This window comes from Pholis gunnellus (assembly GCF_910591455.1).
Source record: "Pholis gunnellus genome assembly, chromosome: 9".
Classification (NCBI taxonomy): Eukaryota; Metazoa; Chordata; class Actinopteri; order Perciformes; family Pholidae; genus Pholis; species Pholis gunnellus.
Window position 1 is genome coordinate 27,065,683 of NC_136535.1, and position 144,179 is coordinate 27,209,861.

The 144,179-nt window shown below is 43.1% G+C and overlaps 16 protein-coding genes and 1 pseudogene across 18 annotated transcripts in view; 8 read left to right on the plus strand and 9 right to left on the minus strand.

The window, feature by feature from the left end:
• Positions 1–1,552: 1,552 nt before the first annotated feature.
• Positions 1,553–23,094, plus strand: arrb1 (arrestin, beta 1; the record flags this gene model as incomplete). The annotated part of the gene is made up of 15 exons (XM_079166201.1): positions 1,553–1,572; positions 11,466–11,496; positions 12,170–12,230; positions 12,537–12,581; positions 13,102–13,298; positions 14,141–14,200; positions 14,285–14,352; positions 14,660–14,795; positions 15,854–15,938; positions 16,021–16,093; positions 16,349–16,486; positions 16,764–16,855; positions 18,596–18,685; positions 21,779–21,827; positions 22,980–23,094. 15 exons carry the CDS (start codon positions 1,553–1,555, stop codon positions 23,092–23,094), a joined length of 1,260 nt encoding a protein of 419 aa, XP_079022327.1.
• Positions 23,095–25,415: 2,321 nt separating this feature from the next.
• or55e1 (odorant receptor, family 55, subfamily E, member 1) lies at positions 25,416–26,402 on the minus strand (the record flags this gene model as incomplete). The annotated part of the gene is made up of 1 exon (XM_079165903.1): positions 25,416–26,402. The coding sequence occupies one exon, from the start codon at positions 26,400–26,402 to the stop codon at positions 25,416–25,418; it is 987 nt and encodes a 328-aa protein (XP_079022029.1).
• Positions 26,403–33,173: 6,771 nt separating this feature from the next.
• Positions 33,174–34,091, minus strand: LOC306701609 (olfactory receptor 52E4-like; the record flags this gene model as incomplete). Its single annotated transcript, XM_079166965.1, has 1 exon — positions 33,174–34,091. The coding sequence occupies one exon, from the start codon at positions 34,089–34,091 to the stop codon at positions 33,174–33,176; it is 918 nt and encodes a 305-aa protein (XP_079023091.1).
• Positions 34,092–48,968: 14,877 nt separating this feature from the next.
• Positions 48,969–49,886, minus strand: LOC306701610 (olfactory receptor 52K1-like; the record flags this gene model as incomplete). Its single annotated transcript, XM_079166966.1, has 1 exon — positions 48,969–49,886. The coding sequence occupies one exon, from the start codon at positions 49,884–49,886 to the stop codon at positions 48,969–48,971; it is 918 nt and encodes a 305-aa protein (XP_079023092.1).
• Positions 49,887–55,923: 6,037 nt separating this feature from the next.
• Positions 55,924–56,856, plus strand: LOC306700716 (olfactory receptor 4B13-like; the record flags this gene model as incomplete). The annotated part of the gene is made up of 1 exon (XM_079165808.1): positions 55,924–56,856. One exon carries the CDS (start codon positions 55,924–55,926, stop codon positions 56,854–56,856), a length of 933 nt encoding a protein of 310 aa, XP_079021934.1.
• A 7,346-nt stretch (positions 56,857–64,202) lies between these two features.
• On the minus strand, positions 64,203–65,132 carry LOC306701611 (olfactory receptor 11A1-like; the record flags this gene model as incomplete). Its single annotated transcript, XM_079166967.1, has 1 exon — positions 64,203–65,132. One exon carries the CDS (start codon positions 65,130–65,132, stop codon positions 64,203–64,205), a length of 930 nt encoding a protein of 309 aa, XP_079023093.1.
• A 2,933-nt stretch (positions 65,133–68,065) lies between these two features.
• LOC306701612 (olfactory receptor 4E2-like) lies at positions 68,066–68,989 on the minus strand (the record flags this gene model as incomplete). Its single annotated transcript, XM_079166968.1, has 1 exon — positions 68,066–68,989. One exon carries the CDS (start codon positions 68,987–68,989, stop codon positions 68,066–68,068), a length of 924 nt encoding a protein of 307 aa, XP_079023094.1.
• Positions 68,990–76,846: 7,857 nt separating this feature from the next.
• LOC306701613 (olfactory receptor 1468-like) lies at positions 76,847–77,791 on the plus strand (the record flags this gene model as incomplete). The annotated part of the gene is made up of 1 exon (XM_079166969.1): positions 76,847–77,791. The coding sequence occupies one exon, from the start codon at positions 76,847–76,849 to the stop codon at positions 77,789–77,791; it is 945 nt and encodes a 314-aa protein (XP_079023095.1).
• A 366-nt stretch (positions 77,792–78,157) lies between these two features.
• On the minus strand, positions 78,158–88,623 carry pgm2l1 (phosphoglucomutase 2-like 1). The gene is made up of 14 exons (XM_079166037.1): positions 88,290–88,623; positions 85,989–86,156; positions 85,796–85,902; positions 85,003–85,087; positions 84,833–84,916; positions 84,531–84,727; positions 82,201–82,390; positions 82,024–82,121; positions 81,748–81,928; positions 81,566–81,659; positions 80,863–80,992; positions 79,977–80,166; positions 79,749–79,882; positions 78,158–79,087 (listed from the first exon to the last, which is right to left on the minus strand). The coding sequence occupies exons 1-14, from the start codon at positions 88,365–88,367 to the stop codon at positions 78,985–78,987; spliced, it is 1,839 nt and encodes a 612-aa protein (XP_079022163.1). The 5' UTR covers positions 88,368–88,623; the 3' UTR covers positions 78,158–78,984.
• A 919-nt stretch (positions 88,624–89,542) lies between these two features.
• On the minus strand, positions 89,543–93,611 carry lipt2 (lipoyl(octanoyl) transferase 2). Its single transcript, XM_079165650.1, has 4 exons — positions 93,522–93,611; positions 92,622–92,961; positions 90,535–90,661; positions 89,543–90,414 (listed from the first exon to the last, which is right to left on the minus strand). Exons 2-4 carry the CDS (start codon positions 92,928–92,930, stop codon positions 90,155–90,157), a joined length of 696 nt encoding a protein of 231 aa, XP_079021776.1. The 5' UTR covers positions 92,931–92,961; positions 93,522–93,611; the 3' UTR covers positions 89,543–90,154.
• Positions 93,612–94,259: 648 nt separating this feature from the next.
• Positions 94,260–98,621, plus strand: rnf169 (ring finger protein 169). Of its 2 annotated transcripts, XR_013767238.1 has the most exons (7): positions 94,260–94,588; positions 95,428–95,498; positions 95,590–95,658; positions 96,040–96,140; positions 96,225–96,315; positions 96,480–98,097; positions 98,173–98,621. XR_013767238.1 is itself a non-coding variant. In XM_079166817.1 (6 exons), the coding sequence occupies exons 1-6, from the start codon at positions 94,309–94,311 to the stop codon at positions 97,602–97,604; spliced, it is 1,737 nt and encodes a 578-aa protein (XP_079022943.1). In that variant the 5' UTR covers positions 94,260–94,308; the 3' UTR covers positions 97,605–98,621. The 2 variants fall into 2 exon arrangements, 1 of the variants encoding a protein (XP_079022943.1); XM_079166817.1 differs by having other exon boundaries at positions 96,480–98,621.
• A 185-nt stretch (positions 98,622–98,806) lies between these two features.
• spcs2 (signal peptidase complex subunit 2) lies at positions 98,807–103,098 on the plus strand. The gene is made up of 6 exons (XM_079166633.1): positions 98,807–98,875; positions 99,424–99,507; positions 99,584–99,743; positions 100,544–100,679; positions 100,900–101,105; positions 102,816–103,098. Exons 1-5 carry the CDS (start codon positions 98,834–98,836, stop codon positions 101,084–101,086), a joined length of 609 nt encoding a protein of 202 aa, XP_079022759.1. The 5' UTR covers positions 98,807–98,833; the 3' UTR covers positions 101,087–101,105; positions 102,816–103,098.
• A 599-nt stretch (positions 103,099–103,697) lies between these two features.
• On the plus strand, positions 103,698–120,370 carry abcg1 (ATP-binding cassette, sub-family G (WHITE), member 1; the record flags this gene model as incomplete). Its single annotated transcript, XM_079166608.1, has 15 exons — positions 103,698–103,760; positions 106,973–107,219; positions 111,018–111,135; positions 112,644–112,776; positions 113,952–114,002; positions 114,095–114,240; positions 114,468–114,591; positions 114,947–115,061; positions 117,416–117,561; positions 117,768–117,869; positions 118,205–118,373; positions 118,740–118,840; positions 118,943–119,101; positions 119,172–119,290; positions 120,142–120,370. 15 exons carry the CDS (start codon positions 103,698–103,700, stop codon positions 120,368–120,370), a joined length of 2,022 nt encoding a protein of 673 aa, XP_079022734.1.
• An 8,483-nt stretch (positions 120,371–128,853) lies between these two features.
• On the plus strand, positions 128,854–129,804 carry LOC306701614 (olfactory receptor 4E2-like; the record flags this gene model as incomplete). Its single annotated transcript, XM_079166970.1, has 1 exon — positions 128,854–129,804. One exon carries the CDS (start codon positions 128,854–128,856, stop codon positions 129,802–129,804), a length of 951 nt encoding a protein of 316 aa, XP_079023096.1.
• Positions 129,805–134,693: 4,889 nt separating this feature from the next.
• On the plus strand, positions 134,694–135,629 carry LOC306701616 (olfactory receptor 2A25-like; the record flags this gene model as incomplete). Its single annotated transcript, XM_079166972.1, has 1 exon — positions 134,694–135,629. The coding sequence occupies one exon, from the start codon at positions 134,694–134,696 to the stop codon at positions 135,627–135,629; it is 936 nt and encodes a 311-aa protein (XP_079023098.1).
• A 4,022-nt stretch (positions 135,630–139,651) lies between these two features.
• On the minus strand, positions 139,652–140,584 carry LOC306701338 (olfactory receptor 4B13-like; the record flags this gene model as incomplete). Its single annotated transcript, XM_079166620.1, has 1 exon — positions 139,652–140,584. One exon carries the CDS (start codon positions 140,582–140,584, stop codon positions 139,652–139,654), a length of 933 nt encoding a protein of 310 aa, XP_079022746.1.
• Positions 140,585–143,196: 2,612 nt separating this feature from the next.
• The window catches only part of LOC306701617 (olfactory receptor 10A6-like), a 2,247-nt pseudogene continuing 1,264 nt past the window's right edge, over positions 143,197–144,179 (minus strand). Inside the window, exon 2 of the transcript in view lies at positions 143,197–143,403. The product of the transcript in view is annotated as an olfactory receptor 10A6-like (transcript). The remainder of the gene's footprint in view (positions 143,404–144,179) is intronic.

The following is a 144,179-nucleotide window of genomic DNA, read 5'->3' on the forward strand; positions in this document are numbered from 1 at the left end:
GTAGAGTACAGTAAAGAAACACAGTAGAGTACAGTAAAGAAACACAGTAGAGTACAGTAAAGAAACAGTAGAGTACTGTAAAGAAACACAGTAGAGTACAGTAAAGAAACCTAGTAGAGTACAGTAAAAAAGCTTTATCAGGGACGTTAGTTTTATCAAACGTTAGCTGTATCACGTAAAATATTACAATTTATTAACATTAAAAAAAATGATGATAAAGACTAACGACTCACTGTCAGCTGATGTTCCTCTAACATATTATTATTCTTTGATGTTCTAATATTTACACAACTGATGAACAGTCTGTATTTCTAATAATCGTCTGACCTTCATCCCGTCGTCTTTCTTATTTAAGTTATCGTTGAAGTCTCGTCTGCAATATTTAAAAAATGCGACGTGACAGCGATGATGATGTTGATGATGATGATGATGAAGCTTCAGGCGGTTTCACACTGAGGTCATTAATTAGGAAACAGGAAGCAGCTGCTGCCTTTGATCCGACCGACCTTTGTTTGATCTAGAATGAGGAAATATTGATTAGTAATCACTGCAGAAATAAAAATATACGACCGTAACTATGGCTGTTAGCAGCAACGCTGAGTTCACTCCTTTTATTTTGACAGTCTCTTTACGGGTGTTTTTCAAAATAAAGTTTTTTTGAAATTTGGACCCTCACTACAGCGCCACCATCAGGACATTTTTCCGAGAGACTGAACCTTTCTGCAGAGTTTTCTTTAAATTATTAAGTAAACATTAATATTTTGGACAGCTGAGTGTAAATGTTGCTGCGTTAATGTAGCCATTCAATAGTAATAAATAAATACATTTATTTATATTTAAAATAAGCAAATAAATAGGTTTTGAAGCATTTATTCTTTTATATGTTTTTTAATTTCTTATCGACGCAACACAAATTAATTCCACAACAACTTCCTGCTTTTGTTTTTTAGGATTCTATTGTTCAATTTCCCATTTTACGTCTTTTAACATTTCAGGGTGTTGGATTTGAGTGTTTTTGTTGTGGATCCATTGATGAAATAGACTAAATTATACACAGAAGATTTGACACCTTTCAGCCTCCATAAAGAAGGTCCGTTTGTGTCTCTGACACAGTTTAACTCGTGTTTATGTGAATTTCATGTTTATATTTCTTCCGCTGAAGGTCAGAATCCAACTGTCAGCAACACCTTAATGTCACCAACTGAATTAAAATGTGTCCTCGGGCTGTTTTCATGTTTTAGCACATTTCTACTGCTAATGAGTCTGAATAGAGAGAGAGGGGGAGGGGGAGAGAGAGACAGAGAGAAACAGAGAGGAGGAGGAGGAGGAGCAGAGTGGTGGATTCAGTCGTTTGTTCAGTTGGAGCTCAGATGGAGGTTTTTCCTCCCGCTGAGGAGAATCTGACGGCATGACGACGACTTCCTGAGAGAGAGAGAGACACACACACATCCTCCTCTCAGTTTCCACGGTGACAGCATCCCTCCTCCTGCTCCTCCTCCTCCTCCTCCTCCATCATCATCTCTCCGTCTGTCGGCTCGTCAGCGTCGTCAGGATGGGAGATAAAGGAACAAGGTGAGATTTAATGTGTGTTTGTGTTTGTGGTTCATTCACATGGTTCTGCTGCTGTTGGTTCCTCAGAGAGTGTGTGTGTGTGTGTGTGTGTGTGTGTGTGTGTGTGTGTGTGTGTGTGTGTGTGTGTGTGTGTGTGTGTGTGTGTGTGTTCTGGTAGAACATTACATAACATTCTGTCAGAACCTCCAGCGGTGCGACATCTCTGTGAGCAGCACACTGATGCTATTCTCTTTTTTTTAAAGGTTCCTTTGTTTGACCTTTTATTTTGATAGTGCAGACAGACAGGAAACAGACAGACAGGAGAGGGTAATCAATTACTGTTATTACTCTGTGAGAAAGTAATCACATTACTAATTATTTATCAGTGAAAGTAAGAAGTTGCTTCACTTTGGTTCGTCACATCATCTTCTGTTTTTATTATATTTGTTTTTGTTATTATGAGTTCTGTACAGAATTGTAAAGATGTCCTGAAAATACAACTTATGATCCTGATCCTGATCCTGATCCTGGTCTTTACTGAACTGAGTTTAAAGAAACACAAAGGTGATAAAACTCAGTTTTTCACGCTTCCTGAAATTAAATTTCAACGTTTTTAGCTGTTGTTTTTCTTTCTGTTATTAGAAGAGATTATCTGTGATTCTGAGATGTTTAACACTCAGAATCGTGTCTCTGTGACTTCATTTGACTTATCAGGACTCTGATGAGTTTCAGTGGCAGATTTTACGTTTCGTGCTGTAAACAATCAGCTAGCGGTGAAAGTTAACTTCTAGTTTTCCTATATTAACTTTTATTTTAAACTTACTGCCGATTCCCAAAGAACAGAAACACTTTTCATAGAACAAGTCAGAATAATTTAGCATTATGACTCTCTTGGATGGTCAGTTATGTTTCTGAGAGATAGCTTATCAGACTGAAGATACGTTAGCTGAGGGGTTCCTTAAGGAAGCTGTTTAGGCCCCTTAAGGTGGGTTCTCACGAAACGCGGCGCGAGAAATTCATTGCATCAGTTTACTCGCGGGGGACCATTTGTGGTCATTCGCTTCACTCGCGCTATACGTGGCGGAGATGGAGGTGGCTTATCACTATGGAAGCCGTTATCAACTTAAGCAATTTATTTCTGCCATCAACTAAGGAAGAAATAACCTCTATTTCTGCTTAGTACTTGTGTGAATTCCAGATAGATGGAAACTAAACGCCTTCTTGTCTGAATTCATAACATCATGAGGAGCTCTGTGGATTTTATCGAGGTGCATTCACTGTGTCTAGCTGGTTTACTACGGCTGCATCAACACTAAATAAACACATTTTGCTGTGATTTAACGGCAATAAATGGATAAAAAAGATGCCGAATTAACGACATAATGATGCCGATTTGTAAAAAGTCAAAGTTAATTCATGTTTTGTTAGTTCTCTCCTAAGACGACAAGTAAATAACTTTTAAAATACTTTTTTTCTGAATGGAGCTCGGATCGATCGGTGCTAGGCTATGCTAACATTGTAGCAGCTCCAACAACACTCAACATAACGTCATCTAGGTGTAAATACAGCAGCGTCTTTTTCATTATTTGTACCGTCTGGTTTACACACACACATTTATACACATGGTTTGGTCTCTACTAATATGAGGTCTCGTAGAGCTCTGGGTGAACACAGACAGATACAGTATTTGTTTCCTGATTCAACAACGTCAGTGATGACAGGAGGAGCATCTCAACGCTGATAGGCTATCGCGCCACAGCGTCACTCAATTTCTTCGCCCAAGTTGAAATATTTCAACTGCCGCGAATGAGGCGAATTCGCGCCATTCGTGTCATTCGCACCGCATCATCACGAATTTGCGTCACTCCAGTCTCATCACGTCTGTTTATAGACTTTGTATGTAATATACTCGGACGAATAATTCACGTTTGGTGTGAACACGGCATAACTCTTCTCTATTTTCACAAATGATCTCCCTTTGTCAATTGAGAATGCCAACATGGTACTGTATGCAGATGACACAACACTGTATCATAGCACTGCTTTAAACAAAGATGAACTAGTAACCATCCTGAATCAGTATCTAGAAAGAGAGTTTATGGGTGAAAGTGAACAAACATTCACAAAAACTAAAAGTATTGTGTTTGGCTCTAAGAATATTATTTGTCAGGTGTTACAGTCTTTGGTCTTTTGTCATCTGCAAAACTGTCCATTCATATGGTCAGCAGCTGCAAAGAAAGACATAAATAAACTACAACTGGTTCAAAACCGAGCTGCCAGATTAGCACTCCAGTTCAGCTCAATAAGAACAAACAGAGCATACATGCCTGTTCTCAGTTGAATTTAAACTCCATAATAGACTTCTCATGTTTTTAAGAAATGTAGTATTTAATAAGACACCTGAAGATTTCTTCAACCAATTACTACAAAACACATGCAACAGACATAACCACCACACAAGGAATGCTAGCTCAGGTCACTTGATATCTCCAACCCCAAGAACAAAGCTCCTAAAAGGCAGTTATCTACGTTATCGACTAATGATGATGTCGCAGTGTTCAGGTTTAATGATGATGTCGTGGTGTTCAGGTTTGATGATGATGTTGTAGTGTTACAGTTTGAGGATGATGTTGTAGTGTTACGGTTTGATGATGATGTCGTAGTGTTACGGTTTGATGATGATGTCGTAGTGTTACGGTTTGATGATGATGTCGTAGTGTTAAGGTTTGATAATGATGCCATAGTGTTCAGGTTTAATGATGATGTCGTAGTGTTCAGGTTTAATGATGATGTCGTAGTGTTAAGGTGTGATGATGATGTCGTAGTGTTCAGGTGTGATGATGATGTCGTAGTGTTAAGGTTTGAGGACGATGTCGTTGTGTTAAGGTGCAATGATGATGTCGTAGTGTTAAGGTTTGAGGATGTCGTGGTGTTCAGGTTTAATGAGGATGTCATGGTGTTAAGGTTTGAGGATGATGTCGTGGTGTTCAGGGTTAATGATGATGTCATGGTGTTAAGGTTTGAGGATGATGTCGTGGTGTTCAGGGTTAATGATGATGTCATAGTGTTACGGTGTGATGATGATGTCGTAGTGTTACGGTGTGATGATGTCGTGGTGTTCAGGTTTAATGATGATGTTGTAGTGTTCAGGTGTGATGATGTCGTAGTATTAATGTTTGAGGATGATGTTGTGGTGTTCAGGTTTAATGATGATGTCGTGGTGTTCAGGTTTAATGATGATGTCATAGTGTTACGGTGTGATGATGATATCATAGTGTTACGGTGTGATGATGATGTCGTAGTGTTAAGGTTTGAGGATGATGCAATAGTGTTCAGGTTTAATGATGATGTTGTGGTGATAAGGTGTGATGATGATGTTGTGGTGTTGAGCTTTAATGATGATGTCATAGTGTTACGGTGTGATGATGATGTCGTAGTGTTAAGGTTTGAGGATGTCGTGGTGTTCAGGTTTAATGACGATGGCGTAGTGTTAAGGTTTGAGGATGATGTTGTGGTGTTCGGGTTTAATGATGATGTTGTGGTGTTCAGGTTTAATGATGATGGCGTAGTGTTAAGGTTTGATGATGATGTTGTAGTGTTAAGGTTTGATGATGTCGTAGTGTTAAGGTTTGAGGATGATGTTGTGGTGTTCAGGTTTAATGATGTCTTAGTGTTCAGGTTTAATGATGATGTCATAGTGTTCAGGTTTAATGACGATGTCGTAGTGTTTGGGTTTAATGATGATGTCATAGTGTTCAGGTTTAATGATGGTGTCTTAGTGTTAAGGTGTGATGATGATGTCGTAGTGTTAAGGTTTCAGGATGATGTTGTGGTGTTCGGGTTTAATGATGATGTTGTGGTGTTCAGGTTTAATGATGATGCCGTAGTGTTAGGGTTTAATGACGATGTCGTAGTGTTCAGGTTTATTGATGATGTCGTGGTGTTGAGGTTTGAGGATGATGTCGTGGTGCTCGGGTTTAATGATGATGTCGTGGTGTTCGGGTTTAATGATGATGTCGTAGTGTTCAGGTTTATTGATGATGTCGTAGTGTTAAAGTTTGAGGATGATGTCGTGGTGTTCAGGTTTAATGATGATGTCGTAGTGTTAAGGTTTGAGGATGATGTCGTGGTGTTCGGGTTTATTGATGATGTCGTAGTGTTCAGGTTTATTGATGATGTCGTAGTGTTAAAGTTTGAGGATGATGTCGTGGTGTTCAGGTTTAATGATGATGTCGTGGTGTTGAGGTTTGAGGATGATGTCGTGGTGTTCGGGTTTAATGATGATGTCGTGGTGTTCGGGTTTAATGATGATGTCGTAGTGTTCAGGTTTATTGATGATGTCGTAGTGTTAAGGTTTGAGGATGATGTCGTGGTGTTCGGGTTTATTGATGATGTCGTAGTGTTCGGGTTTAATGATGATGTCGTAGTGTTCGGGTTTAAGATGTCGTGGTGTTCAGGTGTGAAGTTTAAGAAACTTATATATTTTAAGAAAACGACACAAGTAAAATCAAAAGACTTGTAGCAGCCAAACATCCTTCAAAATATGACGTTAGCTCTTGTAGATAATCATATTAATAGAATTTCAAGTCTTTTGGATTTAATAAAAGTATAAAACTGTCTAAACATGTTCTGGTTGATCCTCCTACTTTAGTTTATTTATGTATTGATCCACACTGACTCTGAGACCCACATGTGTTTCAACACTGCTTTATGGGTTCACATCAACGACGGTCCACACGGTCAAAGTACACATCAACATTTCTAACTGATGGAAAACAAAATGAAAACTTTGAGAATGTTGGTTTAAACACTGAACAGAGAATAAAAGACCAGTAAAAGTCACGGTTTATGATTCAATTATATTTCTGTTGCGTTTAATGATGCGTAATCTGATCGACGGCTATTTAAATCACACAAATATTCAGTGTTCTGAACTTATTGACCATATAAACATTGATCAAGGCTACCAGTCCGTCTGTGAGTTTACTTGTTTCACTGCAGCACATTGTCACTAATCAATGAATCAATAATCTGTTGAGTTGTTCCTGTGGAGCCGCCATCAAAGCTATTTAGTTTCAGTAGATCGTCAATAGTCTGCTGTCAGTCAGCAGAGAGCTTTACAGAGTAGAACTCCATGATGCATTCACTATGAGCACATTGTGTTTAAAGCAGACAAAGATCAGACGACACTGATGTTATTAATATTATAATATTAGTAGACTCAGATTCCAGTGGTGTCTGTAGGATTGTTTCAAATTATGATCCAAACATTTCAAAAACTTCAGTTTTAAGACCAAAAGTTAACATTAATCAAAAAAAAGATAAACGTAATCATTTCTGAAATTCACATCATGTTTTTACCAAACAAAATATTCTGCTTCAATCCATTTGTGTTGGCCTTTAGCCTTTAAAAACAACATTTTTACTGCAGTTTACTCCTGCAGCAATCTAACAGCACCATGAACTACATTCATACAGCCACAATAACACAAAATCTGATTTTGACAGACATTCAAAACTTCATTCGACAACTTTAATAAAAGCTATGAATGTAAAAAAAGACACTTAATACATTTTAAACTCGCTGTACTCACAAATTTGACAGCTGGACTGTTTTTGTAGTTTATTACAAAAATAAATACAATTATTTTCGCATGAAATTGTCAGCCGGAATATGTTTTGCCAAAACATCTGAATTTTACACAACTTGTAGGTCAGAGGTCAAGGGTCACATCCTGTTGTCAGGTTTCGATACCGAAACATGTTGGTTGGGTAAACTTTGATCAGATGAAACACAAAGTGAGAGGATCTGAGAGATTTCATCTTAAACCTCATCGTAGCTGTTGAGATATTTTAGTCTGAACCACAGTGGTGGACCTGCTGCCACACCGCTAACATGCTAAGAACAGCAGCTGTACAGATGCTAATTGTAGCTACGTAGCAGCAGACAAAGCTGGTGATCTCACTGGAAACAAATCGTTCTTTCATTGTAAAGGTTATTTTGGGGGATTTAGCCTTTTTTTAGGTAGCAGGCAGGAAACGGACGCGTAACAAAGGTTCCTACATGGGGGACATTGATAAATGATACACATCTGAAAACATGCTCCAACCCTAGACTGCTTAAAGCAGGGGACACCAACCTTTCTGAAACTGAGAGCTACTTCAAGGGTACTGAGTAGTACAAAGAGCTACTTGTTTGATACAAACTTCCTGAATAACAAAGTTGCACAGATCACCTTTTAATAATAATAATAATAATATATGTGAAGAGACTGTCTGATCACATGTCAATGTTAATTATTCCTCAAAATAATTATTAAAATGATTGTGTATTTTGTTCAAAATCACAGCTGTTATATTTGTGTACACATTATAACTAACCCTAACCTTTTATGAAATCATGAACTGTCATATCTTCACATCATGTCTCGTTTGTACTAACCACTACCTTTGTAACATTTTTAACAAATCATGAACTCTGTCCCATGTTTATACAAATGATCAGTTATGTAAGATTCATATCCGAGTGATATCCGGCCAATCCAAAGACGAGGACTGTAACCAATGAAATGTAGTTGTACGATGGTGACTGGGTCCGCCCACTTAGTATCAAAAAGAAAAACTACTCGCGAGCGAGCAGGGGAAGGTTTTACGAGCAGAAGAGCGGTGATGGAAGTCGCGCGCTAGGAGACGCTCCTCACGCTCAAAGCATGGTTTTCTCCTCGCAGGCTACAGTTCGCTCGCGCGATCAGAGATATTATGCGTGGAGTGACGTGAGAGCGCTCGTCAAAGTAATAAACGCGTGCTGCTGTTTCATTTGCACGAGCGGGACCTCCACACACACACACGTGGATCTGATTTGCGCTCTCGGATTTGGACAGTGATTTGCCTTCATACTGGTGCTATTTCTAGAACATGACTTGCGGGCGACCAGGTGCCCGCAGGCACCGTGTTGGCTACCTCTGGTTTAAAGGAAGTGAACGTAGTCGCCATGACGTCACCCATTAGTGGACTGAAGACTCCAGTTTGGGACTTTGGCTGTCACCATCTTGTTTCTTGTAACCAGAAGTGACTATATTTGGAGGAGAGGGTCGGCAGGGCCAGCTACCGTTAGCTTAGCAATCTCTTAAATTTACAGCTAACGTTAGCACTAGCTAGCTAGCTTGGTGTAGAAAGGTGCATTGGTAACACTCATTAACTATGAAATTGGAAACTAACTTTGGCTAAAAAACAAGTTGGACGTGCCGGTCCTGGATACTTGATCCAGGACTCGGTCACACGGGCGATAAATCGACACCGCTTCCCCTCTATGTGGGCGAACGAAACATTTCCACCCCGTCTGGCACTTGTCTCTGGACTTTTAGCGCCAGTTTGACCCGAGTTACCAAAGACCGAGCGTTTGTATTAGAAATGTTTAATAGAAACTATATTTCTTCCACACAGAACGGTTCAGACCGCAGAACATCTCAGTCTTGTGTCAGTGTTTGTGTGTCTGCAGGCTGAATGAGGAGAATATTAATGAGTTGAGTGAGATCAGTCAGACATACAGAGCAGCTCACACTTCATCCTGATTCACACCAAACCTGTAAACTTCAACCTTTCATTCCTCCGGTGTGACCTGAAGACCTCAGTGAATATGAACCATGTGTTTCTATCTGCACAGAAACTATGTTTTCTCCTTTTCTTCTCTCATATTTTATTTGCAGTTTCTCTCATTTTACAAGTCAAAGAGAACAAAACAACATCAAACAGACAACAAGTGAAATCATAAGTTGTAGATAAAAAGCTGAAATGTTGAGAGATTCAGAACCACTGCAATGATAAAAAGCATCATATTTCATTTATTTGGCTCATAATAAAAATAAGAATAAAAACTCAAAATCATTTCTTCTCAAACTGAAGTTTAAGAAACCTGCATTTTTCTTCCAAATTTAGATTTAAAGAAAAAGTCAAAATGACAAATGTGAGAGAAGCTGAAGACGTTTTATCAGTTATGAATATTTATGCAAAACACTTGCAATCAATCACATTCAAGACTTTGTCACATCTCACATGTATTTAAACAAATATTTGTTAAATAATCAAAGAAATAATCTTTTCTAGAAAACTGACTTGAATACCTGAAAACTCCAATTAATATTATTAATAACAAACTCCATATTTATAATATTTATAAACATGTATTTAAATCCATAAGGCTGCTCATTGTGTAGAGAATCTTGAACTCATTAGATTTAATAATGACTTATTGTTTGCACTTCTATGTGTATAATATAGAATATAAAGAGCGGTGCAGATACTACTCTGTATTTAATATGAGGAGCTTTTATTCAGTAGAACTATAACTTCGTCTGTTTTTATCCCATTTTAGTTTGACAGTTTGAATTCACATTTTATATTTGTGCCTCTTTATTTCTCTAATAACTCACTTTGATCAGTGTTTGTGACTCACGACCTTCCTGAGCTTTCTACTCATCGACACGTCTGCAGCTTCACTGACTCGATGAACGTTCGTTAGCAACAAGCTAACGAACGTTCACACAGCTACTGAAGCTTTTGAGCTACTTGTACTTTAGTATTTCAAACGTCTTCTGCTTTCTACTTCTACTACAGCTCAGAGTAAATATTCTACTTTTAAACATGTAATATAATAAATCATATTCTGAGGGGATGAGGATGAGTCTGCAGGCAGTGAGCTGATGTTTAATAACAACAATAATCACTGAATAAAGAAACGATCATTGAGTTTAACTGATGATCGGTTTAAATGGCATGTTTGTTGTCCACTGCACACTATATTATTATTGTTATTATTGTTATTATATTAAGACTATTAAGATTCTAATGATTATTATGATTATGGTTAATATTACTATCATTCATAAATAAGTGATCGCTCGTCACCGAGCGGCTCGATTGTAACTAGAACTGGACGGACGGCAGAGACTCGGCGCGCTGAGCGTTTCCCAGGAGTCTCGGCGGTTTCCAGTAAAATAAATGGCGTCGAGCTGCTGAGAGATGAAGGGCCATTCAGGATGCAGCTGAGAGCTAATGGAGCCCAGCAGCTCCTCTATGGGGGGGGGGGGGGGGTAATATAAGACATTAGAGGCAGGAAGCTACTGCTGATGGTGAAGATGATGATGAAGATGATGATGATGATTGAGAGCAGGACTCCCCTGAGAGGAAACCTGATCTACATGATGAGGAATCTGTTGGAAAAATATGACATTTTGAAAAAGAGGTCGAATCTTTAAACATCGCAGAAAAAGATGTTTTCAACATTCACAGTTTTTTATAAATTATGGAAATTTACAAAATGAAGACATTTTATAAACATGGGGAAATGTTCAAACTTTCTCTCTGCAGCTCCGTTAGCATCACCGCCTGCCAGCCAATCAGAAATCAGGATTTTTTAAACTGTCACACAATAACAATAACAATAACAATAACAATAACAATAACAATAACAATAACAATAAGAGCAAAACAGATACATGACGAGTCAGGTTTCAAAACAGGAAGAGATGTTTTATGATGAAGCAATAAAACACAGAATTCTCAAACTTCCAACAGGAAACATCTTTTCATTTAAAATATTTAATATTTATACATATATGTATATATATATATATATATATATATATATATATATATATATATATATATATATACATGTATATATATATACATGTATATATATACATGTATATATATATATATATACATGTATATATATATATATATATATATATACATGTATATATATATATATATATATACATGTATATATATATATACATGTATATATATATATATATATATACATGTGTATATGTATAGAATATAGAATATAACAAATAAGATGAACCCTCACTGTGTGCTTCATTGACCTGCTTTTCTGTGTTTGTCTGCAGAGTGTTTAAGAAAGCCAGTCCCAATGGAAAGGTGAGTCCTCTTCTTCTTCACCACCAAACATAAATCATGTCAATAATAAGTCTGTGGACACCTGAAAAACAACGAAATGATATGTGAATAAAATATATATAAAGACGCTTTCTCACATCCCTGGAATACTGTGAGGACAAACACACTGACCGATCACATTAAATGATGAATCACAGCAATAAACAATTCAAAATATCAAACAATAAGCAAACAATAAGGATCAAATGATAGAAGTCAACAGACATTGAGAGACAGAATCAGGTCTTCAATCACGTCCCCAAAACAAGATTGAATAGAGATTTCAAATATAATAAACCTGTGATGCTCCAAGTTCTCCTCCAGCGTCACTATTCAACGCAGCAGGACGGCAGGTTGACATCGTGTCTTTTCAAAATAAAACTTCTGTCTTCACAGGAAGTTAACTTTATGCAACAAAACCACTTAGTGAGGTTCAGAGAAAGAGCTGGATTACGTTAACTTGACTAACTATCGAGTCACATGACATCATGTCAACGTCTACTTTTAGTTTCGCTCAGGACACAAACAGAGCTCTCCTGGATCCAGTGGCTCTGATTGGCCGTTAGCTCTCCTGGATCCAGTGGCTCTGATTGGCCATTAGCTCTCCTGACAGTGGCTCTGATTGGCTGATCTGCCCGCTGTGTTCCTCCCTCAGCTCACTGTGTATCTGGGGAAGAGAGACTTCGTGGATCACGTGGACCTGGTGGAGCCTGTTGGTGAGATCACTTTCATCTTCATGTCTTGAGTTTGTTGTTTCATCCCTTTGATAGCAGCTGTTTATTGAGAATCATTCGTCCTCCGGCTGCTTGTTACATTTCATTACATCACAGTCATTGATCCTCTCCCACCGTGGGCTCAGCTACGGGAGACATTTGGGGTCAAGCGTCTTGCTCGAGGACACGTCGACATGCGACTAGCGGAGCCGGAGATCGAACCGCCGACCCTCTGATTGAAGGACGGCCCTGCTCTCCACTCAGCCACCGCCGCCCCTCAGGTTCACTTTCTGACTTTTCTTCCTGCAGACGGCGTCGTCCTGATCGACCCGGAGTACCTGAAGGAGAGGAAAGGTGAGACGGCGGTTAGATAACCTCCAAACAGATTGAGCTCAATAAAATATGCAACATATTAGAATTGGCTCTTTAAAATACCAACTACTGGTATTTCTTTAATTCACTGTATCTGTAAAATAAAATAACTAATATCGAATCAAATCTCAGAACAAGCAGAGATGTGGGAGGAGCTTATTTCAAGTATCTAAACTATAATAAATGATAAACGGCGTCTCTACGTCACGTTGTTCTTCGTGTTGGCGCTCAGCGGATGCTGAACACCTTCTCGGGTTCGTTCGGTCTCAGGAACCGTTCCACAGCCTCTGTCTTCATGTTATTTGATTCAATGCAACAATTTTATTAAATCGCCTTGTTTTCAGTTTTCATTTCTGCACAGAATAACAAAAGGTCCAGAATGTGTTTAGCTTCAGCACACAGACAGGAAGCTGTTAGCCTAGCTCCAGCATTAGCATTAGTTATTGTTCGTAGATATTATCATATATCAGGATGTACGTTCTGTGTTTCTCGTTCCCTTCAGTGTTCGTGACTCTGACCTGTGCGTTCCGTTACGGCCGTGAGGACCTGGACGTCCTCGGCTTGACGTTCCGTAAAGACCTGTTTGTGGCGAACGTCCAGGCGTTTCCTCCGCCGCCCGAAGAGAAGAAGAGTCTGACTCGTCTTCAGGAACGGCTGATTAAAAAGCTGGGAGAACACGCCCACCCGTTCACCTTCGAGGTACTGAGTTGACCTGTTTCCTCATCGTCTCTGTAGAGCATCAGGATTATTAACGCTCACACAGTTCAGAGTCTTCAGCGGTTTCTGGTTTTTGATCTCACAAAACACGTGTTTGACCTGAACTGAACTCACACGCTGATCATGACAACATTTCTAATAAAAGGTCAAAGACCAGCATTCAGTCCATAACTGTGAACTCTTAAAACGTCCTGCTTCTTTGTTGTCATGGCAACAGCTTTGTGTTGTTTCCTCTTTCCTCACTGAACGTAAACACGAAGAGAGAAACTCCACCGAGGCTCTGGTTGTAGTTTTAGGTGATTCTTCTTCTGAGATCGTCTTTCTGTCTGTTAAAGTCTGTTTATCATCACGTTTAAATATCGTCACCAGATTCAAAGCATCGCTCATGAATGACGTCATGACCTCATTATGACCTCATTATGACCTCATTATGACCTCATTATTCTCCCGTATGGACTCATGATAGTCGTCGTGTAGCATTGTGTCATCGTCTCAGGATAAACGTTTCATCGGTCTGAAGATGAAAGAGCTCTTTTCCACGACGGGAACCTTTAAGGAATCCAGAACCCTGCAGGAACCGGGTTCTAGGTTTGGTTCCCGTCACAGACCTGGTGTTTCAGAGAGAGAGAGCATGTTTCAAGAGATGAATACAACTTCAAATGACCAACAGAGTTTCAGCTATAACTGCTTTCATCTGACTGATTGTCTCCTTATGGTTCTATAGCAGCAGCGGAAGCACAACCGTTACTGTGAAACGGGGCTGAAGAAGAAGGAGTGTGACTGTTCTTAGTTGGTATCTTCTGATAAAGACGATGTGTTTTCAGATTCCTCTGAACCTGCCGTGCTCCGTCACCCTGCAGCCGGGCCCCGAGGACACGGGGAAGGTAAGAGGCAAACGTTCGTCCTGCTCGGCTGAAACAAAGAACTGGAATGTTCTGGATGTTCTCAATGTTCTCGTGTGTCTTCAGGCCTGCGGAGTCGACTTCGAGGTGAAAGCGTTCTGTGCAGAAAATGTGGAAGAAAAGATCCACAAAAGGTAAAAGTGAGTCCGCCGCAGTTTGACAGAATCAAGAGATGAATTATAAATGAAAGCATCAGCAGCTTCCTGCAGAGAGAGACCAGAACCAGAACCAGAACCAGATCTAGATACATATTCATGCTCATAATCAGGAGCCAGTAAACCCACCAGAGGTTCATCAGACCAGAGTCATTCTAGAGCCCATGAATAATGATCCTAACCTCCATCAGGTAAAGGTTCAATGAGTCTACAGACGAGACCAGCACATCCTGTCCCTTCACTCGCTCTGCTGGTAGAAGATCATCAGCGTCGCGTCTTGTTGCAGGAACTCGGTGCGTCTGGTGATCCGGAAGGTTCAGTACGCTCCAGAGAAACCTGGTCCTCAGCCCACAGCAGAGACCACGAGACAGTTTCTGATGTCGGACAAACCTCTGCACCTGGAAGCCTCTCTGGACAAAGAGGTGACGCCTAAGTGTGTGTGTGTGTGTGTGTGTGTGTGTATATATATAGTAAGTATACCTTTGTAGAAGGAAGAAGGAAGAAGAAAAGAGAGCTCAGCCTCAGAGATAGGGGGAGGAGCTCAGCCTCAGAGATAGGGGGAGGAGCTCATTCTTAGAGAGAGGGGGAGGAGCTCATTCTTAGAGAGAGGGGGAGGAGCTCATTCTTAGAGAGAGGGGGAGGAGCTCATTCTTAGAGAGAGGGGGAGGAGCTCATTCTTAGAGATAGGGGGAGGAGCTCATTCTTAGAGAGAGGGGGAGGAGCTCATTCTTAGAGATAGGGGGAGGAGCTCATTCTTAGAGAGAGGGGGAGGAGCTCATTCTTAGAGAGAGGGGGAGGAGCTCATTCTTAGAGAGAGGGGGAGGAGCTCATTCTTAGAGAGAGGGGGAGGAGCTCGGACATCAGGAGGGAACTCGGAGTCGAGCCGCTGCTCCTTCGCGTCGAAAGGAGTCAGCTGAGGTGGTTCAGCATCTAATCAGGATGCCTCCTGGACGCCTCCCACTGGAGGTTTTCCGGGCACATCCAACTGGGAGGAGACCCCGGGTAAGACCCGGGAACGCCTCGGGATCCCCCAGTATGAGCTGGAACATGTTGCGGGCGAGAGGGAAGTCTGGGTCAGCCTGCTGGGCCTGCTGCCACCGCGACCCGACCCCGGATAAGAGGAGGAAGATGGATGGATGGAAGTTATTTCAACAACAATACTACCACTACTACTAATAATCGTGGATCCTGGTTATACCTGGACCTGGTCTTGCCCCCTGCCTTGTTTCTGTCATAAGCATTGAATGTGTTTCTGTACACATGACATCACTTCATCCTGATAGAGGATCCTCCTCTGTTGCTCTCTGAGGTCTCTTCCTCTTTTCTCTTCGTTAGAGGGTTTTTGGGGAGTTGTTCCTGTTCTGATTTGAGGGTCAAAGGTCAGAGGATGTATACAGATTCTGAGGAGAATTTGTGATTAGTGATTTTGGGCTATTGAAAATTGAAATTGAATAATAATAATAATATGTCTCTCTCTCAGATTTATTACCACGGAGAGCCAATCAGCGTCAATGTCCACGTCACCAACAACACCAACAAGACTGTGAAGAAGATGAAGATCTCAGGTACTTGAATGCAGCGTCCTGTCTCTGTGTTGATCTGTGAGGTTTGTGTTATTGATCGATGGCTTGATTTGTGTTTCCACAGTGCGACAGTATGCAGACATCTGCCTGTTCAACACGGCTCAGTACAAATGTCCGGTGGCCACCGAGGAGTCCGAGTCAGTCTCATTTCTCTCTGCTTTGATTTAGACAAAACTCACCCACTAAGGTCCACTAAGTGCTTGTTCTGCAGCTTTCAGTTGTGTCACCTGGTTTTCCTCAGTCTATCCAGATGTTGTGATGGATTTTCAAATTTCCTTTTTTCTGAGCACATTAAGGACTTCTTTAACATTTGTAGCCCAGTTTGAATAGTTTGAAGTGAATCCAGTCAGACGTTGATATCCGGCTTCATGTTCGTGTGATTCTGTCTTCAGTGACGTCGTCGCTCCCAGTTCGACTTTCTGCAAAGTTTTCACTCTCACTCCGTTTCTGGCCAACAACCGAGAGAAACGAGGCCTCGCTCTGGACGGGAAACTGAAGCACGAGGACACCAACCTGGCCTCCAGCACACTGTGAGTCCAGTAGCAATCATGATGCCTTCCAGGCCTGTTGGAGGGTGGGAAATTCAGACGGCATACCTGGGGGTGGGGTGTTGTGAGAGCCATGTGCTTCTGTTTGTTGTTGTCCAATGGGACATAGTCCAGACTAATGCTTTGTGTAAAGAGATGAGCTGTAGCTTCAGCCTCTACAACGTGTTGCGATCATTTGAAGAGAGAAGGTGGGAATCTTCTGAAGAAGGACTTCAGACGAATAGGATCGGTGTGACTGAGTGTTTCCTGTCTTGATCAGGTTAAGAGAAGGAGCCAATAAGGAAATTCTCGGCATCATTGTGTCGTACAAAGTCAAAGTGAAGCTGGTGGTGTCTCGAGGCGGGTCAGTGTGTTTAACTTATTATAACATATATAACATATCATCTTTTTTGGTTAACAAATGAACTAAACTAATCTGTGTGGGCTGCCACTTAAAATAGTTTATTATATCACATTGCTCTGTGACTTTGTATGTTAATCCAGTACTTGTTAGGTGACCACGTGAAATATGTTAGTCAATGACTTTATAGGTTACCCTGTGACTGTGAACGTTACACTGTGACTGTGAGCGTTACACTGTGAACGTTACACTGTGACTTTGAACGTTACACTGTGACTTTGAACCTTACACTGTGAACGTTACACTGTGAACGTTACACTGTGAACGTTACACTGTGACTGTGAACGTTACACTGTGACTTTGAACGTTACACTGTGACTTTGAACGTTACACTGTGACTGTGAACGTTACACTGTGAACGTTACACTGTGAGCGTTACACTGTGACTGTGAACGTTACACTGTGACTGTGAACGTTACACTGTGAACGTTACACTGTGACTGTGAACGTTACACTGTGACTTTGAACGTTACACTGTGAACGTTACACTGTGAACGTTACACTGTGAACGTTACACTGTGACTGTGAACGTTACACTGTGACTTTGAACGTTACACTGTGACTTTGAACGTTACACTGTGACTGTGAACGTTACACTGTGAACGTTACACTGTGAGCGTTACACTGTGACTGTGAACGTTACACTGTGACTGTGAACGTTACACTGTGACTTTGAACGTTACACTGTGAACGTTACACTGTGAACGTTACACTGTGAACGTTACACTGTGACTGTGAACGTTACACTGTGACTTTGAACGTTACACTGTGACTGTGAACGTTACACTGTGAACGTTACACTGTGACTTTGAACGTTACACTGTGACTGTGAACGTTACACTGTGAACGTTACACTGTGAACGTTACACTGTGACTGTGAACGTTACACTGTGACTTTGAACGTTACACTGTGACTGTGAACGTTACACTGTGAACGTTACACTGTGAACGTTACACTGTGACTGTGAACGTTACACTGTGACTGTGAACGTTACACTGTGAACGTTACCCTGTGAACGTTACACTGTGACTGTGAACGTTACACTGTGAACGTTACCCTGTGAACGTTACCCTGTGACTGTGAACGTTACACTGTGACTGTGAACGTTACACTGTGAACGTTACACAGTGACTTTGAACGTTACACTGTGACTGTGAACGTTACACTGTGAACGTTACACTGTGAACGTTACACTGTGAACGTTACACAGTGACTTTGAACGTTACACTGTGACTGTGACGTTACACTGTGAACGTTACCCTGTGAACGTTACCCTGTGAACGTTACCCTGTGACTGTGAACGTTACACTGTGACTGTGAACGTTACACTGTGACTTTGAACGTTACACTGTGACTTTGAACGTTACACTGTGACTTTGAACGTTACACTGTGTGTTAACAGGATGAATAGAACTTCAAAGTTGAACAGCTGTGTACCACAATGACAGTTAATGAGCACATGGATAGAAATGCTGCTGCTGTGAAGCTTAAGGTGTTAAATGTTTATTGATTTCAGGCTCCTGGGAGATCTGGCGGCGAGGTAACCTCACTGAGATCATCGATGAACACACTGATACAAACCACACACTGACATTTACAGAGGTCACCTGAATGTCTCACTGATAATGGTCACACATGTCTTTAATGAAGCTGCTGTGGATTATTAGTGTTCTGATGAGTGGTTGTACAGCAAATGATTTGTTTTTCAGTGACGTCTCTGTCGAGCTGCCTTTCACATTGATGCACCCGAAGCCTTTAGAAGAATCCATCTACAGAGACGGTGAGCCATGTTTACAACATGTTTGATATTTGATGTTCAGTACAATAATATTCCAGGTATTGATGTCCTGCTGTGTTTTGGATTTTGTCTGTGGCCGCTGCTGCTGCACTGAAGGAGTCTTAAAATCCTTCAGTGGCTTTGCAGCATTGAAGGATTTCAGCTTCCTGTCTGCTGAGAGATCACATCATCTGGTGGATCGGGTCTCTGCAACTTGATTTTCAAAACAATAAAGTGAAACCAGATGATGATTTGAAAGATAATCACAGATCAGTTTGAGTCAAAACAATAAATTCAGATTTATTTTTTCTGCATAACAATAAACATGAAAATAAAAACAAGTTCTGCAAAAGTCAAGAAACATATATGTATAAATATAATTAACATATGAAAAAGTTTATGAACATGTGTACAGTATCTGTTTTATAATAACTAGAAAATGCATTTCCTGCTGAAAATGCGTTGGAATGCTGAAAGCTGAAATGAATTGCAAAAACATTGCTGAAAATAGATATTCAATTAAAAAAAAATTGCAAAAAGCTTAATAATTCAAAAAGTTTAAAGATTACAAATATGAAAAGTCAGCATCACCCCTCTCCTGAAAGAGCTGAACATTTTAATATTTGAACGGTTTCTGTGGTTTAAAAAATGTCAGCAGTAGTGATATTTGTTGTAGTAGTAGTTGAAAGCTGAAATTAATTGCAAAAACATTGCTGAAAATAGATATCCAATTTAAAAAAAATTGCAAAAAGCTTAATAATTCAAAAAGTTTAAAGATTACAAATTGCTGAAAATACAGAAATGGGAGACTACCTGTCTGAAAAATGTTGTAGCCTGAAAGCATTTAAACTGCTGAAAACCCTTCTAGTTGAAATGTTTAACTATGGTGTCTGTAGCTGAAAGTATGAGAAAGAAGAAGGCTTTGAAAGTTGAAGAAGTTTAACAGGATTTGAAGATTTTCTCCATAGATATCCAATTCAAAAAAGATTGCAAAAAGCTTAATAATTCTAAAAGTTTAAAGATTAGATTACAAATATGAAAAGTCACATCACCGCTCTCCTGAAAGAGCTGAACATTTTAATATTTGAATGGTTTCTGTGGCTTAAAAAATGTCAGCAGTAGTGATATTTGTTGTAGTAGTAGTAGAAGTTGTAGTTGTAGTAGAAGTATTATAAGTAGTAGAAGTATTAGTAGCATTAGAATAAGTGTGTGTGTGGGGGGTCCTCTAAAAGTATCCAAGACCTGAATGACTGAATGAGAGAGATGCACAGAGAGAGACAGAGAGAGAGAAGTGTATGTGCGCGTGTGTCTGTGAGTCTGTGTGTTTATCAACATTGCTGATTACCTTAATCACGAACACCTGTGTGTCAGCAGCCTGTTCATGGAGAACAGACAGGCAGACAGACAGTTAGATGGACTGAGTGAGTGTGAGAGAGAGACAGACAGCCAGACAGACAGAGAGACAGATGACTGAGTGAGTGTGAGAGAGAGAGACAGACAAGCAGACAGACATGAGGTCTAACAATCCCTCTAAGTCATAGTGTGCGTACAGAGACAGACAGAGAGAGAGTGAGACACAGACGGACGGAGGGAGAGAGTGACAGACAGAGAGAGACAGACAGACACTCTGATCTCTCTGGCAATCCTTCTCATCTGGAGATTGTCCTATTTTTTAACATTTACAGCTAAAGTAACTATTGTCCTGCTCTGCCAGGTCTTTCCTCGTCTCGCCCACTTGTGTCATGGTGTGTGTATATCTCACTGGAATCAGGAGACTTGTCAGAATACCCATATTTGATTGGCTGAGCAGCATCACACATATTTCCAAGTCGTGTGTGCATGTGTGTCTCAGTGCCTCTGTGTGTTTATAAACATCACTAACGAGCTCATAGAAACACCTGTGTGCTTGGGTGCACTGGTTGGTGATTGCAGCACCTGTGTGAGAGATTAGAGTGAACAGCGATTTTCAACTAAACTACCTGTCGAACATATGCCCTTTATACCAAAACCATGAGACTAATCAAAATATGGATACCATGAGAAAGATAAGACTCTGCCGAACGCGCTGATGTGTTTTTTATATTTGTGGTGTTAAAAATGTGAGCTCCAGCGCAATATACAAAACTGGTACCATCTGCTTTCTTTGAGAAATGAGTGGTCAGATTTAACATTGCTCTCTATGGAGCAGAACGTTGGTTTTTCCTCTCAATTAAGTGATTTTCTGCAAATGTGTAAATCTGTGGGATTCCACAGTCACTTGTGTACGACAACGAAACGATTAGCTACTTCAAGATCATTAAAATATATATGAAGAGTGAAAATTGTGGCGGCAAAGGCAAAAGACAAATATTTTTTTCACAAGAATCTGAAGCTGCTCTTCACTCTAGCGGTGACATCACGCACTCTAAGCTGCGCAATACACACCCATTATAAAGGCAGAAAAGGACTGAAAAAATCATAAAAGTTAAAATGGGACAGTTCAAAAAGTTAAAAAGATATCAAAAAGCTGAATTATGCGGCAATAGATCAGAATTTTCTTAACAGTTTAAAGTTAAAATGGTGCCTGTAGCTGAAAGTATGAGGAAGTTGAAGGATTTGAAAGTTGAAGAAGTTTAAGAGGATTTGAAAATATTCTCCATAGACATCCCATTCAAATAAAGGTTGCAAAAAGCTTAATAATTCAAAAAGTTTAAAGATTAGAAATATGAACAGACATAGCACACTTCTCCTGAAAGAGCTGAACATTTTGATATTTGAACGGTTTCTGTAGCTTAAAAAATGTGGAAGGAGAAGCGTTGCAAAATACGTACGGAAGAAATAGTTGAATAAAGAAACAGGATAACAATAGTTGGAATGCTTAACAGCATTCCAACTATGAAAGAGCTCAGGTTCATAGATTCAGTCTCAGACTGTTATAAAACAGCAGACAGTGAAAGGATGATCTTTTATACATTTGTTAAGAAGTGTCAGTATTTCATTCAGTATGTTAGTATTAACAGTATTAACAGTATTAATAGTATTAACAGTATTAACAGTATTACTGTTATTCATCACAGCAGCTTTAAATGTGCACTTCCTCTTGAATCTCCTCTGCAGCTCCAGATGAAGCTCCGATCGACACAAACCTGATTGAGTTTGACACAAAGTAAGCAGCCGTCTCTCTCTCGCTCTGTCTCTCTCTCTCTCTGTCTCTCTCTCTCTCTCTCTCTCTCTGTCTCTCTCTCTCTCTCTGTCTCTCTCTCTCTCTCTCTCTCTCTCTCTGTTTCTCTCTTTCTCTCTCTCTCTCTCTGTCTCTCTCTCTCTCTCTCTCTCTCTCTCTCTCTGTCTCTCTCTCTCTCTCTCTCTCTGTCTCTTTCTCTCTCTCTCTCTCGCTCTGTCTCTCTCTCTCTCTCTCTCTCTCTCTGTCTCACCGTCCTCATCACCTCATCACCTCATCAGCGGCTCTGTGATCTGATTGGCTGTGGGTACCGTCCTGGTCAATAAGCTCTCTGTCTCCGGAGTCTCGGCCTTAATGCGTCTTAATGCTCGCTGCGTGTGAGGAGGCAGGAAATGAGCTTCAAGTGGAAACTCATCCTGCTGTCAGCAGAGACAGACACAGCTCCTAAAGACACAGAGAAGAGCTCATGAACATGTCTCTATAATCCACCATAGTATTATTAATAATACATTACATGTGTATAGCTCTTTGAGACAAACTAGTAGATGAATAAGAGGAGACTGCAGTGAGAGGAGTATTCCTGTGAATATATTCAACACAACTTTATTGATGTGAATGTTGTGTGTGAACACAGTACAGGTTGTTTGTCTCATCCAGAGCTCCAATCATGAAGAAGAACAATAAAACGCTGTAATTCAAAGAGATGAAACTATGAAGTCATGATGAACGAGGAAGAACGGAGAAGCTCAGAGAGGACAAACTGTTTCTTCATCATGTCAAACAACAAGTCAACGTGGATTCATTTCTCACTTTCATCTTTTCTATAAACCTAACTACGTGTTTCCGGTCCAGAGGACAACCTTCAGTGATGGGTCTTTGTTCTTCAGACGTCGTGCTAAAAGTGTAATTACTCAGATGAAGTGTAATAAACTACAGTGTGTGTTCATGACGGAGTGGAGCTCTGACATGTAAGATGGTCCGTTCAGTCTCATGATGAAGATGAAGACGTCTTCTTCAGACGTTGATCTCGCTTCTGGTCTCTTTATGTTTCTTTCATTGTTTTCTTATAAATTAACCTCCACAACCCTCTGCACCCCCCCCCCACCCCCCACCCCACCCCACCCCCACCCCTCCCCTCAGCGACGATGACATCATCTTTGAAGACTTCGCCCGCCAGCGGCTGATTGGTGGAGCGAAGGAAGACAAGGATGAAGACGAGGATCCGGTGGACTCGCCCAAACTGGACGACAGATAAAGGCTCTTAGCGCCGCCGCGCTGCTGTCGTTGTCTCCCCGCTGCTGGACAGTCTGGACGCCCTTCTAAACACTCGGTGGTGCCGTGTTTGTGTTCTTCGTTCATGTTCGTCCTCTCTGCATCCTGCCGGAGGTGTAAAAAAAGCTAGAATAATGCAGCCTAGTCGTGTTTTCAGGAGTGGCCTCTGAGCTCCTTTTTGCCCGGGCCGGCCGGAGACTCGAACCGGCGACCGCGGCAGTTTGTCGTAAAGCCCGCGGCCGGTAGCATGCCTCTAATGTCACTTTGTTCTACGTGTTTCCATTAGGGAGCAAACAGGAGTAATGTCGTGTTGAGATTAGTTTGATGTGTCGTATCAGGAGGGTCTTCGTGAAACAATGCTGCCAACCTTCGGTTCAGCAGACGGAGGTCTGACGGAAACACCAGAAGACCCGCCGAGACCACCTGAGACCGTCAGAGAGCCGCCGATCAGCTGATCAGCCGAGTGTGCATGAAATACACCGATACTTTCTACGGTTTATCAATATCACGGTTTATCAATATCACGGTTTATCAATATCACGGTTTATCAATATCACGGTTTATCAATATCCCGGTAATGAGCCTTTCTGGAGGACGGGCCTGGTTCCAGAGGGTTCATGTGGATCGTTCTTCAGTCTTTCTCTTCTATTCACCTCATTCTACCTGAACTAGAGGAAGTAGTGGGATTACTTCACTCTGCATCACCAGTTTCATCATCCTTTAATCCTCATAGAACACTCCCGAAGCTTTCAATAATTCAAACTTAATAACAGATCAAATCAAATGTGTGTTTTTGTCGGTAAAGGATGATAAAAGTGGCGACGCGGAGCTCAGTCCCCTCATAGTTCAGGTCTAGAACAGGTGGTCTAGAGCAGGGGTTCTCTATGGGGGTCCGTGAAGGCCCTCCAGGGGGTCCGTGAGATTCTGTTTCAATAGATTTAAAATTAGCATCCATTCAAAAATCCTTGAAAAATAGTTATTTAATAAATATTCAATAATATATAAGTGTAAGTTCATAAACTGAATGTCAGGTTTTTACATGTTGTCCTGAAGTCTTCAGTGTTTAATGGATCAGACGCTCTGCGCTGGTTCAGGGTTCTGGAGTATTTCACAGGGAACCACTGGAACCGGCTCAGAACCACTGACCAGACGATGAAGTTCAGCCTCAAGACTCTTCTGATGAAGATTCAGACTGTTGATGATTCAGTTTTGTCGTCGCTTTGTGTTTGACGACCTTTAACGTTCAACAACTTAACGAAAGAAAAGTATTTTTCTCTTCAACATTATTCACACATCTGAATTTAATCCTCTACTTTACATTTATGATTGATCATTATGATCAAAGGGGGGGGGGGGGGGGGGGGTACTTTAAAATATAAGAATCTATAGTTTCATAGGCAACTGAAGTCTGGGATGTGCGAGCGTCCTTGAACGCACCAGCAGAGCTAATCTGAAGGCTGAAAGAAGCAAACTATTGAAAACATTCATAAAATGATCCGTTAGTAAAAGGGAAGTGTTAATGTACAAAATACACCAATGGTCCTTTAATGGACTTTAAATCCATGTGAAGAATCAGGAGCCAACTTTTATTGAACAAAACAAAGATCAAAAACAGCCAAAACGTCTTTATTGTTGCTAACATTATGTGGATGGGCTTTTATTTTGACAGGGCCAGGAGGAAACCTGTATGTTATTCCACTACATCGTTAATAAAAGGACGTTTGTGGCTAACTGTGTGCGTTTCTCACGAACACGGGACGAAACAGAAAGAAACGATGGAGAGCTCGATGAGACATCATATTATAACTGTAAAAACATTCAGCGCTCTCTGGTGGACACACTCTGAAATGACTTCCGACTGAATGCATCTTCAGATAAACATGAGCTAATTAAACAGTATTTATCTTCTTTTCTGCAGCTCGTAGTTACAATTCAATAACGTTAATATGCAGATTGTTCATAAAGTTTCAATGTTTTGAAAATGAATATTTTACGACTTTTAGAACCTGATTATTGTAAATAAGGGCTGTTCATATGAAGTGGATTCACCTCAAAATGAAATATCCTCTGAGACGTTTCTAGTCTGTGGAATAGTCTTTATGTCACAACAGCCAAGGAAGCTGTAATTCACCCGTTGATGCAGCTACCGCCCCGTAGCTACTGAACGCTAACACTTGAATGAACCGTTAGCTGCAGCACTAGTTTAATCAGTTCTTTACTAGTTCTCCTCTAACATTTACTCAAACGTCTCCTTCATGAAGAGGCAGAGGATCTGTGAGAAGTGTTGGAAGCAGAAACACGTCGTCACGTTTGTGTTTTTCCAGCAGGAGAAACTTTCACCATCGTTATTTTCTTTACTCGGACTTTAAAAAGCCTAAAAAAGCCGCTTCGGATTTCTTTGGTCCGCACGCCGTAGATGAGGGGGTTGACCGTCGCTGGGAACAGAATGTACACGAGGCCCATGAAGGTGTTGACGTCTGTGGGTATGGGGATGTTCAGGTTGTGGGAGAGGAACGTGACGCTCCCCACCAGGTAGAAACACATCATGACGATCAGGTGAGTGCCGCAGGTGTGAAACGCCTTCCTGCGTTCCTCACCGGCCGCCGTCGCTCTCAAGACGGCGCTCAGGATCTTCATGTAGGAGAAGAAGATGAGCGGTATGTCCACGCCCACGAAGCAGACGATGACGGCGAGGCCCGCCGCCACGTTTTGCTCTGTGCCGTCGCACGCCAGGCTGACCAGCGCCATGTGGTCACAGTAGCAATGCCGGATGACGTCAGAGCCGCAGAACCGCAGCGAACCCGCCAACGCGACTAGCATCGCCATGATGGAGCCGCTGCGGACCAGCGTGAAGAGCATCAGCTTCAGGAACACGGACAAGTCCATGAGTTTGGTGTAGCGCAGCGGCCGGCAGATGGCCGCGTAGCGGTCCAGCGCCATCGCCAGCAGCAGCGTGGACTCCAGAGATGACAGGAAGTGGGTGAAGAACATCTGGGTCAAGCAGCCGGCCAACGAGATCCGGTCCAAGTCGAAGAGGAGGCCAAGGAGCATGTTGGGTACGATGGCGGTCACCACCAGGACGTCTACCACGCACAGCGTGCAGATGAGGAGGTACATGGGGCTGTGCAGGCTCTCCGTGCGGCGGATCACGTACACCAGCAGGCCGTTTCCCAGCAGCGCTGTCAGGTAGGAGGCGGTGAACGGCAGCGCCAGCAGCCGGCGGTGCTTCTGCAGCGCGACGAACCCTCTGAACACGAAGGTGCTGTGGGAGGAGTTCCACGCATCCAACATGGCGGCCGGCTTCACCGGAGCTCAGTGCGTTGAGACACTCTCCCGCCAAAACATCTGAGTTTAATCACACAAGAACATTCATCAGCCAATCATGTGAATTTCTTTGCAGATGACTGCTGACAATTCATATCAAATAGTTTTATTCTTTATGAGTCATTAAGTTCTAATAATTACACACTGATCAGCTGTGAAGAAGCTCATTATAATGACATTCACCTTCATTAGTTATTCATAGTTTTAAAAATGTTTAAAGTTAATGGCTGTCCATCCAGTAACAATGTATTTTATGATTTATGTATTATTTATAGTCTCATTTCCATCTGCAGCCAAAACATTAGGAAGTTACACATGCTTCCTTCTGGAAATACTTCGATGAGATTTAATGGTTCTAACCCTATATATATATGTATATATATATATATACATATATATACTGTACATTTTTATATTAAAATGTGTATTGAATGAAAGAATATAGTCCTAAGGCTTACAATTACACCTGTTTATATTACATAAATTATTATATGAATAAGACCAAATCGTTTATACTCTTAACTACCTCTTAAACAGGTACAAATACATACAGTTCATATTTCAGTGTGTACATGTACACGTATGAAAACATCAGCCTGAATTTATCAACCTGGGACGATGGCTGTAAAACATATTAGTACTCAAAGTACTGATCGAACTCAATGAGTAACAACTGTCAGATAATAATGTAGGTTCTCAAAAAGCTTTTATGGAAACGAAGTCACGAGTGAGAAACTTCACTTATTTTGTCAAATTCTCAAAATACTGTACAGTCTGTATTATTATTATCATTATATAAAGAATAAAAAAACATGAAGTTTAATTCAGTATAATGTCAATTTCATTTCATTTGACATATAAATTGTTCTAAGTTAGATATTTCACATTAAAGGCACGACAGGAAAGCGAAAGGCTTTTAATGTGAAATACCTTCGCAGAAAGTTTAAAATGTATTTAACAGAAGCTGAAGAGCGAAGAAAAGAACAACAACGTAAAACAAAAGCGATTCATTTGGGAAAAAAATATTTTTTATGTTGATTGCAGGTTTGTTTGTGAAATCTTAATCCGCAAAGAAACCAGTTCCTACAGCCGTAAAACAAATATATATAAAAAACTTCTCTCTGAAATGTTGTGCAGTAGAAGTAAGTAATTATAATCGATAACATTTTTTTACTGTACAGACCTTTTAGATTTGTAATTAAGTTGTAAACATGAGAACCATAAAGAGTCACTCAAGCATCATGTTGGAACAATTCAATTACAAATCCGACTACTTCAATACCCTCGTAATAAAGTACTCCAGGTTTGGACTATTATTAAAAACTGTTTTTATCAGAAGAATAAAACCAAACCAATCAATTATTGAATATTTTTACCTGCTGAAGTTCATCAGATGGTCGTCAGGAAAAACTCTTTACAATGTAAAAACGGTGTCGCTTCATTTTATACCCGAAGTCCAAACGTCCCACGAGAAAACGATCCCAAACGCAGCAGCACTCTGATTGGCTAAAACCAGTTAGAACCAATTAGAACGTCCCTGAGCCTTTCAGAGGAGATACTCCAGAGTTTAATCAACCAGCTGATTTCATGTTTATTTAAAATCTGATAAATATCCTTCAATATCCTTTGCCAACACCTTTTTATGTTTTACTTCTTTTTCATGTTATTTATCTTCACATATTATTATGACCTTTTCTTTCTGCATTATTATTATTACCTTCCAAATTCTGTTTTCTAGAGCTAAAACTGTCAATTAATAATAATTGACTCTGGTCTTGGAACTTGACTCCAGACTTGGGACTTGACTCTGGACATGCTTGTCTTGACTCGGGACTTGAGTATTTTTTTATTATGGCACACGGGGTATTTTTGCTTAATGAATGATTTGAACGATAAATTATAATAATATAATTATTTTATTATAATTTATCGTTCAAATCATACTCAAGTCCCGAGTCAAGACAAGCATGTCCAGAGTCAAGTCCCAAGTCTGGAGTCATGTCCAGAGTCATGTCCCAAGACCAGAGTCAAGTTCCAAGACCAGAGTCAAGTTCCAAGACCAGAGTCAAGTCCAGAGTCAAGTCCCAAGACCAGAGTCAAGTCCCGAGTCAAGACAAGCATGTCCAGAGTCAAGTCCCAAGACCAGAGTCAAGTCCAGAGTCAAGTCCCAAGACCAGAGTCAAGTCCAGAGTCAAGTCCCAAGACCGGAGTCAAGTCCCAAGACCAGAGTCAAGTCCCAAGTCAAGACAAGCATGTCCAGAGTCAAGTCCCAAGACCGGAGTCAAGTCCAGAGTCAAGTCCCAAGACCAGAGTCAAGTCCAGAGTCAAGTCCCAAGACCGGAGTCAAGTGCCAAGACCAGAGTCAAGTCCCGAGTCAAGACAAGCATGTCCAGAGTCAAGTCCCAAGTCTGGAGTCAAGTCCTGAGTAATGTCCCAATACTGGAGTCAAGTCCCAAGTCCAGAGTCAAGACAAGCAAGTCCAGGGTCAAGTCCCAAGACCAGTGTCAAGTCCAGGGTCAAGTCCCAAGACTGGAGTCAAGTCCCAAGGCCAGAGTCAAGTCAAGAGTCAAGTCCCAAGACCGGAGTCAAGTCCCAAGGCCAGAGTCAAGTCCCAAGACCAGAGTCAAGACAAGCAAGTCCAGGGTCAAGTCCCAAGACCAGAGTCAAGTCCAGGGTCAAGTCCCAAGACTGGAGTCAAGTCCAGTCAAGTCCCGAGTCAAGTCCCAAGACCAGAGTCAGGTCCAGAGTCAAGAGTCAAGTCCCAAGACCGGAGTCAAGTCCCAAGACCAGTCAAGTCCTGAGTAAAGTCCCAAGACTGGAGTCAAGTCCCAAGACCAGAATCAAGTCCAGAGTCCACAGTCAAGTCCAGAGTCAAGTCCTAGGACCAGAGTCAAGTCCAGAGTCCAGAGTCAAATCCAGGGTCAAGTCCCAAGACCAGAATCAAGACCAGAATCAAGTCCCAAATCAAGACAGGCAAGTCCTAAAGCTTGAGTTTTGAGTTTTTGTACGCGGATGAAATCCTCTTTGTAAAGTCAAAGTATGATGTCATCAAGTCGTGTGGACTGAGTCCACAGCTCTGCTTATGAACGCAGCAGTGAAATCAAAAAATATTGATATTAAATCTTCCTGCTACAATAACCAAACCGCACATTCAGAGGAAGGAAAACATGTTTCCTTTGAGGTTGAAACTGTAAAATCTAATGAGTTTGATCCCTTCAGGGTTTGTTGTCGTCGTTCCTCAAAACCAATTGGCCCCCGAGGTCAAAACATCAGAGTTTAGTTTCCTGTGAGAAGGACGCTGGGATTAATTTCTGCTCTGCTTAATTAGACTTTTCAGTCAGACTGCTGGGACTTGGAGCTGTAACGAGATTTTCCTGCTTAAAATTTTAATTAATGACCAGTCCACCGTCACAGTCCTAAAACATCATTATGCTTTGTTCTTCTCGTGTTAGGAGGACTTTTATTATTTACGGAAGCCCTGAGATGGAAAAGTCTGATGGAAATAGTTTTCTATCCCGAGTTTATGACTTTAAGTGATTCTCATTATGTAGTAAATACTGATTGCACAATATAATGTTGGTAGAATAATGACACCATCACTGTTTGGACTGGTTCCCTGTGAGCTTCACTTTATTGGCTCCATTTACAGCAAAGAGGAAGCAGGTCAAGTTCAGCTGAAGGCAATAAAGTAACAACAGAGACTGTATAGAAGAAGTGGAGCCATCGTGACGTCTCATCGGTTTGTAGACATTTTGTGCGTCACCAGCTTGTTATTTTTTCAACCAGTGAACAGGAAGTGACCATATCTGGACTGAGGAGGAGTGACGTAGAGACTTGTCAATCACCGTGTAGCCCCGCCCCTAAAGCATCCCCTGCTTTATGGTCTGTTTGACTCTAAATGGACCATCATTTACTAAATGAACATCATGCTGTATTGAAGAAGACTTGAAACTAGAGATTGAGACCATAAACTCATGTTTACAATGTTTACTGAGGTAATAAATCAAGAGAGAAGTAGAGTCATTTTCTCATAGACTTCTATACAACCAGAGGAGTCGCCCCCTGGTGGACACTAGAGAGAATGCAGCTTTAACACATGAAGAAATGGAGGTCGTCTCCTGGTTAGAACTAAGATGGAAAAGTCTTTACTGCACCCACATTGTCAATGCATTACAGCTTCCTTACCTTTCACAATAAAAGCCCCTAGACATGAGAGCATATCGCTGAGAGGCAACTCAACACACTGGATCCTTTTAGATGTAAATGCACGAGATGAAGTTCTGTTGGCACTTTCAGAACCGGGGAATACAAATCCATTTCTCTGAGTTCCTTAAATTCAAGGTTTATTGTTTTAATACTCATTTCAGCCACAAGAGGCTGAAGTTCACCACAACCTGGTGTTCTTTGCTCTAAATGTTCTCAACAGAAGTCTTCTTCCAGGTGAGTTTCAGTTCACCAACACAGTGTATCTGTGCATCTGTAGCTGGTGTTCAACTGAGAGTTCATGATGTCATGAAACTGTTCCCGGCGTCACACTGACACCAAGTGCCGAACACAAACATCTGCTTCTGTTGATCACGTGACGTTTAATCAATGAACTCATTGTGATGAATGAAAGCCGCTGTTACCATGGAAACCACAAACAGACGCTGTTTTAGAGGAATATCTTTTTAAATTACAATCATTTGGAATAATTGTTTGTATTAATGTTGATGAAAAATATTTGTCAAATTTGTCTTTAATGTTGATTTTGTTACGTTGTTGTTTTACTGACATTCAGGTTTATTAAGACGAGGATTCAATCATTATTTATTTATAAAACTCTCAAAATATCTGAAAATGAAATAACTTGTTAAAATGTCTTTATTATACACATTCACTGATCCTGGTCCTGTTGTGTCTCCGTGTTCCAGCTGAAGTTCTGGTCCAGGTGTTGGATCTGGATCCTCGTCAGACGTCTGATTTCGGACCAGAAATGAACATCAAGTGGACTTCATACAATCAAATGTAATATAATACAAATATGCCTGTACATTATATAATAAAGATGTGTATAATACTATCTCATCCTGGACTAGAATCCTATTAATTATTCTAGAATATGTTCCCTAGTATATTATATGGAGTTGTATAATGGGGGTGGGCGTCGCCAATTGTGAGAGGGGGGGGGTTACAGAGTAAGGGGGCGTGTCACCCGGCAGCAGCAGGAAGTGACGCCACACAAACAGCTGTTCACCGCTCGCTGCCCGGTTCTTGTGTTAAAAATGTTGCTTAATAATAAAAAGAACACTGCGTTAACGCGCGATAAAATAATTGTCGGCGTTAATTAATTAATGCGTTAACGCGACACGGTCTTCGCCGTGAAAAACAAAGGTAATTTTGAGGCCAAAAATGCTCGAAACATAAGCAAACTTGGCACACACATTTAAAGCCCAAAACGTTGTTAAATATTCTGTTTTTTTTGCTTCAGAGTGAGAAGTCGGCTCGATAGCGCCCCCTACAAAATATCGATGAAGCAGCCGTCGCAGTACGTTTCAAATAGATTTACAAAATTTGGTGGGCACATGTATCATGTGTGGACTTAAATAAATGTGTCTTGGGGTCATGCTCTAAACCCAACCAGAAGTCAGCCATTTTGAATTTGTTATGAATTTCTAGTGTCTTTTTTGCAATTTCCAGTTGCTGTACTTTAACTCCTCCTCCTAGAGAATTAATCAAATCAACTTAGAATTTGGTCAGAACAATCTAAAGACCTTAGCGATTAAAAGTTACTAAAAGCTTTAGGTTTCATTGAACAACATGGACGTGGTGTGGCGGCCATTTTACATGGTTCACCATCGTCCATCAAGCTGTTGTAACTCGACTGTACTTTGTCAAAACTGTCCCAAACTTGACATGCTTGATGACTGTCATGACTTTAGCAAACTAAGATGCTACTGTTCTGTTAACTTTCAGTCCAAATACAATCAGCAGGACACTGCAGGGAGTTGAACCCCATCCCAGTAAACTGACAGTCTGTTATGTTACAAACACTGAAGCGCATTCACACACATTCATGTTCTTAATGATCTTAACTTACATTTATGATTGTATCGCAGGTTCACTCAAAACATTTGAGGCTTAAGACCTAACAACATGATCTTGTTACGCTGCTGGTCGACTCGTGGACGCAGTGTGTGATGGTCACAGAGACGCACGGCCGCGTCACCCAGAGTCCTTTCAGAACCCTCGATGTGTGTGAAGCTTCGAGGGCCCGATCAATGCTGCCCGCAGCTTTAATTATTATTATTATTCTATTATATCCACTGCTGCCGTTATTATTCTGCTTACTACTCTCCTTATGAATCATTTCTAACATGCATTGAATGTTATGTTCATTCTGTACCCATGACTGATATATCCCTCCTCTGTTAATCTCTGAGGTTTCTTCCTTTTTTTACCTGTTAAATTGTATTGGGGGAGTTTTTCTATTCCAATGTGAGGATGTTTTATACTGTACAGATTGTAAAGCCCTCAGGCAATTTGTGATTTTGTGCTATACAAATAAATTGAATTGAAATCAATTAGTGTGGGTACAAACACACCTTCAGCCGGTGATGCTGCGTTTGTAGACCCAGAACAAGAGGCCTTCTGTCCACTGGCTCCTTACCACCAGCTGTGCTTCACTGTGGCTCAGTGTAATCTCAGACCATGTGACTTTACTCCAGCATTATCGGTACATAAAAAACGGTGCCCAGTTCAGCACGCCAGTGTTCTCAGGATGTGCTTTTTAATCTCTGCCGTTCTCATGCCGTAGATGATCGGGTTGAAACAGCTCGGGAACAGCATGTACATGGTGCTGAAGAAAACCCGAACGGCGGCAGGAAGACCGCTTGTGATCCGATACGACAGGAAGGCAACGAGTGCGATGATCAGACTCACCGTCATGACCAGGATGTGGGTGACGCAGGTGTGGAGCGCTTTGGCGCTCGACTTGCCGGACTTCAGCACCGAGTTGAATATGACGACGTAGGAAGCGACGATGAAGATGAAGTCGGTCACGATGTTGACGAATACAGCCATTAACCCGACCAGGTTGTTGATGGCGGTGCTTCCACAGGCCAGTTGCACTAACGCCATGTGTTCGCAGAAACAGTGGTTCACCACATTGGAAGCACAGAACGACAACGTTCCTGCCAGACTCACAACCAGGGAGTTCGTGAGGACGTTTCTAGCCATGAGTGGGACGATGAACCTGAGAAATTTTGGCAAAACCATTTGTTCATGGTAGGTGAGGGGCTTGCAGATGGCAAAGTAGCGGTCCAGCGCCATCCACACCAGCAATAAGGACTGAAACCCTCCAACGAAGTGAATGAGGAACATCTGAACCAGACAGCCGGTCAGAGAGATTCCCCTCCAGTCGAACAGGAAGCTCAGCAGCATGTGGGGGACGAAGAACATCGGGAGGCTCAGGTCCACGAGGGCCATGCCGGCGATGAGGACGCACATCGGCGAGTGGAGGCTTCTCTGTGAAACGACCACGTACAGCAGCAGGGAATTGGCAAACAGCGACACCACGAACATGACGGAGAAAGGGAGGAAGAGGACGGGCCGCAACGCTCCCAGCTCACCGAAGCCGTCGAGGATGAAATGTTTGTGAGAGGTGACGTTCTTCATCGTCCTCCTAATCAGAAAAACCTCTTTGTTCTGGGTTCTAGTTGGATCACCTGAAAACAGAGAAACACTTTTAAGAGTTCAATCACTTCTACAAAGACACAATCATCTGTAACACTGATAGACAAAACACATAACACACATCTAAATGAGGTGGAAGCCTCTGAGAAGTGAAGTCAAAGCTTCATGTGTTAAAGCTGCATTCTCTCTAATGTCCACCAGGGGGCGACTCCTCTGGTTGTATAGAAGTCTATGAGAAAATGACTCTACTTCTCTCTTGATTTATTACCTCAGTAAACATTGTAAACATGAGTTTATGGTCTCAATCTCTAGTTTCAAGTCTTCTTCAATACAGCATGATGTTCATTTAGTACATGATGGTCCATTTAGAGTCACACAGACCATAAAGCAGGGGATGCTTTAGGGGCGGGGCTACACAGTGATTGACAGGTCGACACCAGAGACGTATACGACGTCTCTACGTCGCTCCTCCTCAGTCCAGATATGGCTGCTGATAATAATACTGCAGCTACTACAGTAGTACTACTGCTACACATAGAGTATACATGTACATGTACTGCTGCTACTACAGTAGTACTACTGCTACACATAGAGTATACATGTACTGCTGCTACTAACAGTAGTACTACTGCTACACATAGAGTATACATGTACATGTACTGCTGCTACTAACAGTAGTACTACTGCTACACATAGAGTATACATGTACATGTACTGCTGCTACTACAGTAGTACTACTGCTACACATAGAGTATACATGTACATGTACTGCTGCTACTACAGTAGTACTACTGCTACACATAGAGTATACATGTACTGCTGCTACTAACAGTAGTACTACTGCTACACATAGAGTATACATGTACATGTACTGCTGCTACTAACAGTAGTACTACTGCTACACATAGAGTATACATGTACATGTACTGCAGCTACTACAGTAGTACTACTGCTACACATAGAGTATACATGTACATGTACTGCTGCTACTACAGTAGTACTACTGCTACACATAGAGTATACATGTACTGCTGCTACTAACAGTAGTACTACTGCTACACATAGAGTATACATGTACATGTACTGCTGCTACTAACAGTAGTACTACTGCTACACATAGAGTATACATGTACATGTACTGCTGCTACTACAGTAGTACTACTGCTACACATAGAGTATACATGTACATGTACTGCTGCTACTACAGTAGTACTACTGCTACACATAGAGTATACATGTACATGTACTGCTGCTACTACAGTAGTACTACTGCTACACATAGAGTATACATGTACATGTACTGCTGCTACTAACAGTAGTACTACTGCTACACAGAGTATACATGTACATGTACTGCTAATACTACAGTAGTACTACTGGTACATAGAGTATACATGTACATGTACTGCTGCTACTAACAGTAGTACTACTGCTACACATAGAGTATACATGTACATGTACTGCTGCTACTACAGTAGTACTACTGCTACACATAGAGTATACATGTACATGTACTGCTGCTACTACAGTAGTACTACTGCTACACATAGAGTATACATGTACATGTACTGCTGCTACTACTGTAGTACTACTGGTACATAGAGTATACATGTACATGTACTGCTGCTACTACAGTAGTACTACTGCTACACATAGAGTATACATGTACATGTACTGCTGCTACTACAGTAGTACTACTGCTACACATAGAGTATACATGTACATGTACTGCTGCTACTACAGTAGTACTACTGCTACACATAGAGTATACATGTACATGTACTGCTGCTACTACTGTAGTACTACTGCTACACATTGAGTATACATGTACATGTGTACTGCTGCTACTACAGTAGTACTACTGCTACACATAGAGTATACATGTACATGTACTGCTGCTACTACAGTAGTACTACTGCTACACATAGAGTATACATGTACATGTACTGCTGCTACTACAGTAGTACTACTGCTACACATAGAGTATACATGTACTGCTGCTACTAACAGTAGTACTACTGCTACACATAGAGTATACATGTACATGTACTGCTGCTACTAACAGTAGTACTACTGCTACACATAGAGTATACATGTACATGTACTGCTGCTACTACAGTAGTACTACTGCTACACATAGAGTATACATGTACATGTACTGCTGCTACTACAGTAGTACTACTGCTACACATAGAGTATACATGTACATGTACTGCTGCTACTACAGTAGTACTACTGCTACACATAGAGTATACATGTACATGTACTGCTGCTACTAACAGTAGTACTACTGCTACACAGAGTATACATGTACATGTACTGCTAATACTACAGTAGTACTACTGGTACATAGAGTATACATGTACATGTACTGCTGCTACTAACAGTAGTACTACTGCTACACATAGAGTATACATGTACATGTACTGCTGCTACTACAGTAGTACTACTGCTACACATAGAGTATACATGTACATGTACTGCTGCTACTACAGTAGTACTACTGCTACACATAGAGTATACATGTACATGTACTGCTGCTACTACTGTAGTACTACTGGTACATAGAGTATACATGTACATGTACTGCTGCTACTACAGTAGTACTACTGCTACACATAGAGTATACATGTACATGTACTGCTGCTACTACAGTAGTACTACTGCTACACATAGAGTATACATGTACATGTACTGCTGCTACTACTGTAGTACTACTGCTACACATTGAGTATACATGTACATGTGTACTGCTGCTACTACAGTAGTACTACTTCTACACATAGAGTATACATGTACATGTACTGTAACTAAAGCACAGATATAAAACATTACAAACATATAATAAATGTAACGAGTTGTTTTGTGTTTTTTATGTATAACTCAACGTCTTAAGTTACACATAAATGTAACAGAACAAGGGAGCGTTCTGATTGGTTAGGAACAGTTTTAATTCCTTGTTCAGAGTGAAACTAAAGATAAACAACGGTTGGTTGAAGTCCGTCCCGTGTTTAATGATCCTCTCTCAGCGTGTGGAGACGCTCTCTGTCAGACTCTACTTCTGGATCCTGGATTCGTACATTGAAACGTCCTCACACATGGAAAGTAAGACAAAGACAATTTACCTCATAAACAGGCCCAACTTTGGGATTCAACCCACAGCTGGTATTTCTCAAATCAAGTGAATTGTCCAAACGTTACTGAGCGTGAACACAAGGCTCACACTGCTGACATGATGACCACGTCTCATCCTGTGTCTTCTCTGATCCACATTATTTACCACAAACACTCAACACACAATTACTATTATTGTTATTGTTGACCAAACATTGTGCTCTTAATCTACCGCATGTGTGACCCTCTGTTCAGTTCCTTTAACATCTTCATCCAGAGAGGATCAGCTGCTCCGACCCAACATTCAACAGAAGAACCTCGTCTGGTTTCACGGTCAAAAAGGGCTCAAGATGCCCAAACATCAAAGCAACACCACGACACACACACACACACACACACACACACACACACACACACACACACACACACACACACACCAAAGAACTGTAAACACACTGAACATAAACAGTATTAATCATAAAGATCGTTTAACCTGTCTCGCTGACAGAGATATATTAGTAATTATAGTAAAATATATAAACCGATGTAGAACAACGTGAGGTGAGCTGCAGCACTGGACAGACCATGAAGCTTCAGGTACTTCGTGGTGTTCGGGAGTCGCTCAGTGAACGTGTCCCTGACGTACCGCTGACTCAGCGCTTTAATACCCTGCGTCACACCAAAGTCCCAGAGAGCATCGGGATCACAAACCTAACGTCTGAAGCACCTTAAAGGGACAGGCTGGCACCATTACGGGTTTGTTTGGGCAGATATTGAATATAATATTCATAACTGTGTTATAATCATGTTTTCATTAGAACAAATGGTTCATGTCTACCTGAAGGGAAGGACGTCTTTGAGCAGAAGTATTCAGTGTTGTTTTTACACAACCGAGTCATGAGTCACTCTGCAGGATCTAAAGGTCGGCCGGAGGGATCTATGGGGTCAAGAAGAAGGTCTGTCTCTGAGGACTGTAGTGAAGTCTGTTTTTAATCAGAAGTCAGTTGTAATCGTGAGCCATGAGGTCAGGACTACCCGAGGGACCTGAATCACCACGAGTAGAGGGGCTGCCGCCATATTCTAGCTCCACGCGTCCTGGTCCGGGGCCCGTCCCCCTGGAGAGGTCCTTTAAAGCTCTCCTCCATATTAACATGGAAGAGACACACAAAGTGATTTCTTGTATTATTCCTAATGAACCATTAACATAGTACCAACCAGATCAACCTGCTGGGGACCCCGTGTGGGTAGACCGGGACCTTCCGTGTGCACGAGGGCGGATGAGATTCAGTACCTCCAAGTCTGAGTTCATGGTTCTCTGCTGGAGGACGTGGACAGCATCCTGTCTCTGTCCATAGAGAGTTAAAGCATCTCTGGCTCTTGTTCACCATTGAGGGTCAAATGAAGCGTGAGATGGACGGGCAGCTCAGTGTTGTACCCGACTGTTAAAGCTCTCGATGTACTAGACCATCTACATTCAGACCCTCACCTGTGGGCTTTGTGTAGTGACCACAAAGAAATGTGATTCTTCCTTCACAGGGAGTCGGGGCTCAGCCCTGAAGACAGGGTGAGGAGCTCTGAGTAGAGATGCTGCTCCTCCATGTTGAGAGAGACCAGCTGAGACAGTCTGATCGGGATCCTCCTGGACTCCTACCTGTTAGAGTTTTCCAGGGCACGTCCAACTGGTGAGAGGCCCCGGGGTAGTCCCAGAACACGCTGGAGGGATTATGTATCTGGTCTGGTCTGGGAACGCCTCAGGGTTGCTCAAGATGAGCTGGAAACCATTGCTGGGGAGAGGGACGTCTGCTGCCCCCTGATAAGCAGAAGAAAAGGGATGGATGGGACCCTGAGACCCTCCAGACACACATTTTCAACCAAACCTGAATCCCCAAAACCCCCAAAAGTATAACCACACAGGAATACTAGTCTGCCTCAAGTTACAAGTTAACAGTTCGTATTGTGCCGTGTTAGCACAATATGAACGGACATGTTTCATGAAGTACTGAACATTCATGAAACATTAGAATTTTCTTTCAGACGTTGTCTGCATCAAAGACACGGCACCATCACAAGTTCAGTGTTTCTGCACATCGTCAAACACATTTACAAGTAATCAGATCTCTGTGTGATTGGCATACAAACAGACTGAGCCCTCTAAAGCTCTGGGGCCCCAGGGGGCCCGGTTCAGTATTACTGTTGAAGAGAGGTACGTTGATTTAAGTATCTAGACTAATTAGCATATATGTATGATGTACTATCGCAGTATAACGGTGTCGTATATATATAAAGTATATAAATGTCAAAGATATATTGGAGGTCATTTAGAAACAGTGTCCATCACAACTGATATGCAGAATCAGATGCTCCACCTTTGTGTGATGGAGGTTTTCAGTCCACCTGGACAGAAACAAGACTCTACAGTCTTTTTACTGATACAGGTTTATACTGTGTTCTGTGTCACTAAACCACCTTGTTTCTGGTTGTTGTAGCCTTTTTGCCAGAGTACTTGATGTAAACACACATCTGCTGATTTCCCCGTGTTTATCAGGAAATGAATGCAGAGTTGTGTTTTCTGTATAAATCTCTGAACTGCTTCCAGAAGACCAGAAGAGGTGAAGACCACCTGGACCTGAGCTCTAACCCTGACCAGGTCCTCTGCAGGTCAAAGCTCTGTTCGTAGTCCTCGTTGTGGACATGAGGACGGCGAGGACTCGTCACGTGAACTGTATCGTTTGACAGTAACGAGTCCCGGAGGAGCTCCTCTCTGTAGCAGCTTCATCAACAGTAACCAACACAAGGACAAAACCCAGAGGAGCCTGTGGACACTTGGACACTCTGGAGGCTCCATCAGCAGCCAATCAGCACTCACGCACTGAATCATGGGAGGCCGCTCTGCTGTCGCCATGGTCACTACGGGACACACAGCAGCGTTTGGGCTCCTGTGTAGTGACCACAGGAAAGATAATGTTTTCCTGTTAACGCATTACTGAGACATTAGAAACTCAAAACCGGTTTATCTCCACCGATCATCTAACAAATCACCATCATCTTCACAGATTCATTCAGAAGAACAACTAGTTTAATGTCTATAAAAACATCTTTCCAACAAATAATCCATCACAGTAAACACTGAAACACCTTTACGTTCTGTCAGAACTGTGATGTCGTAGTGGTGAAGTGGAAATATGTCCACCTGAGACATCTGGTCTTCAGAACCTGTGAAGGTCTGGGGCTGTCAGAAGGTTTCTAAAGGGTTCCTGGACAACCTTATAGAACTGCCAAAATAAATACGGGTCAATTGTATGAAAACATCTGTCTCCTTCAGTTTGTGAGTAGATGAAGAACTTCTTCAGGTCAAACTATTGATCAGACTCGTCTCTGTGGAGACGTGTCTCTGAGTCCGTCCATGTGTTAGAGATGAACAGAAACCTGATCAGGTCCCTCAACAACAGCAGGATGTTTGAACTTTAGTGTCATTAATTTGCTACTACAGTAAAAATGTAACATAACTGTGACGGTGACTGCACAGAGAAATGTTACTCGGACTCTGATCCAGAACCAGGTAACAGCTGATCCTGCTCTCATGGTCCTGATCCAGAACCAGGTAACAGCTGATCCTCCTCAGCTGTCTTTGGGACTTCAACAGGGCCAAAGGAGCTCAGCAAGCATCTCATCTCACAGTACGATCTTCAACATGTGCTTCAACATTCCCCACAACTCCAGAGCCTGGTTGGTTCCCTGGTAGGAGGCCAATAGCTACCTACCTGTCTACCTACCTACCTGTCTACCTACCTGCCTGTCTACCTACCTACCTGTCTACCTACCTTCCTGTCTATCTACCTACCTGTCTACATACCTACCTGTCTACATACCTACCTGTCTACCTACCTGCCTGTCTATCTACCTACCTACCTGTCTACCTACCTGCCTGTCTACCTACCTACCTGTCTACCTACCTTCCTGTCTATCTACCTACCTGTCTACATACCTACCTGTCTACCTACCTACCTGTCTACCTACCTTCCTGTCTATCTACCTACCTGTCTACATACCTACCTGTCTACCTACCTGCCTGTCTATCTACCTACCTACCTGTCTACCTACCTGCCTGTCTACCTACCTACCTGTCTACCTACCTTCCTGTCTATCTACCTACCTGTCTACATACCTACCTGTCTACCTACCTACCTGTCTACCTACCTACCTGTCTACCTACCTTCCTGTCTATCTACCTACCTGTCTACATACCTGCCTGTCTACCTACCTACCTGTCTACCTACCTTCCTGTCTATCTACCTACCTGTCTACATACCTACCTGTCTACATACCTACCTGTCTACCTACCTGCCTGTCTATCTACCTACCTACCTGTCTACCTACCTGCCTGTCTACCTACCTACCTGTCTACCTACCTTCCTGTCTATCTACCTACCTGTCTACATACCTACCTGTCTATCTACCTACCTTTCTTCCTACCTGCCTGTCTACATACCTGCCTGTCTATCTACCTACCTGTCTACCTACCTACCTGTCTATCTACCTACCTGTCTACCTACCTGCCTGTCTACATACCTGCCAGTCTATCTAACTACCTACCTGTCTACCTACCTGCCTGTCTAACTACCTACCTGTCTACCTACCTACCTGTCTATCTACCTACCTGTCTACCTACCTGCCTGTCTACATACCTGCCAGTCTATCTAACTACCTACCTGTCTACCTACCTGCCTTTCTACCTACCTGCCAGTCTATCTAACTACCTACCTGTCTACCTACCTACCTTTCTTCCTACCTGCCTGTCTACATACCTGCCTGTCTATCTACCTACCTGTCTACCTACCTACCTGTCTATCTACCTACCTGTCTACCTACCTACCTGTCTACCTACCTTCCTGTCTATCTACCTACCTACCTGTCTATCTACCTACCTGTCTACCTACCTACCTGTCTGGCAACCTACCTGCATGTCTACCTACCTGACTACCTACCTGCCTGTCTACATACCTGCCTGTCTATCTACCTACCTTTCTTCCTACCTACCTGTCTACATACCTACCTGTCTACCTACCTGCCTGTCTATCTACCTACCTACCTGTCTACCTACCTGCCTGTCTACCTACCTACCTGTCTACCTACCTTCCTGTCTATCTACCTACCTGTCTACATACCTACCTGTCTACATACCTACCTGTCTACCTACCTGCCTGTCTATCTACCTACCTACCTGTCTACCTACCTGCCTGTCTACCTACCTACCTGTCTACCTACCTTCCTGTCTATCTACCTACCTGTCTACATACCTACCTGTCTATCTACCTACCTTTCTTCCTACCTGCCTGTCTACATACCTGCCTGTCTATCTACCTACCTGTCTACCTACCTACCTGTCTATCTACCTACCTGTCTACCTACCTGCCTGTCTACATACCTGCCAGTCTATCTAACTACCTACCTGTCTACCTACCTGCCTGTCTAACTACCTACCTGTCTACCTACCTACCTGTCTATCTACCTACCTGTCTACCTACCTGCCTGTCTACATACCTGCCAGTCTATCTAACTACCTACCTGTCTACCTACCTGCCTTTCTACCTACCTGCCAGTCTATCTAACTACCTACCTGTCTACCTACCTACCTTTCTTCCTACCTGCCTGTCTACATACCTGCCTGTCTATCTACCTACCTGTCTACCTACCTACCTGTCTATCTACCTACCTGTCTACCTACCTACCTGTCTACCTACCTTCCTGTCTATCTACCTACCTACCTGTCTATCTACCTACCTGTCTACCTACCTACCTGTCTGGCAACCTACCTGCATGTCTACCTACCTGACGACCTACCTGCCTGTCTACATACCTGCCTGTCTATCTACCTACCTTTCTTCCTACCTGCCTGTCTACATACCTGCCTGTCTATCTACCTACCTGTCTACCTACCTACCTGTCTATCTACCTACCTGTCTACCTACCTGCCTGTCTACATACCTGCCAGTCTATCTAACTACCTACCTGTCTACCTACCTGCCTTTCTACCTACCTGCCTGTCTACCTACCTACCTGTCTACCTACCTGCCTGTCTACATACCTGCCTGTCTATCTACCTACCTGTCTATCTACCTACCTGTCTATCTACCTACCTACCTGTCTATCTACCTGTCTATCTACCTACCTTTCTTCCTACCTGCCTGTCTACATACCTGCCTGTCTATCTACCTACCTGTCTACCTACCTACCTGTCTATCTACCTACCTGTCTACCTACCTGCCTGTCTACATACCTGCCAGTCTATCTAACTACCTACCTGTCTACCTACCTGCCTGTCTACATACCTGCCAGTCTATCTACCTACCTACCTGTCTATCTACCTGTCTGTCTACCTACCTGCCTGTCTACATACCTGTCTAGCAACCTACCTGTCTGGCAACCTACCTGTCTACCTACCTGTCTACCTACCTGTCTACCTACCTGCCTGTCTACCTACCTACCTGTCTGGCAACCTACCTGTCTACCGACGTACCTGTCTACCTACCTACCCGTCTACCTCCCTACCTGCCTACCTACCCGTCTATCTACCTACCTGCCTGTCTACCTACATGCCTAGCATCCTACCTGTCTGGCGACCTACCTGTCTACCTACCAACCTGTCTGTCTACCCGTCTATCTACCTACTTGTCTACCTATCTACCTACCTGTCTACCTACCTACTTGTCTATCTACCTGCCTGTCTACCTACCTGCCTGTCTATCTACCTGCCTGTCTACAGACCTGCCTGTCTACCTACCTGCCTGTCTATCTACCTGTTCTAGCATTGTTGCTGGTAGCAATTTTAATAAATAACAAATTAACATCAAATTATGTAATGATTATTAATAACTATGAATTATAAACCCATGAATTTGTATAAACATAATGATGGTACTCAGCTTCCGCGATGCGACACCGTTAGAATTGAACACAAGATTACATTGAGGATGCCACCTAATTTTGGAAAAATAGAGAAAACTTCCAAATATGATATTAATCAATTGAATCTTAATGTCGGGGTTGCTGCAGAGTTCTTGTCATGGTGTACAGGGACCTACTATTTTATACACACAGATCAAATGATCAACTTGTTTATTAATGAAACATGTATTCGACGAAATACATAGCTGAACCTACCTGTCTACCTACCTGTCTGTCTACCTACCTGTCTACCTAAATACCTGACTATCTACCTGCCTGTCTAGCAACCTACCTGTCTGGCAACCTACCTGTCTACCTGTCTGTCTACCTACCTACCTGTCTATCTACCTACCTGTCTACCTACCTACCCGTCTATCTACCTACCTGCCTGTCTACCTACCTACCTGTCTATCTACCTACCTGTCTACCTACCTACCCGTCTATCTACCTACCTGCCTGTCTACCTACCTACCTGTCTATCTACCTACCTGTCTACCTACCTACCCGTCTATCTACCTACCTGCCTGTCTACCTACCTACCTGTCTATCTACCTGCCTGTCTATCTACCTGTTGTAGCGTTGTTGCTGGTAGCAGTTTTAATAAATAACAAATTAACATCAAATTATGTAATGATTATTAATAACTATGAATTATAAACCCATGAATTTGTATAAACATAATGATGGTACTCAGCTTCCGCGATGCGACACCGTTAGAATTGAACACAAGATTACATTTAGGATTCCACCTAATTTTGGAAAAATAGAGAAAACTTCCAAATATGATATTAATCAATTGAATCTTAATGTCGGGGTTGCTGCGGAGTTCTTGTCATGGTGTACAGGGACCTACTATTTCATACACACAGATCAAATGATCAACTTGTTTATTAATGAAACATGTATTCGACTAAATACATAGCTGAACCTATCCGTCTACCTACCTACCTGTCTGTCTACCTACCTGTCTGTCTACCTATCTGTCTACCTAAATACCTGACTATCTACCTAGCTGTCTACCTACCTGCCTGTCTACCTACCTGCCTGTCTTCATACCTGTCTAGCAACCTACCTGTCTGGCAACCCGTCTACCTACCTGTCTGTCTACCTATCTGTCTACCTAAATACCTGACTATCTACCTAGCTGTCTACCTACCTGCCTGTCTACCTACCTGCCTGTCTTTATACCTGTCTAGCAACCTACCTGTCTACCTACCTGTCTGCCTACCTATATAATACAAATTTGCCTGTACATTATATAATAAAGATGTGTATAATACTATCTCATCCTGGACTAGAATTGTATTAATTATTCTAGAATATATTCCCGAGTATATTACATGGAGAAGTATAATGGGGGTGGGCGTCGCCAATTGTGGGACGGGGAGGGTTACAGAGTGAAGGCGTGTCACCCGGTGGGGGGAGAGCGGCAGCAGCAGCAGGTTAGGACTGGCTCAGGGTTATAGTTCGGACTGGCTCAGGTTTATAGTTAGGACTGGCTCAGGTTTATAGTTAGGACTGGTTCAGGTTTATAGTTAGGACTGGTTCAGGTTTATAGTTCGGGCTGGTTCAGGTTTATAGTTAGGACTGGTTCAGGTTTATAGTTAGGACTGGTTCAGGTTTAAAGTTAGGGCTGGCTCAGGTTTATAGTTAGGGCTGGCTCAGGTTTATAGTTAGGGCTGGCTCAGGTTTATAGTTCGGGCTGGTTCAGGTTTATAGTTAGGACTGGTTCAGGTTTATAGTTAGGACTGGTTCAGGTTTATAGTTAGGACTGGTTCAGGTTTATAGTTAGGACTGGTTCAGGTTTATAGTTAGGACTGGTTCAGGTTTATAGTTAGGACTGGTTCAGGTTTATAGTTAGGACTGGTTCAGGTTTATAGTTCGGGCTGGTTCAGGTTTATAGTTAGGACTGGTTCAGGTTTATAGTTAGGACTGGTTCAGGTTTATAGTTAGGACTGGTTCAGGTTTATAGTTAGGACTGGTTCAGGTTTATAGTTAGGACTGGTTCAGGTTTATAGTTAGGACTGGTTCAGGTTTATAGTTAGGACTGGTTCAGGTTTATAGTTAGGGCTGGCTCAGGTTTATAGTTAGGGCTGGCCCAGGTTATCATAGCTCAGGTTATCATAGTTATTCTGCTATAGATCCAGACTGGTGGAGGCTAGGATACACTGAGCTCCTCTCTCCTTTTCTCTCTCTTCATCTGTATCAATTCATGTCCCATTAATACAACTTACTGACTTTGTGCTGTCTCACCTCGCAGGTTTCCATTGATCGTGGTTTGACTTGGACCGTGTTCCTACCCACTGATGCTATTATTATTATCATTATTAGTCACAATTCTATTATTAGGGCCCGAGCACCAACGTAGTCGGAAAGGAGGACCTATTGTTCTTCTAATGTTTATTATTATTATTATTATCGTATGTGTTTCGTTGCAAAAAGGAGGTGCTTGGGATACTGGTAAGGTTTTGAAATTTGGCACGCAAGGCAGTCGTGGCAAAAATTGCCGTCGGATTGGGGTGTCAAGCTGCGGTATGAAGTATTGGCTCGAAAGCGCCCCCTATTGAGTAGCCCCAACATTGGGTTTCACCTAGCTGTATGAAATTTGGTAGGTATGTGTAACTTGATGGGACGTACAAAAAATCCACTTGTAGTTTTTCACTAAACCAAACATGAAGTCGGCCATTTTGAAACTTATGGCGTTTTTTGACCATTTCAAGGCTCCGTACTTTAAAACGAACTCCTCGTAGAGATTTTATCTGATTGATGTGGTCAGTATGATCTTGAGACCGTGGGAGTGAAAAGTTATTGAACTATGAATCCGTGGCACGGCGGCAAAAACACCATTCTTCATGAAACAGGAAGTTGTTGTAACTCAGCCATACATTGTCTAATCTGCTCCAAATCTTTCATATGTCATAACATCCTGACCCGGAACACATCTATATGACAATTTAGAATCATAGTAATAGCGCCACCTAGTGGCAACGGGAAGTTACAGGTTTTGTACTTTGACATCCTGCTCCTCACAGATTAATCAGATCCCTCTCAAATGTTGCCAGGAAAGCCTTAAGACCTTGATGATGCTTCACTGAGAAGATTGTAAGAAGTTGTTGAAGGGCGGTGACGTGGCGGCTCGGCGAATTTCGATCCGAACGAATTAACTGATGAAACTCGACTCCACATCATCAGATCTTTACCAGGTTTCACATGTTTGATGAGACTCCAGGCCTGAAGACATCTGCAGGCCAATTATCTATAATAGTCATAGCGCCACCTACTGGTGACAGTGAGTTAAAGTCTTTATACTTTGGTTTGTTTCTCTTAGTAGGTAAATCAAATCAACATCAAATTAGTTCCACACAAATGTAAGAAGTTCATAATGGCAGTTCATGAAGCTTTTGACGTTTCGTGGAACGCCGTTGCCGTGGCGACACAGTCTTTCAAACTTGGCACACACATTTAAAGCCCAAAACGTTGTTAAATATTATGTTTCTTTTGCTTCAGAGTGAGAAGTCGGCTCGATAGCGCCCCCTACAAAATATCGACGAAGCAGCCGTCGCAGTACGTTTCACATATATTTACAAAATTTGGTGGGCACATGTATCATGTGTGGACTTAAATAAATGTGTCTTGGGGTCATGCTCTAAACCCAACCAGAAGTCAGCCATTTTGGATTTGTTATGAATTTCTAGTGTCTTTTTTGCAATTTCCAGTTGCTGTACTTTAACTCCTCCTCCTAGAGAATTAATCAGATCAACTTAGAATTTGGTCAGAACAATCTAAAGACCTTAGCGATTAAAAGTTACTAAAAGCTTTAGGTTTCATGGAACAACATGGACGTGGTGTGGCGGCCATTTTACATGGTTCACCATCGTCCATCAAGCTGTTGTAACTCGACTGTACTTTGTCAAAACTGTCCCAAACTTGACATGCTTGATGACTGTCATGACTTTAGCAAACTAAGATGCTACTGTTCTGTTAACTTTCAGTCCAAATACAATCAGCAGGACACTGCAGGGAGTTGAACCCCATCCCAGTAAACTGACAGTCTGTTATGTTACAAACACTGAAGCGCATTCACACACATTCATGTTCTTAATGATCTTAACTTACATTTATGATTGTATCGCAGGTTCACTCAAAACATTTGAGGCTTAAGACCTAACAACATGATCTTGTTACGCTGCTGGTCGACTCGTGGACGCAGTGTGTGATGGTCACAGAGACGCACGGCCGCGTCACCCAGAGTCCTTTCAGAACCCTCGATGTGTGTGAAGCTTCGAGGGCCCGATCAATGCTGCCCGCAGCTTTAATTATTATTATTATTCTATTATATCCACTGCTGCCGTTATTATTCTGCTTACTACTCTCCTTATGAATCATTTCTAACATGCATTGAATGTTATGTTCATTCTGTACACATGACATCTATCACACGTCTCTATCCATCCTGATAGATCCCTCCTCTGTTAATCTCTGAGGTTTCTTCCTTTTTTTACCTGTTAAATTTTATTGGGGGAGTTTTTCTATTCCAATGTGAGGATGTTTTATACTGTACAGATTGTAAAGCCCTCAGGCAATTTGTGATTTTGTGCTATACAAATAAATTGAATTGAAATCAATTAGTGTGGGTACAAACACACCTTCAGCCGGTGATGCTGTGTTTGTAGACCCAGAACAAGAGGCCTTCTGTCCACTGGCTCCTTACCACCAGCTGTGCTTCACTGTGGCTCAGTGTAATCTCAGACCATGTGACTTTACTCCAGCATTATCGGTACATAAAAAACGGTGCCCAGTTCAGCACGCCAGTGTTCTCAGGATGTGCTTTTTAATCTCTGCCGTTCTCATGCCGTAGATGATCGGGTTGAAACAGCTCGGGAACAGCAGGTACATGGTGCTGAAGAAAACCCGAACGGCGGCAGGAAGACCGCTTGTGATCCGATACGACAGGAAGGCAACGAGTGCGATGATCAGACTCACCGTCATGACCAGGATGTGGGTGACGCAGGTGTGGAGCGCTTTGGCGCTCGACTTGCCGGACTTCAGCACCGAGTTGAATATGACGACGTAGGAAGCGGCGATGAAGATGAAGTCGGCCACGATGTTGACGAATACAGCCATTAACCCGACCAGGTTGTTGATGGCGGTGCTTCCACAGGCCAGTTGCACTAACGCCATGTGTTCGCAGAAACAGTGGTTCACCACATTGGAAGCACAGAACGACAACGTTCCTGCCAGACTCACAACCAGGGAGTTCGTGAGGACGTTTCTAGCCACGAGTGGGACGATGAACCTGAGAAATTTTGGCAAAACCATTTGTTCATGGTAGGTGAGGGGCTTGCAGATGGCAAAGTAGCGGTCCAGCGCCATCCACACCAGCAATGTGGAGTGAAACACTCCGGCGAAGTGAATGAGGTACATCTGAACCAGACAGCCGGTCAGAGAGATTCCCCTCCAGTCGAACAGGAAGCTCAGCAGCATGTGGGGGACGAAGAACACCGTGAGGCTCAGGTCCACGAGGGCCATGCCGGCGATGAGGACGCACATCGGCGAGTGGAGGCTTCTCTGTGAAACGACCACGTACAGCAGCAGGGAATTGGCCAACAGCGACACCACGAACATGACGGAGAAAGGGAGGAAGAGGACGGGCCGCAACGCTCCCAGCTCACCGAAGCCGTCGAGGATGAAGTGTTTGTGAGAGGTGACGTTCTTCATCGTCCTCCTAATCAGAAAAACCTCTTTGTTCTGGGTTCTATTTGGATCACCTGAAAACAGAGAAACACTTTTAAGAGTTCAATCACTTCTTCAAAGACACAATCATCTGTAACACTGATAGACAAAACACATAACACACATCTAAATGAGGTGGAAGCCTCTGAGAAGTGAAGTCAAAGCTTCATGTGTTAAAGCTGCATTCTCTCTAGTGTCCACCAGGGGGCGAATCCTCTGGTTGTATAGAAGTCTATGAGAAAATGACTCTACTTCTCTCTTGATTTATTACCTCAGTAAACATTGTAAACATGAGTTTATGGTCTCAATCTCTAGTTTCAAGTCTTCTTCAATACAGCATGATGTTCATTTAGTAAATGATGGTCCATTTAGAGTCAAACAGACCATAAAGCAGGGGATGCTTTAGGGGCGGGGCTACACAGTGATTGACAGGTCGACACCAGAGACGTATACGACGTCTCTACGTCGCTCCTCCTCAGTCCAGATATGGCTGCTGATAATAATACTGCAGCTACTACAGTAGTACTACTGCTACACATAGAGTATACATGTACATGTACTGCTGCTACTAACAGTAGTACTACTGCTACACATAGAGTATACATGTACATGTACTGCTGCTACTACAGTAGTACTACTGCTACACATAGAGTATACATGTACATGTACTGCTGCTACTACAGTAGTACTACTGCTACACATAGAGTATACATGAACATGTACTGCTGCTACTACAGTAGTACTACTGCTACACATAGAGTATACATGTACATGTACTGCTGCTACTACAGTAGTACTACTGCTACACATAGAGTATACATGAACATGTACTGCTGCTACCAACAGTAGTATTACTGCTACACATAGAGTATACATGTACATGTACTGCTGCTACTACAGTAGTACTACTGCTACACATAGAGTATACATGTACTGCTGCTACTAACAGTAGTACTACTGCTACACATAGAGTATACATGTACATGTACTGCTGCTACTAACAGTAGTACTACTGCTACACATAGAGTATACATGTACTGCTGATACTAACAGTAGTACTACTGCTACACATAGAGTATACATGTACATGTACTGCTGCTACTACAGTAGTACTACTGCTACACATAGAGTATACATGAACATGTGTACTGCTGCTACTACAGTAGTACTACTGCTACACAAAGAGTATACATGTACATGTACTGCTGCTACTAACAATAGTACTACTGCTACACAGAGTATACATGAACATGTGTACTGCTGCTACTACAGTAGTACTACTGCTACACAAAGAGTATACATGTACATGTACTGCTGCTACTACTGTAGTACTACTGGTACATAGAGTATACATGTACATGTACTGCTGCTACTACAGTAGTACTACTGCTACACATAGAGTATACATGTACATGTACTGCTGCTACTACTGTAGTACTACTGGTACATAGAGTATACATGTACATGTACTGCTGCTACTACAGTAGTACTACTGCTACACATAGAGTATACATGTACATGTACTGCTGCTACTACAGTAGTACTACTGCTACACATAGAGTATACATGTACATGTGTACTGCTGCTACTACAGTAGTACTACTGCTACACATAGAGTATACATGTACATGTACTGCTGCTACTAACAGTAGTACTACTGCTACACATAGAGTATACATGTACTGCTGATACTAACAGTAGTACTACTGCTACACATAGAGTATACATGTACATGTACTGCTGCTACTACAGTAGTACTACTGCTACACATAGAGTATACATGAACATGTGTACTGCTGCTACTACAGTAGTACTACTGCTACACAAAGAGTATACATGTACATGTACTGCTGCTACTAACAATAGTACTACTGCTACACAGAGTATACATGAACATGTGTACTGCTGCTACTACAGTAGTACTACTGCTACACAAAGAGTATACATGTACATGTACTGCTGCTACTACTGTAGTACTACTGGTACATAGAGTATACATGTACATGTACTGCTGCTACTACAGTAGTACTACTGCTACACATAGAGTATACATGTACATGTACTGCTGCTACTACTGTAGTACTACTGGTACATAGAGTATACATGTACATGTACTGCTGCTACTACAGTAGTACTACTGCTACACATAGAGTATACATGTACATGTACTGCTGCTACTACTGTAGTACTACTGCTACACATTGAGTATACATGTACATGTGTACTGCTGCTACTACAGTAGTACTACTGCTACACATAGAGTATACATGTACATGTACTGCTGCTACTACAGTAGTACTACTGCTACACATAGAGTATACATGTACATGTACTGCTGCTACTACTGTAGTACTACTGCTACACATTGAGTATACATGTACATGTGTACTGCTGCTACTACAGTAGTACTACTGCTACACATAGAGTATACATGTACATGTACTGCTGCTACTACTGTAGTACTACTGGTACATAGAGTATACATGTACATGTACTGCTGCTACTACAGTAGTACTACTGCTACACATAGAGTATACATGTACATGTACTGCTGCTACTACTGTAGTACTACTGCTACACATTGAGTATACATGTACATGTGTACTGCTGCTACTACAGTAGTACTACTGCTACACATAGAGTATACATGTACATGTACTGCTGCTACTACAGTAGTACTACTGCTACACATAGAGTATACATGTACATGTACTGCTGCTACTACTGTAGTACTACTGCTACACATTGAGTATACATGTACATGTGTACTGCTGCTACTACAGTAGTACTACTGCTACACATAGAGTATACATGTACATGTACTGCTGCTACTACTGTAGTACTACTGCTACACATTGAGTATACATGTACATGTGTACTGCTGCTACTACAGTAGTACTACTGCTACACATAGAGTATACATGTACATGTACTGTAACTAAAGCACAGATATAAAACATTACAAACATATAATAAATGTAACGAGTTGTTTTGTGTTTTTTATGTATAACTCAACGTCTTAAGTTACACATAAATGTAACAGAACAAGGGAGCGTTCTGATTGGTTAGGAACAGTTTTAATTCCTTGTTCAGAGTGAAACTAAAGATAAACAACGGTCGGTTGAAGTCCGTCCCGTGTTTAATGATCCTCTCTCAGCGTGTGGAGACGCTCTCTGTCAGACTCTACTTCTGGATCCTGGATTCGTACATTGAAACGTCCTCACACATGGAAAGTAAGACAAAGACAATTTACCTCATAAACAGGCCCAACTTTGGGATTCAACCCACAGCTGGTATTTCTCAAATCAAGTGAATTGTCCAAACGTTACTGAGCGTGAACACAAGGCTCACACTGCTGACATGATGACCACGTCTCATCCTGTGTCTTCTCTGATCCACATTATTTACCACAAACACTCAACACACAATTACTATTATTGTTATTGTTGACCAAACATTGTGCTCTTAATCTACCGCATGTGTGACCCTCTGTTCAGTTCCTTTAACATCTTCATCCAGAGAGGATCAGCTGCTCCGACCCAACATTCAACAGAAGAACCTCGTCTGGTTTCACGGTCAAAAAGGGCTCAAGAGGCCCAAACATCAAAGCAACACCACGACACACACACACACACACACACACACACACACACACACACACACACACACACACACACACACACCAAAGAACTGTAAACACACTGAACATAAACAGTATTAATCATAAAGATCGTTTAACCTGTCTCGCTGACAGAGATATATTAGTAATTATAGTAAAATATATAAACCGATGTAGAACAACGTGAGGTGAGCTGCAGCACTGGACAGACCATGAAGCTTCAGGTACTTCGTGGTGTTCGGGAGTCGCTCAGTGAACGTGTCCCTGACGTACCGCTGACTCAGCGCTTTAATACCCTGCGTCACACCAAAGTCCCAGAGAGCATCGGGATCACAAACCTAACGTCTGAAGCACCTTAAAGGGACAGGCTGGCACCATTACGGGTTTGTTTGGGCAGATATTGAATATAATATTCATAACTGTGTTATAATCATGTTTTCATTAGAACAAATGGTTCATGTCTACCTGAAGGGAAGGACGTCTTTGAGCAGAAGTATTCAGTGTTGTTTTTACACAACCGAGTCATGAGTCACTCTGCAGGATCTAAAGGTCGGCCGGAGGGATCTATGGGGTCAAGAAGAAGGTCTGTCTCTGAGGACTGTAGTGAAGTCTGTTTTTAATCAGAAGTCAGTTGTAATCGTGAGCCATGAGGTCAGGACTACCCGAGGGACCTGAATCACCACGAGTAGAGGGGCTGCCGCCATATTCTAGCTCCACGCGTCCTGGTCCGGGGCCCGTCCCCCTGGAGAGGTCCTTTAAAGCTCTCCTCCATATTAACATGGAAGAGACACACAAAGTGATTTCTTGTATTATTCCTAATGAACCATTAACATAGTACCAACCAGATCAACCTGCTGGGGACCCCGTGTGGGTAGACCGGGACCTTCCGTGTGCACGAGGGCGGATGAGATTCAGTACCTCCAAGTCTGAGTTCATGGTTCTCTGCTGGAGGACGGTGGACAGCATCCTGTCTCTGTCCATAGAGACAGGATGCCTGTCTATCTACCTACCTGTCTAGCTACCTACCTGTCTATCTACCTGCCTGTCTATCTACCTGCCTGTCTATCTACCTGCCTGTCTACCTACCTGCCTGTCTATCTACCTGTTGTAGCGTTGTTGCTGGTAGCAGTTTTAATAAATAACAAATTAACATCAAATTATGTAATGATTATTAATAACTATGAATTATAAACCCATGAATTTGTATAAACATAATGATGGTACTCAGCTTCCGCGATGCGACACCGTTAGAATAGAGAAAACTTCCAAATATGATATTAATCAATTGAATCTTAATGTCGGGGTTGCTGCAGAGTTCTTGTCATGGTGTACAGGGACCTACTATTTCATACACACAGATCAAATGATCAACTTGTTTATTAATGAAACATGTATTCGACTAAATACATAGCTGAACTACTTAACAGGAAAAAATGAATAAACAATAAAATAAACAAAATGAATGGAATGAATGAAGAATATGATGAAGAGTACAATGAAGGTAGAATCACGACTCATATCATTGATTAATCAATTAAATCCGGTGTTTTTACCTTATATTAACTCAAATTATTAATGCACCGTTCAGCAGCTGATGGATTGTGAAGCACCTTCATATTAATTGTTAAATATAATATAAATATAAATAAATATAATTTGGTTCGATTATTTTATTATGTACATCTGGATATTGAGTTGTTTTCACCCGACGGCTCTGATGGGCAGTGATGGTTAAACCACTGAGGACGGTTCAGCAAATCATCATCTTTGTCCTTAAAATACGTCCGTAAACAACGTAACAAGACAACACGTCTCAAACGTAACGAGTAACAACCAACAACACTTTGGGTTGTATGTTGTGCATCGTGGGACCATCCTCCTCCTCCCTCATCACATGAATTCAACATTTCACAATGAGGCCACTCTGCTGCTGCAGGTGTCTTGAAGTTTGAAAAAAGTCAAAGCAGAGTTCAGTTGGAGAGATTCACAGTCGGACTGCAGATGGTGAAACCTCACACATACACGATGTCACAAAGGTTTTTAGTCATTTCTGAGCTGAGCGTTCTACTGACTTGTTTAAAACCATTTTAATGAAACTGTTCAGGGATGTTATACCGAGCTCTGTTCATGTGTGCTTCATGTTTCAGCTTCACATTGTTCCAGAGAAGCAGACACGTTATAGAACAGACACGTTATAGAACAGACACGTTATAGAACAGACACGTTATAGAACAGACACGTTATAGAACAGACACATTATAGAACAGACACATTATAGAACAGACACGTTATAGAACAGACACATTATAGAACAGACACGTTATAGAACAGACACGTTATAGAACAGACACGTTATAGAACAGACAGTACCAGGTGAATCACTGTCCTGTGTTCAGTAGAGTGATGATGATCAACTCAACGCAGGTTTCTTATTTCACACTTAGTGCCTACTTTGACACCGGGCTGTTTAAATACTTGTGTTTCATGATTGTTATGTCTTTATACGTGTTAATTGTTGGTTCCAACCTCCTGCTGGTTGTGGTGATCTGTATGAACAGGAGCTTACATGAACCTATGTACCTTTTTCTCTGCAGCCTGTTTGTAAATGAACTGGTTGGTAGTTCAGGCTTGTTTCCATTCCTTCTGGTTCAGATCCTCTCTGACATTCACACTGTTTCTGCTCCACTGTGTTTCCTGCAGATCTTCTCTGTGTATTCTTATGGCAGTTTAGAATTGGTAAACTTAGCCGTCATGTCTTATGACCGATATCTTGCTATCTGTTGTCCTCTACAATATAACACACGTATGACTAATAAGAAAGTTGCCACTCTTATTGCTGTGACGTGGTTGCTCCTATTCATTGAGAATGGTTTGACTCTGACTTTGATAGTCCCTTTGCAGCTGTGTGGGAACATCATTGACAAAGTCTACTGTGACAACTACTCTGTAGTCAAACTGGCCTGTTATAACACTTCAGTTAATAACGTCTATGGACTCGTTGCTACTTCACTTGTGATCTTTGGGCCTCTAACTTTAATCCTTTTCTCTTACGTGAGGATCCTCAGAGTGTGTTTCTCTGGTTCTAAACAGACCCGACAGAAAGCTGTCAGCACCTGCACACCTCACCTCGCTTCTCTGCTCAACTTCTCCTTTGGAGCTTTCTTTGAAATATTACAGAGCAGGTTTGATATGAACGGTGTTCCCAACATGTTGCGTATTTTCTTATCGATATACTTCCTCACATGCCCGCCGCTCTTCAACCCTTTAATGTACGGACTGAATCTGTCTAAAATACGTGTTTCATGTAAAAATCTGATTTCAAATGTAGGCTCCTAGCATTAGCAGCCTATTGTCTTTAATGATATGGACCTTTGTATTGTTCTGTGCAGGGTGTTCAAAACACATTTACTTTAGTGAACACGGAGACGTGACGTCCTCAGTTTTAGAAACATTTGCATCATGTTGTGTCAGATTTGAGAAATGAGATGAAATGTATTTAATATCAATGGGGAAATCAAAAGTATTATGTAAACAGAAGATATCACGTTTACTCAGACAGCGTTGGAGCAGCAACCAAAGTGAATCACGATAGTTTCTACCAGTCGTCTGGACTTTAATCATCAGATGGTGGTGGACCTCCGTAATCTCCTCCGGTACCAGTGAATGTCCTGCAGAAGGTTCAGACGGAGGTCTCGTTGTCACGTAGGTGAAGCAGGAAACAGAATCTTTAGCATAGCAGAGAGTTACTCAGTGTAAAGGAAGTTAAATATCAACACACTACATGTGTGAGTCCTCCTGCTTTGTTCGCTTTCACCAGGTTCAGTACATTAACAGGGTCGTTTGGTGGCACATTTGGGTCAAACCTAACTTCAGCACATCTTTGTAGAAGTTCACTGAACAGTACTACTACTACTACTACTACTACTACTACTAAGTAGTAGTAGTAGTACTTGCACCTCCACTGTCTCCATCTCCCAACTGTTGCAAGGACTCTCAACACGGGAAGCCCTGTAAATAACTCGACATTGTGCGTGTGAATGTCACACATTTTGGGCATTTCGCTTGTCCTTTTAGGTCACAGGGTAAACGTTGTGATCAGGGAAATGAACTAAACATTGTAGCCGACACAGATCAAATCCCATTTCTTCCTGTCAGTTCTCACAGGTCCTTCATCTAGTTATTCATCAGTGCCACGAGGCTCCTTTTCTTCTGATGCACATTTCTGTGTAAAAAAGCCAAATTTGTTTTTGGTGTAGCTTACTTTTCTTTCTTTGTCAATTAAAATGATATGCCTGACTGATTCTACATTCATATCACTAAATAAAAGAAACCAATGAAGTGTGTTTGTATCATAGATTGCTCAATGTGTCCTTTCCGTTACTGTCCAAGAGTGAAAAAGGATAATCTACTCATTATTTATTACACTTTTATTTCACATGTTTCACCTCTTTCTAGTGATACTAGAAAGAGGTGAAAGTCGTTTCCTCTGAGATCAGCAATTACTCATACATGTCAACAACAAAGCCTTTAATTCTTCGACACACTCGGCCCAATGCATCATGGGATACATTTTCTCGGTAGGCTTCAGCTAACGGCTTACAACAACAACAACAACAACAACAGCTCCTTCAGCACGTTCAATGGATAAATAATCACAGAAGACGATACTAGCTGGAGTTATTACAAAGTTCTCTCTTTCTGTCCCAGTGAGTCCCGTTCCGTGTATAAACATCAGAATGTGTATGAAATGATGTTCGGATGTGAAACGTTGGCACTTTACTGTCTGTACTCAGCTGTAATGTATCAAATAGAAACATTTATAGTATAAGGCTCTCGTCTGAATCTCTTCTGTTCTCTGTGTGCGAGTAGAGTATACATCAACATGTACTGCTGCTGGTTGACAGGTAAGCCAGTACAAAGATACAAATATGTGCATCATATTGGGTAAACTGTTCATATTAAATCTGCTCTGTATTAATCCAAAGCAAACACCGACAGAGAAGTTGAAGAGGTGAGGTGTGCAGGTAGTACTTCGTCAGTGCTGAAAGAATGTGTTCATCTATACCCGTCTATCCCAGAATCATTCACAGGACTGACAGAAAGTTTACTGACAAACCAAAAGCAACTATTTAGACGAATCAATTCACCAAACTTTGACTTTGATTCATAGGAAAGCTTTTGGAATCAAACCCAGAACATTCTCGGCATGTGGATGCCATAATAATCAGACTGTGGTGTTTAAAAAACAGATGGCGGTAGCATTCAAAGAGAAAGATTCTGACAGAAGGCCAATTTTAGTTGGCAACTTTTGAAGTATGATGACAGCAAGGAATGACTGCTGACACCCGGGACAGAACCCAGCAGGGTGCAGAGACTGACGTGGGTACACGGAGATAGATATAAACTTTATTCATCCACCATGTCCACATCCTCTCCCAGAACTCTCAGCGGTTGTGGAGCCGTCGTCTTCCTCCTGAAGTCCACCATCATCTCTCTGGTCTTGGCCACGTTCAGCAGCAGGTGATTCTACCGGCCCACTCCACAAAGTCCTCCACTGCTGCCCTGTACTCCTCCTCCCGTCCCTGATACACCCGACCACTGCAGAGGCATCAGAGAACGTCTGCAGAGGTCATGACCCCGAGTTGTCCTGGAAGTCAGTGGAGTACAAGGTGAACAGGAAGGAGACAGAACGGTTCCCTGTGGAGCTCCAGGATCACTGACCACCGTATCAGACGGCACACGGCCCAGTCGCACTAACTGTGGTCCGCCTGTGAGGTAGTCAGTGATCCAGGAGACGGTGGACGTGTTAAACACCATCACCACCACTACCACCACCACCACCATCACCACCATCACCACCACCACCACCACCACCACCACCACCACCACCACCATCACCACCATCACCACCACTACCACCACCACCACCACCATCACCACCATCACCACCACCACCACCACCACCACCATCACCACCATCACCACCACCACCACCACCACCACCACCATCACCACCACCACCACCACCACCACCACCACCATCACCACCACCACCACCATCACCACCACTACCACCACCACCACCATCACCACCATCACCACCACCACCACCACCACCATCACCACCATCACCACCACCACCACCACCACCACCACCATCACCACCACCACCACCACCACCACCACCACCACCATCACCACCATCACCACCACCACCACCACCACCACCACCATCACCACCATCACCACCACCACCACCATCACCACCACCACCACCACCACCATCACCACCACCACCATCACCACCACCACCACCATCACCACCATCACCACCACCACCACCACCACCATCACCACCATCACCACCACCACCACCACCACCACCACCACCACCACCACCATCACCACCATCACCACCACTACCACCACCACCACCACCATCACCACCATCACCACCACCACCACCACCACCACCACCACCACCACCACCATCACCACCATCACCACCACCACCACCATCACCACCACCACCACCACCACCATCACCACCACCACCATCACCACCATCACCACCATCACCACCACCACCACCATCACCACCACCACCATCACCACCACCACCATCACCACCATCACCACCATCACCACCACCACCACCATCACCACCATCACCACCACTACCACCACCACCACCACCATCACCACCATCACCACCACCACCACCACCACCACCACCACCATCACCACCATCACCACCACCACCACCACCACCACCACCATCACCACCACCACCACCACCACCACCACCACCATCACCACCATCACCACCACCACCACCATCACCACCACCACCACCACCACCATCACCACCATCACCACCACCACCACCATCACCACCACCACCACCACCACCATCACCACCACCACCATCACCACCATCACCACCACCACCACCATCACCACCACCACCATCACCACCACCACCACCACCACCATCACCACCACCACCACCACCACCACCACCATCACCACCACCACCACCACCACCACCACCACCACCACCACCACCATCACCACCATCACCACCATCACCACCATCACCACCACCATCACCACTACCACCACCACCACCACCATCACAACCACCACCACCACCACCATCACCACCACCATCACCACTACCACCACCACCCACAGCTCCTCATCAGCAGCACTGGTTGGATGGTGTTGAATGCACTGAAGTCAAAGAAAGTGATTCTCACAGAGCCACCGGTTCATCCAGGTGCGACTGAGCTCGTTGCAGCAGGTAGACGATGGCGTCGTCCACTCCCACAAGAGGCTGGTAAGCAAACTGCAGAGAGTCCAGTGAGGATCTCACCTGCAGTCGCAGGTGGGCCAAGACCAGCCTCTCCATCACCTTCATCACATGAGATGTGAGGGCAACCGGTCGGTAGTCATTCTTTGGCACGACGTCTTCCACACCACCGGGACTTCCTCCTGCTTCAGACTCAGGTTGTAGAGGTGTTGCAGGACACCAGACAGCTGGACGGCGCAGGTCTTCAGGACCCTGTGGCTGATGCCATCAGGTCCTGCAGCCTTGCCTTGGTGGTACCCTCAAGGTCGGTCAGAGCAGGGAGTAATGGTCCTACGGGACAGGCTTGTTCTACATCTACAGTCTGCAAATGTGGTAAGGTCTGCAAGAATAAGAGGGGTCTCAAGCTAAATCAAACCAGGACGTGGTTTGAAGAATGCCAACTGGATCATGGGGACCATCAATCATGGAAGAAGAAAAATGGAAGCCCAAGGCTTGTGCACAATCCAAGATGGAGTTGGATCAAATCTTCTCTGGAATCTTGCAGACCAGTTTCCTAAGAAACCTTCAAAGACACTTCACTACAGACAGGTGGAGGTCGAGGAGCACAAGGCTGCAGTGGGCATCACTTTCACAATCTCTGAGGATGTGAAGCAGAATCAGGGAAATGAGGTGAGCTTTACTATCACACAAGCTGGTAATCAAACCAAGGGTCTAGTTTGTTCTTAAGACCTGTCAAAACTAAACCTATCCAAATCCAGACATCAAGCTCTGAAGAGGGGCAGCGTTCAGACTCAGCTACGTAGATATGTGGATGGGTCACTGTCAGCAAGAAGCCAAACTCAACCACTGGGTGTCTGTGAAGGAGATGCTTGAAACATGGCTGAGAGCCCCAGAGAAGAAATTTCAAAAACTTCCCCAAAAATATAACAAGTAATAAAAGAGAGACATCAGGAAGACAAACAGAGATGCTATCACTGCTCCTCTTTTATTGTGTCCAGAGATTTTAACAACGAAAACCTGAGGAAATTCCAGCTGAGAAATCGCCAACACATCAGCTGTCCCACCCGTGGTGGTAACATGCTCCACCATGTTTACACTCCTTTCAGGGAAGGATACTGCGTCATTGTGGATCCCACTGCTTTTCTTGGCAAGCATTCAAGCTCTAGGATTGGCTGGGCATCCAAGCCCGCTCAGGCACCCGATTTGTTCAGGTCCATGTCCTGACCAATGGGCTATCATGACCCTGACCACTGGAGGTCAATGCCTAGCTGTAACCAATCGTCTCTGCCTTTAACCGGCGACACAGGGTGGGGTTTGCCAAGAAATGCAGTGGGATTCATAACTAAGCAATGATACTTGCTCTGCTTCTGCTAGCCTAAAGGCAGAAACTCAAAGGTGACACACCGGAGATGCGAACCATTCCGCGCCGGTCCGTCCAATCAGAATGGGCCGACGTCACTGCTTCAGCATTATGGAGTAGTTTGTGTTTCAGGACAACACATTCATGGCAAATGCATCGATGACGTTGTACTGAGGATTACTGAGCCCCGGCTTAACGGGGAAGCTAAGAAACATTACAGGGACAAAGTAAAGTCAAACTGCCACGGCTCCAACACCAGAAACATGCTGGTGGAACTAAGAACCATCACAGACTACAAGAGGACCAGCTGTGCAGAACACGTTGGTTTGAGACCAACTCCCAGGCTGAGGAGGTAAAAAAACAACTAGGACTCCTACCTACCAGTAATACCCAGGGCTGATGTGTGTAGATCGACCCTGTACCTAGACCTAATGGCATTCCTGGATGAGGCCTCAAGGTGGGTGCGGACCAACTGGCAGTGGTCTTCTCAGACATTTTCAACCTCTTGACTATTTCAGTCCACACATGTTTCAAGACGGCCACCATTGTCCCTGTCCAAAAAGACCAAAGCCCTCTGAGTCACTCCGGCCCAGTAGAGCTCTTTACCTCCACCACCAGCACAGTCCAAACCTTCATCACCTCCACCCTCCCTGGTTGACTTGAATTTGTTTCAGGCCAAACAGATCGACAGACCTCGCAACCTTCTTCGCTCTCCGCACTGACCTGTCCGACCTGGACCAGAGGATCACATATGTGAGAAGGATGTTCATTGACTTTATTCAATACCATTGTGCTCTCCAAGCTCTTCATCAGACCTGGGACTCAGCACCGCCCTGTGAGATCAAATCCTGATGGGCGGACCCCATGCTGTGCAGACTGGCACCACCACTTCCTTCACCTTGACTCTCCATAATAATAATAATAATTATTATTATTAATAATTGTAGCAGCGGGTGTGAAGCAGGAACATAAAGGCAGTAGGTGACTTGCAATCATAGATCCAGACGAACATTAATGGGACATAGATGCATACAGATGGAGAGGGGGCGGCGGAGAGAGGAGTGCATCATGGGAAGTCTCCCGGCTGTCTAGGCCCATAGCAGCATAATGAATGAATGAATATTTCATGTTTGTGTCTGGTGTCTTTACATGACCCACCCTACATTGACTAACAACAAACCAAACATCCTGGCATGTGAGCCCACCATCACCTACATCACACAATGGAACAAACTACAGAAACACACTTCTATTCAATACTCTGCAATCCATTGAAAAGAGACTCTTCTCCTCCTATTTCATGCTTTAGCAAGATATTCAGAAAATAAAGAAACATGATCAAAAATGTGTTGAATGTATTCAGTCGATGGAGCTGATCTGCTGTGTTTTATGATCTAATGAGCATCGTTGGAGGGAGCCTGGTGTCTAAACGGCTGCCTCTCTGTGCTGGCTGCGCTCATGACAATAAAGAATTTGAACTTGAACGTGTTTCACATGCTGTCGTTAGAAAAAAGAAAAGAAAAGATCTTCATTGACCCCCAGAAGGAAATTCACATGTTAAAGCAGTACAAGGAACAGACTGCAGAGTGTTTAAAATGAAATAAATAACAACAGAATACTTTCTTTTTGAATGACATCCACAATAACAGCTGAGGTCACATGATCGTGAACATTACAAATGTGACTAGTTGTGCAAATTCATCAGACTTGTTAAAGTAGCAAACTGAATTGTTAACTGCATAAGATAATGAAGAGATATGAATCTGTCGTTTATGTAATATAATATAAATATGTGTATATGGTGTAATTGTAAATTCTTTGTGCCACTATCTCTAAAAATACTGTGAGGTTTGCGTGTCGTGGACGCTCCTCTATTCACAGAGAAGAAATGTACTTTAGGTCAAACGTACTTTATTTGTGTCATTGTAAGAAGCACAGATCTACATTAAAGTCACCGGCCTGATTAAAATAACTAATCTATGAAACCTGATGAAAGATGTTCTATTATTAGGCTGCATTTGATATCAAACTTTTAAATATGACACGTATTTTGGACAGATTCAGGCCGTACAGTACAGGGTTAAAGAGCGGCGGGCATGTAAGGAAATATAACGATAGAAAGATTCTTAACACATTGGGTAAAGTGCTCATATTAAACCTGCTCTGTGACACTTCAAAGCAAGCACCAACAGAGAAGTTCAAGAGAGAAGCGAGGTGAGGTGTGCAGGTGCTGACAGCTTTCTGTCGGGTCTGTTTAGAACCAGAGAAACACACTCTGAGGATCCTCACGTACGAGAAAAGGATTAACAGTAAAGAGCCAAAGATTGTGCTAAAAGTGGCGATAAGTCCATAGACGTTAATCACATTGATGTCAGAGCAGGACAGCTTCACCACAGAGTGGGTGTCACAGTAAACTTTGTAAATGGTGTTCCTACAGAGCTGCAAAGAAGAAGTCAAAGACATCAAAACAACCATTGCACAACAAGGACATAACCACGTCAGAGCAATAAGAGTGGCAATCTTATTATAAGTCATACGTGTGTTATATTGCAGAGGATAACAGATGGCAAGGTATCGATCATAAGACATGACGGCTAAGTTTAAATACTCAACAGCGCCATAATAGTGAACACAGAAGATCTGCAGGAAACACAGTGGAGCAGAAACAGTGTGACTGTCAGAGAGGATCTGAACCAGAAGGAATGGAAACAAGCCTGAACTACCAACCAGTTCATTTACAAACAGGCTGCAGAGAAAAAGGTACATAGGTTCATGTAAGCTCCTGTTCATACAGATCACCACAACCAGCAGGAGGTTGGAACCAACAATTAACACGTATAAAGACATAACAATCATGAAACACAAGTATTTAAACAGCCCGGTGTCAAAGTAGGCACTAAGTGTGAAATAAGAAACCTGAGTGGAGTTTATCATCATCCTCACTTTGGTTTATGACAATATTATATTATATAGTTCACCAACAAATAATGATGTTAACGTTTGTTACACATTTGTTAAACCGTCACTAGTTTAAGTTGAGACTGGGTTGTCACGATGTGCAACTTAAACACCAAACACACATGACCAGAGGTCAGTGTGGTAATCCTGAAAAGATGAATCGTCATGAAAACAGTTTTAACAAGCTCCCCCAAATCTACCATTTCATTCAAGATCATGCTCAGGTTACAAACTACTAATAAAACATCTGGGATGTGGAAGTCATACTCACTGAGCCCAAACTCGTTGATGTCTTTTCTACTTCTCAAGCCCGAGGACGCCCACAGCAGCAGGATGACGTCATTGTAAAAGGTCCTATTGATAGCGACTGATTCATGCATTTAGAACATTTGAAGACTTTTTAGAAAGACATTAATCAGAATCAGAACTGTTTATTTCATCGTATGTTCAACATACGATGAAATATAAAATAAAGTGAAATATAAAGTACAGTTCGTCTGGGGGACTTCAACGCTCACGTGGGCAGTGACGGAGAAACCTGGCGGGGGGCGATCGGGAGGAACGGCTGAACCCGATCTGAACCCGAGTGGTGTCTCGTTATTGGACTTCTGTGCTAGCCACGGTTTGGCCATAACGAACACCATGTTCCAACATAAGGCGGCTCGTAAGTGTACCTGGTACCAGAACACCTTAGGCCGGAGATCAATGATCGACTTTGTAATCGTATCATCTGATCTGCGGCCGTATGTCTTGGACACTCGGGTGAAGAGAGGAGCAGAGCTGTCAACTGATCACCACCTGGTGGTGAGTTGGATCAGATGGAGGGGGAACCGGCTGGAACAACCCGGCAAGCCCAAACGTATAGTGAGGGTGAACTGGGAACGTCTGTCGGAGGACCCTGTCCTGGAGGTCTTTAACTCCCACCTCCAGAAGAACTTCTCACACATCCCGAGGGAGGTTGGGGACGTGGAAACCGAATGGACTGTGTTCAAAGCCTCTATTGGGGACCTAGCTGGAGCGCGGGAGCGGTGGCGGCGGCTTTGAGCGCGGCGTGCCGGGGAGCCGAAGTCGTCGAAGACTCATTCCTGAGAGCTGGGTCTGGAGCGAGCGAAGGAGGAGAGCGCTGGATTTACGTTTCTGTTGTCTACGTCTGGAGGTGGCCGGTCTCCTTCTGCCACCGAGATGTGAGTTATCGGTGGACGGCCGTGGGTCTGAATCTTCGTATTGTCGGATTCTGGCGGGTGGATGCAGCCGGTCGGCGTGGTGGAGATCGGCGGGTTTGGCTGCGTTGAGCTGCCTGGACCCTCTCGATGGCGGTTGGAGGCGTCTCGTGGGCGGCAGGTCGAGTGCTTCCCTGGGATGTACGGGTGGCCTCTGGGGGGGCGAACTGGTCGTCGTCGTCGGATGGCCTGCTGAACGGCGGGTCCATGTTTTGGGGGAGGTGAGGTTTGTTTTTTCTCTGCTTGGCGAGCGAGCCGAGGCTCACAGTGGGTATTTATAGGAGGGTGTGGCTGAGGCGTGGCCCTGCTCCTGAAATTCAGCTAACTTTTATTGCCAATAATTGGCGGACCGCGGTCCGGATCCGGACCCAGACGTCGTTGTTTCTGGACCCCGGACCTAAAACCGATAACTGAGAATTATAAAATGTTGACGGAGCGCTTCTACTTCTACGCCGCGGCGCAGCGTTTCCAGCCTTTACGGCTCTCGTTCAGCGTGAGGATTATTAGAAGAGCTCATGTGAAGCTCCACGAAGAGACAACTTCTGAGCAAACGTACCCGCTCACATCTGAAGAGGAGGCACAGAACATAAACCGAGATCTAAAATGATCAGAATCCTGACGCATGAGTTCACTGTTCAACAACGTGAACAGAGAGAATGGAGCTGAAACCAGAGGTTTAATCACACGCACCCTGAACAACCGTCTCTTTTTAGAAGATGAGACAAATACAATATCGTGTTGTTTTAGTGACATCACTTCACCCTGATGAACTGGATTTAAAGCTGCAGGTACTTTATTTTAAGTCGTTTAATCTGTTCTTAAATGCAGCCCTTATTGTACTTGAAAATAAATAATTGATTTATTATTAGCGTATATTATTTATAATTCATCCAGTTCATACAGTTGAGATATTATTCAATTGAACTTTCTTTATTCAATCAGTCAGTTGTTGACGACATACAGACGTTAACTGTTAATAATTAAATATATATGAAGCTGAATCATAGTTATTGTGATGAGGGTCCTGGGCAGCGGGGGTGCTGGGAGTCATGGACTTGCTGTATTTGATCTTTGTTCTCCTTCTCTTGTTTATTGTATTCATGAATGCACTTTTCTCTGCTCTTGGTTCATTGTCTCGGGGGGGGGGGGGGACAATAAACTAATGACCTGTTACGGAACGACCTACTGATCACCTTTCAGGCTTATGGAGCCTTAAACAAATCAAAAATGTTCAACTGAGATCTCGTCTTACAACCATGACGCAGCAATAATACATCAAACTGTCAGCAGCAGGCTGACAGCTCGGATATCAGAGGAGCGATGACGTGCTGCTGGACCACAGAGGCTCACATGTTCAGGGCTCTGCCTCCTGCTGTGGTAAGAAAGATGTGAACACTAAAAGCATTATTCAGCTGTTTATTGAGTGGAATTAGTTTCTTTCAAAGTTTATACAGATTCACACAAACTGCACTTCACACGTTTCCTCTTCTATGAAATATAATGAAGTCATTTAAAAAACTGTAAATCATGATTATCACTCATGTTAACATATAAATCTAAATCTTCCCTTTATCTGTACAAGCAAAACAGTTTCAACAAGACACAAACAGTCATTTTCTGTTATAATCCGTCCAAGTTATCAGTGAAGCACAACACATTTAAACCTGCAGGACGATCGTCAGTGATGAACATTCAAAGAAAAATCACATTTCTAGTTAGGATTCGGATTTTTGACAAATTGAGACCATAAAGAAAAGGGTTGAAGAGCGGCTGGCACGTCAGCCAGTATAACGACAAAAACACTCTCAACATGATGGGAACACCGTTCATATCAAACCTGCCCTGTGATATTTCAAAGAAAGCTCCAAAGGAGAAGTTGAGCAGAGAAGCGAGGTGAGGTGTGCAGGTGCTGACGGCTTTCTGTCGGGTCTGTTTAGAACCAGAGAAACACACTCTGAGGATCTTCATGTAGGAGAAAGAGATTAGAATTGCAAGACCAAATACAACAATGAAAGTGTACATGAGTCCATAGATGTTGTTGCCTGTCGTGTCATAACAGGCCAGCTTTACAACAGAGTAGTTGTCACAGATCAATTTGTCAATGATGTTCCCACACAGCTGTAAAGATGCACTCAAAGATATCATGACTACGATATTAAGAAGAGGGAATAACCACGCTAGAGCAATAAGCATGGCAACCTTGTTAAATGTCATACGTGTGTTATATTGTAGAGGATAACAGATAGCAAGATATCGGTCATAAGACATGACGGCTAAGTTATAAAACTGCACATTTGCATAAGTGTACAAACAGAAGATCTGCAGGAAACACAGTGGAGCAGAAACAGTGTGAATGTCAGAGAGGATCTGAACCAGAAGGAATGGAAACAAGCCTGAACTACCAACCAGTTCATTTACAAACAGGCTGCAGAGAAAAAGGTACATAGGTTCATGTAAGCTCCTGTTCATACAGATCACCACAACCAGCAGGAGGTTGGAACCAACAATTAACACGTATAAAGACATAACAATCATGAAGTATAAATATTTGAGAACTCCAGTGTCAAAGTAGGCACTAAGTGTGAAATACAAAACTTGTGTAGAGTTCATCATCATCCTCGGTTTTGTTTGTAAAGTCAATAACCCTTTTGGATGCAATGTTCAACAAACATAAAACAGGTCATTTGCTCACTCACACATTTAAGTAAGTCTTTGTTACATTCAGTCAAGAATTCATAAGTTTAACAAGTTCAACTATGGTATTTACTTACTGTCACAAATGTATTTTAGAAAATACACTCATGACAAATTCATTGCCTTATTTACAGTCGACCTAAAGCTCAGGCTAGGAATGAAGAAGAGTTGAAGTCATTGTGTGAGTCTCGTCTTTCAGTCCTCACTGAGCTGAAACTCTGCATCTCCCTCTTTCAAACTTTTACAGTAGTGAACGCCCACAGCAGCAGACTGGCCTCATCCTCAAAGGACCCATGGTTGTTGCTGCTTACTGACTGATGTTGAAAAGAAGTTAAAAGGAAATTGATATGAAAATGAACACCTACTTTTTGCAGTGAAACGTTTAAGAAAGGACCATTTGTATATCAATGATTGACCCCGTGTTAGCTTGAATGAAGGACACCTTGAAGGGCTGCTAGGTTGGCCGAGGTGGAACTCCTGAGGGGAGATGTTGACCTCCCCTTGTCAAGGCGGTTGACTCCAGCCTAACTTACCCATTCCAAACGTGGGGTTACAGCGGACCAGCTGTCCTGTAGGGTAGATCTGCTAATCACTGAGTGAGCCCAGATCACGTTGCCTCTCCTGACCCTCAATTCAGGTGCAGGTACAGGGAAGGAATCCACCCGTGGCAGAGTTGGTTCAGGAGGAGGATATTGTCTCAGTAGGAGCTTCAGCCATTCTCTTTACTGAGTACAGTGAAGAGGGGCCCTCCCATGCCTCTGGGCCTGACTCCCATTCCTCAGCTCGTAGTGGTTCAGAGGGGGCCGAGGACACAGCTCCGTGGAGGTCTTTCATTCGCGTGGCACTGGCTCCGCACCACCCTAACTGTTCCTCCTTCTGATAAATATCTGAGGGTATTGCATGAATGCTGGAGGAACACTTAGGCTCTCTACCGTCTGGCAGCCATGCAGGATGCAGAGAGATTTGGCCTTGACCATATGCCAGCTGCTGAGCCATTGCCTCCCTCATAGTTTCCACTGAAGAGGCTCTGAATCCGGAGGCCAGATGCCCTCGACCCCAATGTCCAGTCACAGAAGACCTGTTTTCAAAGCCACATAATACAGGCGCTATCCGCAACTCCCTCTCTCACTTCGTGCTTGCTCTCTCAGCTTCTCTGTAGACTTCTTTCGACGCTTCCTCCTCCCCCTCAGAGATGCTACATTTCAGGCATTTGCTCTGTTTTCAAGGGAAGTTGTGTGTCTGATGTCCACTCTGGTTCAGATTGCTGCCAGGTCTGGCTGGTGCAGTCACCCTTGTCAGAGGCATGTCGGAGGAACCTCCGTACTGTCCCAGTGGAACCGGGGGAGCTGTTCGGTTCAGCTGCTCTACAGGTGTTTGAGCACATCGTCCAAGGTAACCAGACCAGTCAGGTGCCTTCGGGGTCCGATTTGGCATCCCGTTCCCTGCCGCCTTCAGCTGAGGGTTTGGCTGCTGAAGGGCTCGACCCGCTGCTGAGTGATTGCAAAGAGCCAGTCAGAAGGACTATTCTGAATGATAGAGCACCATCAGGTGGAGGTTGTTTCCTGACTGGTGAACAGTCCAAAACAAAGACCCAGTACATTGCTCTCTGCCTGCTATCCTTGAGTTTCTGCAGTTCCTTTCCAGGATGCAAACTCCGGTTCTGCCGAGTGAAGCCAATACAGAAGTGTCTAAAAACCTGCATTCTCTCTAATGTCCATCAGGGGGCGACTCCTCTGGTTGTATAGAAGTCTATGAGAAAATGACTCTACTTCTCTCTTGATTTATTACCTCAGTAAACATTGTAAACATGAGTTTATGGTCTCAATCTCTAGTTTCAAGTCTTCTTCAATACAGCATGATGTTCATTTAGTAAACGATGGTCCATTTAGAGTCACACAGACCATAAAGCAGGGGATGCTTTAGGGGCGGGGCTACACACTGATTGACAGGTATACGGCGTCTCTACGTCACTCCTCCTCAGTCCTAATATGGTCACTTCCTGTTCACTGGTTGCAAAAAACAACATGGCAACGGCCATAATCCAAGATGGCGAACTCGAGGCCCATCTGCCACAAGAGGATGTTATGTGTACAACAGAACATTACCAAAGCTGTTATTACACAGAGCATTCACAAATAGTACAACTCTTTGAAGCTTCACCTTCAACCCCAAGCCTGCTGTTCAGGAGCTCCATCTTGATAAATCTGCCTTTTGTGGTCCCTGAAGTTTTGTTTTTCAAATTGCAAAGGAAGGCCCGAGCTTGTGCACAGACACAGAAACTTACATGGGACACTTCAGGGATTCAATGTTCCTTGAATGCTGAAAGCAGTGAAGCTACAGCTACGAAGGCTTCTGTTTGTTTCATGTCTTAATGTGAGGAAGGTTACAGTCTCCTCATCGCTCCACACACAGCTTATTTTTTCAGCTCTATTGGGAGAAACTCTTCTGAAAACATGGAGCGTTTCTAGTTCTCTGAGAAATAACCGACTCGCTGTGATGAATCAAATACCTTTCTTTCATGCAGCAAGGAGAGAAGACTATGAGGTGGTTGAGAACAGCTTGTCTGAGTTAAGGTCACTCTAGAATGATTTAGTTCTTTCTTCTCTGAGTCACATGCTTCATGTACGTCATCGTTTATTCTGTTATACAAACTCTATTTCACACATTTGGTCGGCGAAGGTTTGTGTTGCTGCTCTGAAGAGACTCAGCTCAAAGCTTCAGAGCTTCACTCATGACGTTTGGAATAACAGCAGGTTTCTTATCATAAATAACTACAGAAACATTGCATGTTATTCCATCTCTCAGTCTCTGTAACTGTCTCAGTCAAAAGGTTATTGAACAAAGAGAGATGTGATCATTTCACAACATGTTTTTGTCTTCATGAAGATTCTGCTTCAGTCCCTCTTTGTTGTCGTTCAGCCTTTCAAACTTTTCACTTGAGGTCAAAGAACTTTTGTCTCTCCCACTTAAAGACATTCAAAGCTTCATTTGAAAACCATTGGGTACGTCCCTGCTATAGCTCGTAACACACGTCTTATAGAGGCCTTCATTTATAACAACACAGCCGCGGGTCGGACAGCAACAGCTGATCTCAGACTCACACTCGTCTCAGAGTCGGTTTGGACCGAGACGTTTGTAGAAATCAAAGACAACTAGAAACTCTTCATGGATGCTTTAGAGAACTTTGGTGTCAAACTTCTTTGGGAGTTTTCTGTTGACATCATCGTTGGGTATCTGTCGTCTCGGCGGTCTGAGGGGAGGTCATTATCGGACCCCTGTGGACCAGTGGACCAGTGCTGAGGTCTCACTGGTTAACAGCTCTGACTAATTTGCTTCAGAGGGAATTAGTGGAAACTGTGGCTACTGTGAAGAAGCCTCAGAGACAAACATGTTGACAGGCTGAAGTGACCTTTCACCTGAGGAACTGAGTAACGTGATGTAAGTTTCCAAACAGCAGCAGCCTCTGTGGAGTTTAACTTCAGCTCAGAATGAGCTCAGCTTTACCAAAGTTTCTATTCTTCACTTTAGATGTTTGTTTGTTTTCAAAGACGGAAACAGGAGGCAGAAGGTTCACGGTTCAAACGACTGTCATGGAAAGTGACAAAACACTTTTACATTAAACACTCTGTGAACTTTTGTTATTTAATAATGATGACGGTGCATTATTCTGGTAGTGTTACATGAAATAATACAAGGCATGAAACAGTCATAAATCAAACTCTTCTAAAGTCAAATTGAAACACCAAAGAGCAAAAGATTGTATGTCTCCAAGCTGACAAGCATGTTTAAGGACCACTAGGTCCTCAAGGACATCTTAAACATGTAAAGGACCACTAGGTCCTCCTCAAGGACATCTTGAGACATGTAAAGGACCACTAGGTCCTCCTCAAGGACATCTTGAGACATGTAAAGGACCACTATGTCCTCCTCAAGGACATCTTGAGACATGTAAAGGACCACTAGGTCCTCCTCAAGGACATCTTGAGACATGTAAAGGACCACTAGGTCCTCCTCAAGGACATCTTGAGACATGTAAAGGACCACTAGGTCCTCCTCAAGGACATCTTAAACATGTAAAGGACCACTAGGTCCTCCTCAAGGACATCTTGAGACATGTAAAGGACCACTATGTCCTCCTCAAGGACATCTTGAGACATGTAAAGGACCACTAGGTCCTCCTCAAGGACATCTTGAGACATGTAAAGGACCACTAGGTCCTCCTCAAGGACATCTTAAACATGTAAAGGACCACTAGGTCCTCCTCAAGGACATCTTGAGACATGTAAAGGACCACTATGTCCTCCTCAAGGACATCTTGAGACATGTAAAGGACCACTAGGTCCTCCTCAAGGACATCTTGAGACATGTAAAGGACCACTAGGTCCTCCTCAAGGACATCTTGAAACATGTAAAGGACCACTATGTCCTCCTCAAGGACATCTTGAGACATGTAAAGGACCACTAGGTCCTCCTCAAGGACATCTTGAGACATGTAAAGGACCACTAGGTCCTCAAGGACATCTTGAGACATGTAAAGGACCACTAGGTCCTCCTCAAGGACACCTTAAACATGTAAAGGACCACTAGGTCCTCAAGGACATCTTGAGACATGTAAAGGACCACTAGGTCCTCCTCAAGGACATCTTGAGACATGTAAAGGACCACTAGGTCCTCAAGGACATCTTGAGACATGTAAAGGACTACTAGGTCCTCCTCAAGGACATCTTAAACATGTAAAGGACCACTAGGTCCTCAAGGACATCTTGAGACATGTAAAGGACTACTAGGTCCTCCTCAAGGACATCTTGAGACATGTAAAGGACTACTAGGTCCTCCTCAAGGACATCTTAAACATGTAAAGGACCACTAGGTCCTCAAGGACATCTTGAGACATGTAAAGGACTACTAGGTCCTCCTCAAGGACATCTTGAGACATGTAAAGGACCACTAGGTCCTCCTCAAGGACATCTTAAACATGTAAAGGACCACTAGGTCCTCCTCAAGGACATCTTGAGACATGTAAAGGACCACTAGGTCCTCCTCAAGGACATCTTGAGACATGTAAAGGACAACTATGTCCTCCTCAAGGACATCTTGAGACATGTAAAGGACCACTATGTCCTCCTCAAGGACATCTTAAACATGTAAAGGACCACTAGGTCCTCCTCAAGGACACCTTGAGACATGTAAAGGACCACTATGTCCTCCTCAAGGACATCTTGAGACATGTAAAGGACCACTAGGTCCTCCTCAAGGACATCTTGAGACATGTAAAGGACCACTAGGTCCTCCTCAAGGACATCTTGAGACATGTAAAGGACCACTAGGTCCTCCTCAAGGACATCTTAAACATGTAAAGGACCACTAGGTCCTCCTCAAGGACATCTTGAGACATGTAAAGGACCACTAGGTCCTCCTCAAGGACATCTTGAGACATGTAAAGGACCACTAGGTCCTCCTCAAGGACATCTTGAGACATGTAAAGGACCACTAGGTCCTCCTCAAGGACATCTTGAGACATGTAAAGGACCACTAGGTCCTCCTCAAGGACATCTTGAGACATGTAAAGGACCACTAGGTCCTCCTCAAGGACATCTTGAGACATGTAAAGGACCACTAGGTCCTCCTCAAGGACATCTTGAGACATGTAAAGGACCACTAGGTCCTCCTCAAGGACATCTTGAGACATGTAAAGGACCACTAGGTCCTCCTCAAGGACATCTTGAGACATGTAAAGGACCACTAGGTCCTCCTCAAGGACATCTTGAGACATGTAAAGGACCACTAGGTCCTCCTCAAGGACATCTTGAGACATGTAAAGGACCACTAGGTCCTCCTCAAGGACATCTTGAGACATGTAAAGGACCACTAGGTCCTCCTCAAGGACACCTTAAACATGTAAAGGACCACTAGGTCCTCCTCAAGGACATCATAAACATGTAAAGGACCACTAGGTCCTCCTCAAGGACACCTTGAGACATGTAAAGGACCACTAGGTCCTCCTCAAGGACATCTTGAGACATGTAAAGGACCACTAGGTCCTCCTCAAGGACATCATAAACATGTAAAGGACCACTAGGTCCTCCTCAAGGACACCTTGAGACATGTAAAGGACCACTAGGTCCTCCTCAAGGACATCTTGAAAAACTTTTGGAATCGTTTCAAAAGCATATGAGGGATGCTAAATGTCTCCAGACCTCCAGAACTAGGCCTCGGCAATACGGACCAAAAAAAAGGCCTAGTTCCTAGATACTCTTCAAGCACCACAAGGACCTTTTTTTGGGACTAGCTACAAGGTACACTTTAAGCACCACAAGGACCTCTCTAAGAAACACTTGAACCACCTCAAGGACCTCTGGAATCTTCTCAAAGACTCTTGGGTTGTTATGAAGGACCCCTGAAATCTCTAAGAACCCTCATCAGGATCCTTACAACCTTTCCAGGTACTCAAATCTTCTCAGAACCTTCCAGAACCTTTCTCTCTGATGGACTCTGACCAACAACTAGCCGTCCTAATCTCAGGTTGTTTTCTTACAGAAAACTCTTTTCCATAATGAAACGACTAAAATCTAAATCTAAACTACAGTCAAATCTGTTTTCATCAAAGAACAAAAATGAAATGATTGTGTGGAAGATGAAACTATTTACTGTTAACAGAAGATACAAAATATCAAAAGATAAAAACATTGGTCAGTTTTCCAGCGAAGGCCTCGTCGTCTTCAGAGACACTTATGAACCATAATAATAGTAATAATAATGATATTCTGAAGTGTTTTAACTCAAACATACGTAAATGATTGTGCTCATGAGGAGGGGGCGTGGCCTCATCCTGGAGCTCCGTACCTGTGTGGGACCAGTTTCAGGTGTATAAGAGCTGCCGGTGACTCCGGTAGAATCACATCACCGATCTGATGTTTGTTATGTTCATCATGTCACAGTTATTCATTCTCATTAATAATGTTGATGAGTCACTGAGTGAACTGGCCCTTTAACTCCTCTTCTTCATCTTCTTCTTCACAGAGTTTCTGATTGGTTCAGAGGGAAAACTTCATTCTTATTAATCTGTGTATTAGTTACATTTTAATGTTGAATGTCGCTATGCTGCAGCTTGAATGAGTCTGATGTGTTTCCTGATCACAGCTTTTCATTTTGAATTGTATTTTTCCTGTTTGATGAGTTATTGAAGATGTTTATTGTCTCGTTTCATCTCTTTGTTCTGATGTTTTGTTCTGATCAACTGATTATTGTTCTCATCTGTTGATTTGATGCTTTTCTGTTTAAAATCGACTGAACGTGATGCTCATTTTTTAAAGAGACAGAGCAGATGAACCAAGTGATGAGGTGACTCATTATTATGATGAAGAGTTACAGCTGTGATTCTACACTATAATCGTTATTTATGATTATATGAATGTTTGTGTTGATTCTACACAATAATCATTATTTATGATGATATGAATGTTTGTGTTGATTCTACACAATAATCATTATTTATGATTATATGAATGTTTGTGTTGATTCTACATAATAATCATTATTTATGATTATATGAATGTTTGTGTTGATTCTACACAATAATCATTATTTATGATGATATGAATGTTTGTGTTGATTCTACACAATAATCATTATTTATGATTATATGAATGTTTGTGTTGATTCTACATAATAATCATTATTTATGATGATATGAATGTTTGTGTTGATTCTACACTATAATCATTATTTATGATGATATGAATGTTTCTGTGACATATTAGTGACATAAAGGCCGTGACGATGGAGAATAACTCTCAGGTGGTCTTCGTGCTTCGCGGTCTGAACGACTCCCTGACAAACCGCCAGGTGTTCTTCGCCTTAGCTCTGACGTCGTACCTCGTCACCATCGTGGTCAACGTGACGCTCATCGTCACCGTGTTCCTGGAGAAGACGCTCCACGAGCCCATCTACGTCTTCCTGTGCAACCTGTGTTTCAACGGGCTCTGCGGAGCGTCCGCCTTCTACCCGAAGCTGCTCCACGACCTCGTGGCCGACGCCCACGTGGTCACGTACGCCGGCTGCCTGACTCAGATATTCGCGGTCTACTGCTACGTGTTCTGCGAGTTCACCGGTCTGACCGTCATGGCGTACGACCGCTACCTGGCCATCTGCAGGCCGCTGCGGTACCGCGCCCTGATGCCGGCGCGGCGGGTGGCTCTGCTGCTGCTGCTCACCTGGTGCTTCTCGCTGCTGGAGACGGGGATCGGCGTGGTGCTGACCGCCGGCCTGCCGCTCTGCGGACGCCACATCGACAAGATCTTCTGCACCAACTGGGAGGTGGTGAAGCTGTCGTGCGTCGACACGACCGTCAACAACATCTACGGCTTCGTGCTGATGTTCTCGCACATCTCTCAGACCGGACTCATCCTGGTGTCCTACACCCACCTGGTCCGGGCCTCGCTCCGACTGTGCTCCGACCGCAAGAAGTTCTTCCAGACGTGTGTGCCGCACCTCTCCGCGCTGCTCGTCTTCACCGGCTCGCTGGTGTTCGACGTCATGTACTCTCGCTACGGCGCCGGCGCCGGCGGGTCGCTGCAGGCGCTGCACAACGCGCTGGCCGCAGAGTTCCTGGTGGTCCCGCCGCTCATCAACCCCATCATCTACGGCATCAACCTGCACCAGATCAGGACCAGGATCCTCCAGAACCTCAGCCACAAACCAGAGGTCCACAAAGCTCTGTCATGAAAAACTACACGTCAACAGAAACCACTTAGAAACCAGCAACAGCAGTAGAACTAGGAGAACCAGTGGAACCACTAGAACTAGGAGAACCAACAAAACCAGTAGAATCAGTAGAACCACTGGAACCATTAAACCAGTAGAACCGGTTCTTTATCTGGTGAGTTTCTGTTTGAAATCTCAGATTTCTTCAACTTTAAAAACATTAAAGGGTTCAAACAAACATGAAAACACGGATCTCAAAGTACATAAATCAAAATACAATTCTGTTCATCCAATAAAGTTCTATTCAAATACAGTAGAATCACTTCCTGTGTCAGATATTTTCAACATAAATGTGTCTTTTTAAAGAAAGAATAGATACAAATAAAGTTGATGAAAGACTTTTTATTCTTCTGGTACTCACTAAGTGATGAACATCTTTTATTTCTGTAGTTTTTATTTGTAATATATATTTCTACTTGACTGTTATTGGAGCAAACAGAAGTCTGACCCTCGGACACAAAAACATAAATAGTTTGAACAATAAGAGAAACTTTAACAGCTGATCTTAAAGGGACAGTCCCCTTTAGTCCATGTATGGAAGTCCATTAATGCATAAACTACAGGACGAAGAACTGCAGATGAAATGTTTGTTCTTCTTCTGTGGTTTACAGTTTATTTGATACTTGTGCTTTGATACTTAAATATAATTCACTTTTACTAGTTTCCATCAGCTGGAGTTACGTGATGATTTGGAGAAAAGCATCAAACCACAGAAGAAGAAAAAGAAACTTGAGAAACAAACAAAAGAATCAAATAGTTGTTTCTTTTCTTCAGTTTGTTAGAAATCTAAATATCTCCTTAAAGTCAGAAACGTTTCGACAGCATTCATGAATATCTTCTAACGACTTCTTTTATCTTGTTTCATATAAAGTTTCTCAGACCTGAATCATTTGATGATGGTTCAGTTTTTTTTTCGTACAGAAATATAAACACTTCACAGTTCACATCTTTAAAGCTTTTTACAAACTCTTTATATGTATTTCTTTCTTTCTATGAAAATACATTTATTAATACTTGATAACCAATCAAACTGAAAGGAACATAATCTCTCCATTGATATCTATTGATCTGTTTAATCCACACCACAGAAAGGACAGGATGTGACATCATCAACAGGAAACAGCTCGGTGGGGGGGGGGGGGGGGGGGGCGGAGCTAGACACAGCGGCGAATCAGGTTGTTCCTCTCGGGCTCCAGGAACTCGTCCAGCAGGGCGGATGTGATCCTCCGTAGCTCCGCCTCCAGACAGGACGCCTCGCTGCAGCACAAAGACGACAATAACATCAACAACAACAACAACAACAACAACAACAACAACAACAACAACAACGATATAGGATAATAATGATGATAATTATAAATAAAAAATAATAACAACAACAACAACAACATAATAAAAAAATAGTAACAAATTATAATAACAATAATAGTGATAATAAGAACAGTTATAAGAATAGTGATAATATTATATTATTATGAATAATATTATATTATATCTTTAAGAAAGAAAAACACAACACAGACTTAGTTTGAAAGAGATTAAAGAGACAAACGTGCTCGTCTTTAGAGACTATATAGATTATAGATATTATATATATAATATATAATATAATATATATTATATATAATATATATAATATATATTATATTATATATATATTATAATATATAATATAATATATATTATATGTATAATATATAATATAATATATATTATAATATATATTATATATAATATAATATATATATTATTATTATATATACTATATATAGTATATATATAGTATATATAATAATAATAATATATAGCTTGAGGACCTGTGAACCAGAACCACGCCTCTGGACCGGAAGGAAAACGTGTACTTGAGAGTTGTACTCTGGAATCAGCAGTACTCGGTACTCTGTGTACTACAGCTGACCTGGTCCCCGGTGCTGCGCAGTACTCGGTGTAGCACTTGATTTTGGGTTCGGTGCCGCTGGTTCTCAGCGTTGCTACGACGCCGTTCTGCAGAGTGAAGGTGATCATGTGACTGCTCCTCGTCACAGGAAGTACCTCCACAGGAGAAGAACGACACGTTGACTACAAGTACTTCTAAAGACGTTGTACCTTCTCACAGAACTTCATCGATCGATCGCTCCGTTCTCACCGATCGGAGGTCCGGCCGGCTGCTGTCGTACCCCGTGGTGACGTCTCTGACGTGAACGATCCGGACGCCGCCGCACGTCTTCGGGTACGAAGCTTTGCCGTCGAAGTTTCTGATCCGGCAGAAGATGGTCTGGATGGTGGGGGGGTCGTCACAGACCACGTAGGAGGTCTGAGACACGTGGTGACCGTACCTGGAGACAGGAAGTCACAACAGAGACAACTGTCAAAATAAGAGAAGAGAATGTAGAATAAATCTTCTAGAACTGTGATTCTGAGGGCGAGAAATCTAAAGAATATAAAAAAGAAGAACTTCCTAAACAACTAAATCAATAAAAGCACAGCTGCTGCCCTCTAGTGGCTGAAGCGATTAATCACCCGATCAAATGATTATAAAATCTAATTCGGCTCAACTCAAATGTTCCAGAAGCATTTATTGGTTTAGTTCAGGTTCACACGTTTCATTAGTTTGGTCTCAAGGCAACACGTTTATTTTACATGTGATATTTAAATACACTTAATATTAGTATTTTAACCTCATCACTTAAACTCTTTATTTTTAATCAGAATCACTAAAGTGGACAATAAAGATTTATTAAATAATCAAATATGTTTTTATAATTTATTGCAGGAAGGTTTCATTTATGTATTATGTCTGATTTATTTGGAGGCCACATAGACGTGTGTGTATATCTTATATATACACATAATATAAATATATACATATATATATACACATTTAACTATTAACACTGACATCACAGATACTAGTTATTTTAAAGTAAAATCACAAATAGAGAGCAGACATCATTGTTCACATTGCTGTTGTTTCATCATGTTTCTGCATTAATAGTGGACCTCCTGTAGAAGATAAGGTGACGTTAACGTACGTCTGGTAGATGTTGAGCAGCTGCTGGTTCAGACTCAGGTTCTTGTTGTGGAGGTAAGCAGCCATTTCAGCCACGACCACCGCCGAGCTCACGCCGTCTTTCTCAGGAACCAAACCGCCACAAAGGAAACCTGAAGACACGAAGCAGCAGCTGGAAACCTCCGAGATCTGAACCGTCCCACATCTGGTCCCAGCTTTACCTCCCACATAACTAAACGATAACATCTGTAGCTACGTCATATTTATACTTTGGTCTTTGTTCGTCATCAGCACTCACCTGTAGGAAAGGTACTAAAACGGGTGTGATTGGTAATGTAGTGAAAAGGTGTCTCTCTTTATTCATATATATATAAGATATATATATATATATTAAATATATATATATATATATATATATATATATATATATATATATACACTAGTGCTGGACAAGTTAACGCGTTATTATCGCGTTCGTCACAATATCAAAATACATATTGTCGTGTTTTTAAATGAACATATAAGAACGAGAGAACAAACTGCTCTTAACTCTTTGTTAGCTTAGCTTTCTCATGCTGCACGTTACTGCCACAGACTACAGCGTCCATGCTTCACCTACATTCCCCTGGGTCCTAAGTCCCTCCAAGTACAGCTTCACCCTCTATGAGAGCCAATCAGCTGAGAGCAGAAAATAAAAAGATCCAATAAAAAATAAAGTTGGTTACCAATCGACTCCTCGAAGGCAAATATGACGTTGTTTCCCGTTTTGGAGAGTTCGTGTATTCTGTTGCCGATCCATTTAAACCCAGGAAGAGTTTCCTGTTGAACACAGTCCTTTATCATCATCATCATCATCGTCATCATCATCACTTTAACAGATGGGATACCATCTCTCCTCTAAACTGACCTCGAAGTGGAACCCCTCGATGCGAGCGAAGGTCTGCAGGATCTTGGAGGACACGGTGGTGGCCAACATGTAAACCTTCTGGGTGTCTGCAGGATCCGGATGAGCCTCCTTCCAGTTAAAGAACATCCACCAACCCAACAGGGCAGCCAGCTCGTTACCTGTGAACACCTTCCAACCGCACCTGTAACACAGGCAGGTACGGGTTAACTACAGGTTAACACCTCAGTACTGACAGCCTCAGTACTGAGGTGCCTTTGAGCTAAACGTCACACTTACCCGTCAGACTTCTCAGCAACAGCCAGGCGGTCGGCGTCGGGATCCGTCGCCAGGACAATGCGAGCATTTTCCCGTTCTGCCAGAAGAAGAGAAAGCTCCTGAAGAAGAAAATCTGAGATTAATGTTGAAACATAAATAATACAACACTGAATTAAAGAACTGGGATCTACTTCCTACCAGGACCGACTCTCCCTCCTCTGGGTTAGGACAGCGGACGGAGGAAAAGTTGGGGTCGGGGTCTTTCTGCTCGGGGACGGGGATTGGTGGAGCGAAACCGAATGCGTGGAAAGCCTGCTGGACGAAGACATGTCCGACGCCATGGAAGGACGAGTGGACAAACTTCAACGGACAGCTTGAGTTCAGATCTCTGAGAGACACAAGAGATACATCACACAATATAACAACTTAAAATAAGTGCATTCAAACTGGGGAGTATCCGTGGAGGTTAGAAGTACTACCCGCTGAGGTTAGAAGGACTACCCACGGAGGATAGAAGGACTACCCACTGAGGATAGAAGGACTACCCGCTGAGGATAGAAGGACTACCCACTGAGGTTAGAAGGACTACCCACTGAGGATAGAAGGACTACCCACTGAGGTTAGAAGGACTACCCACTGAGGATAGAAGGACTACCCACTGAGGATAGAAGGACTACCCGCGGAGGATAGAAGGACTACCCACTGAGGATAGAAGGACTACCCACTGAGGATAGAAGGACTACCCGCGGAGGATAGAAGGACTACCCGCTGAGGTTAGAAGGACTACCCACTGAGGATAGAAGGACTACCCACGGAGGTTAGAAGGACTACCCACTGAGGTTAGAAGGACTACCCACTGAGGATAGAAGGACTACCCGCGGAGGTTAGAAGGACTACCCACTGAGGATAGAAGGACTACCCGCGGAGGATAGAAGGACTACCCGCTGAGGTTAGAAGGACTACCCACTGAGGATAGAAGGACTACCCACTGAGGATAGAAGGACTACCCGCGGAGGATAGAAGGACTACCCACTGAGGATAGAAGGACTACCCGCGGAGGTTAGAAGGACTACCCACTGAGGATAGAAGGACTACCCGCGGAGGATAGAAGGACTACCCGCTGAGGTTAGAAGGACTACCCACTGAGGATAGAAGGACTACCCACTGAGGATAGAAGGACTACCCACTGAGGATAGAAGGACTACCCACGGAGGTTAGAAGGACTACCCACTGAGGATAGAAGGACTACCCACTGAGGATAGAAGGACTACCCACGGAGGTTAGAAGGACTACCCACTGAGGTTAGAAGGACTACCCACTGAAAATAGAAGGACTACCCACGGAGGTTAGAAGGACTACCCACTGAGGTTAGAAGGACTACCCACTGAGGATAGAAGGACTACCCGCGGAGGATAGAAGGACTACCCACTGAGGATAGAAGGACTACCCACTGAGGATAGAAGGACTACCCACTGAGGTTAGAAGGACTACCCACTGAGGATAGAAGGACTACCCACTGAGGATAGAAGGACTACCCGCGGAGGATAGAAGGACTACCCACTGAGGATAGAAGGACTACCCACTGAGGATAGAAGGACTACCCGCGGAGGATAGAAGGACTACCCGCGGAGGATAGAAGGACTACCCGCTGAGGTTAGAAGGACTACCCACTGAGGATAGAAGGACTACCCACGGAGGTTAGAAGGACTACCCACTGAGGTTAGAAGGACTACCCACTGAGGATAGAAGGACTACCCACGAGGATAGAAGGACTACCCACTGAGGTTAGAAGGACTACCCACGAGGATAGAAGGACTACCCACTGAGGTTAGAAGGACTACCCACGAGGATAGAAGGACTACCCACTGAGGTTAGAAGGACTACCCACTGAGGATAGAAGGACTACCCACGAGGATAGAAGGACTACCCACTGAGGTTAGAAGGACTACCCACGAGGATAGAAGGACTAACCACTGAGGTTAGAAGGACTACCCACGAGGATAGAAGGACTACCCACTGAGGAGGGAAGGACTACCCACTGAGGATAGAAGGACTACCCACTGAGGATAGAAGGACTACCCACGGAGGATAGAAGGACTACCCACGAGGATAGAAGGACTACCCACTGAGGATAGAAGGACTACCCACTGAGGTTAGAAGGACTACCCACGAGGATAGAAGGACTACCCACTGAGGTTAGAAGGACTACCCACGAGGATAGAAGGACTACCCACTGAGGTTAGAAGGACTACCCACTGAGGATAGAAGGACTACCCACTGAGGATAGAAGGACTACCCACTGAGGATAGAAGGACTACCCACTGAGGATAGAAGGACTACCCACGAGGATAGAAGGACTACCCACTGAGGATAGAAGGACTACCCACGAGGATAGAAGGACTACCCACTGAGGATAGAAGGACTACCCACGAGGATAGAAGGACTACCCGCAGAGGTCTGGCAACTAGTAGCAGAGATCGGGGGACTAGTTGTAGAGGTCTGGGGATTAGCTGCAGAAGTCTTCTTACCTGTGGAAGCAGAGGGAGGTGAGCTCGTCCATGTAGCAGCTGTTGATCTGGGTCAGGGGGTCGGTCATCAGGGAGCAGCTCTCCACCAGCTCCTCCTCCCAGCAGGAGGCGCTCCAGGGCTTCAGCTGCTCCTCGATACTCTGCAGGATCTCCTTATCGTGAGGCGAGGAGATCTGAGCACCGTTACACCAGTACACCTGCAGAGGGCGACACAGGTACAGAGCTGAGGCCCCTCATCGTATTTCACCAGCAACAGTTTCCTGTTCAGTGTGGTCAGCTGGACTCGTGGTGGTTTTTCTGACCTTGTATCCGTTGTCCTCTTTAGGATTATGTGATGCGGTGATCATCACTCCGGCTGCAGCACCGAGCTTCTTCACAGCGTACGGCTCGAGACAAATGCACACACATTTTACTAATAAAACTACAACACACAGGACAGCTGACAGGAAGTGATGCGTTACCGTTTGCTCACCACGAACGGCGTTGGGACAAATGTGGAGAAAAGATGGACGGGAATGTCTCTGCTGAGCATCACAGCGGCCGTCAACCTCGCCAACCTTTAAACAAGAATAATAAAATGTCATCGTTTTAATGACTTTTTATTTATGACGTATTTAAGAAGCTTCCCTCCACTTTCAAAATAAAAGCGGCACCACCAGATGTCGGAGATTAGCTTAAAAAAACAAAGTGCATCGACACTAATTGACTAAAATCACATTTAATTGGATGAAAGACGGATTGGGCGGGGGGGCGGGGCTTAGCCACGGTTTCATCCATATCGACTTCTTCTTGCTTTTTTCCTGTTTTTTTGGGGGGTCTTTCATCTTCTCTGTTGGTTCCTCGTTCTACTTTGTATTGGATCTGGTTTGTTGATGTTCTTCACACTAAAAAAGGGACCAGAAGTCAGAAACTGGTCCAGACTTGAACAAGAACTCTGCAGCTGCTAAACCAGCTGTGGTGTGATCACTCAACGATCCGCCCACTAACAGAGCTGGTTGTTGTTGTTGTTTGTTGTGACTGACAACATGATGGAGACAGAACAGATTTCTCTTTACCTTTTCTGTTTATTGTTTTGTCTCAAAGAGAAGTCTCCTTCAGTCTCATCTAAATATTGAGCCGCTTACAGCTCCGTAACAATAAGCTCCTCTTTCTGTCCTCCAAACAAACACACAGTCCGACCGTCTCTCTCGTCAACACTGAGTGAAGTCCTTCTCTACTGGGACCAGTTTGAGCCCTGTGGTCTCCTCCGGGATGAAGAGGTTCACCTCTGACTGCTGCAGCCGCTGTCCTCCTGTCCTCTGGTGTCGAAGCCGACCACCACCCCTCTGCTGCTGAAGTCTGCAAAGCACCTGCACAGGTAGGAATGTAGACCCTGAAGACAGACAGAGAACAGACCCGTCTTCATGGTGTCACTGTGTGAGAGACCGGACTGGTATGAGCTGGTATCTGGTGTCTGACCTGTGTGGACTGGATGACGGTGAGGTCGTTGATCCGGTTGAATCCGGCTCCCATCGGCGCTCTGAGTCCCGCCGTGCCGAAGCTCATCCGGCTGCAGAGTCTCGTCCTCAGGTCGTCCAGGCGACCCGCCGCCACCAGAGACTCCACCTGAGCCCGGGTCCACCGGTTCTACACCACCGAAGAAGAACTCCATCACAGTCTGACGTCATCATCATCATCATCATACTGCAGTTCATTCTGACTCACACGTGGAAATACTTACATGGATTCATCCACCGATGAAAATAGTCCCGGACAAAGTCTCTATTTTACTGCTTTTTGTTGTATAAAAACTACAAGAATTACTGATGAAAACTACAGAATTGTGTTTTTTTAAGTATTTACGTGTTCAGTAGGAACCAATAACACACAGACAGGAAGTGAGACGGTGTTGATGGACGGACCAACATGTTGGTGGTTCGGGGGCACATCCCAAGTCTCTTAATTGCATCCTCGTTTCCCTCACTTGGCTCCTTTCCTTGTGTCTTAGTCCCTCCCATCAGGGATGCATGGAGAGACGCAAGGAAACCATGCGAGGAGAGAGGAAACAAGGAAACATGTTTAAGAGACATGAGACGTCCTTTCCTCAGGTGTGATCAGCTGATCACACCTGGATCAGCTGTCAGTCGCTTTAACAGCTGGAGAGACTTTAGAGGAGTGTGAGTCTGTTCTCATGATCTCTGGACTAATAATAGTAACTAATAACACTAATAACTCATAAACACAGTGATCGTCTCTGCAGTCTGTTAAACTGTGTTCATGAGATCAGGATCATCTCTACGGTGGAATGTTTTCGTCTCATTCATGAATTATTTGCGTCTGAATGTTTTAAACTGTGACGTCATCATGAAATAAGCAGAACATGATGATTGTTTCTCTGAAACACTGAATGAATGTATTCGGCTCCATGTTTCAGGTTCAATGATGAAACTCATGAAACTCTGAATGATCCTCAGTGACTGAATGAAGTGATGATCAATGATGTAAAGATTCACTTTCATCCTTTCATCATGAAGTTACTGAGGAAACATCATGAAAACACAAATCTTTACTAAATGAAGGAAGTTGTTTGTGGTTCTTTTGTTGTTCAGACTACAATGAACATCTATTTAAAGCAGAGAACAGATCAAATATAAACTAGAGTTTAATCTGATCTTCACTCTGCTGTTAAACTCAGTCATCAGCTGCAGCGTCCAATCACATGATGAGCACTGAGGGGGCGTGGCCACCGTTAACACACTTCCTGGAAGGCTGCTCTCTCCTCCCTCCTCTCTCCTCTCTCCTGTCTCCTCCCTCCTCTCTCCTATCTCCTCTCTCCTCTCTCCTGTCTCCTCCCTCCTATCTCCTGTCTCCTCTCTCCTGACTCCTCTGAGCTAAATCAGAGCTTTGGGACGTCCGTCAGTACGGAGGAGCAGAACAACTTCCTGTTCAAGCGAGGAAACGACAAAGAGACTTGAGACGTACCCGAGAAATATAGAATAACTTCAGATGGATCCTTTAAATAATAAAATATAAATAATATAATAATACAATTTAAACTGAAAACCTTTCAACGAAATATTAAAGATGAAATAAGAACAATTAGAGAACATATTATTTAAATTAAATAGTGAATAAAACCTGCTTTATTCTCAGTAAACTGGATCTCTATTAATAATAATAATAATAATAATAATAATAATAATAATAAGTTCATCTAACAGTCTGAGTGTGAGGATCTTTTCCAGGCTGTTGACATTTACAGAAGAGGTCACAAACATTCATGACCTTTAAGAAGTGTGTGTGTGTGTGAGTGTGTGTGTGTGTGTGTGTGGGTGGGTGTGTGAGTGTGTGTGTGAGAGTGTGTGTGTGTGTGTGTGTGTGTGTGTGTGTGTGATGGATCAGTTCAGAGGGTTAAAGTGCAGTGTGACTTTGTTTAATCAATAGTTATGGTTATAATGCAAATATAATATTATATATACATTATATATTATATATAACAAATCATTCGACACGTTTTGGTTGTTTAACCCAGGACGCCTTATTTAAACAGAATGTGATGTGTTAGTCTGCTCGTGAGTCCAGCAGCTTGTTAAATGACATGAAGTCTAACTGTACGGAGCAGTGTGTGTGTGTGTGTGTGTGTGTGTGTGTGTGTGTTACCAACCGACCATAACTATCTATGGAAGTCTATGCATTAACCCACTTCCACTACATGTGCTGGCCCACGTCCCCGTTAAAGTGCAGCGTTTCATCGGGAGGTCTGGTGTGATGTTTCTTCACCTTGTCCCAGCTCAGCCACCGCCGCACCGCCTCGTCCAGCTGCGGGTCTCCGGTGCTGGTCGCTCCGTGGTCCCCCATCGCTGAGAGAGGCCGGACCAGCTAACGCTGCAGCATAAAGTTGCTAACGGTTAGCAGGCTGAAGTGATAACGGGCTCCTGAATCTCACATACATCTCTAACGTAGCTCAACTCTCCGACTCTCAAGTGAGGGCCTTTAACGTCACACACAGCGAGGCTAATGCTAGCTAGAGGCTAAGTCACATAGCAGGCAGCGAAGTCACGTGCTAACCGATAATATTACTCGGTAAAGTTCTGAAATATTAACTCAAGTTACAGAAACAACGTCATTAAGACCCGAGGAGGCGACAAAACAGAACTTCTGGTCTATTTTCAAAATAAAAGTCAGTTTAATTGTGCACTTTTTTTTTTAGTGGCAACGCATTTGAACCACAGACTGTATATAAGAAGTGGACGTAACGTCACTCATTGGTTAGTGGACTGCTGTTTTGAAGCCTTCAGTTCGGCGTTTTGTCCGTCGCCATCTTGTTTTGCAACCAGTGAACAGGAAGTGACCATATTTGGATGTAAAGACGCCGTTAACGTCTCTGGTAGAGACCTGTCAATCACTGTGTAGCCCCGCCCTAAAGCATCCCCTGCTTTATGGCCAAATCCCAAAATCCCAATGTCCCCCCAAAATCCTCAAACCCTGAACCCTCAAACCCTGAACCCTCAAGGACTCACTGACGTCACCTGGTGAGTGTGAGAGGCTGTGAGAGCTTGAGATGGTGTAAATATGAACGGGACAACACTTTGCTGCAACATATCACGTTACCATGAACACAACAACAAATGTGATGTATAATTGTGTGTATTTATTGTGTACTTTGTACTTTATTGTGTACTTTGTACTTTACTTGTTTTTGTCAAAACAGCTTCAATGACAGAATCTAATATTTGATGAATGAATAAATAAATATTCTCTGATTTCATGTTTGTTTGTTCCATCTTTAACCCTTAATGTTTCTGTGTAAATGTAATACACCAGGCTGAACACAGTGAGCGTCCTCTTTGTTTACCTTTTTTTTTTTACGTCTCCATGCGTCCACTGGTTACCCCGTGTTTAACGTCACATTGCAATGATTTGTGGGTAATTCCCTTAGGCTAAGTCAGCATACCATGCTGACTTATGGAAAGGGTTCATTAAGGGCTCAAAATGTCTGCAGAGAGCCTCAAACACTCGATGATTTGACAGCGGGACAGAACTAAACCCTCACGAACTTCGCGTGAGCGCGCCTCAAAGTCCGTGAGTCCGTGAGGGGGGACGTTGGCATTTGGCCTGTGACTCTAAATGGACCATCATTTACTAAATGAACATCATGCTGTATTGAAGAAGACTTGAAACTAGAGATTGAGACCATAAACTCATGTTTACTGAGGTAATAAATCAAGAGAGAAGTAGAGTCATTTTCTCATAGACGTCTATACAACCAGAGGAGTCGCCCCCTGGTGGACACTAGAGAGAATGCAGCTTTAACACGTGAAGAACCGGAGGTTGTCTCATGTGATTTTAACATAATATATTATACTTTTAAGACACTTTGAGGTCCACATTCATTAATATTTCTGTCCACATGGAGACAACAGAACTAACATGTAAACACAACATGGACAGACACGAAGGATTGTAACACAATGAGGTGACTTCATGATGTCATTTGGTACAAATTCAAAGTAAAAAGACAACGTTAAATCTGTATCTTCAAGATATATAAAGCTACGAATTCAGAGGCGCTTTTTAAAGGTAGTTTGTAGACTTCAAAGGTTGTTTAAGGCCTTTTTTTCATGTAAATCAGACAAAGTCAGTTTCTACGCTGACGATCCTCCGCCGTCCCGCTCGGTATCATCTGTTTGTCCGTCCGTCAGCCGACAGTGGAAACGGTCCCTGAAGGCGTCCAGCAGCTGAGGGATGGTCTCCTCCACACAGACGTCTCTCTGCAGCTCGGTGCTCAGTGACGTCACTCCTTTACCCATGATGCCGCACGGCACGATGTGGCCGAACCACGACATGTCGGTGTTACAGTTCAGAGCCAAGCCGTGAGACGTGACGTAGCGACCGCAGTGGATTCCTACGAGGACGCAATGAGGAGAAGACAACTCAGACAACAAGTCGCTGTGAGGCAGTTTAGATATATAATGAATGCGACAGACAGAAGTTGAGGAGAAGAAGAGTCTCTGTGTCATCGTACCGACGGCACAGATCTTGTTGTCTCCGACCCAGACGCCGGTGTGAGGAGACGTGGACGCGTCGATACCAAACCTGCTGCAGACGGAGATAATGGTTTTCTCCAGTTCACTGACGTACCAGCGGACGCTCTGAGGGATCAGATCACACGTCAACATGGTAACACACGCTAACACACATTGACACACGCTAGCACACGCGTTGACACGTTAACACATGCTAACACATGTTAACACATGCTAACACATGCGTTAACGCACGCAAACACGCATTGACACACGCTAATAAATGTTAACACACGCTAACACATGCTAATGCACATTATCGCACATTAATCAGAATCAGAATCAGCTTTATTGGCCATGTGTGTACGCATACATGGAATTTGACTCCAGTTTACACATTGCTCTCAACATACAAACACAAAATTTACAAATAAACAAGAAAAATAACAAGGAAAACAAGGACATTAAAGATGACAAAGTACAACAGAGAAACTAAGCATAAACATTTAACTGCTATGTATAATATAAATATAACATGCAATAACACGCGTCAACAAACGTTATCACATTCTTACACGCGTTTTCAAATGTTATCACACGTTTTCAAACGTTATCACACGCTAACACACGTTTTCAAACGTTATCACATGCTAACACACGTTTTCAAACGTTATAACGTTTTCAAACGTTATGTTCTGTTTGTTTGTTTTGTTATCAAAATGCTAACACACGTTATGAAACGTTATCACATGCTAACACACGTTATTAAACTTTACCACATGCTAACACACGTTATTACACATTATCAAACGCTAACACACGTTATTAAACTTTACCACATGCTAACACACGTTATCAAACGCTAACACACGTTATCATATTTTATCACACGCTAACACGCGTTATCACACGCGTTATCAGACGCGTTATCAGACGCGTTATCAGACGCTAACACACGTTATCACACGAGGTATCAAACGTTATCACACGCTAACACGCGTTATCACACGCGTTATCAGACGCTAACACACGTTATCACACGCGGTATCAGACGTTATCACACGCTAATACGCGTTATCAAACGTTATCACATGTTATCAAACGTTATCACACGCTAACACTTGTTATCAAAAGTTATCACACGCGTTATCACACGCTAACACACGTTATCACACGCGGTATCAGACGTTATCACACGCTAACACGCGTTATCACACGCGTTATCAGACGCGTTATCAGACGCTAACACACGTTATCACACGAGGTATCAAACGTTATCACACGCTAACACACGTTATCACACGCTAACACGTATTATTAAACGTTATCACACGGTAACACACGTTATCAAACGTTATAACACCCGTTATCACACGCTAACACACGTTATCACACGCGTTATCAAACGTTATCACACGCTAATACGCGTTATCAAACGTTATCACATGTTATCAAACGTTATCACACGCTAACACTTGTTATCAAAAGTTATCACGCTCTAACACACGTTATCAAACGTCATCACACGCTAACACACGTTATCAAAAGCTAACACGCGTTATCAAACGTTATTGCACGCTAACACACGTTATCAAACGTCATCACACGCTAACACACGTTATCAAACGCTAACACTTGTTATCAAAAGTTATCACGCGCTAACACACGTTATCAAACGTCATCACACGCTAACACGCGTTATCAAACGCTAACACGCGGTATCAGACGTTATCACACGCGTTATTACACGCGGTATCAGACGTTATCACACGCTAATACGCGTTATCAAACGTTATCACATGTTATCAAACGTTATCACACGCTAACACTTGTTATCAAAAGTTATCACACGCGTTATCACACGCGTTATCAAACGTCATCACACGCTAACACGCGTTATCAAACGCTAACACGCGTTATCAAACGTTATTGCACGCTAACACACGTTATCAAACGTTATTACACGCTAACACGCGTTATCAAACGCTAACACGCGTTATCAAACGTTATTGCACGCTAACACACATTATCAAACGTTATTACACGCTAACACAGGTTGAACTTCATCAAACCCACCCGCTCTCACCTTCTTGAAGCTGCCCAGGTGGAGGATCGGGTAGCAGACCAGCTGACCCGGTCCGTGGAAGGTGATCAGTCCTCCTCGGTTGGTGCGGTGCACGTCGGCCCCCAGCAGGCGGAGGCGGTCCAGCAGGGGGGCCGGGTAGGGTTTGTGGCGGATCCCGGTGGTGTAGACCGGAGGATGCTGACACAGCAGGAGAGCGTGAGCCGGACCGGACCGGTGCCGGTTCACGTAGACCTGCTGTAGCCTCAAAGCCTCCTGGTAGGAGACCAGGCCCAGACGCACCACCTCCACCGTAGGTCTGCCGCCCTGCATCCAGGACCTGAACCAGACCTGCAGACCAGCACTGGAAGCGGCATTAACACACAAAGCAGCAGGTAAGTCAGGTGTGTCATCGTGGTTTTCATGGTCCTGAGGAGGTTTTAGTGACACGAGGTCACCAGCTAGAGGACTGACGGTCCAGAACATAAAGAGATTCAACTCCAATCTAAATACCGTATGTTCTGAGATCAAACCTTACATGTGAACAGACTCAGAGGAGCTCTTCAAAGGGTTTTTATTTATTAAGTGGGTAGAGATGGATTACAATATTGTATAATATTATAAATATAACTGATTATCTGCAGTTTAACTGGTAAAAAGAGCCACAATATACCAAATAGTTTAATTAATAACTTTCCACAACTTGATTTCATGTTATTTGGTTTAATTTTTACTTCTAATAATGAATCATCTCTCAAAATACTTAAATACTGTTTATTACAATGAATTAATTCATCAATGAATTCACAGAGAAATGCATAATTTTTAAAGTTTACAGGTAAATATATTAAATATTGAGTTATTTTAACATGTCTCACTTCATGTGTTTATTTTAACATGTCTCACTTCATGCGTTTATTTTACCTGTCTCACTTCTCCTCCGTGTCACGTCGTCCTCTATCGGCTCGTCTCACTTCTCTCCGCCATTGTTGTTGTTGTTGTGCTCCTTTCTTCTTCGAGGGTACAATTATATCTACTTCCGGATTTTAGCAGCACTCTGCTGCCACCTGCAGACCCGGAAATAAAACCTTTCACAATAAAAGTTACATGAGTTGATTTTCTTAAATACAGATGTTTATTAATTATCCCAGTTCTTACAATTACAATTAACAAACGTTAGAAAATGTTGGAGGATGAACAATATACTGTGACAATATTTTAGAAGCAAGTTATTGGACATGAGCCATTACATGTAATAATATTAGTCATATATTCATAGTTAATGTTTTAAGCTCGTTACGGTCATGACAAAATAAAGTATCTTAGACAAACTGATATTCAGAAAATATGAGCCAGTTTTGTTTTTTGTTTTGTTTTTATTTGTATAATTGTTTAATTGTTTAAATGTTTAAATGTTTAAATGTTTAAATGTTTAAATGTTACATTTTTGTGTAGTAACTATAAGTACTAGACGTCCAGGTCCACACTCTGTACCAGTTGGTGGCGGTAATGCACCAATTAATTGTTTGCCAACCACCAACAAACATCAAAGAAGAAGACGTTAGAGAACGGCTCGCGCCGCGTCCCAGCTCCGCGGTTGGCGGGCTGCACCGCGCGTCCAATCTGCGCAGCGCTCGCGCAGTTTCGGCGGCGGCAGGGCGGGGTTTGTTTTGAGCGAACTGGAGAGAGAGAGAAGATTCACCAGGGAAAGATGGCGACCGCGGGGTCCGCTGAACGGCCCGGTAGACCGGCCACCGCCGGTAAGCACCGGTTCGGGCCCGTAGCTGGGTGCGGGTCCGTTGGATCCGGGTCCAGTCCGCCGGAGAACGAGGCGAAGAAGAAGAAGAAGAAGAAGAAGAAGTGCGCGGAGGCTCACCCGGCCTGTCGACTCCGACGAACCCAGAGGCGGCCCGGCAGCGGAGAGGAGAGGAGGAGCGACCCGGAGAAGAGCAGCGGTACGGCGGGCAGGAGGGACCGCGACAACCGGAGAGGTGAGTGTGTGTTCACCGGAGACACCACAGCTCAGTACCCGGATGTATCAGCAGCGGAGGGTTAGGGTGCGTTTGATTTAGGAACCGGAGGCAGAGAGAGAAAAAAACACGGAGACAAGAGCAGAACTTTAGAATAAAGTTACATTTTGAGAGGGAGGTTATGACGTCACTCAGGTAAAAACTCACGAGTCACGTGATGGAAGAATAAAGGTGTTTATGACGTCACTCAGGTAAAAACTCACGAGTCCTCCAGCAGCAGAAGGGTTAGAGGACTTGTTCAGACTTGTCCAGCTGTAGGAGGAGCTGATGTAGTACTACTCCTACTACTGTAGTAGTACTACCCTACAGTACTACAGTACTACGTGTTTATCTCATAGTGATCATCGTACTAAAGATAAATAAGGATTCTGAACAGAAATCAATGTTTTTAAATCCACTATGAACTCTTTTATAAATATGACTTTTCTATTTGCTGTTATATATTTTATTCATATTATTACATTGCATTTTACTTCATTAATTGAATGTTATTGTTATTGTGTTCTATTTCACAGTATTATTTCTATTACACTTAATAATAGTTATTCTATTGTTCGTATATGTTTTATTTGTATTGTTCGTTTTGTGTTTTCTTAATAAAGTTCTATTTTATCTTCTATAACAGTGTGATTAGTTTAATATCGTAATAAATGAACTGATCCTCTATTAATACATCATGATGATAGAATGACTGTAAACACTGATTCACTCTAATGTGTTCATAATGAATAATTCATGCTCTCATCCCCATAAAGCGGATGAACTAATGAATCGTGTGATTGTGTCGTTTGTCTCTTCAGAGCGCTTCGTGTCTCCGGCTCTCGTCCCAAAGTGTTGTGATGTTTTTACGGGACCGACCGGTAAACACAAGGTGAGTCTGATGTTTCCCGCTGTCAGTGAACGCAGCATCAGGCTGGAGAGGCTCGCTGAGTTCAAAGACTGACGGAGGTTTGTGTTTCCAGCTGGTGTCTGAGGAGAGAGACGAGGTGAAGAGGAGGAAAGACGAGTCGGTCCGACGCGACGAAGAGCCAGTAAGACCTGTGTTAGAAATATATATATATATATATATATTATAAAATATAAATGTTTGTCTATATACCATATATATGTGTGTGTGTGTGTTGTTGAGTTGGTTACTTTAATATCACAGATGATATAAATCATGAATCTGTAATGCTGCAGATAGAATGCAGATAAAGGTGCGTTTCATTGGCTCACCTGTTCCTCCCGTCAGACAGAAGCTCACAAAGTGACTTTTATCCAGTTTTTAAGAGTTTTCACCAGATGAAGGATTTTAGGATCTTAAGTTATCAGGACGTGACCTCTATGAATCCTCAGGACTCCCATGATGCTTTGCTGCATCCTCAAAAGTCTTGTTATTGTCTTCTCTGATTGTTGTTGTTGTTGTTCAGGGAGTTCTGTCGGACTCGGAGAACGAGGAGCCGCTCAGCAGGAGGATCCGGAACATCTCGGCCTTCATCAGGAAAACCAAACACTGTGCGGCGCTCTCCAGGTGAGCTCAGCCGCCGTTACAGCGTGACACCTGTGACACACGCCTGTGAGACCGGCTGACTGTCTTCTTCTTCTTCTTCTTCAGTGGTGCTCAGAGGAGTCAGAGCTGCAGCGAGCCGGTGGAGGACCGAGGAGGGAAGACCAAGGTGGTCACCCAGCCGGCCTTCATGGACCGGGTGAGTTACACAACCATATCCAGTTATATTTATATGTATGTATGTATATATATATATGTATATATATATATATATATGTATATATATATATGTATGTATGTATGTGTGTTTAGTTTCTTTCTTCTGAACCTGAAGGTCTCTGTTCCCCCTTTTGGTTCCTTCAGGTCTGCATGAGTCACAGTTCCTCAGCAGGAATCCTTCTCTCCTCGGAGAACAGCCGCTCCGTCTCGGCTCCCATCACCGCCGACCGCCGGCTGGCCTGGCGAGCCGTCGTCTCTTCGTCGTCGACTCCCGTGGGCGCCGCCCCGCCGCACCCCGAGCGCTCCATCAGCCCCGAGAGCAACGACAGCATCTCCGAAGAACTCAACCACTTCAAGCCGATCGTCTGCTCGCCGTGCACGCCGCCCAAACGCCTGCCGGACGGACGCCTGCTGGAGCCCACCATCGTGAAGTCCACGCCCAGGAACCTGACCCGCGGCCTGCAGAGGGCCACCAGCTACGAGGCCAGTCCCGCCGTCCTGCTGAAGTGGAGGCAGATCGAACTGGACCGCCAGAGCCTCAAGGTGAACTCCAAGGCGACGCTGACGAGCCCCGTCAACGAGCTCCACAGCAAGACCGGCGTGGGGGGGGAGGACGCCAAGACCCGGCGGTCCCCGCTGGGACGAGGCGGAGTGAGGGCCGCCAACAAGAGGAGGCTGCTGTTCGAACCTCCAGCCGGAGACACAGACTCCTTCCAGAAACAGTCCGTGAAGATCCGGGTCCCTGCGATCCGCTACAGCAGCGAGACCACTTTCAGAGGAAGTTCAGACTTCGAGCCGGCGGTCGGCGCGCCTGAATCCGGCAGCGGCGGAGCGCTTTTTAGCCGAAAACAGTCGTTCTCACCGTACACTAAGAACTCCGGTTTCCAGTCCTGTAAATTAGTGCCAAAGGACTCGCAGAGTCCGAGGAAGGAGTCCGACAGTAGCCTCCACAACCAGTCTACCTCAAGGAGGGGCAAGAAGCGGGAACAGAAGACCAAACACTTGGACTCGGAGCGGGACTCGGACCTGAAGAGGAGCCGGTCGGCCAGCCAGGAGGCCTTCGACGAGCGGTACGTCCGTCAGATCCAGCAGGAGCGACAGGACCGGGCCATCGCCGTGAAGCTGCAGAGACAGTTCGACCGCGAGAACCAGACCACCAACCGCCGGAGGAGCCCCGACAAGTACTTCCTGCGGTCCTGGATGTCCAACCAGAACCACCGCAGGAGGCGTGGCCTGAGGAGATCCCGACGAATCAACAAGAAGCACTAGAGAGCGAGTCGTCCGCTGACTCGGCACAAAGACGGACAGGAAGAGGTTCATATATGCAAAGTGACGAAAAGGTTTGAATGTTTTTACACGACGGCAAACTTTAAAACGCTGTCGAGGAAAAAGGACAGAAAGTGAACGTTTATTTGATCTTTTCACCAGCAAATCACCAAAAACTGAACCAGCTGCAGTCTGACATGTGAACTCTCATCTCTGGAGGACCAGCGGACCAAACACAGACATCTAAAGAGATCTTCAGGGGTTCCTGGAGGTCTGGTCTTCAGGGGTTCCTGGAGGTCTGGTCTTCAGAGGTTCCTGGAGGTCTGGTCTTCAGGGGTTCCTGGAGGTCTGGTCTTCAGGGGTTCCTGGAGGTCTGGTCTTCAGAGGTTCCTGGAGGTCTGGTCTTCAGGGGTTCCTGGAGGTCTGGTCTTCAGAGGTTCCTGGGGGTCTGGTCTTCAGGGGTTCCTGGAGGTCTGGTCTTCAGGGGTTCCTGGAGGTCTGGTCTTCAGGTATTCCTGGAGGTCTGGTCTTCAGGGGTTCCTGGAGGTCTGGTCTTCAGGTATTCCTGGAGGTCTGGTCTTCAGGTATTCCTGGAGGTCTGTGTCTTTAGGGGCCCAGTATCTCCTCCCACTATGTTCCTGGTCCTCCTCTGTGCTGACGGTCTTCCAGTCTGAACGTTTGTTGGACGTTCTTTCAGCTCTTTGAAGCTGTGGATCCTGGACTCTGCTCCGTTGCCGCTGAGGCTCATGGGTACTGTAGTCTCAGAGACATCTGGACCAGGAGAGAAGAGTCGTGTGATTGGACGAGTTGTGTTTGTTTGTGGTGAAAATGTAAACAAAAGCTTTAAGGAAGAGTTGATGTTTGATGTCTGAAGCTGTTTAGATTTAACCCGAAACTTTAATAAAATAAAGATGAATGAATTAAATATTGTTAAATGTTTAACAGTATGTGACATTCCCCGCACTCTGAGTTAAGTAACACATTTTTAATATATTTTTATTTTATTAAAATATGGTAATTTCTGTGCTTTGATGTCCTTTTTATTTATTGTTTTAGTATTGTTTTATGTTTGTGTGCGAGAAAAAAAAGAAAAGAGAGTGCGCGCACTGTGCTGTGTCCGTCTCGGGTACGCGCACGCGATAATGTGCGTTAATACGTGGCGCTTCAGATGTCGCTGAGAGCCAATCAGATGCGTCCAGGTCACGGGCGCCGTGTTCGTAGCAGAAGACAAGATGGCGGCTGCGAGGAACGGAAAGAACGGACTCCTGGAGAAAGTGAGCGATAACAGTTTGATTTGTTTCAGTGAGATGTGAAGAGAAGCTCCGGAGCTCATTGTTCACACGGTCACAGCGGGAGGTCCGCTCTCAGTGAGCCGGAGAGCTCCGGGCTGCTGTTAGCCAGCTACGCTAAGCTAACAGGCTAACTTACATATACGTAGTAGAATGAAACGGAAACAGGTGAAGCTGTGTGTGAGTCTGCTGGTCTACCGGTCTACCCGCAGCCGTTTACCTAGTTCACTGTGTGCAGACAGAAGCGTGTGTGTGTGCGTGCGTGCGTGTGTGTGTGTGTGTGTGTGTGTGCGCGTGTGCGTGCGTGCGCGCGCGTGCGTGCGTGCGTGTGTGTGTGTGTACTCTGTTTGAAACATTTATTTGTTGGATGAGAAAAGTAATTTAGAAATGAATAAGATTCTAAATCATCACGTTTTAACTTAGTTTAATAAAAACTTAATTTGAATAAATAACTATTTGATTTAACACTGTCATATTTATAGTGTAAGAGTTAATTTATCATCAATATATTAATATCGATGGATCTGTTCCAGTGGCGGATCGATGAGAAGCCGGTGAAGATCGATAAATGGGACGGAGCCGCTGTGAAGAACTCGCTGGATGACGCTGCGAAGAAGGTGAGCTTTTATTGTGAAAGGTCGTCTGTTGTCGTCATGAGTCAGTTGTTGGTCAGTAACCGTCGGCCCCCTTCAGGTGCTGCTGGAGAAGTACGGTTACGTGGAGACCTTCGGGCTGGTGGACGGGCGTCTGGTCATCTGCACCGTCTCCTGTCTGTTCGCCATGCTGGCTCTGGTCTGGGACTTCATGCACCCGTTCCCAGAGTCCAGGCCGGTCCTGGCCTGCTGCGTCATCTCATATCCTTGAGACTGTTATGCTCAAAATTCAATAATGAATTCAAAAGTAGTGTATTGCGCACTTTTATTTTAAAGTGCTGCTAAAAAGTGCAACAAGATAACAAATCTTTTGACTGCTGCAGGACCAGCGTTCTGTGTTCAGGACCAGCGTTCTGTGTTCAGGACCAGCGTTCTGTGATCAGGACCAGCGTTCTGTGTTCAGGACCAGCGTTCTGTGATCAGGACCAGCGTTCTGTGATCAGGACCAGCGTTCTGTGATCAGGACCAGCGTTCTGTGATCAGGACCAGCGTTCTGTGTTCAGAACCAGCGTTCTGTGATCAGGACCAGCGTTCTGTGTTCAGGACCAGCGTTCTGTGATCAGGACCAGCGTTCTGTGATCAGGACCAGCGTTCTGTGTTCAGGACCAGCGTTCTGTGTTCAGGACCAGCGTTCTGTGATCAGGACCAGCGTTCTGTGTTCAGGACCAGCGTTCTGTGTTCAGGACCAGCGTTCTGTGTTCAGGACCAGCGTTCTGTGTTCAGGACCAGTGTTCTGTGTTCAGGACCAGCGTTCTGTGTTCAGGACCAGCGTTCTGTGTTCAGGACGTTCTGTGTTCAGGACGTTCTGTGTTCAGGACCAGCGTTCTGTGTTCAGGACCAGCGTTCTGTGATCAGGACCAGCGTTCTGTGATCAGGACCAGCGTTCTAGTAAATCCTGAATGGTGTGAAGATGAGTTTGTGATGAGTGTGAATGTTAGTCTGACCCGCGTCCTACAGAGGACGGGGGATGATGTCATGGTTCCCTAACCGCCCCCCATCACGTACTTCATCATGATGGGGATCCTGACCCTCTACACCTCCTACAAGGAGAAGAACATCTTCCTGGTGTCTCTGCAGAAGGATCCAGCTGGAATGGATCCAGATCACATGTGGCAGCTCTCCTCCTCCCTCAAACGGTCAGAATCCTTTACCCAGCATGCACTCTGATGACGGAGTCCTCACACACACACACACACACACAGATGTACTAACGTGTACTCTGTCTCAGGTTTCTGTAGTTCTAGATGTACTAACGTGTACTCTGTCTCATGTTTCTGTAGTTCTAGATGTACTAACGTGTACTCTGTCTCAGGTTTCTGTAGTTCTAGATGTACTAACGTGTACTCTGTGTCTCAGGTTTGATGACCAGTACTCTCTCAGAGTTTCCTTCTCTGATGGAAAGTCGAGGAACTTCCGTGAAGCCGAGTTCACGAAGTCTGTGTCGGCGTTCTTCGATGAGAACGGGACTTTGTCCATGGACCAGTTTGAGAAGAGCGTTTCTAAACTTCACGACACGCTGGCCTCCGACAAGAAGACCAAATAACCACTGGACCAGTACGTCAGTACGTCACTACATCATCACTACATCATCAGTACATCATCAGTACATCATCACTACATCATCAGTACATCATCAGTACATCATCAGTACATCATCAGTACATCATCAGTACATCAGTACATCATCAGTACATCATCACTACATCATCAGTACATCATCAGTACATCGTCACTACATCGTCAGTACATCGTCACTATATCATCAGTACATCATCAGTACATCATCAGTACATCATCAGTACATCAGTACATCATCAGTACATCATCACTACATCATCAGTACATCGTCACTACATCGTCAGTACATCATCAGTACATCATCAGTACATCAGTACATCATCAGTACATCGTCACTATATCATCAGTACATCATCACTACATCATCAGTACATCGTCACTACATCATCAGTACATCATCAGTACATCATCAGTACATCAGTACATCATCAGTACATCGTCACTATATCATCAGTACATCATCAGTACATCATCAGTACATCATCAGTACATCGTCACTACATCATCAGTACATCATCAGTACATCATCAGTACATCAGTACATCATCAGTACATCGTCACTATATCATCAGTACATCGTCAGTACATCAGTACATCATCAGTACATCGTCACTATATCATCAGTACATCATCACTACATCATCAGTACATCATCAGTACATCATCAGTACATCGTCACTACATCATCAGTATATCATCAGTACATCATCACTACATCGTCACTACATCGTCAGTACATCATCAGTACATCATCACTACATCATCAGTACATCATCACTACATCGTCAGTACATCATCAGTACATCATCACTACATCGTCAGTACATCATCAGTACATCGTCAGTACATCATCAGTACATCATCACTACATCATCAGTACATCATCAGTACATCATCAGTACATCATCACTACATCATCAGTACATCATCACTACATCGTCAGTACATCATCAGTACATCATCACTACATCATCAGTACATCATCAGTACATCATCAGTACATCATCACTACATCATCAGTACATCATCAGTACATCATCACTACATCATCAGTACATCATCAGTACATCATCAGTACATCATCAGTACATCATCAGTACATCAGTACATCATCAGTACATCATCACTACATCATCAGTACATCATCAGTACATCATCACTACATCATCAGTACATCATCACTACATCATCAGTACATCATCAGTACATCATCAGTACATCATCAGTACATCATCAGTACATCAGTACATCATCAGTACATCAGTACATCATCAGTACATCATCAGTACATCATCACTACATCATCACTACATCATCAGTACATCATCACTACATCATCAGTACATCATCAGTACATCATCAGTACATCAGTACATCATCAGTACATCAGTACATCATCACTACATCATCAGTACATCATCAGTACGTTAGTACATCATCAGTACATCATCAGTACATCATCAGTACATCATCAGTACATCATCACTACATCATCAGTACGTTAGTACATTAAGTCGTTTTTGTTGTCAAATGAACTCTTTGAATCTCAGTTGGTTTGTTTTTTTTGTTGACATGACGTCATCGTTTCCTGTTGAAGCGGCTCCTGGTGGTGCGTTCAATGACGCTCAGAGATTTGAGGGTCGATCTCAGCTGCAACGCTCAAACTTTAACAATAACTTCTCTGTTTCTCTCAGAATCACAACAACCTTCAGACCGGATGTTTCCATCAATCACAACGTGACATCAGTGGTGGGCGGAGCCTCTAATGGAGCAGACTCACCTGTGAGGTCACACGGGTGGAAACGAGCAGCCTGATTGGTCACAGTGGCTTCCTGTGGCAACATCAGATTAGCATCTATGCTAACATGTTGCTGCCTTACAACAGGAAGTGAGAACTTTACTTTGAATGTTTTTCTTTTCATTCCTCTGTAACGTCTGTGAGTTTGTGATTATTAAAGATGGAGATTGTTACAGAAACACTTTTCACTGTTTATTGTGCAGAAGCTCCGTCGATCCAGCAGGTGGAGCCGCTGCTCCGCTGGTCTCTATGGTCACACATAGAACACAACACAGCTCTGTGTTATGTTCTCCGTAATAATAAGATTCAACAGTTTGTTTACTTAAAGATGCAGAAATGAAAGTCCTCATTCTGCAGAATAATTAGTATTTTATGATTACATTCAAGTGTTCGTCCGTATTTCAATGACTTTATTTAATCTATAATATTATATCAGTAATTAGTTGATCAATAATCTGAATCTGTAAAGAAACTAAAGCTGTCAGATAAATGTGAAACTGAGATGAAGCAGAAAATAGAAATACTCAAGTAAAAGTACCTCAAAATGAAATACTATTTAATGTAATTTATATATATATGTTTATATGTATTCATATTTAAATGTGTCTGTGACAGATTAAATGAATGTTGAACACTTACTAATTATTATTGATCAGATTCAGTGCAGGGGGCGGAGCTAGTGTGTGTGGGCGGGGCCAGCAGGCAGGACTTGTGTGTGTCGGTCAGCAGTGATCAGACGAGTGTGAGAGAAGCAGAGTCTCAGTGTTCTGTCTCAGTCATGGCCTGTCTCATGGCGGCCTGGTCCGTCCACAACCCCACCGTCACCAACTCCATCATCATGGTGAGTACAACTCATACTGGACAGCTATACTGGGGACCTACTGGAGCTATAGTGGGGACATACTGGAGCTATAGTGGGGACATACTGGAGCTATAGTGGGGACATAGTGGGGACCTACTGGAGCTATAGTGAGGACATAGTGGGGACCTACTGCAGCTATAGTGAGGACATAGTGGGGACATACTGGAGCTATAGTGGGGACATAGTGGGGACCTACTGGAGCTATAGTGAGGACATAGTGGGGACCTACTGGAGCTATAGTGAGGACATAGTGGGGACCTACTGGAGCTATAGTGAGGACATAGTGGGGACCTACTGGAGCTATAGTGAGGACATAGTGGGGACCTACTGCAGCTATAGTGGGGACATAGTGGGGACCTACTGGAGCTATAGTGAGGACATAGTGGGGACCTACTGGAGCTATAGTGAGGACATAGTGGGGACCTACTGGAGCTATAGTGAGGACATAGTGGGGACCTACTGGAGCTATAGTGGGGACATAGTGGGGACCTACTGGAGCTATAGTGGGGACCTACTGGAGCTATAGTGAGGACATAGTGGGGACCTACTGCAGCTATAGTGAGGACATAATGGGGACATACTGGAGCTATAGTGGGGACATACTGGAGCTATAGTGGGGACATAGTGGGGACCTACTGGAGCTATAGTGGGGACCTACTGCAGCTATAGTGAGGACATAGTGGGGACCTACTGGAGCTATAGTGGGGACCTACTGCAGCTATAGTGAGGACATAGTGGGGACATACTGGAGCTATAGTGAGGACATAGTGGGGACCTACTGGAGCTATAGTGGGGACATAGTGGGGACCTACTGGAGCTATAGTGAGGACATAGTGGGGACCTACTGCAGCTATAGTGAGGACATAGTGGGGACCTACTGGAGCTATAGTGGGGACCTACTGCAGCTATAGTGAGGACATAGTGGGGACCTACTGGAGCTATAGTGAGGACATAGTGGGGACCTACTGGAGCTATAGTGAGGACATAGTGGGGACCTACTGGAGCTATAGTGGGGACATAGTGGGGACCTACTGCAGCTATAGTGGGGACATAGTGGGGACCTACTGCAGCTATAGTGAGGACATAGTGGGGACCTACTGCAGCTATAGTGGGGACATAGTGGGGACCTACTGCTGCTATAGTGAGGACATAGTGGGGACCTACTGCAGCTATAGTGAGGACATAGTGGGGACCTACTGGAGCTATAGTGAGGACATAGTGGGGACCTACTGGAGCTATAGTGAGGACATAGTGGGGACCTACTGGAGCTATAGTGAGGACATAGTGGGGACCTACTGGAGCTATAGTGGGGACATAGTGGGGACCTACTGGAGCTATAGTGGGGACCTACTGGAGCTATAGTGAGGACATAGTGGGGACCTACTGCAGCTATAGTGAGGACATAATGGGGACATACTGGAGCTATAGTGAGGACATAGTGGGGACATACTGGAGCTATAGTGGGGACATAGTGGGGACATACTGGAGCTATAGTGAGGACATAGTGGGGACCTACTGGAGCTATAGTGGGGACATAGTGGGGACCTACTGGAGCTATAGTGAGGACATAGTGGGGACCTACTGCAGCTATAGTGAGGACATAGTGGGGACCTACTGGAGCTATAGTGGGGACCTACTGCAGCTATAGTGAGGACATAGTGGGGACATAGTGGGGACCTACTGGAGCTATAGTGGGGACATAGTGGGGACCTACTGGAGCTATAGTGAGGACATAGTGGGGACCTACTGCAGCTATAGTGAGGACATAGTGGGGACCTACTGGAGCTATAGTGGGGACATAGTGGGGACCTACTGGAGCTATAGTGGGGACATAGTGGGGACCTACTGGAGCTATAGTGGGGACATAGTGGGGACCTACTGCAGCTATAGTGAGGACATAGTGGGGACCTACTGCAGCTATAGTGAGGACATAGTGGGGACCTACTGCAGCTATAGTGAGGACATAGTGGGGACATACTGGAGCTATAGTCGGGACATAGTGGGGACATAGTGGGGACCTACTGCAGCTATAGTGAGGACATAGTGGAGGACACTAAGATACTTGGGACTTATTAGAGACATATTGGACATTTATTAGAGACATACTGTGTTATACATATGATAGTAAACAGTGTCTGACAGTGACCTGCTGTATGGAGGCCGATTAGTGCCCTTATGGAAGCAGAATGATGCTCACATACACAACAACAGAGAAGCAGCTGACAGTTATTCTGATATCTACTGAGTCTGTGACTTTCAGGACGGCCTCGTCCTCCTCAAGTCAGACTAAACTGCTTCCTGTTTGTCCGTCACATTACACACATAGTTAGATCAGTAACGTTACACCGTCAACATGATTAGAACTGTCGTAACCGTCAACACCATCAACACCTTTTTCACCATCGTCACAACATCGTCAGTGTCGTAAGCATCGTCACCGTCAATACCATCAACAACACCGTCAACAGCATCGTCAACAACATAGTCACCGTCGTCACCCGTTGTCAACGTCATCAACAATGTTGTCCCTGTTGTCACCGTCGCCACCCGGCGTCAACAACGGCGTCAGCAACGGCGTCACTGTCGTCACCGTCAACAACATAGTCAACAACATCGTCACCGTCATCACCCGTGGTCAACAATGTTGTCATCATCGTCGACAACATCGTCTTTGTCGTAAGCGTCAACAACGTTGTCCCTGTCGTCAACAACGTCGCCGACAACATTGTCATCGTGGTCACCGTCGTCATCGTCAACACCGTCACTGAAACAGGATTGTACGTCTTCACTGAAGACAGAAACAGCCTCCTGGTGAAAGTCCTGTGTTTGTGACCCAACCTCCACCTGACCTCCCTACACGACTCATTGTTCACGTTAGGAAAGGAATCGAATCCACGACAAATTACTTTTCTCACGAAACGTAAATGACAGCTCAGCTTTGTTGTTCTGGAACAATATTGTTTGATTTCATAGTTCTGACATAAAGTCCAAAGAGGACAGACGTCTCCTCAGAGAAGATAGAAACTGTTCAGCAGTCAAAGTACGAAGTAGGAAAGAATATAACAGGTCGATCAATTATTTGATTATTATACAAACAGAATATAATCCCTCAGATGAAGCGATCGATGTCTGATTGTTCGTCTGCGATGATTCAAAGTTATCAGCCGTTCTGATCCGATTCAAACCCTCAGAACACCAACGGGCCCCCGGACCTCATGTTGGAGCCCCGGACGGTGTGCCTTTGTATGGACGAGGTGGTCGACAAGCCGCCGGCGGGCGTCCAGCAGACGCCACTGCTGCAGGGACACCTGAAGAAGGTGGACAACAACCTGACGGAGGCCCACAGGTTCTCCTCCTTACCACGGAGACCGTCGGTCAACATCGAGTTCCAGGACGTGTCGTACTCCGTCAGAGAGGGACCCTGGTGGAGGAAGAAAGGTACTGCAACACACCTGAGACCACATCGGACCTCAGCACAGCTGCTGCCACTCATGACTCAGCAAACCCACTGATCACCACAGTTACTGAGCGACGGATCAAATAAATACAATATATAATACAAAAAAACACTTTATAGTTGGAGTTCATAATTATCAGAATCTGATTGTGTGTGTGTGTGTGTGTGTGTGTGTGTGTGTGTGTGTGTGTGTGTGTGTGTGTGTGTGTGTGTGTGCGTGTAATCTGTTAATCTCAGCACGGTCTCCAGCTGTAAATAGCTGCAGGTCAGATTAGAATCAGCTCAGAAAGAAATAAAGACAGACAACAGAAAATAAACAAAACCACCTGAAGAGTGAAGAGCTGTTTGAATACTGAGTAATATTAATATAATACCATTAATATACTACTATTAGCAAGGCAAGTTTATTTGTGTCGCATATTTCAACAACAAGGTGATTCAAAGTGCTTCACATGAAACCATGAACAGCATCAAAACATGAGGCAAAAGAAAAGGAGATTTAAAAACAGTGAAGAACATTCATTGAAACATTAAAAACAGTCATTAAAATACTAAAACGCAGTGTAAGAAATAAAATACATTTGTATACATGTTTAAGTGGTCATGTGTATTTTAAAAGATAAATACATAAGAAGTTTACATGATGCTGTTTTTATTAACTACATGTTCTACACAAAACTGGTTTTATTGTTCAGGACAAAAGTTTAAAATGTGAGAAATGAGTCCGAAAAACAAAACACTAAAAGAATGTAAATTAAAAGAAACTTAACAACATAGCAATTATGTTTTAAAGTGCTTTTGAAGAAAGAATCTCTCGTATCACGTTTCAGCTTCTCAGAGCAAAAGAAAGAAAAGAACACAAAGAGTTCATCAGCAACATGAAACCAATCAGACATCAAGACATCTCCTCAGTGTGTTTAGTGAACTTATATAGATTACTTCTTAGTCCCAGTCTGTTAGTACTGCTTAGTACTTTCAAGAACACGTAACTACCATGACATGATACTTGTACACAGTGTACTGTGTAGGCGTGAGTTTCACTCCACTGAGTTCAGTAAAGAGTCTCGAGTTTCTCTTTGTTCTGGTTCATTCAGTTTCACTGAGAACACAGAGTTCATTCACACCTGCTCAGGTGTGAATGAACTCCTCCTGATGAGGATGATGATGGTGAGGATAAGGAGGATGAGGATGGTGATGGTGATGATGATGATGATGATGAGGATGGTGATGATGAGGATAATGATGATGAGGATGGTGATGATGGTGATGATGATGATGGTGATGATGATGATGATGATGACGATGGTGAGGATGGTGATGATGATGATGAGGATGGTGATGGTGATGAGGAGGATGGTGATGGTGATGGTGAGGATGGTGATGATGAGGATGAGGATGAGGATGAGGAGGATGGTGATGATGAGGACAAGGATGGTGGTGATGGTGATGAGGATGATCATGAGGATGGTGATGGTGATGATGAGGACGAGGATGGTGATGGTGGTGATGATGATGAGGATGGTGATGGTGATGATGGTGATGATGATGATGATGATGAGGATGGTGATGATGAGGATAATGATGATGATGATGGTGATGATGGTGATGATGATGATGATGATGATGGTGATGGTGATGATGATGATGAGGATGGTGATGATGATGATGAGGATGGTGATGATGAGGATGATGAGGATGAGGATGAGGAGGATGGTGATTGTGATGATGAGGACGAGGATGGTGATGGTGGTGATGGTGATGAGGATGAACATGAGGATGGTGAGGATGAGGATGGTGATGTGATGGTGATGGTGAGGATGAGGATGAGGATGGTGAGGATGAGGATGAGGATGGTGATGAGGATGGTGATGATGGCGGGTAGTCAGCCCTAGTGCATCATGGGTATTCCTAGAGTGCAGCTCTTTCAGCAGACCCACGTAACGAGGTCACTGATCTGATTCTGAGCCGATATAAATGTGTGTATTATTACTGCAGTACAGTGAGTATTATTACTGCAGTACAGTGAGTATTATTACTGCAGTAGAGTGAGTATTATTACTGCAGTAGAGTGAGTATTATTACTGCAGTAGAGTGAGTATTATTACTGCAGTACAGTGAGTATTATTACTGCAGTAGAGTGAGTATTATTACTGCAGTAGAGTGAGTATTATTACTGCAGTAGAGTGAGTATTATTACTGCAGTAGAGTGAGTATTATTACTGCAGTACAGTGAGTATTATTACTGCAGTAGAGTGAGTATTATTACTGCAGTACAGTGAGTATTATTACTGCAGTACAGTGAGTATTATTACTGCAGTACAGTGAGTATTATTACTGCAGTAGAGTGAGTATTATTACTGCAGTAGAGTGAGTATTATTACTGCAGTAGAGTGAGTATTATTACTGCAGTACAGTGAGTATTATTACTGCAGTAGAGTGAGTATTATTACTGCAGTAGAGTGAGTATTATTACTGCAGTAGAGTGAGTATTATTACTGCAGTAGAGTGAGTATTATTACTGCAGTAGAGTGAGTATTATTACTGCAGTACAGTGAGTATTATTACTGCAGTAGAGTGAGTATTATTACTGCAGTAGAGTGAGTATTATTACTGCAGTAGAGTGAGTATTATTACTGCAGTAGAGTGAGTATTATTACTGCAGTACAGTGAGTATTATTACTGCAGTAGAGTGAGTATTATTACTGCAGTACAGTGAGTATTATTACTGCAGTACAGTGAGTATTATTACTGCAGTACAGTGAGTATTATTACTGCAGTAGAGTGAGTATTATTACTGCAGTAGAGTGAGTATTATTACTGCAGTAGAGTGAGTATTATTACTGCAGTACAGTGAGTATTATTACTGCAGTAGAGTGAGTATTATTACTGCAGTAGAGTGAGTATTATTACTGCAGTAGAGTGAGTATTATTACTGCAGTAGAGTGAGTATTATTACTGCAGTAGAGTGAGTATTATTACTGCAGTAGAGTGAGTATTATTACTGCAGTAGAGGTAACTGTCGGTCAGGAGGATTAAATGAGATTCGATCAGATTAATTCTGATAATCTCATTAAAGAACGTTCATTCTCCGTCAGTTGATAAACACTGCAGCGGTTACTGCAGGTCATCTTCACCATCTTCATCATCATCACCATCAAAATCCTCCTCTTTGGTTTCCATGGTAACCCCTGTTATTATTTTGAAGTGCTGATATTTTTATGAAGTAGAACGAACAGAAGAAGGAACCGTTTCACTTTTGATTTGAACCTGATTTGTTGTGTTTGTTTAGTAGATACAAACTGAAATATTTCATTCATATATTCTCTTATTTATTCATTTGATCTCATTACAATATTTATATACTTTTAGTTTCCTCCAGTTATGTTTGTTGTTTGAAGAGCAGCAGCCGCAGTTGCTCGTTTTGATTTGTCCATAAACCATTAATATATACAATATATATAATATATAGATTATATATATAATATATATTATATATATAATATATATATAATATATATATTATATATATTATATATATATATTATATATATTATATATCTCAACCAGATTATGTTCCAGGAGGAAGTCCACTTTATTTATCTGAGTTCAGGATTTTAGGTGTCAAATTCACGTGAAACCAGGTGCAGAGTAAAACCTCCACAGTGCTGTGAAACCGGACTCGTGGACTCGTGGACTGGAGGACTGGAGGACTCAAAGACAAAGAGCTGCTCTCAGACCGGCTGGGAACCTGCAGACTCATTGTTTGTGTCTTGTCTCAGGTTACAAAACTCTTCTCAAAGGGATCTCTGGGAAATTCACCAGCGGGGACCTGGTGGCCATCATGGGGCCCTCCGGAGCCGGGAAGTCCACCCTCATGAATATCCTGGCCGGGTACAGGTGGGTACCGGTCTGCTGGAGTCTGATTCACCACCAGTCCTAGTTTCTGTCAGTTACTTTGAATGTGAATATTAAGGTTTGATTCTGAATATTTGAGTTTATTTATCTTCTTGTGTTATTTCTACAATAAAACTCGACATAATGAACCTTTAACAAGAGACCAAGATCAGAAAAGATCTTCAGAGAACGGAACTGGCTCTAAATATTACAATCTTACAATTACAAGGGCTGAAATATCAACTCATCTGACAATATGACAATATGACTGTATTATATTATTCCTCACCAACATGCAGAAATCGTATTCATGTTTTCAGTGAACAGGAAATATACATTCAACCGGCCGACTGTGTTTATGTGAACTCAGCGCAGTGTGTCTTATGTGTCTGAATACTAACACATTACACATTAACACATTAACATTATTAACATGAATCCAGTGAAACAGTGACGTAACGAAGTCGGTTTGAACACAAAGTCAACAGATCTTATTTCTTTACGTTGTCTAAAGAGAAAAGTCATCGTCTGTATCAGCTGAAGATATAAAATGAATTATTGGTTTATATATTGTGTGGTGATAATATACAAATATCTTGTAATAACATGAAAATGCTCTTAATGGAGTGTGACTGATCACCAGTATAATAGAAAGTGAATGAATATTTGTGTTTCCTCTAAAATATAATAAGAATCCAGAAGGAGAGAATCCTTCATCAGCACACAGAAGGCAACGTGAGGCGTGAGAGCGCCCTCTAGTGGCAGAGAAGATAACTGACCTGCAGTACAATAAACACAACGATCACACAACACAAGTCAACATGTAGCATGTGAGCAACATAAGAGAAGATAAGATCGACTTTACTGTCCCGAAGGACATTTGTCTTGGAAACATACAGTGTCTGCTGTTAAAACAATACAAATAACATATTGCATACAGACAGTACATACACAGACTGTAGCCAGTACACACACACACACACACACACACACACACACACACACACACACAGTACCTACAGTACAGGACATGGTGGGGTCTGAGATCATCTTCTGGGCCTGTCTGATGATAGTTTCATCAGTGTGGGATGCTGTCTGACTCCCATCATCTTCATGGCTCTTTGTGTTAGCCGGGTGATCTGCACACTGAGAGGCCAAACCGCAGGACGCTCTCAACTACGGCGTGGTAGAAGAGGAGCAAGGCTTTCTGGTTGACACCAAAGACCCTCAGCCTACGAAGGAAGTGTAGCCGCTGTTGGACCCGAGTGCAGACATTTACTACGTGAACACTCCATGTTGGTTTATTGTCAGTGTGTTGCCCAGGTGTCTGTAGGAGTCCACCTGTGTTCTGGTTGGATGACCACTGGTGAGTGGTCTCCAGTGTGTTTGGGGTCGAACACCATCTCCTCTGTTTTCTTGATGTCGAGGATGAGGAAATGTTACATCCAGAGTCAGCATATGAAATCATATTTTGTATTTATTATGTATGTATACCATGTGTTCATACGCAGAGAGACGGGGATGAAGGGGGAGATCCTGATCAACAGTCAGCCCAGAGACCTGCGCTCCTTCAGGAAGGTTTCCTGTTACATCATGCAGGACGACATGCTGCTGCCTCACCTCACCGTACAGGAAGCCATGATGGTACGGGAGTACTCTCATCCTTTACTGCAGTAAAAGTACTAATACTACACTGTAAAGACACCCTGGTACAGTAAAGTACTATTACCACACGGTATACTGTATATCATTTATAGTGTTAGTTAAATCACATTACATGAACATTAACATTATCAACATGAATTAATACTAATACATTAACACATTAACATTATTAACATTAATATTAACACATTAACATGAACACATTAACATTATTAACATTAACACATTAACATTATTAACACATTAACACATTAACACATTAACATTATTAACATTATTAACATTATTAACATTATTAACATTATTACTAACACATTAACATTATTAACATTAACATTATTAACACATTAACATTATTAACATTATTAACATTATTAACACATTAACATTATTAACATTAATACTAACACATTAACATTATTAACATTAACATTATTAACATTATTAACACATTAACATTATTAACATTATTAACATTATTAACATTATTAACACATTAACATTATTAACACATTAACATTATTAACATTAATATTAACACATTAACATTATTAACATTATTAACACATTAACATTATTAACATTATTAACATTATTAACACATTAACATTATTAACATTAACACATTAACATTATTAACACATTAACATTATTAACACATTAACATTATTAACATTATTAACATTAACATTATTAACATTATTAACACATTAACATTATTAACACATTAACATTATTAACATTATTAACATTATTAACACATTAACATTATTAACATTAACATTATTAACATTATTAACACATTAACATTATTAACACATTAACATTATTCACATTATTAACATTATTAACATTATTAACATTATTAACACATTAACATTATTCACATTATTAACATTATTAACATTATTAACACATTAAAATTATTCACATTATTAACATTAATTCATCTGGAACGAGCAAATCAGGAAAAATGACAAACCATCAAAATATGTTTTTGTCAATCCACTCATTGATTAATTAACAGTGTAATCTGGTATCTAGCTTTGTTTTATTTGACCAGTTCAGGTTTCTGCAGTGTTGACTAGAGTTCCCTGCAGGTTTTGGTTGATACTGGACTTTATAATCCAGGATCACTGATCTTGTGTCTGCAGGTTTCAGCCAACCTGAAGCTGCAGGAGAAGGAGGAGGCTCGCAGAGAGATGGTGAGTTTTGACCCATGACTACTTCCTGGTTATATATTTATCATATATTTATTAGAGGTTAAAGCGGTCTCTCACTGTGTGTGTGGGTTCAGGTCCGGGAGATCCTGATGGCTCTGGGTCTACTGGACTGTGCTAAAACCAGGACGTCCCACCTGTCGGGGGGTCAGAGGAAGAGGCTGGCCATCGCTCTGGAGCTCGTCAATAATCCTCCGGTCATGTTCTTCGATGAACCCACCAGGTCAGAAACCTCATAGTGAAGGGGGGTCACCTTAGTCTGGTTTAGTTTCCACAAAAATGTATGTCATCGCTTGATTCACCAAAAGATATTTTATCGAAGCGCTTTTTGTTGAAGATAAGAGTTTTGTAAGGTGTCGTGTGTTTCACAGATTGTAAAGACTTTACCTGACCTGGGTCAGACTGCTCAGCCCTCAAAATAACAAACATGATCTACTTCCTGTGCCTCAGCGGTCTGGACAGCTCGTCCTGTTTCCAGGTGCTCTCTCTGTTGAAAGCTCTGGCTCAGGGAGGACGAACCGTCATCTGCACCATCCACCAGCCCAGCGCCAAGCTGTTCGAACTCTTCGACCAGGTAATCACACACACACACACACACACACTGAACTACATTACCCAGCAGCCCCGGAGGGACAAATAATACACAGTGGTGGAAAGTAACTAAGTACATTACTCAAGTACTGAATTCAAGTACACAGTTGAAGTACTTGTACTTTACTCTCTACTCTTTACTGTACTCCATCTCAGAGGTACATATTGTACTCTTTACTGTACTCCATCTCAGAGGTACATATTGTACTCTACATTGATATACTTGTACTGCAGTCAGGTTTGTAAAGCAGTGCTTCTTGTCCACCAGTAGTGAAGTATTTTCACAGTGTGTATTAGTACCTTTACTGCAGTAAAGAGTGAGTTTCTGTGTGTTGCAGCTGTACGTCCTGAGTCAGGGTCAGTGTATCTACAGAGGGAGAGTCTCCAGTCTGGTTCCCTACCTGAGAGACCTCGGACTCAGCTGCCCCACATACCACAACCCTGCAGACTTCGGTAAGAAATTGTGTTCAAAGGGGACTCAAAGACCTTTGTAGTTTGTGTGAGACTGTACACTGCTCCACTTTGAACGTTTCAGCTGCAGGATCGATGACATCACAACTAGTTTGGAACTAGTCAGGGTCCAGAATGAAACCACAGGTCAGTCAGCTGGGCTGGGGGAGGGGGACCTGGTGGTCTGGGGCTGGTTGATGGAGCTGTGGGGGATGGAGTCAGGACTGTCCCATTGTCCATCAAAGCGACAGTAGAACTCGTTCAGCTGGTCTGCCAGGTGGAGGTGGTTCATGGAGTGGGGGGGTTTAGGCTTGTAGTTGGTGTCTGAGGCGTCTCCAGACAGAAGCAGAGTCACTGCTGAGAGCTGGTGTTGCAGCTTCTCAGAGTACAGATTTTTAGCGTCTCTCACCGCCTCACTAAACCTGTATTTTGTCTCTTTGTACAAGTCCTTGTCCCCACTCCTAAAGGCCTGATCCTTGTTCTGCTGTGAACCAGGGTTTGTCGTTGTTATAACTCACCCTGGTGCATGATGGGACACAGCTGTCCTCACAGAAGCTGATGTATGACGTCACAGCCTCTGTGTGCTCATCCAGACTGTTGGTAGCAGTCCTGAACACATCCCAGTCTGTAGAGTCCAGGCACGCCCAAGATCCTCCAGAGCCTCACTGGTCCACTGCTTTGGTCTCCTCACCACAGGTCTACAGAGCTTTAGTTTCTGCCTGTCAGCAGGAACCAGATGGACCATGACGTGGTCAGAGAGTCCCAGTGCAGCACGAGGGACGGCGTGATGGGCCCGCTGAGTGTGGTGTAGCAGTGGTCCAGAATGTTCTCCTCTCTGGTTGAGCATTTAATGAACTGTCTGTATTTAAGAGTTCATGGCTGAGGTTTCCTTTGTTAAAGTCACCAAGCACAATAACTAGAGAGTCCGGGTCGGTCCGCTCCACACAGTATCTGTTTGGCGAGTGTCCGCTGGGCCTCCTGCACGTTACCCTGCGGCAGCATGTGAACACCGACCAGAATGAATGAAGTGAACTCACGGGGGAGTAAAGGGTTCACAGTTTATGATGAAAGATTTCAGATCAGGAGAACAGTGCTGCAGAGCCATCACATCGTTGCACCAGCCGCTGCTGGAGTAGAAACTGATTCCTCCATCCTTCGATTTGAGAGCTCCGTGTCGCGGTCCGCTGTGAACAGCTGGAAGCAGCTCAAAGACACTTCACATTAAAAACCATCACATTAACAAAAGCTATACACTAAAATTGTAAAACACACAATATTGTTCACACATTAATAGCAGTTGTGAACAGGTGGGTTTTGATTTGTGATTTGAACATGGAGGGTCGGTGCGGTGTCGGATGTGTTTGGAGGGAGTTCCAGAGGGAGGGGCAGACATGGAGGAGGCTCTGCCCGTGTCCGGTGCTCGGTCCTGAGTGGGAGAGACGGGATGGAGGGTGGTGGTGGAGCAGGTCGGTGAGGTAGGAGGGGCCTGATGGTGGAGGGCTTCATGAGTGAGCAGAAGGATGATGTATTGGATCCGTTGTGGGACGCGGAGCCAGTGGAGGTTCTGGAGAACCGGTGATGTGATCACGGGAGTGGGTGAGCAGGCGAGCAGCAGAGCTCTGGATGTTCTGGAGTTTATTTAGGATTTTGGATGATGTGCCGTGAAGAATGCTGGTGCAGTAGTCGACTCTGGAGGTGGTGAAGGCGTGGATCAGAGTTTCAGCAGCAGATGAGGAGACTGATGGGTGGAGACGGGCTGTGTTTGTTAAGTGGAAGAAGGCAGTTCTGGTGACGTGGTTGACGTGGTGTTCAGAGGAGAGGTTGATGTGTGGGGAGGGAGACGGAGGGGAGCTGTCGATGGTGAAGTTGTGACTGGTTTCATGAGGGATTTGGGACCGATGATGATCATGTCAGATTTATCACAGTTGAGTTTGAGGAAGTTGGTTTGCGTCCATGATTTAACGTCCGTGAGGCAGCTGGTGAGAGAGGAGTGAGTAGCAGAGGTCACGACCTCCGTGGAGATGTAGAGCTGGACATCATCATAGCAGAGAAAACTTTGACAATGGGATTTTCTGTGAACACAAATGATTATAACAAGTATTTTACATCTTAAACTGACCCATTCTGAGGTACTTCTAATGTAACAATCTGTTCTCAGCTTTGTGACGAAGCGTTTAGCAGCTGATCCTTTTTAAAGAGTTTAATAAGCTCAAGAAGTTGGAGGGTTTTCTCAAAATATAATGTTCATCACAAATATTCAACATTAACACTTCTAAAGAAGTAGAAGGTAGAGTACAAGTACCTGGACTGTGTTCTTACAGTACTTGAGTAAAGGTACCACCACTGTGTGTGTTCAGTGATGGAGGTGGCGTCTGGAGAACACGGAGACCAGATGGTCCGGCTGGTGAAAGCTGTCCAGGACAGGAAGTGTGAGAAGGACCATCAGACTGAGCTGAACGGGGACACCAAGCTCCACCCGCTGCTGTGGCAGCGCACACAAGAGGTGAGAAACAAACGCACCTCACACACTTTACACTGTTCACAAGTCAGAAACAAACAGGACGAAGAGACGTTCACTGTCTTCTTCACAAAGATACAGAAATATTATATACATATACATATATATAGATATATATATATATATATCTATATATATGTATGTTAAATGAGAGATATGTTATGTTGTATTACATATCTCATTTGTCTCAGGAGAGTTCATCGTCTGAAGGTTGTCACAGTTTCTCAGCCAGTTGTATGACTCAGTTCTCCATCCTGTTCAGAAGAACGTTCCTCAGCATCCTCAGAGACTCGGTGAGGAAACACTGTGACGCCCGGTGGACACTGAATGTCATGAAACCTGTACTAACAGTTGTACTAACAGTTGTACTAACAGTTGTACTAACAGTTGTACTAACAGTTGTAGTAACAGTTGTACTAACAGTTGTACTAACAGTTGTACTAACAGTTGTAGTAACAGTTGTAGTAACAGTTGTAGTAACAGTTGTACTAACAGTTGTACTAACAGTTGTAGTAACAGTTGTACTAACAGTTGTAGTAACAGTTGTAGTAACAGTTGTAGTAACAGTTGTAGTAACAGTTGCAGTAACAGTTGTAGTGACTCATCTACGCTCTCATTGGTCGACCAGGTGCTGACTCACCTGAGGATCTCCTCTCACATCGGGATCGGCGTCCTGATCGGCCTGTTGTACTTGGGTATCGGGAACGAGGCCAAGAAGGTTCTCAGTAACTCAGGGTTCCTCTTCTTCTCCATGTTGTTCCTCATGTTCGCTGCTCTGATGCCCACAGTGCTCACATGTGAGTCACAGCCTGAGCGTCAGATCATACGAGTGCATGTACTCTGTGCTGTGATTCTGTTTGAGGTACTTGTAGCCTCTTCAGCTGAGCGTTATCTTCTCATGATGAGTTGTACTTCCCTGCTCTACCTTTATAGAAGTACAAGTTTAAATCCTTTTTCCTTTTGCTGGTTCCAGATGTGGTGATGTTTCTAATGCTGATGTTTTAATAATAATGTTAATAAAGTTAATGTTTTAATAATGTTAATGTATTAGTAATCATGTGTATGTGTTAGTAATAATATTAATAATGTTCATGTTATTGTATTAATGTTGGATTACATTTGATTGTATGTGTATGTATCGTTGAGTTGTGTTTGTGCTTCAGTTCCTCTGGAGATGGGAGTTTTTCTGAGGGAACACCTGAACTACTGGTACAGTCTGAAGGCTTATTATTTGGCCAAAACTATGGCTGACGTCCCCTTCCAGGTAAGGTGGTATGACACACACATATATATATATGTCGGTGTGTGTGTGTGTGTGTGTACTTCACCGACCACTGACTTGTACTATGGACCCTGTGCTGTCCAGGTAGTATTCCCGGTGGTGTACTGTAGTATTGTGTACTGGATGACGGCTCAGCCTCCGGACGCCGGCCGGTTCTTCCTCTTCCTGTCTCTGGGGGTCCTGACCTCTCTGGTGGCTCAGAGTCTGGGTCTGCTGATCGGAGCCGCGTCCACCTCTCTGCAGGTCGGTGTACCCGGACTCACCCGCGTGACCTCGCTGACGGCTGCTGACGTCACTCCTTTGTCTCCCGCAGGTGGCGACGTTCGTGGGTCCGGTCACGGCCATCCCGGTCCTCTTGTTCTCGGGGTTCTTCGTCAGCTTCGACACCATCCCCTGGTACCTGCAGTGGATGTCCTACATCTCCTACGTCAGGTGGGGGCGCCGTGGTGACACAACCACTGAGATCAGACAGAAGAAGAGTCTCATATTTACCCTTTACCTCGTCACTAGTGTCACTCATCACATGAATTAAGAGTCCGTTATACTTTACCATACGTGTATGAATATATCTGTCTGTCCGTCCGTCTATATATTTATATAAATATAAATATAAATACATTTTCTAATCCGGTGAAACTTCAGGAAAGAGTTTTTATTTCCTTCTCAAAGCCTTCGATCCATGAAGTAAACTTTCTTAATATCTAGAATTGATCATTGATTAACCTCGTGAACATAAACATAAATCCTTAAAATCCTTAAAATCCTTAAAAAACGTAAATATTCTTGTGCGTCCTGTTTGATCTCCGTCACTCTGCCGCTCAAGTAAAAGTACACAAGTATTATACGTTTTAACTGAAGTATCAGAAGTACTCCGATGGTGGATTGTGTTATTATTAGCTGCTCCAGGAGACTCTTTATTCTCAGTCAGCTGTTTAGTCCAGTGGGTCCAACATCGGGGTCGGGCCCCTCAAGAGGGTCCCCAGATCAACGTGAGGGGCCCGGACACGATGAACGTCTTTGGTATTGATGTTAAATATGTGTGAAGCTTCAGAGACGTGAAGAGATTTAAAATGTAAAGTCAAGTATGAAGTAGCATCAAATAGAAATACTCAAGGAAAGTACAAGTACATCGGAGTACTACTACTACAGCTTCATGTTCGGTGAGTTTTAGTGTGAAATCGTCAGAAAAGCGTAAAAGAATCACAAACTTTCTGTCTTGATCACAAAAGAAAGAAGCTGTTGATTGTCCTCTAGCTCATGAACGTCTCCCGTGTTGTGTTCAGGTACGGCTTCGAGGGCGTCATCCTGTCCATCTACAGTCTGGACCGGGACGATCTGCACTGCGACCCGGAAGACACGTGTCACTTCCAGAAGTCCCAGGCCATCCTGAAGGAGCTGGACATGCTGGACGCCAAACTCTACCTGGACTTCATCGTCCTCGCCGTCTTCTTCTTCTCTCTGAGGCTCCTCGCTTATTTTGTCCTCCGGTACAAGATCAGCGCTGAGAGGTAGACCAGGACCAGGAGGACCAGGAGCACCAGGAGGACCAGGAGAACCGGGAGGACCAGGAGGACCAGGAGCACCGGGAGGACCAGGAGGACCGGGTGCACCAGGAGGACCAGGAGCACCAGGAGGACCAGGTGGACATTTAGGACAAATCCTTTAGGCCAAAGTTAGCATGTAGCTGTGGGGTTTGTCTCCATGAGAAGGACAAAGTGGGGACACGTCCGGGCCTTCAGGACTCAGGAGCTGGTCTCCTGAGTCCTGAACTATGGGACCACGACAAACCGGAGAATACCTGGTTCTGACTGATTGGTGGTCCCAATAGAAGCGGATCAGGACTCTGGACTGATTCAGTTTGTTCTAACGTAGTTTTTTAATCACAGTTGATAATAAAGTTTAGTCTGAATGAAAACTTTATCGACTCCGTCCTCACTGACAGACACATAACACCATTAGCCTGTTAGCATGTTGCTAATATCAGTCCAGCTGATGGAGGATCAATAAAGTTATTATTATTATAATAGTTCCACCAAACAGACAACACAAAATACTGTCACTCAAGTACTTCAGTACAATGTTGAGGTACTTGTACTTTACAGAGTATTTCCATTTTACTACATCTCAGAGTAAATATTGTACTTTTACTGCTTTAATCTGACAGCTTTAGTCTCTTTACACATTCCTTCATGAAGTACTTTTATATTATATATTATTATATAGTATTATTATAGATTATATACATTTGTTTTTCAAAAAATGATGTTTCCTTATCTCCTTTAGAAAAAGGATGCTTCCTTATTTCCTTTTCCAAAAGAAAGGACATATCTCCGTCCCACAATGCCTTGCAACAGCAACATTTAAAGACGTTCATGAAAACAAACCAACCGTCACATAAACAACATACGTAGTCAACATAAATAAATATACTAGTTTAACTGAGTGCTGGGCAAGGCAACATGTTATTAACACGCAGTTTCTTTTCTTATTATTAAGCGACATTTTTAACACAAGAACCGGCAACGAGCGGTGAACAGCTGTTTGTGTGGCGTCTCTTCCGTCTCTTCCTGTTTCCTTCCCCTACAGTCCCCTGGGTCCTAAGTCCCTCCATGTACAGCTTCTTATCACCCTCTATGTACCAACGTACATTTATAACAAACACCACACATGTTACACTAATCATCGTAGCATAGCGTCTGACCAACATACCAACAAAATAAATGATTCATTTAAATGATTGTTTAGAGTTTTAAAGTGTTTAGTTTGTAATATGTATAATAATCACATCATTTAGTTATCACTACTGAGAGTTTAACAAACATAAAACATGACGTAGATAGGTTTCAGGTTTAAGGTGTATATTTAAATTCATCTCTGACACACATGAAGATAAAGTTGTGAACACGTCTGAATATCTATGATCAGAATCATTATAACTGTGTTATAACTGCTGCTGTGTGAAGAGAATCCTGCTGTTAACAAGAACCTGATGAGTTTAAAGTGTTTAAACCAAATGTTGTTGACCTTTAGTTCATAGAGCAGCACTTTAACATAAAAGTGCACAATACACTACTTTTGAATTCATTATTGAATTTTGCGCATCACAATGAGATTAATCGCGATTAAAAATTGTAATCGTTGCCCAGCACTAATATATATATATAAACATATACTTATTCTCCATAACTCAAACAATAAACTCAAACTTGATCAAATACACCTTTGTGACTGATCATTTATTCCCCTTTTAATTTTAAATCCAACCTAAAGTTTTAATTGAGATAAAATAATCCTTCATTAAATTATTCATTAATTTACATAAGATCATCCTTTATTTAAAAGTGAATTCATTAAGAAAAACAATCCTTTATTTAAGTATTAATTCATTCAGATAATAAAGGACAAGTGGTTAGGAAAGGAGACCACACCCCTCTGTGTCACGTTCATGAAGCGTGACGTCATCTAAGCCCCGCCCCCTTCCCCTCAGAGGAGCGCTGTGACACGATCAGTCACCTGATCAAGATGGCGGCGGTGTGCTGGACCACGTGCGTCTGGTTGTTCATCTTCTGAAGCTGGAGTCACATCTGATCAGCTGATCCCTTGTTGACCTGCTGGTCTCACCTTTACAGGTAAATATTCCTCATTAATATCGAAACGATGAGGCGATTGTGATTAATATCTACTTTTGTTTTGTGGCAGAAATACTGAAGTACTTTTGTATTTGTGCTACTTTTTTAGCTCCAGTTTGTACTTCATTACTTAGTTACTTTCTAGTGAAAGTACACATAAAGTAAAGTTAAATATACTGTTAAAATAATGTTATTTAATTTAATTGACATCATGTTCATCATTCAAACAGCTGCTGAAGGTTAAATAAACAGAATCAGCTTTATTGGTCATGTATGTGAACGCATTCGTGGAATTTGACTCCGGTTTCTACTTCGCTCTCAATAAACAAGAAAAGAAATATATAACAAATAAAACAAGGGCAACAAAAAAAGTAGAACAGATGTATAAACATTTAACAACTATGTACAATATACGTATAAATATATATCCAAAAAGTATTTAAATATGTAGTAAATATATATATGAACATAAACCTATAAAGAACAGTGTCCATGGGATTGAGGTCGTAGTTTGTCTGATTCATTGTTCATCAGAGTGACGGCAGAGAGAAGCTGGTCCTGGTCTGGTGGTTTTGGTGGTTTTGGTGTACAGAGCTCTGTAGCTCCTCCAGAGGGGAGGAGGTGAACAGCTTGTGTCCAGGGTGTGAAGGTCTGCAGTGATCTTTCAGCCCGTCTCCTGACTCTGGAGGTGAACAAGTCCAGGATGGGGGGCAGGCTGGAACCAATGATCCTCTCTGCAGACCTGACGGTCCGTTGTGGTCTGTTCCTGTCCTGTTTGGTGGCCGATCCAAACCAGACCGTGATGGAGGAGCAGAGGACAGACTGGAGGATGGTGGAGTAGAACAGGACCAGCAGCTCCTGAGGCAGGTTGAACTTCCTGAGCTGGAGCAGGAAGTTCAACCTCTGCTGGGCCTTTTTCCTGATGGTGTTGATGTTGGGGGCCCACTTCAGGTCCTGGGAGATTGTGGATCCCAGAAACCTGAAGGTCTCCAGAGCGGACACGGTGCTGTTGGGTATGGTGAGGGGGGGCAGTGTTGGGGGGCTCCTCCTGAAGTCCACTGTCATCTCCACAGTGTTGAGCTGGTTCAGCTCCAGGTTGTTCTGAGCTCACCAGAGGACCAGCTGTTCAGCCTCCGTCTGTAGCAGACTCATCACCGTCTGAGAACTTCAGGAGTCTAACAGACGGGTCCTCTGAGGGGCAGACGCTGGTGTAGAGGGAGGAGAGCAGTGGGGAGAGACCACATCCCTGGGGGGTCCAGTGCTGATGGTCCGGGTGCTGGATGTGGTTTTTCCCAGCCTCACCTGCTGCGTCCTGTCAGTCAGGACGTTAGTGATCCACTGACAGGTGGAGGCCGGCACAGTGAGCTGGGGGAGTTTGGGTTGGAGTATTATGGGATGTTGAACCCTTGCATATGTCCCTGTGGAGTCGAGGTGTTGCAGCGTGTGGTGCAGTCACATGCTGACTGCACCATCCACAGACCTGTTTGCACGGTAATAAACTGCAGGGGGTCCAGCAGGGGGTCCAGCAGGGGCCCTGTGATGCTCTTCAGGTGGGTCAACACCAGCCTCTCAAAGGATTTCATGACCACAGGCGTCAGGGCGACGGGCCTGTAGTCACTTCATCCTGTGATGGAGGATTTCTTGGGGACCGGGATGATCGTGGAGCGTTTGAAGCAGGAGGGGGCTTCACACAGCTCCAGAGATCGGTTGAAGATCTGCGTGAAGATGAGGACCAGCTGGTCAGCACAGACCTTCAGGCAGGAGGGGGACACACCGTCTGGACCTCGAGACTTCCTGATCTTCTGTCTGTGGAAGAGCCGACCCACATCCTCTTCACAGAGCCTCAGTGCCGGTGGGGGGTCGGTTGGGAGCGGTGAGGAGGAGGCAGGAGGTGTAGGTGGTTGTTTGATGATGGGGCAGGTGGGGGGTGTTGAAGTGGGCTCATCAAACCTGCAGTAGAACACATTCAGGTCGTCAGCCAGTTGGTGACTGTCCTCAGTGGGGGGGGGTCTCCTGTAGTTGGTGAGGACCTGCAGGCCTCTCCACACTGACGAGGGCTCGTTGGCTGAGAACCTGTTCTCCAGCTTTTCAGTGTAGCTCCTCTTTGCTGCCCTGATCTCCTCGTCAATGTGTTTCTGGTTGAACAGGATCCTGTCCTCACTGCTGTAGGCCTCCTCCTTAGCCCGATGAAGCTGCCTGAGTCTTCCAGTGAACCAGGTTCATTGTTGTTGTCTGTGCAGAAGGTTTTAGTCGACACAAACATGTTTATATATATATATATATATAATATATATATTATATATATATATATATATATAATATATATATTCATGATTAGACATTGAGCTCAGATCAGAATATTCTCTGCTGTTGATTGGATGTAAACAGTAACAGCTTCTTGTTTCAGGGTCAAGAGTTTCACAATAAAAGCCTCCTAGAACAAGCTGGAGTTAACTTGATCAAAGTAGAAACGGAAGGTTAGAGTTACTGTTGAACATCACATTACAGTCATTTAGCAGACGCTTTTATCCAAAGCGACTTACTATTCAGATTCTATCACATACACCGTAGGTGCAGCTATGGGAGCAATTTTGGGGGTAAGAGTGTTGCTCAAGGACACATCGACATGCGACTAGTGGAGCCGGGGTTGAAACCTCCGATCCCCTGATTGAAGGACGGCCCTGCTCTCCACTCAGCTGATTTAATCAGTTTAAACCTCTTCTATCAATATTTACTGATCAACAGAACCCAACTGGACCAAGCAGAACCAAACAGAACCCAACTGGACCAAGCAGAACCAAGCAGAACCCAACTGGACCAAGCAGAACCAAACAGAACCCAACTGGACCAAGCAGAACCAAACAGAACCCAACTGGACCAAGCAGAACCAAACAGAACCCAACTGGACCAAGCAGAACCAAACAGAACCCAACTGGACCGAGCAGAACCAAGCAAGACCGACATCGGTGAGTTTCTTTTCTGCTGCAGTTCAATCCTCTTCAACAGTAAACGGTTGTTTAAAAGCAGGAACTGATTCCTCTATCTTCACTTTGTTTCTGAGGTGTGTTTGTTGTTCACGAGGTTCTAAAAGGTTCTAAACGCTAAAAGGTTCTCAGAACGCTGCAGCTGAGTCCTCACTAAGACCAAGAAAGTGGATCACATCAGTCCAGGTCTGAGGTCTTTGCACTGACTTCCTGTCCAACAGAGAACTGACTTTAAAACCCTGCGGTTGGTTCATAAAGCACTGAATGGTTTAGAGCCAAAACACATCTGATGTGCTGCTACCTGATGAACCATCCCGACCCCTGAGGTGGTCTGGACCGGTCTACTTCCTGTTCCCAGAGTCACAACTAAACATGAAGCAGCGTTCAGGTGTTCTGCTCCACATATCTGAACCAAGGTCTGCTGAGCCCCTCAGCTGCTTTAGATCCAGACTGAAGACTTCTCTGTTTGCTGCCTTTAATTCAACACATTCAAGGATATTAATACATTTCTGCATCTCTGCATTTTACTCTATTATATTTCTTACACTGCTTATTAGTGTTTTAATGACTGTTTTTAATGTTTCAATCAATGTTCTTAATTGTTTTTAAATCTGCTTTTCTTTTGCCTCATGTTTTGATGCTGTTCATGTTTTCATGTGAAGCACTTTGAATCACCTTGTTGTTGAAATGTGTGATACAGATAAACTTGCCTAAAAGGACAGACCAGCAGGCTACTTATGGAAAGTCGCTGACTCACTGAGGTTTTACATTAACGAGTGAAACAATCGGTGACGTTAACGTTATGAAGTGTAGAGAACCGAGTGTTTCATCCACAACACTCTTGTCACAGTGCAGGAAAGCACTCGCTCAAGGCTCATTCTCTGTAACCAGTGTAGCATTAACGCATGGTGGACTTAGCTAGCTAGCTAACTCAGAGTTTGTTTTCCTCTCGTGAGGTCTTTAAGATGGTGATAGTTAATCTCACTGTGAGTCCAGGAGAACCTCATCTCTTACTGATAAAATCCCACATTAGTTGAGAACATATTAGCACGAGCATGTTGTCCAATATCTCTACAAACAGCGGCAGCTAAAGTTACGTTATTTAATTGTGCCTCGTGCGCTGCCTTATGGGATTATTTCCCAGAAAAATCACAGTCATGTATTTTCCACATTTCTGAGAGCTTTAATGTCTCCAGCAGCTGTTTGAGGAGACATGAGCTGACTGCTGATCTATAGAAACAGGAGCTATAAGATCCTCAAAAGCTGCAGAATTGGTCAGAATTCTCTCAGAGGTTTAAACATGTCATTAGTTAATATGAAAACATTTGGTTATTGGAGCTTTAAAGTTATTTCACCTGATGTAACCTTCACACTGGTGTTGAGGGAAGTTACATCATGATGCTCATTGATGAAGTCCCTCAGGTGAAAGGTCACTTCAGCCTGTCAACATGTTTGTCTCTGAGGCGTCTTCACAGTCGCCACAGTTTCCACGAATTCCCTCTGAAGCAAATTAGTCAGAGCTGTTAACCAGTGAGACCTCAGCACTGGTTCCACTGGTCCACAGGGTAATGAGCTCCCCTCAGACCGCTGAGACGAGCTCAGGGTGGACAGACAGACATTAGGAAATATTAGTTCTGCTGGTCAGAAAATGTTGGATATGAATTGTAGCATTGAGATTCTTTAAAGTGTAGAGTCTGAGGTCAGTGCTGTGCTCGGGTCTATGGCTCAGTGGTAGAGCGGGTCGTCCTTCAATCAGAGAATCAAAGGTTTCCATCCCCGGCTTCGCTAGTCCATGTTGATGTCCTTGAGCAAATTGCCCCAAATTGCTCCTGTAAGCTGTGCCTGAGGTGTATGAATGGGTATGAAAGAATAGTTAGAGTCCTAAAAGAGAAATACAAGTACAGTCCATTTACCATTTGAAAACATAAAGACTTTCTGGAATCAGTGACTTTACGTTACACTCTGAAGCTCCTTTGTCATCTACCTCATTTGGTCTCGACTTTTGGCCTTTTCTGTTTTATCTGAGCCGTAATTACAGGTGTGGAACTAAAGATGCACAAATCTGACTTTTATCAGTCCCAATACTGAAATCTGGGCTTTGGGTATCGTCCGATATCGAGTATCGTCATACTATGTTCACATTACAAGCAACAAAAGGGACGATGACGGGGCGCTGAGGGGACGATGATGAGATGTCGGTGACGACATGATAATGAGACGACGGTGGGACGATGACGGGATGATAACGATGATGATGATGACGGTACGATGACGGGATGTAGGGGACGACTGCGGGACAAAGGTTATGGCGCCGACGGACATAAGTTACAACGAAAAGATGACGATGACTGATAGCACAAACCCCCACAAAAGTTTCTTTTTTTTTTAAAGGCCTCAAACCCGCACAGGGCTAGCCCCCTCCTCAAACGGATTTGGGGGCGACCCAAAGCTGGACCAATCAGTCTTTTAAAAAAAAACTAAATACATTAAATATTTAAATATGATTGAACTCGGCTGACCCGGCCTGACTGACCCGCTGTCCTGTTCTGCAGCTCCTGGTCCTGGTTTGCTGCCAGTGGACGGGCGATACTGCCCCGCACTTTGTTTACGTTAAGAGCATTTTTTTGGACGTTATTATTTTTTAATTTATGTAATTTGCCCACATTTATGTACTTTCTTATGTTTCTTTCTTTCATCTCAAAAGGCTCAAACACACACACACACACCGTTCTCCCATACACTGACTATAGGATGTTTGCTGGCTTGTATCTCACTGTTCTTTTCATCCTCTTGTTGTTATGTCTATGTATTTTCTCTTGTGAAAAGATGACAATGAGACGTAGTAGACAGGATGACAACCGGACGCAGACAATGACAACATGACGACGGTAGGTAGGTGACTAGTACGTAGGTGACAAGGGAATAGGTGACGAGGAAGAGACGTAGGTGACAACGACAGGATGATGACGGGACGATGACGGGACGAGGACAGGACTTAGGGGATGACGATAGGACAAAGGTTATGGCGGCGACGGACAAAGGTTACAACAAAAAGATGACAATGAGACGTAGTAGACAGGATGACAACCGGACGCAGATGATGACAACATGATGACGGTAGATAGGTTCCCTGACGTTAGAGTCTGTATTGGTCCTTTGATGATGAGCTGTCGTCCTGTGGGGGCGTTCTCTGACTCGACGAGGTTAAAAGAAGCAGAAGCAGAAGTCTCAGCTCAGTTCGGAGGGACTCTGACTGAAGCAGGTGAATGTTAGGATTCACACAATGTCATGAATTCATTGTTGTTTATTATTTCTGATCTCAACATTCTATTTAACGGAGGGAATGATATTCTATCTGAATTCTGTTCATGTGAGGAGGAGGATGATCAACTCAACGCAGGTTCCTTATTTCATACTTAGTGCCTACTTTGACACCGGGCTGTTTAAATACTTGTGTTTCATGATTGTTATGTCTTTATACGTGTTAATTGTTGGTTCCAACCTCCTGCTGATTGTGGTGATCTGTATGAACAGGAGCTTACATGAACCTATGTACCTTTTTCTCTGCAGCCTGTTTGTAAATGAACTGGTTGGTAGTTCAGGCTTGTTTCCATTCCTTCTGGTTCAGATCCTCTCTGACAGTCACACTGTTTCTGCTCCACTGTGTTTCCTGCAGATCTTCTGTTTGTATTCTTATGTAAATGTGCAGTTTTGTAATTTAGCCGTCATGTCTTATGACCGATATCTCGCCATCTGTTGTCCTCTACAGTATAACACACGTATGACATGTAATAAGGCAGTTATCTTTATTGCTGTATTATGGTTTTATTCTTGTGTGAAAGTCTTAATTACTTTATCCTTAAGCATCCGTTTGACATTTTGTGGAAACATCTTAAACAGTTTGAATTGCAGTAACTACCTTGTAGTTAAGTTGGCGTGTTCTGACACTGAAGTGAATAACATTTATGGATTGTTTGGTGTTGTTCTCACCATCTTAGTCCCTCTGCTTCCAATCCTTTTCTCCTACATGAGGATCCTCAGAGTGTGTTTCTCTGGTTCTAAACAGACCCGACAGAAAGCTGTCAGCACCTGCACACCTCACCTCACTTCTCTGCTCAACTTCTCCTTTGGCTGCTGCTTTGAAATAATCCAGAGCAGGTTTGATATGACCGGTGTACCCAGAGCGCTGCGCATCTTCCTCTCTCTGTATTTTCTCATCATACAACCACTTTTGAATCCTATCATGTTCGGATTGCAAATGTCTAAGATACGGAATACATGTAAACGTATCCTCTGTTATAAAATGTTGACCTGTTACAAAGATACAATGTAGAGGAAATAACAAGTCAGTAAATATTTATTTACTAACACTTGTTGTCACTGATTAATGTGGGATTTGATGAACTGAAATAATGAGTGGTTGATTGTATTTCTAACACACATCATGAGTCCAGTGTGTAGCTCACAGGAGTGCAGACGCCAGAGGAAAAGCTCTGCGTAACCAAAACAGATGTTCTGTGTGTCTTGATGATGCTGTGGGTTTGGTGTTAGACCTGGTCCCTGATGGGCCCTCATGTGTTGTGAATCTCAGTTAAGCAGCAGATGAGACATTTCCTCCATAGTATCAGAAATGCCTCAGATACAACCTAAAATGCTGGATCAGGGATCGGCGTGAACGTGAGCCTTTGAACCGATCTGATATCACGTCATCATATCATTTATCAGCTCATTTATAAATCACAGGAACAGCAGCACCTGATGCGTACATTCTGCCTGATCGGTACTGAGAAGGTGGAAACTAGTACAATTCAATTCAATTTATTTGGTACATCCCAAAATCACAACTCACAAATTCTCCTCAGAGGGCTTTAAAATCTGTACACATACAACATCCTCTGACCCTTGACCCTCACATCGGAAAAGGAAAAACATTTAACGGGTAGAAAAAAGGAAGAGCAACAGAGGAGGATCCTCCATCAGGATGAAGTGTGATAGATGTGTACAGAATGAACAACATAACAGAGTTACAACATATTCAATGTGACAGAAATGATTCATATAATAAGAGTAGAAAGTATAATAATGATGGAAACATTATGACTACTAATAATAACAGCAGCAGTGGATACAGTAGAACAATAATGATAACAAAAGCAGCAATGGTATCAGCGATAGCAGTGAGACTACGACTAATGATGGTGCAGCAGTGGGTCTCAGGCACTAACTGTGACTAATAATAAAAATGGTAGTAGCAGTGCTACACACCTGTAGTTTGACCCTCTCGTGCACCATCATCAGCATTTTACAGACTCATTGTGCAGCTACAGAATAATGACACACCTCTTTATTTATTGTCATATGTAGAATAACAAAGAAGCATTTGTTGGCTTTGAACATCTTCCGCAGCTTACGCCAACAATGCTCAATAAATATGTTTAATTTTAGGGGAAAAATTAAAAAAAATTTGAATCTAAATATTAAATAGCGCAAAAGTTAAAATTTGGGGATAAATTCATTTATAAATATATTAAATCTAAAATGAAATATATTTGTGGTAGACAGGTGTACAGTAGTTTTGAAATGAATAAAAAAACCCGGAACGTAGTAAATGTATGTGTAGTAAATATAGATCTATGTGTATAAAGATATATGATTCTGCTCACTCATATATATATTTCTCACCAGCAAATAATGAACGCGCTGCTCTTTATCTCTCTTCTGACCACTGAGATTGAGTCCTATGATTCCTAAATTAAGAAACATTGATAAAAGATGTTTGTCTTTAAAGTATTTATTCTCTGCACAGAGTGTCACGGGAGGTCAAGATGAGGACCCAATAGCAAGACCACAGGAGACAGAGTCTGGCAAAACAGATTTTATTTCACCAGGATCTTAAGGCGAGGATGTGTGGAGCCCGTGGTCCAACACAGGTGGCCAAATTGACGATGTGAGTCCCGTGGCTCGATACCGGAGGCTGGCAGCTCAGCAAATATTCTACAACCGTAGTGGAGAGGAAGGAAGTTAGTCCAGGAAAAAATCAACTGATAACTTACGGAACAGAGGTAAGACTACCGAGGCAGAAGACGAAACGGACTGACAACCCAGGCCTGCAGGGCCAGGGTTGATCAGCAGCCAGGCGGTGATCAGTGGAATCAGGATCAGCTGGTAACGATCCAGATTGTCCGCAGCTGAGTGCCAATCAGAGGTGTGGCCATGGAATCGTCTGGAGGCAGGTCCAAGAAAACAAACCCCGAGCACATGACGTACAATAACAAACAGGGGAATGACAGACACATGAGGAGAGGAGATTGGGGGGAAACAGAGGTTAACACACAATGGGTCAGACAGGAATCCTGACACAGAGATAGTTCAATCGTCATTCAGAATGCAATGCGGTCCGAGGGAGGAAGGAACCCAGAGTGTTGGTTGTGTACGACTTATAAAGGACTTGAGCACAGATTGTGGTCGGAGGAACAGTGACCATTCAGTGGTTAACTACTGAGTGGTCCACTGTCTGCATCCCCATTCAGCCCCTTTTCTAAGATGACAATATCATGTCCTTGATTAAGACACACACAGTGTTACTCAACCTGAGAGGACCCTCACTGACCATGTCTGACATTAATTAACTTTGTTTATAACTGAGGGTCCTAAAACCTTGAAGTCTTTATCTCACAAGACATAAAGGACCAAAACACTGAGTGGTTGACAATAGTCACAGTGGACATTTGCCATCACACTCCCCCTAGTATCCCTTTGGAACATCAGCATTAAGTATTCATAAGGCTAGTACGTTTGAAGAGCATTTTAGCTGTTTTTGTGTTGCATTACTGAGATTAGTACAAGCTGTGGAGGGAAATGGATTATTCTTTACATATGGGTGTCATCATGGTCACAATCAGAATCAGGAGAGTCTGTGTCAGAGAGAGATCAAAACAAAACGAATTAAACTGGACATGAGGAACACAGTTTGGGTGTCATTGTCTCCCATTAACCCCAGATGGGACCGTCTCGTTGCAGAGAAACCAGCTCAGGGCTCCACTGATTCATTATTGTGAGTTGTATTTATTTATGCATTTTTTATTTGTTTTAATGCCGATCGTTTCATTTTATTTCGTCGTGTTTATCTGCCACACGTTGAATGCCGGTCCATGAAAATATTGTCTTACATGAAGCCGGTCCGTGACACAAAAAAGGTTGAGAACCTCTGACGTATACAACAGCGTGAAAAATCCCGCCGAAGCAGCATTGAGCTATTTTTGCCACCGACTGACGAATGGGAGGATTTCTGATATTTAGGTAGAACTATTGATGGAAAATATGAAAATGATTTATTACTTTACGATGTTGGATTCCACCGGGAATATATCAGTTATGGTTCAGAATGGATGGGGACGACCCTATTTGGTCCAAAAAAGGCCCTAAACACAAAAAGACAGCAAAGCGGGGGTGCCCTTTAATGCTCCCTTTATGATGAATTTGAAGTTGTATGACTATTAATTGATGTATTATGCAGATTTAAATGAGGGGCAATTGGGACAATTTCTGCCATTTGGGTATGGCCGTTGCGGAGGTCTCGTACCCACTCATGGGGCTCCTTTGTAGGGTTACAGTCAGTGCATTTAGCCCCTACCCTGAAGACTACCAGGACAATTGCCATACATTTCTATAGGGAGGGAATGTAGCCCAATGGTCCTAACCCAAATGGCAGAAAGTGTACCAAACGGCAGTGGGACATTCGGCACAATTTCTGCAATTCGGGTTAGTACACTTGGCCTACATGACCTCCCATACAAATGTAGGCCAAATGTCAGATTTGAGTTATACGGATACTGACATTTGGACTACATTTGTGTGGGCTGGCCGTGTAATAATGTAATGTGAATTGCAGGACACATCAACATTTCGAATGCACCTTGCGACCCCGGGTTCCTTCCGGAGCTACGCTTGTCTGAGGGTTGCTTAGACATCAATCGGAGACGCTCGCATTTCCGCGGCTATTAAGGCCCTAAGTGCAGACTTTGGGATGCCCGGTGCGTGGGCCCTTATCGGGCTCCCCTTCCTCCCTGTTGGCCCTTTCTTTCTACCTCCCTCCCCGACCCCTTCCTGGGGGTCGGGCTGGGGCATCGGTCGGTGGACACTTCGGTGGAGGCTCAGCCTGTGGACAGTGTGAGGCCGGTAACGTCTTCTCGGAGTCGGGTTGTTTGGGAATGCAGCAGGCAACCGTGTCGCCAGGGTGGGGATCGTCTCACGTAAAAGGTGTAAGGGGTCTGCGGCAATGTCGGCAACCCACCCGATCCGTCTTGACCCTGAAGGGATTATTTATTGCCTGGATCTCCGGCGGGTGGGTGAGCGGAGAGTCGGAAGTCGGGATCTCCCCCCGGGGCTGTTGGGAGGTTGAGGGCCGACGACTTCGGAGTTGTCGGAGGATGAATACCGGGAACGTTCCCGAACTAAGGTTGTAAAACTCAATTTAAATATGTATTTAATTACAAATAAAATATAATTACACATAAAGTTAAAAAAAGAGAATCTAAATATTAAATAATGCAAAAGTTAAAGTATGGGGATAAATTAATTTATAAATATATGAAATATAAAATGAAATCTATTCGTAGTAGACAGTTGTTCAGTAGTTTTGAAATTAATTAAAACCAGGAACGTAGTAAAAGTGTGTATAATAAATATATATCTATGTGTATATATAAAAATCACTGAATGAATGGGTGTCTGGAAAAAATATCTTAAACTCAGTCATACATATATATTTATTATTACTCGCCAGCAATTAATACACAAATCTGCTGCTCTATATCTCTCTTCTGTGTGTAGTGTGCAGAAGAAGCTCAGTGTGTGTTGGGTGTAATCTCTGGTATTCCCTGTCGGACATGACTGAGGTGGGTCTGCTTCCTGGACATGAAGAGGTATAAACAGCAGGTTACAAACATCCATCTGTGTGTAGTATCAATGTATTTGTTGGTTCGTTGAGGCTGGACACTACATTGTAAAGTATTGCTGCATGTGAGTTCTTCTCTTGTCTATATTTGATCATTTTCAATGAAATCTGTGAAGCAGTGTTTTCAAAATAAAGCTCGGCAAATATGAAAACATTGCCTTTGTTATTTAGAACAATGTCTTTAATTAAATCAAATGATTCAGTTTGGTTTGAGAAATAAGAAGCGAACCTGGTTACAATTAGTTTTGTCATCTCAAACTAGAATGATGGTAAATTCAACTTTAACTTACTTTATTCTTGACACGTACATACATGTAGGGACTTTGAGATACTTGTACTTTATGTTAACTGCAATGTTATACATTGTTATAGTTACGGTCAACCTCCTGCTGGTTGTGGTGATCTGTATGAACAGGAGCTTACATGAACCTATGTACCTTTTTCTCTGCAGCCTGTTTGTAAATGAACTGGTTGGTAGTTCAGGCTTGTTTCCATTCCTTCTGGTTCAGATCCTCTCTGACATTCACACTGTTTCTGCTCCACTGTGTTTCCTGCAGATCTTCTGTTTGTACACTTATGCACATGTGCAGTTTTGTAATTTAGCCGTTATTTCTTATGACCGATATCTCGCCATCTGTTGTCCTCTACAGTATAACACACGTATGACATGTAATAAGGCTGTTATCTTTATTGCTGTATTATGGTTTTATTCTTGTGTGAAAGTCTTAATTACTTTATCCTTAAGCATCCGTTTGACATTTTGTGGAAACATCTTAAACAGTTTGTATTGTCATAACTACCGTGTGGTTAAGTTGGCGTGTTCTGACACTGAAGTGAATAACATTTATGGATTGTTTGGTGTTGTTCTCACCATCTTAGTCCCTCTGCTTCCAATCCTTTTCTCCTACATGAGGATCCTCAGAGTGTGTTTCTCTGGTTCTAAACAGACCCGACAGAAAGCTGTCAGCACCTGCACACCTCACCTCACTTCTCTGCTCAACTTCTCTTTTGGCTGCTGCTTTGAAATAATCCAGAGCAGGTTTGATATGACCGGTGTACCCAGAGCGCTGCGCATCTTCCTCTCTCTGTATTTTCTCATCATACAACCACTTTTGAATCCTATCATGTTCGGATTGCAAATGTCTAAGATACGGAATACATGTAAACGTATCCTCTGTTATAAAATGTTGACCTCTCGCTAGATTCTCTATGGATGAAATAAGAGTAAATGAATGATATCTTTATTTGAAATGCGCTGTTTAAAGCATTCAACTGATTGGAATAACTGCGGCATTGTTCATGGTGGTGATTTGAAAGTTTTCTACATCCAAATGCTTCCGAACATTTATGAATCCAGAGACAAAAGGACACAGAGCAATGCACATCTATTATACTGACAAAGGCAAAAGAAAGAAAGAGAATGTGTTCCAGGGTAGATGTTGTGTAGCTGTGACTTAGGTTTCTTATAATCATTTTCATTTTGCCTTGTTATGAATTCAAATTCATTTGTGATTGTGACAGTAAGCTATTTCAATAAAATTGAATTGAATTAAAAGTTGGTGTGTAAGTTGAAAGTATATTTGATATATTTATGATGTTAAATAAACTTTAGGAAGATAACTTTAGTCCTAAATGTTTAGATGTGTGAGCAGAGCCTGACTTTGTATAGTTTGTATTGGATATAGTGCACAGCAGTGTGAGGCAGTAACAGAAGTGACCAACGACAGCTTCAGCATAGTAATGACCTGTAGACTGGTGTCCCAGACCTCTATGTCAGTGTTTTTCAACCTTTCCTGACCCGCTGTCCATTTTTTACATTAAAAAGATCCTAAAAAGTTACAAAATGACACACTGTAGCATAATACAGCATCCGTGCTGACGATTGAATGACAAGTCTCTCAATGTGTTGATCCTTCCTCGGTGTGAAGCCTGGGCCTGTTTGGATGAAAGTGAAAGTAAATCCAAACGAAAGATAACTTTCGCTGTATTGCCTCGAGCTCACCGTGTTTTCTTTCTTTTGAGGCTTTTCCTCTGGGTTATGTGGTCCAGGGCCCAGTTCAGAGTCTGCATTTTCCCTTTTTTAAATGTTTCTCCATCGCTGTTCGTCTTGTCATCACAACCTCTCCCGCACATCATTTCATTCTACGGTCTTAAATTAACACGTCATTAATGCGCTGCCTACTGCCCCCCACTGGCATGGAAGAGTATTATGACTTATTCAGTCACTATATTGCAGCTCAGATGCTAAACAATGGATCAAACAAATTAATCAAATAATAAAGTAAATCATATTGTTTTGGACTGATTAAGTGAAAATGGACATTTTCCCACGGCACACCTTCTGATCTCTCACGGCACACTGGTTGAGCATCACTGCTCAATGGGACACTGACAGAGGGTGTTGCCCAACAGCCCAGCATTGTCCACAGCCTTCATTATTTCAGGTTAAATCTCATCCACTCTTGTGGAGCCTTTTGACTAACACCAGAGATGTTAACAAGACTTTCCCAGAGTCTCTCCCTCCTCTACAGAGGACGAGTCAGACGGGTTCAGAAGGACCTCTGAAGCCCCCGTAACCATCAGACAATATCCTCAGTCAGCAATTCGGCTCCCTGCTGGTACAGCCTGGCACTAAGCCCCGCCTCTCCTTCCCAAGTTTTCTAAAGATTTGCAGGAATCCTTTTGAGGCCGACTGAAAGTCCATCTCCATGGCTCCGACGAACTGGTCCAGCACGTGGATTTTCTGCTTCTGTTACAACAGAATCTGCAAACCTTCTGGCCTGATTCCTGTCTGCTGCTTCAGGAGTCCTTTGGGCCGACATAACCTCAGAATCAAAAACGGTTTATTGACAAGCGTGTTACACATACAAGAATATTGGCTAGGTGAATGGTGCAGAACAATAAACAGTGCAATAGTACAAGACCTGATTTAAAAATTTAAAATATGCAATATTACAATAAGATATAGTAAACAAACAGATAATAGTATTTCAAAACAAGTATTTTATTAAAGTGGCAGGTGTATATTAAGTAAGAAAAGTTGTGTAAGAGTGTGTAACAGTAAGAAATTGTCCCGGGATGTCGGAGTCAGTAGGGGCCCTGGGCTTATTCCATGAGCCCAGCTGCAGACGGGAAGGAACTTTTTGTGGCGTGAGGTCTTGGTCCTGATGGATTGCAGTTTCCTGCCAGATAGAAGGGGCTCAAACTGTTTGTGTCCAGGTCGAGAGGGGTCGGCTACAATTCTTCTGGCCCGCCTAAAGGGTCCTTGAGGCGAACAAGTCATGGAGGGACAGGAATCAGATGGACCATGACGTGGTCAGAGAGTCCTGCTGAGTGTGGTGTAGCAGTGGTCCAGAATGTTCTCCTCTCTGGTTGAGCATTTAATGAACTGTCTGTATTTAAGAGTTCATGACTGAGGTTTCCTTTGTTAAAGTCACCAAGCACAATAACTAGAGAGTCCGGGTTGTTGAGTACCGTCCGCTGTGCCTCCTGCACGTTGGCTTGCGGTGGAATGTGAACACAGACCAGTATGAATGAAACGAACTCACGGGGGGAGTAGAAGGGTTTACAAGTTAGATGTTTTTTAAATCTGCTACAAATAATAACGCTACATTAGGCTGGAAGAACCCTAAAACCAATGCCCACTGGATTCTTGGGTTTTGTCCAATTGAGGCACAGACTTGCCTCCCATGTCAAGGTGTTTGTTTGCCAGCGCTGTACAAAGAGCCAAACCACCGTATATACAGTTTGTATTACCCAACCTCCTCCACTAGTCCAGGTTATTTGTCCTACCCTTAATCAGAGATGAATTTAGACGCTCCACTTCTCCATTAGCAAGCACTTTGAATCACCTTGTTGTTGAAATGTGTGATACAGATACACTTGCCCTGCTCAGTCCTGGTATCAATGGTGCTTTGCCCCAGTGACTGACTGGATGAGCACGGGTACAAAGCCTTCCGTTCTGTTGCCACACTTCAATAGCACTTCATCTTTTTGACTCCAGTCTGTCCCACACATTTGATCTCATCACAATACTTTTAGCACCTCAATCTACCAACATTTCTTTATTTTTTTGTGTGTACTCTGATATGTAGATTTTTTAAACTTAGCTATTGTGTCTTGTGACAGATATCTTGTTATCTGCTAATCTCTACAATATTACACACATGTGACATATAAAGAGGTTTTTATTGCTTCCCACTGGTTAACACAAATCCACAAAGTGGCTTGGGACAAATTGTTTTAAATTAGTTCAAATTGGCAAATTCTTAGTACAGAAAGATTTCTGTTTTCAAGCCAAACATGTCACACACAGTGCACACAGTGCGGTCCCGGTGGGGATTTGTATTTTTGTGGTGATTGTGGCTTGTTTACATATTTGTGCGTTTTTCCCCTAATAAATAACAAAGACTGTTTTCAGATGAACTCAAACGGACAGAAGCTGAGACACACTTGTGACTGTTGAATATCTGCCAATGATCTGGGCCATGCCAATATATCGCTTTATAATAGCGTATAATGACTTTATAAGTCTTCATAATACATTTTTTATAGAGTGAATAATTATGCGTATTGTTATAAGGCATTATGAATATTTATCAGTGCTTAAACTATAAGTATACAATGTTATAAGTACTTTAATGCTTTTTAGACACGGGCATCATAAAAAGTGTTACAAGTTCATGTTTATTGGACTATTTGCACAACATCATTTAACAAGAAGGCAATTACACATTGCTTGACATACCAGAGTAAGGGATTAAGAAAATGTATGAAATAAACACAAATACAAAATAAAAAGGAAATATAAGGCTTCAAAGGCTTCTTGTCATACAGACTGATGATGTCATTGTCCTACCGGTCCAGCTGTTACAGAGACACCTTTACATGTCAGTACCTGGAAGAGTCACTTTATTTAAATACAGCGTACGTCTACGACCACGACTCGCACTGAGAAAGCAGCAACTGCACAAAATACATTGCTGATTTTAATTTGCTGCCTTGTGTGAAAAACTTAGAAAATAAATATAATGCACAATTCATCTTGCATCTCAGGATACATCCGTTTTGCAAACTCAACGAATTACAAACTTGACAAAGATTCAAGCTTTTGTTTAAATATTACATTTTACCACCACATTACAAAGGCCGACATGTGCTGCTGACAAAGCTTCAACGTGTTACTGAAGCCGGGGGAATGAACTGCACGGCCTTCAACAGTCATTTACATTTGACCAAAGACAAGACTTTTACATATGATGTGAATCTTTGTCAAATTCAGTCCGTACATTAAAGGGTTGAAGAGCGGTTGGCAAGTGAGAAAGTATAAAGATAAGAAGATGCGCAGCACAATGGGCGCTCTGTTCATATTTAACCTGCTCTGAATTATTTCAAAGCAGCAGCCAAAGGAGAAGTTGAGCAGAGAAGCGAGGTGAGGTGTGCAGGTGCTGACAGCTTTCTGTCGGGTCTGTTTAGAACCAGAGAAACAAACTCTGAGGATCCTCACGTACGAGTAAGAGATTAGAATTGCAAGACCAAATAAAACAATGAAAGTGTACATGAGTCCATAGATGTTGTTGACTGTCGTGTCATAACAGGCCAGCTTTACAACAGAGTAGTTGTTACAGAACAATTTGTCAATGATGTTCCCACACAGCTGTAAAGATGCACTCAAAGATATCATGACTACGATATTAAGAAGAGGGAATAACCACGCTAGAGCAATAAGCATGGCAACCTTGTTAAATGTCATACGTGTGTTATATTGTAGAGGACAACAGATAGCAAGATATCGGTCATAAGACATGACGGCTAAGTTATAAAACTGCACATTTGCATAAGTGTACAAACAGAAAATCTGCAGGAAACAAAGTGGAGCAGAAACAGTGTGAATGTCAGAGAGGATCTGAACCAGAAGGAATGGAAACAAGCCTGAACTACCAACCAGTTCATTTACAAACAGGCTGCAGAGAAAAAGGTACATAGGTTCATGTAAGCTCCTGTTCATACAGATCACCACAATCAGCAGGAGGTTGGTGCAAACAATTAACACATAAATACACATAATAATCATGAACAATAAGTATTTCAAAAGCCCGAGATCAAAGTAATTACTAAAAGTGAAATATGAAACCTGTGTGGAGTTCATCATCATCATCATCATCTGTTTGAACAACAACTTACACTGTTACATTTTCTAGATTTACTGAAATCAAACTCGGTTAGATGGTAAATTTACGCTTTTTTTCTGGACCCACAGCATAAACACACACACACACACACACACACATGTTATAAATGACGGTTTGTGACTTTGTGTGAATCCCAACATTCATCTGTTCTAGTCAGCACTGCTGGTGGAGCTCTGCCTCTTTAAAGTCTTCAGCTCAGATGATGTTGCATCATTATCACAGAAGACATCTAACTGATGTCACCAGCTGTTCTCATCGTATTACAAAACAACAAAGCAACGCATGGATTCTTTCTCCCGTTACATATCGCTGTAGTCCTCCATCAATGAATCGATTAGTCAATCAAAACAAAATAACTGAGTAAACATCAAGGTCTGGATATGAAGTAATTCATATGATAGTAATTTGACCGTCAGGTGCACGATAAGCGATTGTTTGTTTGTAAGTTCTTCATTGATGTAAGTTCATGTGGATCACAGTTAACAATGTGGATTGACTTCATTTGACTTTCGGTTACTTCACCTGAACTCCAGGACTCCTGAAGATGTCTACTTCACTTCACTACACTTCAGTTTACATTACTTCACTACACTTCAGTTTACTTTACTTCACTACACTTCAGTTTACTTTACTTCAGTTTACTTTACTTCACTACACTTCAGTTTACTTTACTTCACTACACTTCAGTTTATTTCATTTCACTACACTTCAGTTTACATTACTTCAGTTTACTTTACTTCACTACACTTCAGTTTACTTTACTTCAGTTTACTTTACTTCACTACACTTCAGTTTACTTTACTTCACTACACTTCAGTTTACTTCACTTCACTACACTTCAGTTTACTTTACTTCAGTTTACTTTACTTCACTACACTTCAGTTTACTTTACTTCACTACACTTCAGTTTACTTTACTTCACTACACTTCAGTTTACTTTACTTCACTTCACTTCAGTTTACTTCACTTCACTACACTTCAGTTTACTTTACTTCACTACACTTCAGTTTACTTTACTTCACTACACTTCAGTTTACTTTACTTCACTACACTTCAGTTTACTTTACTTCACTACACTTCAGTTTACTTTACTTCACTACACTTCAGTTTACTTTACTTCACTACACTTCAGTTTACTTTACTTCACTTCACTTCAGTTTACTTTACTTCACTTCAGTTTACTTTACTTCACTTCAGTTCAGTTTACTTTACTTCACTACACTTCAGTTTACTTTACTTCACTTCAGTTTACTTCACTTCACTTCACTTCAGTTTACTTTACTTCACTTCAGTTCAGTTTACTTTACTTCACTACACTTATGTTTACTTTACTTCACTTCAGTTTACTTTACTTCACTTCACTTCAGTTTACTTTACTTCACTTCACTTCAGTTTACTTTACTTCACTTCACTTCAGTTTACTTTACTTCACTTCAGTTCAGTTTACTTTACTTCACTACACTTCACTTGACTTGACTTCGCTTCACTTCACTTCACTTGACTGCACTCTACTCTATTCTACACTTACTCCAGAACTTCTATATATTTTCACTTCACATCACTTTGCTTTATTTTAGTTCACTTCAGTTTACTGCATTTAACTTCAGCTCAATTCCAGGACCCATCAATCCACTTCGCTCCTTTTTATTTTACTCAACTTTACTTCACTTATACTTTCTTTAACTTAAGTTCACCTTACTTTAACTCCAGGAATACTAAAGATATCTACTTCACTTCACTTTACTTCACTTTAGGTTAGACCGTCAGCTAAAGTCTGACTCTTAAAGATACTTACTTTACTTTACTACTATTGATTTGACATTACTTCATTTTAACTCCAGAACTCCTAAAGATGTTTACTTTACTTCACATTACTTTACTTAGCTTAACTTCACTTCACCTTACTTTACTTTAGTTCACTTCGATTGACTTCAGTTTACTTCACCTGAACTCCAGGGCTAAGGAAGACGTCTACTTTTCTTTACTTTACCAGACTAGAGTTCAACCTGGCTTAACTTGACTTAATTTCACTTCAGTTTAACTCTAAGACTGCTCAATCCACTTCACTTACTTTACTTACCTTCGCTTCATCTTACTTTGTTTTAGTTTACTTCACTTAAACCCCAGGAATCTTAAATATGTCTACTTCACTTCAGTTTACTTCAATACACTATGCTGTAATTTACTTCACTTCACTTTAGTTTAAAAGTCCAGTTTAACTCTGACTCCTAAAGATGCTCACTTTACTTTACTGCACTATACTTAAACTGACTTCATTAAACTTTACATAATGTTCCTACAGAAAGATGTACACTTCACTTTCTTTATTTTAGTTCATTTCAGTTTAGTTTAACTCTTGGACGCCTCAATCCACTTCACTTAACTTTACTTACTTTTTCTTCAGTTCACCTCACTTTACTTTAGTTCACTTTAATTGACTTCAGTTTACTTCATTTCAACTCCAGGACTCCTAAAGATGTCTACTTCACTCCACTTCACTTTTATTTACTTTACTTCACTTCATTTTACGAATCCCATCACGCCGTCCCTCGTGCTGCACTGGGACTCTCTGACCACGTCATGGTCCATCTGGTTCCTGCTGACAGGCAGAAACTAAAGCTCTGTAGACCTGTGGTGAGGAGACCAAAGCAGTGGACCAGTGAGGCTCTGGAGGATCTTGGGCGTGCCTGGACTCTACAGACTGGGATGTGTTCAGGACTGCTACCAACAGTCTGGATGAGCACACAGAGGCCGTGACGTCATACGTCAGCTTCTGTGAGGACAGCTGTGTCCCATCATGCACCAGGGTGAGTTATAACAACGACAAACCCTGGTTCACAGCAGAACTCAGACAGATAAGGCTGCACGAGGATCAGGCCTTTAGGAGTGGGGACAAGGACTTCTACAAAGAGTCAAAGTACAGGTCTAGTGAGGCGGTGAGAGACGCTAAACGACCGTCCTCTGAGAAGCTGCAACACCAGCTCTCAGCAGTGACTCTGCTTCTGTCTGGAGAGGCCTCAGACACCAACTACAAGCCTAAACCCCCCCACTCCATGAACCACCTCCACCTGGCAGACCAGCTGAACGAGTTCTACTGTCGCTTTGATGGACAATGGGACAGTCCTGACTCCATCCCCCACAGCTCCATCAACCAGCCCCCCCCCCCCCCCCCCCCGCCCGTCACCCTGACCTCTGTGGTCATGAAGTCTTTTGAGCGCCTTGTCCTGTCCCACCTAAAACTCCCTCTAGGTTTCTTATTTAAATACACTTCACACTTGACACTACACCTCATCGTACTTGTTTATACTACTGTTATCTGTTTGTTGCGCACTTTATTTTATATTGTATTGTAAATTTGTATGTTTGTATTTCGTGCACCATGTTGATTGTTGTTGATTGTTTAATGTCATGCATCACCCACCACGACAAATTCCTTGTATGTGCAAGATAACTTGACAATAAACGTTCCTGATTCTGATTCTGATTGAGTGAATTGCTCAGCGTCAGGAAAATCTGTAGAGACTCATAGAACCAGGGTTACAATCCTGAGTACTTAGTAGT

Coding starts and splice junctions, on each gene's coding strand:
- pgm2l1 (XM_079166037.1), bottom strand. CDS start 88,367: ATGGGGGACCACGGAGCGACCAGCACCGGAGACCCGCAGCTGGACGAG. Junction 82,122..82,200: donor AGGAGGGAGAGTCGGTCCTG/GTAGGAAGTAGA, acceptor TTTCTTCTTCAG/GAGCTTTCTCTTCTTCTGGC. Junction 81,929..82,023: donor GTTGCTGAGAAGTCTGACGG/GTAAGTGTGACG, acceptor CCTGTGTTACAG/GTGCGGTTGGAAGGTGTTCA.
- lipt2 (XM_079165650.1), bottom strand. CDS start 92,930: ATGCAGGGCGGCAGACCTACGGTGGAGGTGGTGCGTCTGGGCCTGGTC. Junction 90,662..92,621: donor ACCTGGGCAGCTTCAAGAAG/GTGAGAGCGGGT, acceptor CTGATCCCTCAG/AGCGTCCGCTGGTACGTCAG. Junction 90,415..90,534: donor CAACAAGATCTGTGCCGTCG/GTACGATGACAC, acceptor GCGTCCTCGTAG/GAATCCACTGCGGTCGCTAC.
- rnf169 (XM_079166817.1), top strand. CDS start 94,309: ATGGCGACCGCGGGGTCCGCTGAACGGCCCGGTAGACCGGCCACCGCC. Junction 95,499..95,589: donor GACCGACCGGTAAACACAAG/GTGAGTCTGATG, acceptor TTGTGTTTCCAG/CTGGTGTCTGAGGAGAGAGA. Junction 96,316..96,479: donor AGCCGGCCTTCATGGACCGG/GTGAGTTACACA, acceptor TGGTTCCTTCAG/GTCTGCATGAGTCACAGTTC.
- spcs2 (XM_079166633.1), top strand. CDS start 98,834: ATGGCGGCTGCGAGGAACGGAAAGAACGGACTCCTGGAGAAA. Junction 99,744..100,543: donor CCTGGCCTGCTGCGTCATCT/CATATCCTTGAG, acceptor CGCCCCCCATCA/CGTACTTCATCATGATGGGG. Junction 100,680..100,899: donor CTCTCCTCCTCCCTCAAACG/GTCAGAATCCTT, acceptor TCTGTGTCTCAG/GTTTGATGACCAGTACTCTC.